The sequence below is a fragment of the Cydia strobilella genome, chromosome 13 (assembly GCF_947568885.1).
Source record: "Cydia strobilella chromosome 13, ilCydStro3.1, whole genome shotgun sequence".
NCBI classification, from domain to species: domain Eukaryota; kingdom Metazoa; phylum Arthropoda; class Insecta; order Lepidoptera; family Tortricidae; genus Cydia; species Cydia strobilella.
This window is the reverse complement of record NC_086053.1, coordinates 4,445,706-4,589,884: the sequence shown is the minus strand read 5'-3', so window position 1 is coordinate 4,589,884 and position 144,179 is coordinate 4,445,706.

The window sequence follows — 144,179 nt, the reverse complement described above, 5'->3', positions numbered from 1 at the left end:
AAAGTTTTGCGGAATGGAAATAAATAATATTACACACTTTATTTATCCTATTAGGATCGAAAGATCTCGTGATCCTGCATAGAAAAACCAAAAAAATCCCAATAAAAAAAGTGATGTAAATCTTTAAATAAAATGGCCAGAATGCTAACATGTGATACATTTGTATTTAGTAAGTAGTAGTAAGTCCAAACGATTGCTCAAATTGAGAACAGAGAGTAATTTGATAGTAAATTTACTTATCTCCACATGACAATACAATCACACGTCCTTCAACAAAATGTGACCAAAACAAAAAGCACCTGCACTTTCCATAATCACGACATCACTACATTTATATCAAAAACGTCTTAATGTCATAGTAATTCCAAATGTTTTAAGACGTTATTCCCCTGTATTGAATTTGAGTTGCTCAATCTATAAAAGTAGTAACTGTATTTAAATAGATGCAGTGAAACCTCGACTACACGTTTTTGAAGGGAAGTGCAGAAAACTTTGTGTTAAAAAGGCATTTTCCCCTCACTAGCTAGGAAAGCCGTCTTTTATCCTTTAAAACAAGCGGGGAAAAACGCATTTTATCCACTAGTGGGGAAAATAATTTGACCTTGGATGGAGCGTGTTTAAGTAGCTTGACAGATAACAAAACGTAAAACGCTCATAATAATGGTTCGTTCGATATTAATTATCATTAAATAAATGGTTTGAGAATTTAATAAAAAATACCAGATTTAGTTTTATTTATTGATTTTGAGTCTTAAACCTTAAAATTCCATAATAAACGTTTGTTTTTTAATAATTATGTTAAATATAATTCGGAACGCACAAGTTAAGTCGATGCAATTTCAAAACGCATCATTGACATTTCATACGTCAGAAATGTCAACATTGTCAACAAAAATTTCACTTAAAAACTTCTCACGTAAAAGTACAGAATTTCCAGAGTTTTTTGTTATAATATCGTAAAAAAATGAGTGATTCCAGTTGATGAAGATGATCTAACGCCTGTGGATGTTGCACTTTCCTCGCTATAGTGAGGGGAAAAGTTTTGTGTTACACACGGGTGCAAATGTATTTTACTTCTCGTGTGTTGAAACACGAGCAAGCGAAAGGATTCTATAGTTGAACCACGAGCGAAGCGAGTGGTTCTAAAATAGAATCCTGAGCGTAGCGAGTCCTGCTCCTGAGCTCCTGAATCCTGAGCGATTCCACACTCGCGGGTAAAATACAACTGGTCATATTTGGCTGAAAGAAGGTTCGATTTTTACTAAAGAATGTTTAGTGTCGTAGTAAAATCGAGTTAAAATTAATATTAAACAGGCAACCCACACATAAGAAGGTACATAAACTTTGTGTTGTAATGCTTTTACATGGTCATATTGAGGGTTAAATTTTTACTAAATATTTTTTTGTATCTTAGCAAAATCAGTTAATATTACATTAAACAGGTAACCCACACATAATTAGGTACATATGAGTAACCATAGCTGCTCTATTCTATTGCTTTCATTAAGTCTAAATCATTACTTGAAAAAATTGAAATAAAAGTAAGAAAGTATATAAATCAAATATAGAAATTTTTAAAAATGCGAGATACATGCACTGTAATGACCCTCAATTTTATTTTCAGTTAACTTCATCATAACTCCGATTTTTATCTAGGTTTCACTTACCGAGGTTCCACTGTAGACACTTACGCCATCTTGTGTCTGACCAGCACCGGCGCCGGCGCACAGTCGTAAACGTTAATAGGATAAAAGTGCAAACAATCGGGCAAACGTGACCGATTCAGATAAGTGGACGTGTGGGCTTGAGTAACACGGGGACTGTAGAGTTAGGAATGACCCAGACTTGATTCCACAATATTTAACTATTCTGTAGAGTTAGGAACGACCCAGACTTGATACAACCGTATTGAAAAGATATTATGTAGTTAGGAACATCCCAGTCTTGCTTTAATACTGTTAAGAAGGTATCTAAGTATTTTGCCAGGAGATACAGACCCAGGAATCGTTTACAAAAATTTAAAGTGAAATAGTGAAATTGTGGGCTTGTGTAACAAGAAAATTGTGTAGAATCAATTTTTTAACATGCAGATACGTCTGCGAGCGATACTCCAAATTTTTATATTAAAGGAAAAAATGGAAAAAGCAAGTGGATAAGGGAAGGAATGGAAAGATTTGCAAGGTTCTGGTAGGCTTCATTGGTTAAGAGCAACGCACGGATTGCGGAGGTTGCGGGTTCAAATCCTGCCGGAAGTGTAACTTTTTCCATTTTTTCCTTTAATATAAAAATTGTGTAGAGTTAAGAAGGACCCAGACTTGATAACCAATTTAGGGTGGCGTAAAAAAATATTGTTTAATTCAGATTTCAAAATCCATAATACGTAGACATTGTGTAAAAATACGTACAATTTTTTTATGCTGCATGCTGTTGATAATCTTAACAAACTTTTGCGTTAGTGTATCAATGCTGATGACTGAAAATATTTTGAAGACAATATGTTTTGCTTAAACTAAATGATCGTATTTTTAATTTTAATTATGTTTTGTAACAGATAATATTCCTTAAAAGTCTTTATCACATATTTTTTGGACCCCACCCCTGTAAGTGAGTATATATAGAAAATCTCTCTTGGTGACAACAAATAATTCGCCTACGATATTTTATCAAGCTCTGTAAAAGAAGTGGACCGTGAGTTTTCTGAGTAAAGGATGACTCACGCTAAACCGGACCGGGCCCGGGCCGAGGTGTCCGACATGTCTTTTTCTATGAGGGCTGATCGGTGATCACGTGGTGCCTTCTAAAGGAAACGAAGCGCCGGAAGCTCCGGCCCGGCCCCGGCCCGGTATAGCGTGAGTCATCCTCATCACGGGAATTGGGTAGCTAGGAAAGGCCCAGATTATTTCAAACCAGGCAAATCCAGTCAGTATCTAAAATAAATAAATTGTCTAGATTCCGTAATTCACAAACACTATAGCTTTTGGTAAGGTAAAAGAAAAACAACAATTTGAGCTATTTATGTTATGAAGTAAGTAATTTACTATCACTGACGTAACTTCAATCATGCCAGTACCTACTCCCAAAACCTTAGCATGAAACATAAATATCTTTAACGTCTTTAACACACGAAGGTTAGGAATTCTAATTTTCTGGCCATTTATTAATGCAATCATATCTATCGTTATTATAATTAGCCACGCATTACAGACAAAAGCTAAAACAATCGAAGTAAAATAGCATACAAAGCCCCGATGCAAATCACACTATAATAGTATTCCAATAGAACGGTCGCCGTCATTTTGCGGCTCGCCTCATGTCATTACTGCATGCACATTACGCCTTTATGGCCCATTCCTGACTGCAATCCTAGCTAAAGTTAGCTAAGAAAGTACACTTCGTAGAAGTGTTCTACCAGAAGTCGATCATCATCATTCATTAATCATCATCTTTATCATAATCATAATAATCATAATCTTTATTGTCTGTGAGAAATGGGTACATTGCACAGTAATTACTAATGTAACAATTTTATGTGGACTCACCAAGGTGTACAGGTGTACAAACAAACATTTCCTATGTACTATGTATGTGTTGCATATCAGCCTTTTATCGCCCACTGCCGATAGGCATCCCTTCGAGTTCGCTACATGTTCCAGTCCTGGGTGCGTCGACAAGATGCCAATCGTTCACGCTCCTTAGCGTAGCGTAGTTATCTCTCTCTATCACTCTTTCATATTAGTGTGACAGAGATAGTTGCGTTTCGTTCGCTACCGAGCGTTAACGATTGGCATCTTGTCTACGCACCCTGAGCTAATCTCATTCAGAAACTAGCTAACGTTCCGTTAGAAGTCAATACTATTTAAACGAATTATTGATCCGTTTTCTAGAATTTTTTGCAAGATCAAAAGAATAGCGTTCGTACGAGTTACTAGTGAAATACGCCAAAACTCAGTAAAGGTCTCTAGGAGACGAGAGGTGAGCCTATAAGCCTGATGTTTAAGAGGTTGTCTCTTAAACCACAACAAATACTTAACCGTTTTCGACAAAGTGGTCTCTCTGCGCTCATTTTATAAACTAGCTGCGGCCTAAAACGGTTGGTCTTTAGACAAGCAACAAAACGCCCTAATAATAAAGGTTAAAGTAATTGTTTTGGTTATTTGAGTAGACTAAACTTGCTATCTTTATGCATATATGCCAAGTAGTTATAGTAGCTTGGCGGAACAGGCTTTAGGTTACTTTTCGCTCATGTCGTCGCAGACATGGATATATTTGGTATCAGTACATTCAGTATGATATCCTGAACACAAATATATGAGATAACAAGCGCGAAAGTGGTGGGGGTAGTTGCTGTGACGTAATAAAGTCGGCAGTACAAAGTTTTTTTACTTTTTTTTTAACATACCATGTGGGGTACCAAATGATAGCGCTTTGAGAGTAGATCACAAATACGATTAGAGTAGGAAGTTGAAGTTTTCTTCTAATATTCGATAACAAACACCTGTCAAAACACAATTTACAAGATTTCAATATTTTGTTTACTTACGATAAAGACATGTCAAACTATAACAGAAATCCAAAGCACATTGATTTGTTGATTTTATGTACTTTACCTCAGATTTATTAGCTTATTATTATACAAATATTATGTTGATAAATGCAGAACAGCGATGTTGTATTTTGTAAAGACATGTTTGTTTTTAGCCTGCCTGTTTGCGTAACATCCATAGTTATGTTACGAGACGCTGTTATTGGCTTTGCAATAAAGTATGTATCAAGTCAAGACAGCAGCTTATAAGGTATTGCGATGTAAGAAGAGGGCTGCCCAGGTGCATACCAGGGAGTGCAAACCGGTTTTTAATCGTATAAAAACCGGTTAATAACCGGTTATTCACCGAAATTTCATACAAATAAAAACCGGTTTGCATTCCTAAGTGCATACCAACACAAAAAGTTGTGTCGAATCTATGCTAAAAAAACGAGGTATAAAACTTCATTAAGAGGCGGGGTACTCTGTAACTTTAAATATTATAAATCCACCAAACTATAATCCAAAAGCTTCTATGTTTTAGGTGTGACTATAAAAACGGCAAAAAAAAAACACGATTGTTGTATGGGAGCCCCACTTAAATATTTATTATATTCTGTATGTATTTTAGTATTTGTTGCGATAGCGGCAACAAAAATACATCATCTGTGAAAATTTCAACTGCCTAGCTATCACGGTTCATGAGATACAGCCTGGTGACAGACATACGGACAGACAGACGGACGGACAGACAGACAGACGGACAGAGGAGTCTTAGGTAATAGGATCCCGTTTTTACCCTTTGGGTACGAAACCCTAAAAACCACCGCGAAACTTCATTACCAACCAACCGTCTGAGATAAGTGGTACCTACTCGTAAACCTATACACGAACACATTTTATAATTTCTCGCAGTGCATATCATATATGTGTGTGTACCGTATACTTACCTAAACTAATTCATAAGCTTGTAATAGGCCGAGTGTGTAGGCACCGGAAGGTCGCGCTTCGAAAAACGGTCCATTCGGTTCGGTCGGTGTAAATCTGAAATGCTATGTCGAGCGTCTGACAGTTTGGTCTGACAAGTCGGGCTGACCATGTAGCACGCCCACCTGTTCAGTAGCGGTGGATATCGTATGCGGCTCATTCGCGGAGTGTTGTGTGGTAACCATCCATTTGGCCGTGGATTTTATTTGTGTTCACCAGACCAGAGACAGCAGAGAAAAAAAATGCATCATTTTCAAGACAAATTTAAAGAGCCAAGTTAAATTAGCTTGTGTTATTAAATCAGAGTTCCTGCGGCCACTTCCGGTGTTCGTCATTACATGAACTTGATATTATAATGCAAGTTGTTGTATTGTCAACGGGTCTTTTGTAAATTTGCGAAATTTCAGCTTGATTGGATACCAAAATGTGGTCGAACAATTGTTTGCAAATATTTTCGAATACACGTTAGACCACGATACACCAATGGAACACTAAGTTTCTTGCTGTCCCAACTACGCCCTGAAGTGTGGTGGCAATATAATGCTCGCGCGCCGCGGGACCGGTAGCGCCCACGGCCGCAGGACAATGTACCGTAACACAGCACAGTGTGATCGCGCGCTACTATTTAATAACTCCAATTATTATACGGAAGACAAAGAAATAGTACATTACGATACAAGTGCGAAAAGTAGGAAATTCGCATCAAGTGGCAATAAATTAAAACACGAGACACGATCGAAGGAAGTGTTTTAAATCGACATGAGTTGCAAATTACCTTTTTGCACGTGTATTGTACAACTTTTTACAGTACATATGGCCCTTAAAAAATTCTACATACGCACGTCGCATTTCTACATGGCGGTAAATTAGCACCATATGTACTGTAAATTCAATTTTATTATTTAGTATTCCCGTTACGAGTAAATGGTTTCAGCCACTGTTCCCTCCTTGACCCTACATAATAACTTAAACTTAGGATGATGAAGATACTCCACCGTATCAGTTTATTTTTATTCAGGTCCAAAAATGGAAAGTTCATAATTATTCAAAATTAAAACCATATTGAAACACGCACAATGGAGGGTTCCGTAACTAAAAAAAACATCCTTTCGTATGTGGCTAGACCCAAATCGTACAACTTACATTTGTTATACTTTGAGTCACTATATAAACAGCATATTTTTGACAATACCTACATAAAGGAATGGGAGCATTTCTCCACTGTAGGTACTCACGACCATTGACCGATCTTATTGAGGGCAGTTTTTCCGCGATGGTTCTAAGATTTTTTTTTGGCGACAAACCAGTTGATTCAATATAATACAGTTAAGGAACTTTCAAAGATCATCCTCTCTTTGCTTGTAAATTTTTGCTAGGGCAGAATATATACGTTATGATTTGTAGCTAGTTTCCAAATCAATATAAAATATTACACAACACTCTCTCGTGAAAATACTAAAAAAGCAATTAAAATCGTCCTGTATGTCGGCCGTTTATAGGGTACCGGGTAACACCTGATTATCGGCGCGTGCGCGGCCTTAGCAGCCTGCGCCGGCGCAAACGATCCAGACACTCGCTGCTGCACGCAGAGGGAAATTAATAGTTATGCTCTTTGTTAGAAAGCTTAAAATGCATCTGAAAAGTTTAATCGGTGCAAATTAGGGATATTAATACTTACTCGCTTAACTATGGAGCTTAAAATGGAGGTGACAGTTAAAAAAGATACAAGTATCTTGAGTTTTTAATATACATAGAGATACACTCTCTCAGCACTTGTAAGTGCTGATACACTCTTAGGGATATTAATACTTACCCCCTTGTTCATAGAACTTAAAATGAGTTTGACAGTTCAAATATATTTTTTACTATTTTCTTATGCTCATGTTTATGTCAAACATTTTTTTTACATAAATTAGTGCCAAACGCGGAAAAACAATAAAAAGGGCCATATAAGAACTATGTTACTTAAATGAGTAGATTCCTTGAGGGTTGCATTTTGGTTCTATTGCACAAATAAGTAACGCCAAACTTTCAAATAATGCCTTAACACTTCTAGTTTACTTACAACCTATCTATACGATACACAATTTATAAATAACATTCCAGCCACTAGCATAAATGCTATAAATACTACTTACTGTCAGTCTGAGACCACGAATGCAAAACCACATGTGAGCGTTTTGTGAACGAAATCATTTATTTATGAGGATCAAAGTCAACGATGTAAGACGCACTGGCATGCGAGAAGCGACGCAGCATACATTTTTGCACACAAATCTATGCCACAACACAGGCCAAGGTGACAGTGACAGATATCCTTAACTTAGAACGCCAAGAATCCTTTAACTATTGGCGTCGTGAGTTTACCTTCCATGACCAAAAAGCGTACTTAAGTGGTATAAAGTATGCTTACTGACGTGCCGTCGCAAAGTTTCCAAAATTGCGAAATTTCACATTGAACCTCTTCAGAAATTTATCATGTTTTTGTATATGCATTTCCAATGTAAACTTTCTTCATTTCTTATGAAAGTTTTCCGAACTTTCCGAGAACATTTCCAACTTTGTGGAACTTTTCACAACTTTCCCATCTGTACGTATGCTATCAAGGTACCTATTCATTTTTCTATGGCGGTCAAAGCGGTATTTTTCTATGGCGGTTATATTGTATTGCTGCTTTTGCACCGCTTCTCAGACTGTTGTATTCCATTGCATTGAACATGCCAAAAAAGGGGAAAGGCCGATAATTAACACAACATGAAACTTAGATTAAGATTTAGATTTAGATTTATTTATTTCAGGATAAAAAATATACTATAAATTTGCATCAATGTCAAAATTATGCTTATCTTCTTATCATGATCGTCAAACTTTACATACTAAAAAATACAAAATAAATTAAAATAATTTTCTCTCCCAATAAGGATCGTCATATAAGTATGCATAAACAAAAACATCAATCTCAGCAATCAATCTTAGCAATTTACAATCATCATTAAATGTCAAACAAAATAAAATATCACAAAAGAAGTAAATGTCATTTTTAAAATACAATAAATCATTTGAATCATAAATAAAATTACATATATCATTACAAATTCAATTCCATGAAGTCACTTATAATGTTCCATGAAATATTTTAACAATCATAACGACAGTTTTTTTATTTAAATTGGCATACTTATCTAATTTTTTTGGCAAAGGTTAGTTTTTTTTTAAACAGCCATTGAGATTAGTGGGATAAAATATGTACACATCAACAAACATTAGAAATAAATTAATATTTGGGGACAATCTTACACAGATCGACAGCCCCAAACTAAGCAAAGCTTGTACTATGGGTACTAGGCGACGATATACATAGAAAACACCTATTACTCAGGAACAAATATCCGTGCTCATCGCACAAATAAATGCCCTTACCGGGATTTGAACCTGGGACCATCGGCTTCGCAAGCAGGGTACCCACTAGGCCCGACAGGTCGTCCTTGTTGTCCACTTCTATTATATGTAGTTTAGTGTTTTGTGGTTCCCCACTAAGTTATATCAGAGCCAACTTTCTTAAAGTCCTGCTTATCCAACCATCTTACCATATTTGTATTTCAAATTAATTATGTATGTCTAATTAATAATGTACTTTTCGTACGCTTCAACAAGCAAAGGAGCTTAGTGCAAATATGTTCTCAGAGTATTTAGGCCACGATTATAATGAAGGAGTGTGTAATTTGAATAGCTATGTCGTACCCGCATAATCGAGCACTATAGTTACAGATTAAGAACTACAGTAGATACGCCACTCGAAAAATACACTATTTACGAGCGACTATATATATCTACGAGCGAGATACTAAACCGCGATATGACTGAAAGTGAAATGAATTAAACTAGAAATGAACTCAATTTGCTTGGCTCATTTAAAACTCAATTTACCTATAATAATAGCACAAAATTCAACAACACCCTTAGCCAGGATTCCAAGAAGAAGGTACATACGAGTCGGCAGAATTAGACTTCTAAAATTGGAAAAGTTCAAATATACCTTCTATATGGCTGCTGACCCGAAGCAATTGTTGACCAATTGATTCATCTCTTTTAAAGAACCACTATGAGACTGCTGCATTTTAGCAAACGAATCTTCACCGCTACCTAGGTCGTGATGCGTCGTCGCCTTGTCGCATGTGTCACTTCAGTAGGAACAACAAACGGAATTTCGCGAAATCGCAGTTGAACCTCCTTTATAAATAGCCGTAATGAATCAATCAGATATATCAATGGAATAGCTACTATTATGAGAGTGGAGTATCTGTTTTGGCATTATGTAATCCGTGGCTACACTATGGTAACTAATTACATTACGGTTACCAAAACAGACAAGACTAAGATCAGAGATGGTATCGCTTAAGCCTGAACAGGATACTGTCGAAGTTGTATGAATATTGAACCGAAGTGTTTGCAGAAATATTGTTTAAAAATACTTGTAACTTTTGTAAGTACCTGTTTATCAAAAACGCATAACGCCTCGGCCACGGAACGCACACTCCCATCGTACACCGTACGCGTAGGTAGCGTACGCCGACCGCCATACATTTGCTTTCAGATAATACATTAGTGGTAATTTTTCGTAACGATTGGTTAAGTGTTGGAGGAGGAAAATGTCCAGAACGAAACCTCAATTTCCGAGATATTTGTTGTTGTCGAGAGTTGCAGTGTCCTTACAGTTTAGGAGCCGTCCCCGTCAGTGCGACAGATATTTACCTAAAATTCTCACCAACCTTAACCAACATCACAGAATACATAATAGAATTAGGAACAGAAGGTTCACTCTCTAATAAAACGCGTCCAGATATGGCCGCAAGGTGGCGCAAGCGCGAGCAGTCGTCCGTTTCTACTGCTACATACCAAAATTGGTGTAGGCCGCATGTACTTGTAGCGACGCGACGAAATCGCGGAGTGAGCCACGCCTGCTAATACTTACATATTATGTGTATGTCGGTCAGCGTCAGCGTCGAGCGAGCTCGCTTTGTGCATTGAACAGCTGTACCGGCAGCACGGTCGCATTTTTATCGCCTGTTACCATGCCTGTCACGTTCTAACAAGTATGTAAGTGCGTAAGTAACAGGCATAGTGACAGGCGATAAAAATGGTACCTTGCTGCTACCGCTGGAAACTTAAACGAGTCATTACGAAAGTTCGTAGAAGGAGAGAAACAAGTAGCCATGTGCAAGTTGGAGAACACTCTCAAAATTTCAGACTTAATTTGAAATTGAGAAACTAATTGTAATAAAGTTTGGCAATAAACGTGCAGAAAAAATACCCATTTCATGAGAACTGCAATTTTTGAAAATTTTCTTTGGCACATTGCTAGGAACAAGTAGATATTTCCGTGAAGATCTGACGAAGGAGAGAAAAGTAAAACACTCTTTAATACCTATATATGCAGGAATGGCCCAAAGGATTTAAAGAAAGCCGACAAATATGGTGTGCGTTGAACCGTCTAAGGACTGATATCGGCAACTGTGCGTACCTCTGGCACAAGTGGGGGTGGACCGAGTCGGCGGCGTGCGAGTGTGGAGATCCGGAACAGACCATACATCATATGGTATTTCAGTGCACTGATACCAGATATAATGGCCCAGTTGAGGATTTTAAAAATCTGACAAAAAACGCGAGTTTGTATCTGCGGAATTGTAAGTTTTGATGTAGTTTAATTTAAGAAGTGTGTGTATTGCCATACGATAAATAAATAGATATGCAGAAGTTGAGTTGACAGGTTGAAAAGATCCGAATCATGGAGACTGTATAAAGGAGCCAAATCTCTATGTATGAAAAGTGTCCATCAAAAAACAGTAATTAGGCGGCGCCACCATACACCGAAATACTACCAAAAACAACCTACGTAATTTGGTCGGGTTATTTGTTGCCTTATATGGTTCATGTTATACTCATGTCCCAGAGCCTAACTAGCGCCACCGGAGAGATTAGGAACTATTATTTAAAGCTTAACGCGGTCACTTTTACTACAATTCTGCCATAAGAGATTGCGATCCTTTCTATACCATCCATAATCCGAATGCTATAGAGAAGTGCAAGAATATGAGAATTATGACCTTGCTTTTACCTTTTAGTAAAAAAATAAGCTTAAGTATCTTAATATTGTCTTCGGTTACCGCGATAGTTACTCATGAAATAAAACTATGAAAACGGATTATATCGTATATAGTATCGTATCGTGTATAGTGTTGGATGATGCTGGACATTCTGATGTTTTGAAAAGATGTGTCCCGCCGAGTTTGTTGCCGGTCCCATATTGGGATACCCTCCTACAATTTAGGAGGGAATTAAATCTTCTCGGGTCCGTGGTGTAGGGTTGGAGCCGGCATAGTTTTTATCGCGTATATATATATATATCTTTACTTGAAAAATAATTATAGTGTATAACTAGCCTTATGAACCGATTTTGCATGTACAACCAGCCTTAAAGTTTGTAGTCTATGATTGTTCATTATTTTAGTATGTGGGTATTTTTGCACTTTGTAATTTTTCCTCAGTCACCCGTTGACCACGAACGCTGTAAAGAGTTCGAAACGTCGGGATGTATTATAAATTCAATATACGCGATATAATCCGTTTTCATAGTTTTATTTCTTAAGTATCTTGTTATTTAGTTCAATGCAATTTGAATGTTTAGATTAGAAATCAAATTATAATCAACTATAAACACATGTATAAACCTACCTGAACTCTGCCATTAAATAGTTATTAACACAGATCGCAATTCTCGTAAATCATTTTACGTATATCAAATCCATTCTAATAAGAGGCTGTTAATGTTAACCCTTAAAACGCTATGCCTCATAGTAAACCTTATTCGAATGAATGAAGGTCTTCTATAGGTATATTACACTGTAGCCGAGCGTAGTTGGCGTCTTTGGCGGTAAAAGGATTAAGGTTTGCTTCTTGCTGTATTACTAGTTTAACTATTAACCACGAGTTAACCGTCAATCGATCAGCGTGCGTATTATGGTTGCGCTTTATTGATGATTCGCCATCATAATTACGATAAAGCATAAGGCATGAGTTACCTTTTGACACCGCGCGTAAAGCTCTGTTTTATACCCAGTTAGAAAAATGGCAGAATATTTAGTTAAATGTACCCACTATTTAACTAAAAATAATACCCAATCCTACTTTTGCATCAGTTTTGTACTTGAATGTCAGATGGACAAATGGGAGCAATCGAACTGTCATTTTAGTACAGTAGGCATCTGTCAGTAGCCATTTTTATTAGATATGTCGGAGCGGCCAAAGTGTTTACAAATATTTGAACAAAGCCTCTATGTTGCAAAATAAATGCGGCGGACGTAGCATGATCGCATTTTTATCGTCTGTCACCATGCCTGTCACGTTCTAACAAGTATGTAAGTAATGTAAGTGCGAAAGTGACAGGCATAGTGACAGGCGATAATAATCCTTCCATGCTATAGTCCGACAAGAAATTGTAGACAATTATTGAAGGCGCCACTTCCTACGTAACTGTCACATTTATGACGTAAAATGCTAAAACATGGCAACATATTTAGTATGGTACTTTTTAGGTCTATTTTATTTATAATCTACTATTTTGTAGTAGACTGAAAAACATTGAAACTTAGAAACTAAAAGAATTAACGACAGATTTGAGGGGTTTAATTCGTTTTTGCAATTTTAAATGTATGGTTATTTTATTATAATTTGTAAAAATAACTTTGGCGCTTAATTCTTTTTACGTAACGAGTTAGTGCATAGGCCCTAACATATTTTGAAGTGTCGCTTGCCCCTTATAGTAGATTGTGTCACAATACTCACAAGGGAGCAAAATGACATATTTACGGCGCGGGGCGTACATTGAATCCTAAACCGAGTACCGAGGGATTCTAAAATATAATCCTGAGCATAGTGAGGGATTCAAGTGTGTTACGCCCGAGATGGAAATAATTTTGCTACCATGTGACACATAATGCTTTTCACATCAAATATTTTTAAGCTAAAAAAATATTGTAAAAAAAAATTAAAAAAATGTGTCCTAGAACAGAAAAGAGCTACATTGATACCTCCTAGCGGGGAAGAAAGTGCCACTTTGATCCCTCCTAGCAGGGAATAAAAAGCCCGTTTTCGAATTGGTGATGTAAAAACATGATTTTTGATCACAGAAATAGTCGAGCGCATAGATTTGCATACCCAGATTCGGCCTGCATTAATAACTTTTTTTTTCGATTTTGTAGCTTAGCTAGGTCCCCAGATCTCACACGATAGCTGCGTCGGTAAGGTGCATCAAAATTTAATCCTGTCGTTATTATGATCGAGTCATATAACGGTTAAATAAATATCGCTCGTTTATGACAGTCCTTGGACAGTCCCTTCACCACCTGCGGGCCTACCACAAAAAACTAAAACTGAAGTTTCGTTATCTGCGTCTCTGTCTCACGAATATGGACGAGCGATAGAGAGGGATATAACAAAATTTCGATTTAACATTTTCGCGGTAGGCCCCTTGCATCCAGTTCGCATGAGTAGTTACATAGGTAATTAAATGGTTTAATGCCACTAAATAAATCCATAAGAAAACAATAAATGTGTTTTAATTAAGGAAACATGTTAGTTCGTTACACAGACGAGTAAATAATGAGATTGCAAATGTTCATTCAAAATGGTTTCCTTTTGAAAATTTCGAGCGTATGTATGCATATCTCTTTGGGCATGGTCTACAGCCTACACCGTTCGACGGATTACGTAACTAAATTGTAAGTATTAGGTTTCATTAGATTCTTCTTAGTTGTAGGTGTGATATTATAAGTTAAGATGTTGAAATTGCTCTCTAAGCCTAGCCGCAATCGGGTTATTACCCGACTGCCAAAGGAGTATGGAGGAGTATGGAGTAGGAGTGATGGTAAGTATGTTAAGACGGGGACCAACTTGACCGCCACCAACGAAAATACCTACCTAAGTAACATTCTGCTAAATAGTGAACTTAACAACCAACAACCAAAATGCCCGCCTGCGATACTTACCATCAACATTTATAAATTATATTTAATTAGTATTTAGAATAAGTTTGTATTTGTTTAACTATCGATTACGAACACATTTCATAGTGCATTTTATATTGTTTAAACGGTATTCCATAGCTTGGTAATGGTTTTAGCATTTGATTAAACAACATTCTTGTGGGGCTTGTTTTCCTCTTTTTAGTGTGCAGTCGGGTTTTTTGTTTTTTTTTTAATAATATTTTATTTTATTTAATTTCTTCAATTCAACTTGTATAGTAGGGTAACCTGTAATTAAACTTCCTTAAGTTAAGGCGGTTCCCTGAGCCAGAAGGCGAAAAATCTCCTTATATGATCCTGTTTTTCTAAGAGGCGTTGATATTCGTAGACTTGGAAAAAGTATATGTAGTTCTTGACTATATTATCTTTAATATCATAGCTTCCGATACACGAATTATGACACTTCACTCGATACAATTAATTCCCAAAGTAACCTCTAACTCGGACTTTTAATCCAACTTTACTCGGTTATTTATTATGTGATACTATAAACAAAAAAAGAAGAAAAAACAATCTTAACTTAAATAATAATTTCATAGCTATCAAATTTCGATATTCTAGGGTAGCGTTTATAAAATAAATAAAAATCGACAAAATTCGATCAAAATTGACACTTGGCGCGCATGATCTTTCCCGTTCTTTCTTGCGAAATGTGACAGAGACAGCGGCAAACCGATGGAACGGCCTTAATCAATTTACTTAAATTGGTTCCGTTTTGTTATGAGTATTATGACATTTAAGCATGCAGTTTCTGTTTAAGTTACTTGCATGAAAGTGTGTTAGCGTAAGCTATAAACTAATCCTCCTACTCATATATAACTACGTGATTTTTTCGCAATTCTCCCAGATACAGGCCCGATATCACCAAATATACAAAACTAAATGAAACAAAAAATGTAATATCGAAAGCGAACTATAAATAACTCACATTTCACTCGTATAATGCCGACAATAGCTATGATTTCGTTTGCAACTGGTTTTCGAACACATGTGGAATCGTGCCATTTATAAGCAGGACAGGGGGAATTATCATAGCATTATGATAGGAGATCCTGTGGCACAGATGTGCCACGAGTCTGCAGAAATGTTCACGTTTGTTCTATTGTATCTGTTGAATGTTTCTGAAGTAATATAAACGAAAATAACCATTTAAACGCAAATTGAGAAACCTTTTGTTGGATAACCCTCTGTACTCTATAAATGAGTTCATGGAATGTGTAAAAAATTTGTAATGATATATGTAATTTTACTTAAATAATTCAAAATAAGTGAGGGCAAATCGCCTAGCATGGTACGGGCATGTGATGCGGAGGGATGAAAGTCATGTGACGAGAAAGGTATTAAGAATGAATGTGGAGGGAAGTACGAGGAGAGGAAAACCGAGGAAAAGGTGGATGGACTGTGTGAAAGATGATATGAAACTAACGCAAGTGAATAATGAGATGACGGGTGACAGAGAGGTATGGAAGAAAAAGACATGCTGCGCCGACCCCAAGTGAATGGGACAAGGGCAAGCGAATGATGAATTCAAAATAAGTGATTTATTGTATTTTAAAAATGACAGTAATTTACTTCTTTTGCGATATTTCATTTTTGTTTGACATTTCAATGATGATTCTAAATTGCTTATACTGACATAAATTTTTGACACGTTTATGTTTATACATACATACATACTTATATGACGATCCTTATTGGGAGAGAATATTATTTTAATTTATGTTATATTTTTTAGTATGTAATGTTTGATGATCATGATAAGAAGATAAGGATAATTTTGACATTGATGCAAATTTATAGTGTAATTTATATCCTGAAATAAATAAATCTAAATCTAAAACATGTGCTAAGACTTGTAAAATAGTTTGCTATATGTAAAGATGCTAAATGTTAAATCATATTGTAAGAAAAAAAAGACGAAAGTTTAGATTAATTTTAACATTACACAGATAGACATGTTGGAAACTGGCGAACTGTTGGTAGATTTAAACATATACCTGTCGCAGCCACAAAAATACAGCGATTTTTGATAGAAGATGTTTGGATAATGGACACCTACTATTTACTGACATAACCTCCTCGGCACGTTTGCTAACAACATTTTTCCATGTTCGGAAAATTTCATCTAAACACTGACTGTCAGTAATTCGTCTGTGGGACGTTTGTTTTTATCTTCATTGTTTCTTATTTCGACTTTATAAATCAGAACAGACCTATCTGATCCATTATTTGCTCCCGATTATGAGTAACGCTCGGCGTGCAGTTTATGTAGTAACGTGTCGACGGGCACTTGCGGGCAGATCAGCGGCGCGCAGATAAAGAACGGGTTGCAGAGAAAGTGCAACACGGGAGCTATTCTTTGTAAGTAACCTGTAATCTATAATACAATACAAAGTTAATACAAATAGCCAACTGACAGAAAACAAATTTATTATTTCCTCACTTACTTCGGTCCCTGTTCTATAGGTACGCGTCAAACTCAATGTAGTAGGTAGGCTTCACACGGCATACTTAACTGCTGGTCAAAACATCGCTACTTGAAATCTCATTTCTTCGAGTCTCGGCCAAACCCAAATAATGATTTGCGAGGAAAGTCCAGAGGATCTACCGCGAAATTCGATAGTCAAAATTTGTATGCATAAGTACCTACCTAAGCAGGTAATATAATATGGCCAAATCAGCAATAAGCATTGCTCTAATTTTAGACCTGTAATAACTCCAAATCCTCATAAATTTGAACTCTACAAAATATAAGAAGGATTGGAACTCAAAACCGCAATACAGACGAGTAGTTTTGTCAACATCAAGGGCTCTATATGAACAACTAATAGAACGGTTGTTTCGGTACCCACTGCTGCAAATAACACACAATTGCGACGACACGTCGTGTGTGGGAGTGCGTCTGCGTTGATTTGTGCGCGGATCTAGCTGCTCGTTTGCGCAGATTGTTATTTACCGCGCATGCGCTAACGACTAGTTCACACCGAGATGTTTGAATTAGGAACACGACATAAAAAAAGCGCTAAAGGCTGAATTAAACAGATTGTGCATTTCTTTGTTATTATGTAAGGACAGAGATCGTGGTAAATAAAAATGTTTGATCTCTCACTTACCTAAGTCAGTTCACGCCGAGATGTTTGAATTAGGACCGCGATTTTATCTGAACAAAAATTAGGCTAAAGGCTAGGTCCAACTGTTATGGTGTCTACTAGGCTCTTTACACGGAAATCAAATTTGTGGTTATTCGGGAAATTTAAGATGAGCTTCTAAAGTGGGATTAGACATGTTAGTCATGACAATTAGGCATTACAGTGATTGTTTCAAAATCATCACCAGAGCAAAAGAAGACCGAAAAAGGTGATGACGGATGGCGAGACGATATACAAGAACAACGTAAGCTAGGTAAGGAAAGTGCAACCAAAATAGTGAAGTGGAAAAAGACAGAAGAGGATTTTGGCCCCTGACGTGACTTTTGTTGTCTGTACGTTGACGGGTGGTGTAAAAATCTCTCATAAGTACATGTACTCGACGGTAGTGTTTTTTAAACAATACATTTTGATATCTAAATACCATTGCATAAACAGCTTTAGTCGCTCTACTGTGGGATAGCATTATTTGTATACACGTCAAAAGACACACATATTTCAGTTACACTTACACCCTTGTTGTTTAACAACGTAGAGATTTAGTGTGAGACGCTATGGCCAATTTCGGCACCAGTTTCTTATTTTATTTCGTTGAGTTCACACTTCACAGTGTCTCAAGAAAAATCTGGTTGTAAGTTATTTAATATCTTTGTAGCGCCAATAAATGGTGTGGAGATACGCTGTTTAGTTATTCTGTTATCGTAAACCTACAAGTATGTTAACATCTTCGTTTTACTAGTTAAATATCCAGAAAAGAAGTGCGTGTTTAACGACGCAATATTATTCAGGTAATTACTATAGAACTACCGTAAACTTTGTTTGTTTGCAGTCCCAGTGCTATGGTTGATTCCTGCAGCACGTCTCTTCTGAGTCAAGGGCCAATCGTATTTTTTTAGTGGTAATCTCTATCTGATGGCACTTAAAACGAAGTAAGAGATAACTGCAAGAATTCGCAGTTGTAACCCAGACTACTAGCTATGAGTTGCACGCGGCGATGTCTGAATTATGGCTCTCATGCATATGTGTTGCATTCGTTAGCGCTGATTGATGTATGTCTGTTTTATGTATTCTGCTTTGTTAGTGATGGACGCTCCAGGCTACCTGGTTAGATCTAGGGCTTATGAAAATAGTGTTAGTTTTTGTTTTAAATGTAAATATAACATCTACATATGATTTTGCATGTCTGAGAAATGTTTTCGTTTGTGACCAGTGTATAAAGGATTTCAATGGGATATGGACTTTATATGATGGCCAAATCTATGAATTATTATTATGTCTGTCATTTACATAATCTCCGGACCATGGGGTTCCGGACATTTGGTAGGCGTGCGTGGGCCGAAACCAACACGTAGAGGCCCCCTTAGGGTAAATAGACATTTTACTCTGTTCGGGACTAGGTTCGATATTTGAATGAAATAATATTATCGAAATCGATGTAATTATTTAGCAATAATAACATTTTCACAGATAAAAAAAAATTGCTGTAACAAAACAGTTTATCTTAATGTTGGCCTTTATTACGGATTTTGAAGGCATCATAGAAGGTTTATGATATGTGTGTAAATAAAAGATTAAAAATAAGAAAAGGCCGGTAAAAAAGGGATTAAAATATACGACACAGGCTAGACTACGGTAAAAGCATAGTATCGCAGCAAACCGACCCCATTCGTTATCAGGCGTGTTGTCTATGCTAATCTGCCGGACGGGTTCCAGACCATAAATAATAAAGTTTTGATTAAAGAAACCTTTAATAACTGCATGTTTATTCATACGCCATTTAATTAGGGCGCTGAGATGCGGAGAAATGGCTAGGTTAGATAGATGGCCATCTATACTATCAATATTATCAAGTGGTATTCACATATTATATTTGATATTATTGAAACAGTATCACATGCATTAACAATTGGTGTAAATTGTGCATTTTATCATGACTACCAACGTCCTACACATAGTACATGTTAAGTTTTGATTCTTTGTAAATCTGATAGCGTTGAATTGAACTGGCAAATTTTGGTACCCGGTCATCGGGAGGCTAAAACTCAGGTTTTTTTAGTCTAAAATTTCTGGATGTGTTTCGCTCCGTAGCGAAGCATTAAATTACCGATTTTTGATAAAAAAAATGTTATTAATACCTATGCTTGAGTCTCACGGGAGTTTTATAATTAAAAAAGTTTTTTCAAAATCACTACTTTTATAAAACATATAAAATCAGTCAGAAGGGTAAAACTGTGGGAAAATCTAGTATTATCCTAATGTAATCAGTTTTCAATATACTCTATTAAAGCTAACTTTTGTTTACACTGGAGTTCTTTGCAAAGTTAACGGAAGCCAATGAGACTTGCCTAGTTAATTAAATTCCAAGAAACGTATCTTTTCTTAGCAAAATACTCAGCTAAATGGTAATGTTTCTGTTAAGTTTTCTTAGAAATAACTACATGAGTTCATGTTGCGTTCGCGCACTGAGGGTGTCACACTACTTATTATGTGGCACAGTTTTAATTACTTATTTCAGCACCATCGAAATCAAAATAAGACATAGGTCGAAATCTCTAGAACAATCCTGAAATTTGGTAGGGAGACTGTGGAAACTTGATCCTAGGGGAGACTAGGTGCCCAAATGTCGTTATATTTATTTTAAATAAGATCAAAAATAGCAATTATAACTCTACTTTACCGTAAAAATCAGAACATTATAGCGATCGGTTTCTTTTAGGGCAGTTATTTTTTATTTATTATTAAGTAAATAATTTTACAATTTAGATGACCAAGTCTTCCCAATCTACTTATTAAAACGTCCTGTTTTTATGTCCATACCATCTGACGCTTAAGGACCTCGAGGAACCGCTGCCATCTTAGAAAAAGTGTTTCATCCTATATATATTCGCTTTTTACTCTGATACTACGCACTCTATGAAAATATGGCCTAAAACTTATATTTTTTAGTAGGTAGGTAGATCCTGTAGCAGTACCACGAGAAAGGTGCTAGAGATGAGTGAAGCCTAGGGGTCGCGGGAGGCCCAAGACAACATGGATAGGTCTTGGAAAAAAGAACCTTAAAGAAAAAGGAACACCACCAGAGACGACCCAGGACAGACGCTCCTGGAGAACCCGTATAAGGAGAACCGACCCCAAGTAAATGGGATAAGGTTAGGAGGAAGAAGAAGTGATCCCGTAGCAGTAGTTAGTAAATGCCGTTATAACGTCATTTATTACCTACTGCTAAATGCATACATTTTGCCCTTCGATAGCGACTCTGTATCCCGACTATTCTCAAAGGATGCGCGTACGCAGACTAAAATAAGGACGACATTTCCTATCTCTATCGCACGTGACCATAAAATTCAAGCATCCTACAGAGGCAGATCGGCGATAGTTTCACAGTGATGCTTTCTGGATATGTGAGACAGACCGTGATAGTCTCACAGTGATTTTTTCTGGCAACGTGAACGAAAATTCCAAGGATCCTACTTATATAGGTATATTAGACAGATCGTTGATATTTCTTCACGCAGAATAGACACATTTATGTTTATGGGATTCGTAGCATTCTCTTCAAGTGTCATATTTAATATGTTTAAGTGTCTTATTTTATGTTTTCTTTTATATTATGTAATGTCTTGTTTGTTTGTGCTTACGAATAAAATCTTATTCTATTCTATTCTATTCTATTCTATTCAATTCTATTTTATTCTATTCTATTCTATTCTATATTTCGAATGAATCGATGCGTGGGCCTTTTTGAGCTAGCTCTCGGCTAGCATCTAGAATGATACGCTAGTCACACTCACCTATCTGAGGATGGCAATTAGAGCTTTATTTATACATACGCCAATATATGCAATTAACCGCTTCCCTTATTAATTAACCGTTATACGTAGTTCAATTAATAACGACCTTCTATTTAGCAAAAAGAAACCGGCAAAATGATTTAATTACGATAGATTCTGGAATTTTTTACAGACGTTACGGAGAAAATTGTTGTTTTAGTTATTTTGGACGATCATAACACTGCGTGCACAACACCTTGCATTCTTGACCAGAACATTGTCGGTTTATACCTATTCCTCGTTTCATATCTTGTCTATCATGTGTTTGCTATGTGTATGCTTGCTATGTGTTTTACTAGTCGTTTTCATAGCTCTTACGTGTAATTAAATTAGAGGTTTTCTTTTGATTTTTAAATGTTGAGAACTTAAATAGATTTATTACTTTTGAATGCCATTTTGGCATCTCTTTCAGTTCACATCCTGATGAATCTACTTTGTTATTATCGCAAATTGTCTATGCATAGAAAGCCTACATCAACAGCGTAACTAATGGCACATGTTTTAATCACATAACATAATATCAAAGCGAGACATCGAGCAATTATAAGTAGTGCGTGCGGCAGCCGATGCCGTCAACTATCGACTATCGAACATCGACATATCGACATGCCGACATGTCGACACGGCTGGATTTATAGCGGGTTGGTCGAGTGTTCTTAGAGGGTGCGCGAGCGCAAGTAAGTTATGTTTAGGGGTGAACTAATGTAACGTGATCTACCTTCAAGCCCAAGTATAGAAGAGGTGTAAAAGTGTGTGTGTTCCCTTCCCCACACACAGATCAGAGGCTCCCTATACACACACTGTTCTATAGACACTATCTATACTATATACACTACACTACAGACGGCTTGGGGCCTAGGCCCCCACAGGAATGGAACTTCTGTATCTGGATTCGGTATTGAAGGATGTTCAATATACAATAGAATTTGGATTGAAATTACAATAGGTATTCTGATTTCATCTCGCCTGCGCTCGGCTAGCAATCGCAACGCCATCTCTGGACGCTGCATGTGTTAATTAATATCGACCTATTAAGACTAGGAAGTGTTGTGGTTTCTCTCGGAAAAACGGAGGCGGAATGAAAGTTGTATTTTTGATATGGGCTATTATGCCGTTAGTTAGTAGGCGTGTTATGAGGGCTTATTACATTTTCAGTGCTCCTCTTGATTGGCTTGGCTGGAATATGATGTTCATGGCTTTTTCATAATAAATGATTTATATTAAGGATCGAACTTACGACTACGCAATGTTGAATTTATGCGTTGCGATACAATTTTATGTGTAAATGATATGTCAACATATTTTTCACCTCATTTTGGAGTTTTTCATTGTTTTTAGACCACGGTTGAAGTTATAACCAAACTTGCTAATTGAAGTTATAGACAAATTGGAACATACACTGAGTACGTCAGTAGTTTTTGAGTTAATCACGAACATACAGACATACTAACATGACAGACAAACGCGGCAGGGGACTTTGTTTTATAATATGAATATATATTACATATTTAGATGGTGATGGAATATTACATATACCTATCTACGCACGGGCCGCCGCCGCATATCAAAGAAATAGTTAAATTTATAAATAGAACAACCGCTCAAGAAGATTAAGTTTTGGAATGATAGACGAGGACTACGGATTAACGGGGTAAGTACCTTTTTGTACCTGCGAGTACAAAAGTTCTATAGATTAAACTTGAAACACCGCAGTTTCGGCACCAGTTCCCGTGATTATGCAGTTCGTTTCTCAAAATTCTAAAAGTCTACGACAATCTTCTTAGTTTTGGTAAAGAAAAGTATTATTTGGTTATTTATTATAAAAAATGTACAATTAAAATATACCATACTTATTGAAGCACGCTTCAGAAACACCTTCACACGCAAACAAACATTTAATTTGTCTTAAAAACCATCAATTGCGAGCATTAGTTTATAGCCCTTATAACCGAACCATCTGCTGATCATTTACCGAGATGCCTGATAAGCCTGGATTTACGCGAGTGTCCCTTCGATTCCCCGTTCGACACCGCATTGTGGGCCCAGTATTCATATGCCAACACTCGATTTATGTCTTTACCAACTTATATCTACCAACCATTAACTGAAAAATAAAAATGCAAGACCCTTAATGGGTGACAATACAGTATAGAGTTCGTTGAAAAATGTGGATGGGAAGTGAAAATATTTTGTAAGACAGGCCAATTCGCTTAGCCATAATACGGTAGCTTATTTATTACTGTAGCAATGTTAATTATTTCCCTTTGAGTAATTGCTTATTTGATGGACTTATCTTATATTGCCTGGTAGCCTTAGTAATTTGATATCAAGTGCGCTAGCTCTAGTGTTTACACGTATTAACCGATTAGTAATTGTATACTTTTACCACAATTACTTTAACTAAACAAATATTATTAGATATATATATATATATATATAGATAGATAACGATTTTATATTTTATAATATTTTATTCTAAAAGATTCTAAATGAACTAAATAAAATTTAGACAAACAAAATGTTTTTAACTTAGTGCAATTGCATTGATATTTTAGTTTTACACACAATGTTTAGTTTCACAATGAACGTTTTTATAAATTTTATTATATTTTATTATACTAGTATATATTTATATCACTTTTCTTATTTTTCATCCGTTAATTTGTTAAGAATAAGTCTTCTGGATTGCACTTTTATTGCTAGGTATCGTAAAACGTCAAGCTTTTATATGTAGGTACAAACATCGTAATTACAAACTGCATTATAGGTAGTGCTTTTGTAAGTCGATTTTATTTATTATTATTATTTATTTAATAAAATACAGAGTATTCTTACAATAATCATAGCCCAGCAAAACTCAATAATGAGTTTGACTGTGGGGTCATCAGTCTCTAGTTACATATGTACTTAACTTAATTTTATAGTAGTGCAATTACTACAAAATATTGAGGTAGTGTATTTTTAACAATTATAACTTACTTAACTATCCCTACTTGTAATTCTGACATGTCCGGATATCACTTACAATCATTCCTTTACAAAATAAATCCATTAGATTATCTACAATCGATGTCAACAACCGGAAACTGAATAAAATACTGTAAATATCAAAACAAATTACAAATGGCTCCCCGGCGGTAACTTTAGAATGTAACGCGAGAACCCATTGTCTTGAGTAATTAGCGGGATTCTAATCAACTGACTTTGCGCTTTGTTTATTAATTTTAAGTTTAAACAAAATAAGCAGTTAAATACTTGTCGGGTTGTTATTTATAGAACAAACTTCGAAAATACTGAAACAAACTATAGTACCTACTTACTTTTTTGACATCTACATATCGCTACGACTGTTAATAAATTTTCCGCAGCGGCAATCAAGTGTATCAAATTGCCTACCTGATGATAAGCGGCATAGCCTATAAATATTACTAAGGTGAAATCACATAGCATTTTGCCGATTCTTTATGATATATGGAACACAGAAAAGTTCGCCGGCACGCGGCAGCGGCATGGACTTGTAGATTGGACTATTTTTCTATCGAGGTTAAGGTTAACTTGTTAAGGTTTTGATTGGAGTTTGTTTCATATTAAATGGTGTAAAATTCAATAAAAAAAACCGGCCAAGTGCGAGTCGAACTCGCGCACCGAGGGCGAGGAACTTTTTAGTATTTATAGCGGCAACAGAAACACATCATCTGTGAAAATTTCAACTGTCTAGCTATCACGGTTCATGAGATATAGTCTTAGTAATAGGGTCCTGTTTTTAGCCTTGGGTACGGAACCCTAAAAACTACAATTTTGCGTTAGGCCCCTCTTAATTTTATTACAAATTGCTCTGACCGAGCTAACTGTCGCCGTGCGTCAATTTCTAATTGCATAGAACAATCATGTTAGGTGCTACAATAATATACCTATATTCTGAATTTTGTTGAAATCAACTCTCACCAAAAGCTGTAAATCTAGGAAACCTAGAATTTAATCTGAGTACTAAAAGTAAATCAAAATCGAAGGGGCACGCGAGTACACTTTCACCGCACGCGACGTTCACAGGTTCGATCCCCGATAAGCACTTAATGAGAATGAGTAATTGATTTATCTTAGCTGTGGAAATGTTGTGTAAAGTTATTATGAATGTGGTTGTTTTAATTACGGCCGAATGATTGGTTGGGTTAGGATTGTGACAGATCTATTTAGATTTGTAAATTCCTGTTGCCAATAGAGAGAAGAATTATGAGGTTTAGACAACATTCTGTTGTTGAATAGCTAGTTATAACAAATAATATTTATGCGTTTTAGAATACAATACAAATACTCTTTATTGCACACCGAAAGAAAATAATCCCTGGTGCATTGAGTAATCCACCCAAATCATTATCTTCCTCGCGTTGTCCCGGCATTTTGCCACGGCTCATAGGAGCCTGGGGTCCGCTTGGCAGCTAATCCCAAGAATTGGCGTAGGCACTAGTTTTTACGAAAGCGATTGCCATCTGACCTTCCATCCCAGAGGGAAAACTAGGCCTTGTTGGGATTGACGGTTTCCTCACGATGTTTTCCTTCACCGAAAAGCGACTGGTAAATATCACATGGTATTTTGTACATAAGTTCCGAAAAACTCATTGGTACGAGCCAGGATTTGAACCCGCGACCTCCGGATTGCAAGTCGCACGCTCTTACCGCTAGGCCACTAGCGCTCTACTCGAGTAATCCACCCAAATATAGTACAAAATCCTCGACTATGGTTCAAAACTAACTCGATTTTTTTAAACCATTTGGACGATCAGTTCTATAGCAACCACCCCATATATGTTTTGGTACTTAATTTAGGCACATAATATCGAACTCGTGAACCATAGGTTGTAACATCGATTAGCGTTTAATTAAATAAAATATATTCTACTCTCAAAGAGTGTCCTTAAAGCATACAATGTATATGAATGTATTAAGAAAATGCAGAGCATATGAATTGAGCGGTTTTCCATGCAAAACTGATGAAACAACATGTCCCTGTAATCGGCCCGGTGCAGTATCTCCGATCTAGTACTCATACATTATTATACTCATACATTACTGGCAATAAGCAGTAATTATATGTGCGTCTAATGGCTTATTAGAATAATACGTGTACGAGTTTAATAGAATAAGAGCGTGCTTATTCTGTGGAGATGAAAGTTGCGGTACTAGATAAACAGAAAATGTATGTACAAAATGTAAGTACTAGTAATTTTGTCGGCTATTATATCTGCAGAAATATTGGGGTTAGTAAAACTTTAAATCAGTAGACATAATTTTGAAGAGCACACTTCAAAATCATATTAACGGCAGTTTTAGAGATGTCGAGATGATTCGTAAATTTCGTAATTATGTTCACAGTTTTATTGTCTGTAAAATCTTGGTCTTACGTGTTGTAAAGGTGTGAATTAAGCTGGTTTACTTTCTAATGTACAAGAAATACAAAAAGTGGCAAAGTGAGTAGTCGTTGAGGAAAATTGGGAATCGGATAACAATCGGTAAGTTTTTGAAAGTCCTATGAACTGGCAGAATTTTGAATATAAAATTGCCATAGGTAGGTAAATGAATAACGATTGGATTTATACATTGTATAGAATATTTTAATTAAACAATATGCAATTTGAATGAAATAACTAGAAAATTGTTTTGTTATATAAAATGAAAATTTATGATGTTAGTTTTTATTACAATCATTAAAACTAAAAGAAAAAGGATCAAGAATGAATCCATTTTTGAACGTTTCTTAACATTGTCTTTTACCAAATTGTATTTATTCTCTTTTTTGGTGCAAAATTCTGTAGTCACGTACAAAACAACATAACCCAAACCCATTCACATATCTTTTTCAGTACGTTTTTGCAATTAATGCTTTATGTAGCTCTGTGTGTGTACATTTCTAAAAAACCTGGTTATTGCAGGAGCCCTTTCCACAGGAGGAAAATCTTGTCAACTTATATCTTACTCCATAGACAAAACACGAAAAGCCAGTGTTTTCAGTTAACCTCTGGTCTTTGTATGTAAATTTTTAGTAAACTTTTTGGGTTTTTTATGAAAACTATTTTATTGCTCTACACGGCACTACCAAGGTTTGACCCGACGATTTTTGATACATACGAAACACATACGAAAAGTTAAAGGAAGTAGCTAAAATCCTCAATGATTAAACTAAGTAATCAGAATAGGCACTCAACCTGTGGCTCGGTATCGCAAGTAATGAAAACGCTCCTCGTTTACCCAATGTACTCACTATTTGCATATTGGTCAGATAAAGGCACAAGGGAGCCGTGGAGGCTCTTAGAGCTTCTAATGAAGCTAGGACGTAGTATGTTAAGTGGTTTAACGGCGCAGAGGAAATTAAATGGCATAAACAGATTTAGCGTCAAAAATATTCGTGATAGTGAAGAAAAAGAGGCCTATTTTCTATGCCAGGTAAATATTTATGATAACTGCATTTGTTGACAATATGGCTCTAATATATTATGTCTCAAAATTGACAATCAATTAAAGTAGTTCTTATTCTTATCGCAACGATGTCTACACGATATCAGCTGAGGGTAGTCAGCTGTACGTGTTTTTTCATGTGATTTCGCCATTTTTAATAAAATCGATCAATAGTTTGAAAACGTACACCGCTTTATGTTGCACATATAGGTGCAAATTAGTAGTAATACAATTTTGTAGATTTTTAATTTATTTACATGATTATAGATCCTATACGGATACGGATACTTATGATTATAGATCGTAAACGTGGATGCAATTGAAAGGAAAACGTAATTAGTACGGGAACACTTATACGAATTCATCATATCACCCATAATATGATGAATTCGCCTCCTTAATAACACCCATACCCAAAACAACAGAGGGTAGGGCACATATTGACCAGTATAGACCCATCTCTAAACTGTGCGTACTAGGCAAGGTTTTTGAAAAAATCGTCACTACTGAATTATTTGCAGCATTGAAACACCACATATCTGAACATCAACACGGTTTCTTTAAATGTAGGAGTGTCGAATCCAACATGTTGACTTTTACAGACTTTATACTTCAAGCTATGGACAATAATCAACAAGTGGACGTCGTGTACACCGACTTTTCAAAAGCGTTCGATAAAATTAATCATGATTTGCTCATAAACAAGCTTTTGAACGCCGGTGTGCACGGCAGCCTTCTTAGATGGATCGATTCATATATACGTAACCGTAGTCAAGCTGTATGTGTTAAAGGGTACTGCTCTAATTATCTTAGCGTGCCTTCTGGTATTCCTCAGGGATCCCACTTGGGGCCCCTTTTATTCACAATATATATCAATGATATTGGTACAACACTTAATAACTCCAATCACTTGTTATATGCTGATGACACGAAACTTTTTAAAATAGTTACCTCAATCAAAGATTGTTGTGACTTGCAGGATGATCTTAGAACTTTGTCGTCATACTGTTTACAGAATCAATTATTTTTAAATGCTGATAAGTGCTCTGTCACCAGTTATACCCGTAAAATAAATCCAATAATATTCAACTATAACCTTTGTGATAATACACTTAAACGTGCTACTAATATTAGAGATCTAGGTATTATAATGGATGATAAGGTATCATTTAATGCACATATAGACAAAATAGTTCAAAGAGCATTTAGAAATTTAGGCCTCATCAATAGACTCAGTAAACCCTTTAAAACCAACAAAACAATTAAAATTCTCTACTTCTCGTTTGTAAGATCCATATTAGATTTCGGTAGTGTTGTATGGAGCCCTTACTTCCAGTGCCATAAATCTAGAATAGAGAAAGTCCAAAAAAAATTTATTAAAATACTCAACTATCGCAATTTTCGTATTAACTCAAGTTACCAGGAATCTCTAAAGCACTACCGACTTCTATCTTTAGAGAACAGACGCAAATTGACTGATGCGACAATTTTATTTAAAATTATAAATAATCTCATCGACTCTCCTACTTTGTTATCTAAAATAAGGCTTTCGTGTAGTAATCGTCCAGCTCGCTCCTCACGTAAAAAATATCTATTTTCACCTCCCCACTTTAAGAAAAAATACACAAAAAATTGTTTTCTCTCCCGTGCGCCTGAAATGTATAATAATCAGTTTTTGCATATAAACCCTTTTAATGTATCCATTTTATCTTTTAAAAACGAAATATCTAATTGCTTATTAAAACATCCCCGTCAATAACTCTTAATAATTGGAACTTTGAATAATGTAAAACGTAAATGATATATGTATTATCGATTATAAGGATATAGATTTCAAGAACCTTCAGTTTGCTACTTTCCATTTAATAAGTATTTCCTATAAATTGTCATTTAATTAAACTGTTACTCGGATTCGTCGACAACTTAACTGACAGTGGAAGGTTTTCAAAATTCATTACATATACGTATGTATACAAAGTACTCAGTTATCAGTTTAAATGTTGTAAACCTGTCCGTTGGGTTGCACGATGAATCTCTCTACCACTCAGTATCAACTCTTATAATGTTTCTATAATATCACATGTAAAAAATTTCGGCACTGTTTGTCTTCTCTGTAGTCTATTTATTGTATCTTTCTATGTAATGACTGTTTGTTGCCATAATAATAAAAAAAAAAAAAAAAAAAAAAAAAAAAATCATATTATTCATCTTATAAGTTATAATTGAGGTGATCAGTCAAAAGGCCTACCGCTAACATCGAAAAATCGACGATTTGTCGCTCTGTCGCTGGAATATGCCAGAGCTTATTCTGGAATGTTTAGCGATGGTGGTGAATCCCCAATCATACCTAAGGCCAACCAATTTGACATACCTAAGGCCGGCTACAATACAAAGTGTCAGTATGTCAGTATTAAGTAACATCGACTCCACACATTCAGACACCAGGAACGCATGGCATGGGTGAAGCTATCCCAGTTCAGATAATATTGATTTAATTCGCTTGTCGTGTATTAGTTCGATGGCGCGATAAGCGCCGGCCGATGGAAATTGGATCTTATTAGCATAATTTAATAGTACCATTTACGAGAGATGATCGAGATGAGTTTAAAGCTCAGTTTCGCGTGCGCTCTACTTAGTGGATGAGTTGGTGTTAGTCTTGAGGGCTTACTTGAGTCTGTTGAAATAATATTTGTGGTAATACAGTTACAGGTCAAAGACACGGTAAGATGTTAGATTTTTTGTGCAGTGTTCCTTTGTTTATCAATTGGATACGTTTTTGCTTTGATCCAATTCTGTTAATGCCTATCCTATAGGAAAGCGACCTAGTTTTGAATTGCGTTTTGTTTTGTTTTTAGGGTTCCATACCCAAAGGGTAAAAACGGGACCCTATTACTAAGACTCCGCTGTCCGTCTTGACAGTTGAAATTTTCACACATGATGTATTTCTGTTGCCGCTATAACAACAAATACTAAAAAGTACGGAACCCTCGGTGCGCGAGTCCAACTCGCATTTGGCCGATTTTTTTTGTTTTATTTATGAAACTATTTTGCCTACATAAATATTTTTTTGAAAATTTTACACAGTTAATTCATTTCATAAATCTTGCTTGTTTTTGACGCGACTCGTAACTACTCACACACACACACACACTCACTGGTCACACCAGTAGTCAGTCATACACATTTAAAAACAAAAGTTTTCACTTATGCGGACTATAATTAACAGCTAGTGTGCAATATAACTTATATAAGTAATGGATTTATCACACAATATGTTAATAGAAAAAGAGTCACTTTTCAATCAGAAATTAATTTTGGATATGTCCAAAAAGATACGTGAATCTATTCGCTGTGTACCATCGGCCAGAATTGCGTTTTCTGTGGCTAGAACCTACTGTGACTTAGCTATATCCCAATAAAGTGTTGTTGTCTAGTATAATGCAGGTTCGTAAAGCTCGGCGCACACAGCAGGGCGCCTGTCAGCTCCCGGCTGCCGTCCGTGCTGCGCTCGCGCTGCTTTCCATGTGTACATCCACAGCGACGTCTGCGAACATGGACAAATGTGACAACACAATGAAAAGAAATATAATTTACAAGAAATGTTCTCTCGAACAAATATGTTGCGCAAATAATGTTTTGTCAACTATACAATAAAATGTTGTCCGTAACTTTAGTTACATAAAAAAACTAACTGTCTTTTTCATTACGAAGTTCTGGATGATTTCTGGTTGACTTAATTATTTGTTTGTTTGTTTTCCGAAAGCAAATCCGAACGTAGAGCTTTATCACACTGATAGATGCTCTGTGTAAAGATCGCCGTGAGTCAATAAAACCTTCATATGTGCCATTTTCAACCAAAAAGGTACTTATTGTCGCTTGTCAGTAACGCTATTTCCATATAGCTTCAATTAGAAATCAACATTATCGACAATCGACAATGTGGTACCTTTTGGTTGAAAACGTCATTATTTTCGTAAGGTTTACATATTTGCTAGTGTGGATCAATAATATCGACAAGAGTGGATCATTTTTGGATACCGACAGGAAAAGTGCAAATACATACACATCTAACCACACAAAAAAAAATCCAATAAATTATTTTAAGTTTTTCCTCAGTTTGCTTAAATCCCTCAAGTCCATGGTATCAGTGGTACCACTGCACTTTCTATATGAATTGTAGGTGCATGCATTGTGCAGCGAAAGTACCCGCGAGCATAATGCGCTTGCACACGTCGCGCAGGTGCCAGCTCATTAGGCCCAGCCTTTGTGTCTAGGTCTAATCTAGATTTGTTTCTAGGTGTATTTTACTGGGCTATATTCTGGTGAAGCCATAGGTTATAGGTTTTCGCGGGCTTGGTTTCCGCAACTCGACGTCATATATTGCGCCTATTTTGCGTGATGGGTTGCCGGCACTACTCTTGCCAACCCAACTCTTCCAGGAAACCTAGCAGACCCTTAATGTTGCCGACGACTTCTGGGAGAGACCCCGGCGAACCGAGGTATTGTGCCCGGTATTCTGCCACCCCTAGACATTCGAGGATGACGTGGGCGGCTGTCTCTTCTGCCTCCATGCATGCCCTGCAAAGGGGGCTATCTGTAACGCACATGGTTAGTAAGTGCTTGTTTAGTGGGGCGTGGCCAGTTATGGCTCCAGTTAGTAGCCGGAGCTGTGGCCTCTTCAGCAGTCGCAGTATGGTGAAGTCATAGGGGTCACGGGATTAGTAGAGTGTATCTATACTAATTCTGCACGTCTCATAAAAATGGTAGCGCCATACTTTGTCGTATAAACCCACCACACTCATAAACCTTACACAAACATCACACAAGCAGTATGATGCTATAAAATTTGCAAATACGCAGTTGTATGAAAGAAAGTACTTAATATCCAAAACTAGCGACCCGCCCCGACTTCGCATGGGTTACAAAAACCTTTACAAATCATACACCTTCCTCAAGAATTACTCTATTGATACGTGGAAACCCCATCAAAATTTGTTGCGTATTTTTAAAGATCTAAGAATACATAGGGACAGACAGACAGCGGAAAGCGACTTTGTTTTATACTATATAGTGATACCGCATACCTACACACGAGTAAAAAAAAACACATTTTTTATGAAAATTTCCAATTTTCTGATACGCTTTTCTATTACACGAATGATTAACTGATGAGATAATAACATCTATTGCGGCAATAAAAGTGATAATAGTTTGTGCAATAAATTGCAAAACGGAATTTCATTAATGTATAAAAATGGTCACATGACTTTTCCTGCATATCGTCATCCCGATGTATTTTAACTTTTTGCCACCGCCGGACTGCCAGTGCCAATACGAGTATCGCCACATCCGGTAAAATGCCATCCAATTTGCATATTATATTACAAATGAACCTATGCATAATGATGAAATATTCACATTTCACATACCTACACTCAAAAGGAAATGTTTGCTTTCTTTGCTCTTTTTGAGGTCACTTTAATACCTACCACACATTTTTAGATAGCCACACAGGTGGGTTTAATTGATGACACCTTTTTAGGCATATGTAGTTAACAATAATTGGGTAGGTAGTGCTATTTAACCTCTTGTCTGTGTATGATAAGGATACGATAACTTAACCGAAGTTTTAGGCATTTTTTCGTAAACTTTTTTTTTGCTCTTTAGCACAACCGAGGTTTGAACACACGATTTTTGACCACCACACACATATAAAGGTAACACCTATGAACTTTCTCAGATTACTCATAGTTTTCATAAACTTATCACAGAAATATCTGCGTATGCACTGCCAACATCTCGGTCGCATTAAAATGCCATCCAATTTGCATATTATAAATGCGCGTATGCGGCGGCAGTATCGCGGATCGCTCACTGTCGGGCCCGAGCTGTCGTCTGTAATGGTGGCGCGATCTGCGATACAACGTAATGCTGTCCTAGGTTGCTGGTATCCTATTCTAGTAGACGAGATGGCACTAGACGACAGTTAAAAAAAGACTCGCGCACGAAGGGTTCCGTACCATTACGCAAAAAACGGCAAGAAAATCATGTTTGTTGTATGTGAGGCCCACTTATTTAAATATTTATTTTATTCTATTTTTAGCATTTGTTGTTACAGCGGCAACAGAAATACATCATCTGTGAAAATTTCAACTATCTAGCTATTACGGTTCATGAGATACAGCCTGGTGACAGACGGACAGACAGACAGATAGACAGATAGACAGACAGACAGACAGACAGACAGACAGACAGACACAGACAGACAGACAGACAGACGGACGGACAGCGGAGTCTTAGTAAAAGGGTCCCGTTTTTTACCCTTTGGGTACGGAACCGAAGACAGTTAAGATGGGCGATGGTACTATCGTGTTTCTCAAATGAATTGAAATGTAATTATGAGACTATAGCTTTCATACTTTGTTTTCCTGAGCTTTCACGCGCTTGCGGAAAAAGGCTTTCATTTTGTAGGTCAGCCTGGAATTTCAATCATCGAAAATATTGAAAAAATAATAGATTCAACCAGAACATAAACCTGCAGGCTGTATCAACAGTCCTTACCGGACCTAGATGGCATCATAATAAACACTTAGAAATGCGGCGCACCGTACCACTGTTGTGAATACGCAGAGACGAGTGAACGAGATATCCTACTGTTATTTCTCATTGGAGAATTATTTATCGGACAAATACTTGCTAGGTAGGGCGCTAGAAATCCCAGCAGTGTTGCCATCATATATTATGTCACTAAAATTTTAATAGGAGACACTGTTGATAATAAACTTTTGTAACTTCAATGGGGATAAGTTAAAATTGCTATGGTTATCCTGTGCAAGTCAAAAAGCATTCGTTGTGTCATGTTAAGGAACAAAAGCGACGTCGTCGATAAAACGTCTCATACTCAGGAGAAAACGATTATCCCACCCCACAATTTTGACTTTAGACCCCCGAAATCGCAAAAAAAGTGTCTGTTTCGAACGTCAATGTTCTTTAAGCAATGGCTAAAATGTCCAAAATCTAATGTAATCTATGTCTAATTCGGATTTGGCCCTATAGTTAAGGTTGTCCAGTATGACCTACATGTTCTCCTAGTAAACATGGATAAAGGTTTCAAAAACATTATGCCAATAGTTTTGGGTAAAATGAGTTTATTTAATGGTACCGTTTTAAAAACGCCTTATGTTTTTTTAACTCTTCGTTAAAGAATAAAAAAACATACGCAGTCATTTTATTGTAGAAAACAAGTAATTCAACCTATTGTTACACCTGCGGCACTTGCACTATTTGTCATGGTCGAGATGGACATCGAACTTATGACCCGCCGGTCGCCCGACGGTCATTGTCTTTGCTACAGTGTAGCAAATGGTAGCAAGGTAGGTCTTGTTTGAATCTGCATTGTTTTATCGTGATTCTTGAATCAAATGTAGTTTATTTAATTATTGTGTTTCATCAACATGGTCAACAAGTTACAAGCTTCGTAAAAAATAAAATGATTGTACTTACTTTTATGAATGGAAAATCCATTATTTGCTTTAACTATTTATTAACCTAATTTTACCTAAAATATTAATACTGGTCACGATGAAATCCGGGCTTTCATGATATGGCTTTATTATGTATAATAACTGCTAATTTTGAAGCAAAACATTGTATGTACCTACTATGAAATAAGATACAGTAAATTAAACATCTTAATACAAGCAACGCAAACTACACGTTGGTACATTAAGTAGATATCCATATTCTACATGCATTCGTTATTATTATTATTTATTCATTATTTTCTACATTACAAAGCTTGAAGCCCGATTAAGATTTACAAATTGTTACGGGTTTAAACTGGTTTTGATACGATCTTGGCGATCGTCTTGGACCAAAACTCTTGGTGATAGGCGCTAATCTCACGCACGACTTTTACTTGATTTCACATGTACTAATAGTGATTAATACCTTGATCACACACACACATACACACACACACACACAGTGGTGAGCGATCTTCAAGGTCGCATCAAAATAAGATCAAATGCGTAACAAGTTGTTAAGTAAATCTGAATAGGGCTCCTAGTATCTGCTCCTGCGCAATCAGCAGGCTATTGACAATCTGCGCGGTGATCGCTCAAATCAGCATCGTCACCGCGCAGGCATATCACGATGCAGTGATACCAAGTGCAATTGTGCATGTGCAGTCAAGTGCAGTAGCGGGTTTTACGTAACAGGCAGTTGCATGTTTATCTACAGGACATTTACTTCGTGTATGGTTCCAATAGATAATGAAAAAAGTTTACGTTTAAGTAGATTTGTTAGTGATTTACCTATTTAAAATGTTGGAGAATCCTTGACTTTCTTTGCCCGGTTATTAAGTAAAAAAACCAAAAGAGACGCATTATAGTTAAGAGATACTAAGACATCAAAAATTTCTTTAAATAATAATGTAATTTACAAACAATATCAAACTCATGACATCTGCTATGCAGGTCGTCGCGTCAGTCACAATTGTTACTCAAACGAATAAGATTTTCATAAAAAAATACTTCTTATAATATGTATAACAATGGTATATGTATAAAACTTAAGAATTTGCCTCCCGCGTTGCTTTTTAGAGATAGAGAAAAAAATAACAATTTAACTTCTGTTTCATTTCATTGATAAATTCGCGATAGAACCCGATTGTAAATGTGATTTAACATCATTTCATTCAGTTTTCAACTATTAGGTATCAGAATAATAACCAGCTCAATTTGAAATATCGTTTATAGAAAGTAAATATGTACTTATCATGGTTGTTGAAGGCACTTAGTAGCAAAAGTCAGAGCATCTCCGTATCAGATTATGTGTCTCGAACTTGTATGGCGGCAAACGACGCTGATAGCATTGTTTAGAACAATTAAATAGTTTTCATACTTACCAGACCGGTAAGAACATTTAAAGTTTTTAAGGGCCATTAATAGAAATAGTTCAAGTATAAGACTGATAAGACAATCTAATTATCTTTGATAATGTAAGGTTTTTATAATAATTTCATGTATTGTATAGTTGACGAAATATAATTTGCAACGATTAGACATACACGGATCAAGGATTTTATTTACGGTGACAAAAATATCTTAATCGTACGCATTTTACCTATTCTGCTCAATGTGATTAATTGTTTCTGATAACTACACTCAGAGTGAGTTTTGCAAAATCGTCTGAGTTGAAATATCATTGCGCGAAAAAAGAGTTCAATTGTCACTTACAATTGTTATCATACGAAGTCTGAAATAGATGGCATATTAAAGAAAAACTACCTAAAAACACAAATGAAAATATTTAATAAAATAATTTGATTTGTTCCCAAAGTTGTGTTATTTGGTTGTTAAGTGCTAGATGCTAAAAGTTATTGGCTGCTTAAAGGTAGCAGAATTCCTAATCGTTTCCCAATTAAGTTGAGCACACACAACTTGAAAGCCCAGTTGAGCCAACTTGCTAACTAAGACCAGTCTAGATAATTCAATAAGTCAGTCTCAGTCCTCGTGTGGCACTAACTTGAAGCACTGTAATCCCTCGTCGGAAGTTGCATCGCACTGCTATCTGTGGTGTCATGTCTGGAGATACGAAGTTACGAACAGATGTAGATGTTTGTTACAAGTAAACTTAAAACCTGGGCTATGACCGCGAAAATCGAAGATCGCAAATTGCGGGCATTTTTCTCTGTCACTCTAATTACGCCTTCATTGGAGTAAAAGAGAAAGATCCCCGCAATTTGCGAATTTCGGTTTTCGCGGTAGCCCCTCTGACTGTTACATAGGTCATGTAGACCCGTAATTATGTCGACGCATATCAAGATTATCTGAGACAATATTTAATACCGCGTTTTTAGGGTTCCGTACCCAAATGGTAAAAACGGGATCCTATTACTAAGTGCGCTGTCCGTCTGTCCGTCTGTTTGTCACCAGGCTGTATCTTATGAACCGTGATAGCTAGACAGTTAAAATTTTCACAGATGATGTATAACAACAAATACTAAAAACAGAATAAAATAAATATTCAAATTGAAACTGTTGTGAGACATACTAAAATTAAATAATTTTAAAGGATTTAATAATTTGAAAGCAGACCTTAGGCTCTCCGAAACATGTCGCGCGAGTGACTAAAATAAGTGAGTCTAAACCGTAAAATTAAATAAATATTTAAATAAGTGGGTCTCCCATACAAGTCGAAAATAGTAATTTCACTAGCATCAGCCTGTGATTTACTCACAGTAAAAAGTCCTGTGGCGTAATTAATAAACGTCTGTTAAGTCTATTAAGAAGCCGTTGATTATCGTTTGTCCCTATCTGTCATTTTGATATTTGTATTTCTTGTATACGAAATTTAACAGAGGTTTGCTAAGTTTTATGAATAAGGGGGCTGGTATATAAAATGCGGGTTTGAACTTACTGAACTAGGAAACATATTACTAGACTTATATTGACCGGGATATAGACCGTGATTACCTTTTGTATTATTTGTGAGCTCCCGATATTTCGACGCAGTTACATGCATCATGTTCACGGGTGACCCGTGACAAAAGGTAATCACGGTCTATATCCCGGTCAATATAAGTCTAGTGAAACTAACCGTGAATCATTCAAAACTCTAATTAGGAAACATATTCTTAGCTTAGTATGCAATTCGAAAATCTAAGCTACTAGTAGCCCAAAGGAAATTGCTTACCCACTCATCCAAATAAATATTTACCTTCATCACCTTACATCACTTGTAATGCGTGCCAATGAATATACAAATAGTTTCATAAATAAGTGAGCACGATAATGCTGGAGGAATCCAGTGGAATGCGCCATGATTGTGAGGTGTAGATGCGATAGTAGAAGATAGGTGACATGAGTGTGAGGTATAGTCGTTCGTTTTGTAGCTGGCCCCGAATGGCTAATCCTTTGTCTATTGTTTAGTAAAACCGCACGTGCAATAAAAGGGTCGGTCATTGGCGTATAATTCTAATTGGCACCTGAGTGCGGTTTTTGAATCTTGTTGCAATTTCCATAGTTGTAATTCAATAACCGGTTAAAGTGACCGAACCTTTTTTATGAAGGTAAGTAAGTAGTACGTGCGGTGTTACTTATAATAGACAATGAGTTAGCCGTAAGGGCCAGCTTGAAAACTAAAGACTACTTATAGTCAGTGGCAAAACTTCTTGCAACCTTTAAACAATTCCAACTAGGTCTGAACCATTTCAACCAGGTATAATTATTATGAACGTGACATTTTTCATTAACCACCTGATAGTATACAATTATCTACCGTCGGATGTCAAGCGCGTTGTCGGCCTTTAAGATGTGAGAACGCTTTTTCTTGAAGGTTTTAACGTCATATCAGTCCGGAAATACCGAATTGGCACTGAATTTCACTGGTAAATTTAGTTCCTTCTTTCTTTTTGTTTACGTATGTCTGGAAGGATGAGCCATATTAATAAAATTACAGGTGTTAAAAACAAAGAAGCAAACTGTCGCCTCTGTACTTCAAGATAGATAGTCTATCCACGATATATGCTTGCTCCGGCGCATGACTAATGCTTCAGAGCCCGGTTTTATTTACAACTATAACTGTAACACACGCAGATAAATGCCTACACTGACAGCTACATTAAAGTATACACGTTAATGGATAAGCATGCCCATTTACATAGGTATTATGTTTTGTGAGTTGTATTAGTTTAGTGATATTGCTGCGATACAGGATTAAGCATTGTACCAATACGAATAGGTATAATTAAACATTAATAAGTATTGCAATGACTTTAATGGTTTGAATATAAATAGGACATATTATACAGAAATTTGGTTGACATGTCTCCTGTTGGCGCCTAATTTTCGGATTGAATATATCCTATATATCCACAAAAAGGGGCATATTACTTCGAATAACCTGTTTGATGATGATGACATCATTACTCGTATTTATATGCAAGTTTTCAACTATAGTCTACAGGAATATCAACTCTTGTTTAAAATCTGTATATAACCAAAATACCAGAAGATAGGTACAGGAGCGTTATACTAATTGCAAATTTATAAATGGGCCTTAATATCGTCATTAATCGCTTGCCATATTCCCATCACTTGGGGTCGACGCAGCATGTTTTTTTCCTCCATACCTCACATGTCGGCAGACCTGTCGCCATCTCATTCATGTGCTAATCCGAAGCAATGGGCCTTAATAATGGGAAGAAGATGTCGTATATGTTAAATTCGATATTATCCTTTTTAATGCACGGAAGTGTAGCGTATAATGTACTAGGGCTCCTACCGCGAGTGATCAGCGCGCACGCGCCGCAATCACAGGAAAGCCCATAAACAACTGATTAGGAGCGCTCATGTGTGGATTATTTTATCGTTTCTATGAGACAGCATAGGCGATGGGCATGTAAGAATTTATAGTATATTAGCTAATGCCAGCGAATTCGTCTACATGAAAGGATGATGATGATTAATATAAGCTATCTTCTGTTATTGCCTGGTCCTCAAACTAATCTCCATGCCAAGTTTTATCTAACTCGTGTCAGCGGTTTAAGCATGAAGAGATACTTACTTCCGCATTAATAATATTGGTAGGCATTAGATATAATATATCCTTCTTAATGCACGGCAATGTACTGGGGCTGGTACCGCGAGTGATCAGCGCGCACGCGCCGCAATACCATAAACAACTGATTAGGAGCGCTCATGTGTGGATTATTTTATCGTTCCTATATAATTTGTGCACATTTTAGAACAACATTTTAATTACAAAGTAACTGAAATAACAATTAATTAGAACCCACTAGGGTCACTCCAGTATAAAATCACGAATGTAATCTAAATTAACATAGCTACATAAATATATTTCATAACTGAATCTCTCCACTACGCTCTAATGCTACATTATGCGATATCCCGCTAATCTACCTACGAACTAGATATAGTGGCCAATTCTGATTAACAATTTGTTTAGGTTGTGATCCTGTTATGACGATCGCTCACGCTGATTGGGGTGCACGAATGCACTGGGAGTCGTGACATTAGAAACTTGCACGCAGCAGCTCGCTTGCTTACAGGTGCGTGTGAGTCGAACTGATAGTCGTGTTGTAGTCGTATCGTAACAAGATCTAATCTTTAACAAATTGTTGAATCAGAATCGGGTTCGGCTATATGTGGCCCACGCCGTATTTCACTATGACAAAGACAGCAAAGGTAGCATGAGTTTTATGAGACTTAATTGCATGCCACCGTTCGTATACCTACTGTGGCGTTCGGAAAGGAATGGAATAGAGTTACCACTGAGATTATGTTACTAATATTGTAACTGTGTGGCAAAATATTGTAACTTGCCGTAAATTTCACAACTAACGTAGTGTTTCTTATGTTAGAAGTGCTTAATAACCGACTGTTGTATGATTTTTTAGGGAAGATAAATACGAAAAACCATTATTAAAAAAAGTACACTACCCATTACGACATGCAAGAGTTTATAATATCTTAAGCAAAATAAGCTGTCAGAATTTTATTCTCATTTTTGGAAATGCTCTCCTTTGGTTTCAAAATTAGTTCCAGCAGAAACACACATCTCTCTTCAATATTTCTTTTGACGATAGATTTTGGACCCAGGCTAGCCTACCCATTAGGTTCGGCGGCACGCCTGCCAATTCCTGCTCGCAGAGGCAATGGGACGAGCCACTCTGTCAACTAGTACGGAAAAACCTGTTAGATACTTCAACTAGTTCGGCAGACCGTGCTGGTCTCCTTGCGACTGCGGAGTGGGAGTCGGGTCTATGGCTGCAGGCGCAACCCTCTCCAAATATAGGTACTTTTCTAGATAACACCACCTCGCCTTGCTGCTAGCTTACGTTTGGGTGCATCAATAAATCAGCCACATCGCTGTCAATGGTCTCTTATGTATCCGGAGCGCTGGTAGGATCTTCCGCCACGCTAGTATTAACGATGTTATCCGTCGGGCCCTTGTCAGTGCGAGAGTGCCGACAGTCCTCGAGCCCACCGGGCTGGCCAGGGACGACGGCAAGAGGCCTGACGGAATGACGCTGGTGCCTTGGAGCATGGGTCGGCCGCTAGTTTGGGATGCTACTTGCGTTGATACCCTGGCACCGTCCCATGTTCCAAGCACCAACGTTGCCACTGGCGCTGCGGCATTCTCTGCCGAAAGCCTCAAACTCCATAAATAAATGAAAAAAATAGGTAATTCTAAAACATAATTGCTTACACTTCCTCATCATTATAATAATGGTATATTGTGATTATTACTCCTATTCACGATCATAAAATATACAAAAGCAAATCAAAAACATCATTAAATAAAACAACAAAGATGGTTCTACGCACGACAGCCCCCATAACACCGTATAGTATAATCGTCGCCACGGGATCCTGCACGCGAATGGCACACGTCGGGCTATCTAGCTAGCAAGGTGCTTGTAAGGTGTAGAATTGTAAAGGATCTAACCAGGGATAAATGGAAAAATTTACCCATTACAGCAGATTTATTCTTTAGCTGTTCAGAACCCTATAAAAAGGCCTTCTGTTCTATCGTATTTTGAAACTTTATTTTAACAGATGAATTCCAAAATTGCATTTGCCTTGGTGAGTTTTTATTTGTAGGCGGCTAGATGTTGAAGATGTACGTATGAAATAAGCGAAATATGCATATATTTTATTCTGATGTGACAATTATGACATAAGTGTCATGCGTCTTTTTTTGCCAATGTTGCATATTTTATTGTTTAACTTCAGTGGCCCATACAATAATTATAAGAAATACTTACCCCAAAAGCAAACAATTACAGGTTATAATACCCATTTAGACGTTTTTAAGTTGAAACTCTAGGACCCCACATTAAAACGCTATATCACAGTTAGATTTGAGCATATGCAAAGTACTGACGCACAAAATTTGTAGAAAAATCCTTTTTCCTTTTACAATAATTTAGCCCGCTTCTCGATATGCCTAGGTTTGTAACATAGGCCGGAGAATGCGGCAGGCTACACCCAATCAGACAATGCTTGATTTAGCGGCTACTGGGGCCGTTACGCCGCCCACGCACTGAGATACGGCCCTACACGATACGTGCGACATACGCCGGTACTGTTAGTGTTACTGTTAGAATTGGCTTTGCAAAGGGTGCTGAATGTTTTACTGTATAATAATTATAGACAGAATTTTGCGACAGATAAATATTAGCTAGATTAAATAAAATAAAAAATACTAAAATAGGTACTACTTCTTCAGTTTATGTTAAAACTTCTATAGTTTTGAGTTTCGCTATATTTGTACGAGTATGTATTTGTTGTTTTCATTTTGATTCCGCAAATCAAGTTCATTTTCTTAACTACGATTTATATGACTTGGGATCTCTTCCTAAATCGGAAAGCTCTAAGAAAAATTATAATGAATATGTAATAAATTCAAGTATGATTTTTTTATTTAAATTGAAGAAAATTTATTTGGTTTACAAATAATGTACATTTCAATAGCAATAGGGTTGGATGGAACCTTCTTTTAAGTATAAAATATACTTGTGGCAGAAGGCCCCGCTCTTCCATAATTTGAAGGGGTACAACCAAAATATATTTTATATGTTACAGTATGTACAATATTTAGAACCTTGACATTACCAATTTAAGGTTCGAAACTAAATCGGCCTTATGACTTGTGCCGTTCTTGCACCAAAGCATGCTTAATAGAACTACAAGATTTACAAATGGTTTAATAAATCTATTGACTAAATTTCCAGCCCCGCCCATATCATTGCGGTTAATTAAAAAGACATAGGCGGGCCGGTTGTCACTGCGCAATCGGCGTGCGCGCACGAAAATATTATCATAACTGTAATTGGAACGATTACCTACACACATAGACAAGGGTGATCGGAGTAGGGTAAACTCGCATTATTTGGTGACACGCCAAATTCGGTGATACAAGTTTTGAAGCATGACACCCAGGAAAGCTAGTGAATTTGGGCCTTTTAAATGGGCCTCACGGCAAAGCCGCCGGAGCCGTGAAGCCGTGAGGTCCCATGAGGTTCAAAACTTGTATCACCGAATTAGGCGTGTCACCAAATAATGCGAGTTTACCCTAGTAATTCTATTGGTCATTGTTAGGTTTGATTGTTGGCTTGAAAATCGGCGGTGCAATTGCGTCATCATAATAAAAACCGGACTAGTGCGAGTCCGACTCGCCCACCGAGGGTTCCTTACTTTTTAGTATTTGTTGTTATAGCGGCAAGAAATACATCAACTGTAAAAATGAACAGACAGACGGACAGTGGAGTCTTAGTAATAGGGTCCCGTTTTTACCCTTTGGGTACGGACCCTAAAAATGACACGCGCTGTTCAGTCGAAAGCATTCTTATTCATATTACAAACATTGAGTAATTAATATAGATATAATTAATAAGTAGTATTGATGTAGCATGCGTGTGCATGTGTAGTATTTTAGTATAATTTAACGGGTGCATTGGGTTAAATTAAAAATCGGGACCACTTTGGAAATTACTTTTGATCTAATAACATCTAATTCTGATAACATCTAATTTAACCTTTGCAATATCAACCAAGGCGTAGGTACCTAAGTACCTATTATTGGGCTTCTTGTTACGGTCGCTAGTTCGGTGCATAGTTTTCATTTCCAAAATAACCGCTTATTCTGATGTTACCCTAATGCAACTACCTTGTATATTTATGATTCGAATTTCGAATCAAATAATACATTCAGCTGGTCCAAATCGCAGGTTTATTAGTGACTGACTAACAGCACAGTGTCAAATAGTTCGACAGGTGCCTAGAATAGAACGCAAGGTAAACTCTAAAGGCCAAAGCACACCGGCTGTATGTGCGTAGACGTGCACGTGCGCATGCACTAAAATGTTGGAGCCGTACACGCATACGTCACGCAAGCGGTGTGCTGTCTCTCATAAGGATATGTATATTACAACTCGCAATAGCACGTGCACATCTCCGCACACGCATGCGGTGTGCACAGGCCTTAAAATACGAGTTAATGCTAGCTTCGGGCCTCATTTCAGTACAATTTACAGTCACAAGCACCAAGCCACAATATAAATTATTTTATAGATGTAAAGACATTTATAGTATGTATGTATCTAAGATTTGTAATATTTTATTTCCTGAAGTTCGTTTATTTAAACCAATTAAATTAGTATTATGAGGATAAGTGTTTTCAAAGGAAGTCCTTTCTGTAGGTATATGACCAATATAAGTGGAAGCAACACGTACTGTGTATTTAAGGTTTATCTGTAAAAAATGTACTACGCTATCTGTTAACAGTGCCATTTCATGTGATGTTGAATAAAAATGTTCTACGTCTAATAGTCGGCATCAATAGTAGCAGATTTTTTATTTTTATTTTATATTTATTGGTTCACCAACAATTGTTTACACTTTGTTAAGTATAACTACAAACGTTTAAACTATTATCGCTTAGCGTAACAATTATTTAAAGGTAAACACCACATGCATTGAATGAAGTAAGAAGACTGCATCTACGTGACATACTTTACAATAATAATAATAATGCATTAATTATAACAGGGACTAATACTGTTTACAATCGAAATTAACTATCCTATCGTGAGACATATTTCAAGATGTTTAGATCAGTACGGCTTCACTCACTATTATTTTTAGTTGTTTTACAATAACAATGCAGAGATTACTAATAACTACCTTAAGTGGATATCATTAACAGATGAAACAAATCACCAAAAGTATCAGTCACAGAATAATTGTTCTACATACATATAAATACATAAATCTCTTTTTTTAAGCTGTTAGAGAATGACGATACTTAATATAATAGTACTAGGTACAGAAGATTCACTCTCTAACATAACGCGTCTACTACGCGCAAGGCGGCGCAAGCGCGTGCAGGCGTCCGTTCCGTAGCGGTGCGCGGCAATGAGGGCTATCGTTTTTTTGCTCACCAGTTGGCGCCTCTGTTGATGCTGGTCCAAAAGACTAAAGAACAGCTGTCAGTCATTGAAGTGACAAGTGACATTTGACATTTCGAACTATGGAAAAGACCACCATCTACACTAGCGCCCCTAGCGGCGAATTCATACGCGTTAGCCCTCATTACTATGGCCATAGAATAACTTATACTAGAGCGGTACTGTCATAGGGCATAGTCTGATCCGCTTCTTTTGATGCTGACTTTACTAAGAAACGCGTTTATCACATGTTTATTGCCAATCGTAGGCGAAGGGACAGCTAAGTTAGTAAGACGTTCATGGAAGTGCAAGGTTATAAGTGTTAGCACACCATATAAACGTCAGTCATTCCAACGCCTTTTAAGTCCTCAACTGACGGTGGCCGCTACTAAATACTTTAAGCACGGTTTACACGACAGACCATAATTCCTTCTAATGGAGTCCGCGCCATGCGAGACACACATCAACTGTGGGAGACAGGAGGACTACTTTTGGAGGTAAAGAGATTTGGACTTTGATGATGGGGAGGATGGTTCAATTTGTAGTGAACGCTTGAGTTTCACGTTGTTAAGAGTGGTGTTGACTAGAGGAATTTCTAAGGATTTGAGAAGTAGGTATACAATGTATTTATTGGACAGATTTTAAGTCGGTTGTACCCGAGTGAACGGTGTCGGGTGTGACATAACTTAACATGACTTTTTGACTGCATTATTTATTGAGATGAAACTTTGCAACTCGTTTTCAATTCACTAACACTTAAGTATGTTTTTACACGTTTCTCACTTCTTAAACCTTGTACGTAATATTAATATCCTTGATTATCACCGTAATTCGTTAATGGAATGTTAAGACGCTGCCCGTAAAAACAGATAACCCGCCATGGCTTGACCCGGGTTACACAAAACCTTAACAAATTATACACCTAAACCTTCCTCAAGAATCACTCTATTGATAGGTGGAAACTGTAAGAAAATCCGTTCAGTAGTTTTTGAGTTAAACGCGAACATACAGACGGACAGACGCGGCGGCGTAGTGATTTTTCGTATAGCCAGGCGTGTCTCACTCCGCGATTTCGTAGCGTCGCTACAAGTACCTGCGGCCGCCCCAATTTTGAGGTTTTGCCATAGTAATTGCCGCACACCGCTATAGAACGGACGCCTGCACGCGCTTGCGCCGCCTTGCGTAGGTCTGTCCTTTCCCTGACTTCAGCTCACCTACTAAAACCTACACCCCGGCGCCCCATACATAATAAACCTATGTTGGATAAATGTTACTTATTGCCAAATGTAACCTACGTTGGCAACATATTTGCTGACATACAATCATTTTCGTTATACTTTTTAGGGTTCCGTACCCAAAGGGTAAAAACGGGACCCTATTACTAAGACTCCACTGTCCGTCTGTCAGTCTGTTACCAGGCCTAGTATCTCATAAACCGGACAGTTGAAATTTTCACAGATGATTTATTTCTGTTGCCGCTATAACAACAAATACAAAAAAAAAAATGTACGGAACCCTAGGTGGGCGAGTCCGACTTGTACTTGTGGTTTATTTTTTAAACGGGGGAAATTCTGCGGAACTACGCGAATTGTATTGTATTGTAATTAATAATAAGCAAAGTATAAACTATAAACCTGTGTTTGTAGGTAGCTGTAACTACTTGCGTATTAAGGATGATTCACGCTAGACCGGGCCGGGGACGGGCCGGAACTTCCGGAGCTTCGTTTTCCACGGAAAGCACCATGTGATCACAGATCAGCCGTTATAGAAAATGACGTTGGACGCCTCGGCCCGGGCTCGGCCCGGTTTAGCCTAGCGTGAGTCATCCTTTACACTCTATAATAACAAATACCTACTTATGTCATTTGCACCTGCGATTAGGTATAATATCAAATCTCCATTCTAAAGTAACGTAAACCAATTATAAATAGACAATTCTAACAACTTCGTAAATTACTATGATAAAGAACAAACATTTCGCACAACAATTCTAACCACGTCGTATCACTCACAACACTCCACTAAGAATAAACTTTAAGTTAATGGGGATAAGACTGTAATTCCAACAAAGATTCGACTCATTTAAGAGTTTTGATAAGTAAACTTGTCAATTACTACACTAGTTTGGCACGCCTCATGCGGGAGGTTTGTTAATTACGTTAAAATGCCCAGAAACTAAGTATGTTTTGGTTATGGCTCTTTTTGGAGTCAGCGGCTTGTAAGGGAGGTGTGGTGTTGATTCGATTGTAGGTAAACAGCCCTTTATTGTGGTACTAACTGATTAGAGGTGTTAATTTTTCTCAAACGAGCGTTGGAATACAGCGGTTACTTGCTCATGATAAATACAGGTACCGTAAAACTTTGCTTTAGCCACAAAATAAGTAAGAGTATTATCAATATTATCATACAGAACGGTCACGCCCCGCCCCGCCCCGACTCGAATTACCTCGCCCCGCGACAGCAGATTGACGGCCGTTTGCCGTCTACACTATGACGCATGCCGCGTGTACAGACGTGCCGTTCACACATAGAAACGTGATTTTAGATGTATGGCGTGTCCGACTGTCCGCCCTGTGCTTTAGCAACAAATTCACGTGTCAGAATAGTACATTACGATACAAGTGCGAATTACCAATCCGCACATGTATCGTACAACGTTTTACAGTACATATGACCCTTTAAATTTTCGACATAGTCACGTAACGTGCTAATTATCGCACTAGTGCGCCATATGTACTGTAATACATTTTATATAATATTAGAGGCCTCGCTAAATGCAAGTAGCAAATTTATACACATACATACATACATACATATAATCACGCTTATTTCCCGGAGGGGTAGGCAGATACCACGGATTTCCACTTGCTACGATCCTGACATACCTCTTTCGCTTCCTTCACTTTCATAACATTCCTCATACACGCTCGCCGGTTTAAGGTGCTCTTGACCTGGCCTTTCTTCAGGATTTCCCCGATCTGATCAGAGAAAGTCCGCCGAGGTCTGTCCCTTCCAACCCCCGTTTCTACCTCTCCCTTATACACTCTCTTTGTTAGCCTCCTTTCACTCATTCTTTCCACGTGTCCAAACCATCTCAACATACCTTTCTCAATTTTTGTCACTACATCTTCGCTCAGTCCACACTTTTCCCTTATCACACTGTTCCTAATTCTATCTTGTAATCTCACCCCACATACACTTCTCAACGCTCTCATTTCCACTGCATTCACTTGGCTTTGATGCCTCAAATTGATGCAAATTTATAAACTCGCAATAAACACATCAATGTGTAAACAGGCCCCAATGTAAAGGCCAGCCACACTTAGGTACTCGTAATGACCTTACCTATATCAAAATATTTGTGCCTAAGCAATATAGGCAGTCCTTCCACTCATCTAATCCTCGATGTACTACTACCGAATATAATATAGTATTACTAAAATCACCAATTTACCCTACCAATTTTTAATGTCGTTTAAAATACATAATTATATATCCATTTGAACCATCGTATGAAAAACACTCTTTAAGAGTCCCCGGCAAGCTCGGTTCTCCATACAAACGTAGTTACGCTCTCATTTTACAATGACTAGCTAGATTGCTCTGAAACTTTGTACTTACAATAGGATAAGGTATATCTAGGTCTGTAATTGGGTTATGTATTAGCTTCAGATACCATTGTAAAAAAAAATAGCGAATTTAAGTTTTTCACAGAAAACTTGTTTTTGCTCTATTTCGTTTGTTTTATATACTAGAGCTATATAAACTAATCACAGACCTAAATATACTTCATGTCATTGTATGTGCAAAGTTTCATTTCAATCCAACACGTAGTTTTAAAATGAGAACAAAACTCCGTATGGGAAGGTGAAATTCGGCCGAGCTTGTCGGGTACTCTTAAACCCCAACTACCAGTTACACCATAAATTGCAGTACCTACGTTTTCATATCGGTGCAGATCTGCATTCCCTGATAAGTGACATCCTTACCTCGGCCGTTAATAACCTAATTAAAATTGAATCCCAATATCCGCTTCCCCGCGCTAGCGTCCTGTAGAGTTACCACGCTGCACGATGCATACGAGTATCTCTAGATAACTGGAGCTAGGAAATTATGGGCTATGGAAATCTTTGTTATATTTACCATGTCGGTGGCATTCGTTATTGATGTGTCATCGGGCAGTTTCAAAAATTGTGAATTGGTTGTTTGAGAAAAATGCTGAAATTATCGAGAAATTTGAAATGTTTCCGCAACTTTCACATAATGTATTACATAATGTACTTAGTTATCATCAGTATAATAATATGCGAGCGGGGCAATTAAAATTACATATGTACTATCCTTATTCTACAAGTTTTATGGTCATCCTGTTCCTACGCGGGTTTACACTTAATTAAGGAATTAGTTTGTGCACACGCCGAGGTGCGAGCGAGATACTAGATATCGACTTGTCTTGACCCACGCAAGAAACCGACTTTCGATTTCTATAATAGTTTCAAGTGAAATAAATTATACTGGGTATATATCAATTACCCCAGTGTCTAAAGTCTTAATTAATTTCCATTGTATATATTTATCAGACATCGAATTTTTGAGGGAGGGAGTTCCTGTAATACCGATATACTTAATTATCGATGCTTTTCCCACGTACTCACAAGCATAAATTTTAGGTCTGTGCACGTACTAGTGATGGCTCCCTCTGTTAAATTTTGTCTCTTTCTAACACACACATGTCAAAATGACAGGGACAAACGATTCATCTATATCCACTGAGGCGCAGTTTATCTTAACAAAGTTGCGAGACGATATAATCGCTCCTTCATTTTCTTTGATGTTCAAACTGTCTCTGTTACGCAAATAGTACCTACGGTTTTAACTTGTATATACTTTGTCTATGGTATGGATGGTATAGAAAGGATGCCAATCTCTTATGGCAGAATTGTTGCAAAAGTGACCGCTTTCAGCTTTAAATAATAGTTCCTAATCTTTCCGGTGGCCCTAGTTAGGCTCTGGGACATGAGTATAACATGAACCATATAAGGCAACAAATAACCCGACCAAATTACGTAGGTTGTTTTTGGTAGTATTTCGGTGTATGGTGGCGCCGCCTAATTACTGTTTTTTGATGGACACTTTTCACACATAGAGATTTGGCTCCTTTATATAGTCTCCATGGATTCATCAACAGCTTCTAAAGGGGTCCACTGACTATCAGTCCTCCGGACGATACCGGCCTGTCAGTTGTTCGGAACTGTCAAATTTTTGTTCTAACACTTCTAACTGACAGGCCGATATCAGGCGAACTGATAGTCCATCAGTGGGCCCCTTAAGACTTGAAAAACGTTTATGAATAACGCCATTTATGTTTTAGCGTCTGTATCGAAAACCACAACCTAGTTGTTATTTAGTCTATAACTTTTAATTGGTAATCATTAAACCATTCCCGACTATATGGTCGTATATTATTTGCGCGGAAACGACTAGGTTATTGTGTAACGCGAATGTAGCCCAAGGCCCGATAGTGCGTCGCCCACGACCATTTCTCCACACCAATCACGATCATGTGCTATTGGTATTGTGTGCTAATATTTCTATTTATTTTATTTGTGGATTTTTTGGTATCGGGTAAGCTGCAATCATTTCAAGATTCTCTGTGGCCCTTTGTACGTCGTCGTTCGTCGTACAGTTACGTAAGTCAGTTAATGCATTTTATTGACAAAAAAAAAATAACAAAATAAATCTAAAAAATTAGACTATAATACTTATGTGAAAGAAATGGACAGTTTTTTGTTTTCTTGTAAAATCTTGGATAGGTGCGAGTAAATATTATTAAACATTATTACACAAGTTTGGGAACAAATCAAATTATTTTATTAAATACCTATTTTGATTTGTGTTTTTTTTAAGTAGTCACACTACTATATATAAATTAAAAACTGTAATAGATGTCATATATTAAAGGAAAAAGTGACCCGGCCTTCACCACTGGAGGGCTTCGTCACTTTTTCTTTAATATATGACATCTATTACAGTTTTTAATTATTACACAAATTGACTACATAAGTCTCACAATAAGCTCAATAAGGCTTGTGTTGTGGGTACTAGATAACGATAGGTACATATGTATATAAAATACTTAAATAAATAGAAAACACCCCTGACTCAGGAACACAATCCGTGCTCTTCACACAAATAAATGCCCATACCAGTTTTTGAACCCGGGACCATCGGTTTCATATGCAGGGTCACTGCCTACTAGGTCATACAGGTCGTGTATATGGTCATATGCATTAAATAATGATTATTATGATTGGGTATGGTTAATTGGTACTATATATTTTTTTCAGTTTTCCATTTAGGCACTATAATAATGTTTTAAATTAAGTACGTAAAAGAGTTGTACTTCAATTATTGTGTAACGTTTAATCAAATGTAATCACATGACCTCGCGTCTGCCGCAATTCATGACGAACGAACACTCGTGATGTTGAAAACTTGCCAAATTACAGGGGACTGAAATGTGCCTAATTCGTAGGAACGCCGCAGGAGTTTTCTATTAACAAATGCGGTTTAAGGATGAGGTTATAGTACACTGATTAAGATTTAGGTAAGAGGGAGATGACACGATCATGTCACACGTCATTACTATTAAGGTAAAATTCTAAAATGTTAATATACAAATATTGAAATAATAATAATATTAGGTAAGTTATTATTTTGTTAAAATAATAGCAGTTTCCATAATGTTACATTTTATGGTTAACTTTGTACAAATGTACTAGATAAATGTGGAAGAGCGGGGCTTCATGTCATAGGTATTATACATACTTACTAGGAAGTCCCAACCATGAGTGTTATGATGTACCATTTAACGAAATAAATGCTTTTATTTTTATTTTTGATTACTCAAGTCAAATCAAAATCAAAATATTTTTATTCGGTAGCTTAAAAAAACACAAATACAATATCTGCGCTGGTGCCTCTTTTTAAGTGAGAAAACACTTGTGCTAAGAGAGCACCGCTCTTCCACGCGGTTAGTTAACAGTTATCTTAGAAGTATATAAAGTATATTTAACTACATTTTTTTTTAACATTAACAAAACAACTAAACATGATTTGAATGTAATTATACTACTATAGGGTACTTAATATAGAAAAGATGTGTGTGTGTGTGTGTGTGTGTGTGTGTGTGTGTGTGTGTGTGTGTGTGTGTGTGTGTGTGTGTGTGTGTTTGTGTGTTTGTTTGTTTGGGTCTGTACTAATGTTCGCTATACTTATTTTGAATTAAGTTTTCTATGTCGTTGTAGCTTTTAGTTTGTAACCATTTAGTTAACCTACTTTTACACTCGTATGTAGCGCAAGTATTTGGTAAAAATGTCGAAATGGATGGAATAGCGCGGAATTTTTTATCAAGCACTGAGATACAACATGAAAATTATGCTATCATGCCTTGATGGGGAGAATGACAGCGGATATATTTTATTTAGCTAATTATCAAATCAAATCAAATTAGGCTTGTGTCGGTCATGAACTAAGAACTGTTAAGAATGAAATACCATAAAGGACCGAAAGGAACTAAATCTTTTTGCACGCTTTTAATCGGTCCGGTGTAGTGACCGAGAAGGCACAAGCCTAAATCAAATCAATCAATTTAGCAAATCGCGTCTCCTGTCAACCAACATCTCGCAGCTACATTACTCGCTTATCGCAGCTACGCGCGAATTAATCACAATCATGCAACAGATGCAGGTGACAGCTACAGTTGACAATCGACAAGTCACCCGCGACTCACGTCTCCTGTGACCAAGCGCCTCTTCCTCAGTACTATTACAAACATTCCTGACTACAGCCACGCGCGAATCACAATTAAGAAACAGCGATAGGTGACATTCGACAAGTCACTCGCGACTCGCGTCTCCTGTCACCCAGCACCTCGTCCTCGGAGCTACATTCCGCGTTGACCGCAGCCACGCGCGAATTAATCACAATTATGCGACAGCGACAGAATGGGAGACATTCGCACAAGTGTCACCTCGCTTACGTAATACGAACTCAATGCGGGCTTCCTTGTATTTAAGGTTTACATGATGTACTCACCCCTCACTATTACTGTCTATATAATACAAATATTACACCTTCATTTAGTTACATTCAGTTTGGACCTCATGTCCTAGGGGGCAATTGAATAATAAAAAACCGGCCAAGTGCGAGTCGGACTCGCGCACGAAGGGTTCCGTACCATTACGGAAAAAAACAGCAAAAAAATCACGTTTGTTGTATGGGAGCCCCATTTAAATATTTATATTATTCTGTTTTTAGTGTTTTTATTAGTGAAACAAGTGACTGCCAATTTGCCATATTGTCCTAGTACAAATTCATAATAGAGTATTTGATTGTATTTAAAACAAATTCTTCTACACCATGCATAAAATAAAGCACCAGAAGAGAAACGTAGAGAACAGTTATTTTTAGTCACAATTTCTATGAAACCCGTATAAAACTATAAAGAGTAAGTTATTTGATTGTGACGTCACATGCTAGTATTTCATATAAATTCCATAGTAGCAAAATAGTTATGACAGTTCAAAAAAAAAAACTGATTTGACTAGTAGTCAAATACCCTATACAAAAGAACAACTAAAATATGAGTTAATACAAAATTAAAATCCTACAGATTAAATGTAAATATATTTTTCCTTAATGCAGATGTCGCTAGTGACGTTGTTCACAGTTGCAATGACTAAATTCGCGTTGATTGGCAGATGGTCAGTTGGCGGAATTGGTAACGCATTGGACCGGCAATCCAAAGATGTGGGTTCGAGTTCCACGTTGGCCAGAGTTTGATCATCGTTGATTTTTTCAGTCATTGATAGCTGTATTTACAATTTATAGATGTGTAGTGTAACTTTGGTAGGAAGAGCGGGATCTCCGACCACAAGTATAATTTTACTTACTTGGAGATTCCAACCATAATTTGCTGTACACAATATTGTAACCAATAAACGCTTTTTCATTTTTCATTTTCATAGATCCTACTGATTCTTTCCAGGACCCTGTATGCAGACTTTTCCCACAAATGTTAGACCAAAATACCTGGTAAAACAAAGTAAATAACTAAATACCCAACAATGTGTTAGAGTTCAAGACACCATTATCGCACATCCAAAAAACTGCCGTCAACTAAAAGCCAGGACGTGGCAGTAAATAAAGGGAGTTTGAAGGGCAGGCATTGTTCCCGGCGAGAGATGGTATCACCCGTGATATATGTGGAGGCTAAGATGGACTGCCCAGGTGGTCTAGGTTAGGTAACGATAGGGCATGATATAGGAAGCTGTTGGAAGGTGCAAAATGTATCTCTGTATCATTGACCGAAGGCAGATGTGAGGAAAAAAATTGTAATTGACTTGGGTACGGTGACAGCAAAATAGCATAAATTGTATTCAGTGACAGCTGTTACCGTAACCAAGCTATGTGAAAAATAAGTCAATAGTATTTAACATCTTAAGACTCAGTGATGAAGTATATTTTAGGTAGGTACACAAGTACACATTTGCTTCACTGGGAATTTTCTTAGAGGTAACGAGAAGGTATTTTTGTGTCATATATGTGGTTAGCCTCCACATATATGATACAAAAATAGACTGGCTGCGTCTCCGTAACGACAATGCAGTTAAATCAGGCCCCGCGTAGACAACATGCCAATCGCTAATGCTACGTAGCGAAAGAAACGCAACTGTCACCAATATGTAAGAGTGATAGAGGGACACAAAGCGATTCGATAGCGAGCATATTATCGATATCGATAGCAAGCAATTCCTTAACTCATCCTTGCAAACCTTATTGATTTACTTTTATTGCAACTAACTATTATAATATTACTTACATAACGGAGTACCGTTACGTAAGACAGTAGCTTTAAATCATAATTTTTATCGACATCGACTTATAGTCTCACTATCCTCGCACTTTTTTAACGTCAAACCAAATTGCACCTGTCAAACTGCCTGCCTATAGAATGGCAGCTTAAAAATCCTATTGTAAATTGATTCAACTTAATTTAATTATTCCCTCTTAAGCTCGTAATACAATCGCCCGTACCGATTCTATTATCCCAACAATAACTGTTCCCTAAAGCACCACGCACTGACCCACTAAAGCTGAATCATACATGGCCGTGTTCCCATATCTAATGAAACCACTTTCCAGCCGATCTCTCTGCCCAGAAGGTGTGCATTGTTATCTGCGTATTGCTATTATATTATACGTAGCTTACTTTTAGTCTGGGGCACACTGGGCACTGGTAAGAAAAACTATGACGACGAGAAATTAATGAAACCTACAGATCTATGGTCTTATCACAGAAACAAATATACCATAGAAGACGCAAATGCATCTACTTCGCGTGTCCGAACCCCGACCAAGCGTCGAGGTTGACCGTCGCTCTTTACAGTCCACGCGCGTCAGTTGTTGCAGCCGGACGTCCGTGAAAACTTAAAAAATGCTTCGTTGCATGATAATTAACTGCAACAGCCCAAAAATTGCGAGCACCCAAAGGCAAGAACATATTTCCTATCACAGATAAGTAATTTTAAAATTATATTATGCGTAAATTTGGTATGAAAAAGTCGGCACGCTTGGTTTCAATATAAATCGTGGTATTTGCGTCATCTAGCGTATACATATATTAAATCTGTGGGTTTTATTCATAAACGCGCTACAAGCCTCAATTTGCTATGAATTGTTTATCTTTATACCTAGGTTATGTTGACTTATGCATTAATAAGAAAGGGATAAAACATAAATTAACTAATTGAGGTTGTAAAGTTTTATGAATAAGGGGGCTCCAATGTAGATTGCCTGTGAAATAAATATATCAAAAGTGCGACCAAAATCGGAATGAGGTAAAGTGTCATGGGAAGTATTGAATTCAGAAATAATATGTGATGTTAGCGCTTATGGCGCTTTTTAAATGAAACAAAAGATTAAATAATATAACATTCTTTTAATGGAGAATTAAGTACAATGTATCTATAGGTACTTATAATGTCTAGGACACGTGCGATCAGTGTAGGTTAGACAGCAAGAGGCGGATGAGCACGCAGCAGCGCTGCCTGATGACGATGTGTCGTATATGTAAAACTCTGGCGCTGGCATCGCGCTTTCTGGTTGGACGCCGATCCCGCCGTCTATGTTGGCATCTTGAAGCTGCATTTCCACACATCTTTCTTTTCTTGATGGACTTGAGGGCGGTGTTGCCCGTAGCCAATGTCACGTAAAAGGGTAGGATCAAAATAAATGCTCTTAGAGCACGACGCTGTTCGGTGGTTGTTGTAGTTGTCTCGTAAAACCGATAGCTGGATTTTACGAGAAGCACGTGGACTACCGGCCGTTGACTCCAAAATGGTGGTTAAACACGCTTTGAGATTAATTCTCCATTCACTGCACACTACCACATTAGATTATTGTATAATAAAGCTATCGATATTACACTTTAAACAATATTAATGAGCAAAAAACAAAGGAATTAATCACGAGGCTACTATCAAGATGGCGTTCGAACCGGAATTCCCTTTCCACACATCATTGGTTCTGAAGAAGATAGCGGTGTTGCCACAGCGCTAACAGTGATTGCGTAAATTATTTGCTTTTGTACAATATATTCCAATATGAAAAAGAGCTCTATCTATCCGACCAACTTTATCGAAATCTGTATAAAAAAATTTGGCTACAAAATAAAAATCGAGCCATTTGGTTTAAAATTAATGCTAAACGAAGATAAGATTTATACGTAAATTAACTCCTAGTATATGCCTAACTTAAAATCAGGTTGCACCTCCATTGGTCTATTGGATGATATAATATTGCTCTAACGCGGATATTGGTAGATAATGCCATGTTCCACTTCTTTAGGGCTGCCTGCTTGGGTGCATAACAATATGTGGTTGAGGCAAGGGCCTGACACTCTTTGATATAGAAAGATAGTCTTATTGCGATTCCTATAAGAGGAAAGAGGAAATAGTGCCATGCTTTCCTTATCGCCGACCGGGTGGCATCATAAGTAGAAGGCGATGGCGAAATACCGAAATTTATAAGAGAAAAAATCCTATGCTGCCCAAATTTTATATGAATATTCCTTCCTTTACCCCCGGTCGCTCGGTGGCGCGTCTATAACTACTTGTATATACTATGTCTATGTATGCTGCCCAAATTTTATATGAAATTATTAAAGAAACAAAAACTCGACAGCTTTAAAAAATGAACAGAAAAGCGAAAAACAAACTTTTGAGTGTCAGTTACATATATTTTTAAAATGGTCTTTTCAGTAGCTTATGTTATTGCTATATGGGTATCAAATGAAAGCTGCGCCATTTTCATAATGTATACAGCCTATGTCACTATTACAATTCTGACGAATTCAACGACACCGACACCATAATTATGTCAAAAACCATCCAGCCGTTTGGGCTGTAGGGCGTGCCAAAGAAATGGACATACATACCATACATATATACGCTCGAAAAACATTATAATTAGAAATCATTTTTGATTTCTTCTATACTCTCGGCATCCCTAACCTTTTTCTCAAATGTTCGCTCCGTTTTCCCATAAACGCCTTATGTTACTTTAATTTTCCTGTTCCTTACGACTCTTTAAACTAGGATAAAACCGTTAATGATAAAGAAGCCAATTCGACATTATATTCCGAATCTGATGTCAAAATGATATAATTTTGTTATCATTCACACGTGCTCACTTGCACCAATACATGTACAAGTAAAATAATTTGCGTTTCTATGTGTGTCTGTACACGCGTCATGCGTCATTGTGTAAGTTGCTTAAAAACAGTACTGAGTGTTCGGCAAAAGCTCGTCAATCTGCTGTCGCGGGGCGAGGTAATAAGAATCGGGTCGGGGCGGTGCGTGGCCGTTCTGTATGATAATACTATTACTTATTCTTAAGTAGTACCTAGTGTTAAAAGTATCTACGATTCTCTGATAGCTCAACAAAAAGGGACATGTCTCTATGTGTAGAACAATTACACTATATATCACATAATTTTGCACGGGAACTGTAGAGATTTATCTCTGTTTGGAAAAGTAGTGGCAAATACTTTCGACGCGTTGTTTCATCCGCTTTTATTGATGCTGACTATACGAACAAGTACGAGCAAAATGCACGCGCGAATGATAGCAAAATGACATCATATTGATAGTGAAATCTAAGTTTGAATTGGCCTGAAAGCTCTGCTAGCGTAGGCGGAATTGTTTTATGAATTTCACTTGCTTTCCAGTTATTCTGTAGCGTGGAAACTGTATTAGTTCGTGGTATTGATAGTTTCATTTTGTTCGATTTATTGGTTAGGGCCGTTGATAAGATAATTTGTAAAACAAGGGCGTTTAGTCGGGCTTGTTTCGTTATAATTTAACGATTTGCTGGAGTAACCCGCCGCTTTGCTGGAATGCTAACGCAGCGTACTACGTAGGCGAACAACACGCGAACGCGATGCGGCGCGGGGTGAATCAATCCTTTGATACCTATAGAAGTGTCCTACGTGGGCGATCTCGTTGCGAACGCAAACGCCGTGGGCCCGCCGCGCCGCGCCGCTTCGCTTCGCGTTCGCGAGTTGTTCGCTTACGTAAGACGCAGCGTAAGTAACTGAAACACACGCACACAAAATATATCGATAACAGAGGGAATACCGACAACATAGATAAATCAAAAAACGTTATCTACTTCTCTGTCGCTCTAATATGCAAGAGCGATAGAGAGGCAGATAACGATTTTTGATTTTCCGATATTAATATCGGAGCCTATTGTTAACAATAGGCTCTGATCTTCGTAAGAAAAAAGTCAATGTAATGGCGACAGCCTTCATTGATAGTCTGACTGTTTTTATGGTTCCGTACCCAAAGGGTAAAAACGGGACCCTATTACTAAGACTCCTCTGTCCGTCTGTCTGTCTGTCACCAGGCTGTATCTCATGAACCGTGATGGCTAGACAATTGAAATTTTCACAGATGATGTATTACTTACAGAATAAAAAATATTTAAGTGGGGCTCCTATACAACAAACGTGATTTTTTTGCCGTTTTCACGTAATGGTACGGAAACCTTCGTGCGCGAGTCCGACTCGCAATTGACTGGTTTTTGTTATCTTCATAAGTTAAAGACAGAAGACTTAATTTTATTTCAAGAGGTCCTTTAGGTAACAGACAGAGAGACAGGCAGACAAAGTTACCACGTACTTAGGGATATCATCTCAAACATAATTAAATGAGCAGTTAACTGCCCTGTTTTACATGGCATAACAAAATATAATGTGTAGTCTATATTTTACAAAGTATTGATCAGTTTATAAACTTACATCGTTGCGCGCAGCGCGTACGCACGTCTTTTAGATAAATACACGCCATTAAGTGCATACGCGAAACAACTCCCGTGGCTAAATTGTGGTGCTCAATAAGGTACAAATTCCTGGGCTTGTAGAATGCAACTAACAACTTCCTAACCTCAAATCTTTAAAACCCTGCTATAGGAGTTTGATCTCTATGACTACTTGGGAAGATTGTGTTTTGATAGTGCTATTGTTTATTATAAGAGAATGTTTAAGGTATTGGTTGGTATTTAATATTAATAGTAACCGATGGTGGACGATGTCGGGGAGTATTTCGCATAGATGTGAACATGGTTTGTTACTATAGTTTGCAAAGGAAAGTAATCTCACTGTTCAAGAGAGTATACTTAGTGCCAGTTGCACCATCTGCACTTGACAGACTGATCAACGTCACCGGGCGCGCCGCGGCCGTTTACTGTGAAACTTTCCATACAATAAAATTTAGCGAACTCTTTAACGATGACAAACAGTTTGGTGCAACCGACCTTTAATGTGGTTTATGTCATATAATTATCGAAAACATAAAAGTGAAGTTGTGGGGTGAATGTTGTTCTGTATTCAGTATCAGTCGCATACTGAACACGCATATTTGTACAGTCTAATAATATTTTCAGTACCATTTCGTATCTTAGGTAATCAGCCGGCGTATTATGGATGGTTTTATCCACGCGATAAAATAACTGTCGCTTTTTAACACCGCGGGATAGAAATTGAAGGACACTGTTTTATCACGCTGTGACGTAGACAAGAACGACCATCATATCCGTACTGAACAACATTCGATTGTGTCATGAAAATAAAAAGTTGGTTAAAATATTGAAACCAAATAGTGTAACCGCTTAATCGTGCCAAGTCAAAGCAAACGGAGTCGTTCAAATACTTCAATAATCACCTCTAAATCGACCCGGACAGGTACAAATAACAGGGCAGTCTCGTTAAAAGTGCTCTAAGTGCCTGTAGATCATCGGGTGACCACACAATCTGCGCGGGCAGCGCGCGCGCACGATCTCTGATATATCGCGCGAGGGGGGAATTAATCACTTCCTGGAGATGTTGGGGGATTTTCAGAGATGAAAATTTTTTATTAATGGTATCAATCTATCAGGTTTGTTTTTGGGATCAAATGTCTATATGGGACCCATTGTATTAAAGCAATAGGACAAGCAATTTTAAACGATCTATAATACTATGACGCAGACAGACAATTTGGTGCTACCAGCCTGTCGTAGCGCGCAAGAATCGACTGCCTAGATTTATACACTCGGATAAAAAAAAACCATTTAACCACCGACGTACCAACTATTTTCCGAGACAACACTCCTTTAAGCATACATAGTTTTCTAGCAGTATCCAGAGCAAATCTCACTTCCTGCTCATTGTCCACCACGCACTTACTTCACAAAGGTTCTAACCCCGTACAAGCTCCATACGGACTTGCGACCTTGTCGGCAGGGAGACCAGTACATTACAAAGGTTCTAACCGAGTACAAGCTCCATACGGACTTGCTACCTTGTCGGCGGGGTGATCGCTGTAAGCGACGCCGTATGAGCGTGATATATCGCCCCTGTAGCGTTAATAAGCGGACACGAGGCTCGTGATCGCCAACAGCTACGCTGCGGTGTGTTAGAGCCGAATGTTCCCTAGGTTTGGAGGTACAGGGGTACCTATAGAGGCCAGAGCACGTGCGCGTGCGATTAAATGTTGGAGCCGTCCGTGCACACGTCACGCAAGCGATGTGCTGTCTCTCATAAGGATCTGTATATTACAACGCGCAGGTACCTAACACGTGCATTGTCTACGCACACGCATCCGGTATGCACAGGCCTTAAGCTTTCCTTACAATACATTTTGCCACTCATTGTTAGGTCTATTTGCATCAGGATTAATCAGGAACAAAGCAATGAATAGAGAGAGTGTTTGATTTGGAAATAAAGGATCAAGGAACTCCAGGAAAAAATATGTAGGTACATATAGCAAATATAGATATAAATAAATAAAGGAAAATACCTTTTTGTGTATTTATAGAGCAGAAACCACACCATTTCATTAAAAAAACACATTTACACTAATTTCGTGGCTTACTACTATACATTATTAAAATTTAAGTTTCTGTTGGAATTTGCTATAACCGATTGATAAGTAATTGATTAGGGCCCCTGGATTCGTCTCTGGCAGGCCGCAAGCTCTACATCTAGGTCATATTCGCGCGAAGTGGCCGTGTTCGGACGCGCTGCGCCGGCGCCGATAAATATATACGTCACAGGAACGTGTACCTCACCACCACACTCCCTTTACTGTCACATAAACCAAAAACATGCGATAATCACCCTTGACACCTTTAGATTACGGTCATCCAAATAGTTTTTGCCAGCGCGAATTAAGTTTGCAAAAATAATTCATCTGAATAATTGCACGCTGATCTAATTACACCCTTATTACAAGTTGTTAAGGATGTTCTATCAGTTTTGTGATTGCTTTTTAAGGTTGTAAGGCTATTAATAGTGATACCCGCACGTTGTCGCGTGATCCTTGCTTTCGATTCGCTTCCACGTTCGATGGAGAAATGTAACAAGTGCCTATAGGCTTCATAGACCGTTATGTTCTTTCTGTTTTGTATGGTTACCGCTGTCAGATTGGATCGCGAGTCTAATGATGTTAGTATGTAATGTGCTGGATGCTGGATTCTGTTTAACACGGGGCACGAACGTTTAAAAATACTTAAAAGGCATTACACTATAGTAGCAAAGAGGATATAATAGGATAGAGCGGTACTATCATAGTAAATTTTGTAACCACAGTAAATTCACTGCCATCTATCGACACACTTTTAAACTAAACATGAAGATTTTAAAAATACGATAAAACGTATTTATTAAACATATTAATAACGGGTCACTCACTTATTTTAAGTCTCTGTCTCTCACGCGTGTCTGTGTCTCACGGAAGTTTTGTTATTAAAATGTTTTTAAATATGGATAAATGTTTTTTTTTATTTGCATTAATTATTTTTATATGAGTTTGACCCATGTTCTTTCACTCATATGCGTTAAAATTGTTAAATAACAAATGAAATCGTCAACGCCCTCTATACGAGAGTAGGCCAAAGGTAGCGGCGCCATCTGATTGAGAATCAAATTTTGGTGATTTTGCTCCAACCAGAGTCTACCTCTATTTATTTCCTTTAAGTACAATTTTAATTTACATCATGTTGTTTATAAGAGCAGGAAACGATTCCTCCGTACTAGTAAAAACTGTATGACGGATCTATATACTTAATATTGAATCTGCTCCAAATCTGCTCACAATATTCCTCGAGAATCGATTGAGAAATGCGAAAGCATTTTTGCCCAAGCTGAAACGAAGAGCTTCGCTTCTCTCGGCCCATGAATAAAATGCTGTCACATGAAATGTATAATAAAACAGATAAGAGCACAAATAAAACGTATCTACGTGGCAGTAAAGCAGGAACTAGTCGCCATCTTTGTTTCAGAAATTACCGACTTTAACGACTGTTACATTGTCAACTTTATTGTCTTAGCATGGTATTCCATCTAATATCTTGGTCCAATGTGTATTTGCGTCTCACATTTTGCTTAATGAGAGAGTGAGACGCAATGCGCATTGGATAAAAAAAATTGGAAGGTGGAATACCTCCCTTAGCAGCGTGTGGAATTATATACTTGCATTAAGTACTGGTATTATTTTAAGTGTTCTGTATTTAATCTGATATTGCTGAGTTAAAAAAACCGGACAAGTGCGAGTCGGACTTTATAAAACAAACGAAATAGCGCAAAAACAAGTTTTGTATGAAAAACTTAAATTCGCTGTATTTTTTTAACTATGGTATCTGAAGCTACATAAATGAATTACAGACATAGATATGATAGATATACCTTATCCTATTGTAAGTACAAAGTTTCAGAGCAATCTAGCTAGTCGTTTTAAAATGAGAGCGGAACTACGTTTCTATGGAGAACCGAGCTTGCCGGAGACCCTTAACAAAAGTTATAAAAACTAAACACACACTCTCCTAGCAAAATCCTAATGCACATTCCACAACACTTTGCATATAGCAGTGTTATCCTTTAAGATAAATATTTATACAGTATGGTTTGATTGAGAGCAGTCCTGACTCGGAGGAGGCAGGTATTTTAATAGAAACTGTGGCCAGTCACGTTGTGCCGGCCATATTGCGCTCCCGAACTGTGGGACACGACACAGATTTACAACAGTAGACCGGTATTGTCATATTGTTTAGTATTCCACCTAAATGCTATATTAACTCATTAGAATTAGCGCGGCTACTGGGCGGTGACACAAAAGAGGTCTAGAAAAACAAATAACTGACAACTTCAGTGTCATTAAAAACGTGAATAAACCAGAACGAATAAAAAGAATCAGTGGAAAAAATCCTATTTAAAGTGCTCCAAATAAAGAATACCAGAAAGCAGCCACCCAGCATCCACCAGCAGAGGCCTCTGCCGTCCTCAGATCCGAAACGATACCGGTAAGCCAACCTAGATTCTTCTGAATTAGTATAGCAAACCAACAATTACAGTCCACTTTACGCCACACATATAACACCGCGTTACTCTTCTCGTTCAGATGAATTACGTCACGAGTGTCGCGACGCTAGGAGCACTGCTAGAGTGCTAGACCGCTCATATTATATGTTGAGGGGACTGATACCGTATTTTACCTCTGTTTACAGTATTTTAATTCAAACTACTCGTAAAAGTGAACCTTTTACGAGTAGTTTACATAATTAGAGTTTTGAATGATTCACGGTTAGTTTCACTAGACTTATATTGACCGGGATATAGACCGTGATTACCTTTTGTATTATTGAAAGAACGCAGCGTTGAAAGTGAACGCAGCCGACGCGCAAGAATGAGGGTAGACAGAGCGCTGTCTACACAACTTTGACACCCACCCGCTATCTTCAGTCACCCGTGAACATGATGCATGTAACTGCGTCGAAATATCGGGAGCTCACAAATAATACAAAAGGTAATCACGGTCTATATCCCGGTCAATATAAGTCTAGTTTACATAATGCCCACTGTGGTACAGAATAGTGTAAATAAAAATCTCAGTATATAATCTCCATCCTTGAAGTATGTCAACTAAATTGAAAATATTCCAGACCATTCATTGATTTTACAAGTATCTCAACTCAGTAATAAGGACCTGTCCTTCAGAAATCAATAAATGTTACCTTGGAAATTATCATAGGGCATAGGGTACGTAATGTACGTATCTATACGCAGTACGTGTCTTATGCATTGGGGTTTTGTCATAAATGATACATGACAAAACCCCAAATCGTATCGTTTTGTATCGTTTAGGCGATACCCTGAAATGCACCACAACTAGACAATTCACGAATTTTCCTTTAAAACAAGCGGAAGCCCCTTTATAATAAAATGGAATTTATAAGAAGTAAGAGACACCGATAGTGATTCAAGTTGCAAGCTTTTGTGATGACCCAGAGCCCTTCATGTGAAATGGAAATTACTTACTGTTTTTAAACTGTCTTCTAAAACTATACCGGACTGGTTATTGAACCTACCATACGTTCCCCGCAGGTTATTAAATTAATTGTAGACGGTAGAAGCTAGGACGGAGGCGGTTGCCGTGCCTCAAGGCTCCGATGATGAATACCAACCATCAATGGACAAAAAGACGCTTTTTATTAGCAAAAACACGTCGCTTAAGACCGTTTGGGTGGCTATGACAGTGTTTAAGAACCGTGTGTGAAAGATTAGGCGTAAATCAGTATTGTGCAGAAATAGCCTCGATAATTGATGACCTTGCCTTAGGTGTCTTACCGTTTTACTCTTCGCCGAGGTCAAAATAAAAGTTTATTTGAATCATTTGGGCCAGGTAACTTTGCGTAGGTACTTACTGGAAGGCATAATATGGATATTACAAGGAAATGAGGAAATTGTGCAAAAGGTCGATGTGAAGATCTTTGTCAAACCCTTATGCACAATTGTAGACATGTTCTAACCTAGCTTTTACTTCTTTAAAGCTGTTGATTAAAGCAGTAAAATGTACCCAAATCATTAACTTTCGCGTTATTCACAGCAACGCCAGTTTTCCAGAAGGTTTATCACCCATTTTACTGACCTTTTAAGAAACAGTACACTAGGTACCTACTTATGAAAATCCATGTACATACGTAGGTACGTCTTTGGGCGTTTTCTAAAATAAATATTGAAAACCTGATTCTTTCAAATCTGGACATTTTACTCAGAATCGACAGCATTCTCCATCCTGCCATTGAAAAAAGATGTCCCAAAATGTCCATTCCATTATTTCCATTACGTCACGTTTTAGTGTGAATTTTTTTCACTTGTATGTGCGTGACGTAGTGGAATGTACAATTATCATACAAATTATTCGGACATTATTTTATCATCAAGATTGAATATGCTTGTGATTCTAAGAATCCAAAAACACCAGAATCTGTGAGAATCAGGTTTTCAATATTTATTTTAGAAAACGCCCCTTTAGAGACCCCGTTTCTCAAAAGCTTGTAACTTGTAATACAAGCGAATGTCACTTTTTGACAGCTTTTGTTAGAAAGGGACTTCCACTTGTATTACAAGCTACATGCTTTTGAGAAACGGGCCCCAGCTCTCACTTACAATAATAACATGTTAGCCGGCAACATATCTATCGCATCGCGTGGCAAGTTAATTGCTTATTAATTCTAGATCGGCCTGTTTAACGGTAATTATAGCTAGCCTGGATGTAGCCTGACCACATTAACTTTGCACAAACTTGCCAGTAAGAAATGTAAGAATGCATACATCGTATATGGTGCCTGCAAAACGGCCACATAGCCACAAAAGGTATCATTCTATGCTTTTATTACTATCTAAACTTATTACACTTACGACACGGTTATTTAAAAAAGAACTAGTTAGAAATAAAATACAACCACCAAAATAAAAAATTGTACGTAAATTTTTGCATTATTTATCAGCATTTTTCCTCTCCAGATTCATAACGAAATTATAAATGGAATCTCCTTAATTTCGAATTTAGAACGTTCAAATCACGTGAAACCTCGGCGTGACACTTCTGTCATGCGTGAGACAGACAATCCATCACTGCGTGTTAACAGATCTACCAACCATTCTTTGCACACACTGTCATCTTTATTTTTATTTAAATAAAGTTATAAATTGCATACTTCGTGGTGGAGTTAAAATTGTCGCTTAATATGTAGCCATGTTATTTTTGCATTTAAATGAGCTTTAAAACGTTACAAATAAGGTTGACATTTGTATGGATAAGGGCCTGTTTAAGTAGGTTCTGTGTATGCGGATTTTTCTCGTCACACGCCTAGGGTTGCCGAAACGGAAAATTGAGATATAACTTTATTTTTAAGCATGCGATTGACGATTTAAGTGGGTGTATCAGGGTGTAGGCAAATATTCGACGCTTATCTCGTTAGGTTATTTATGAGTTATAAAATAAGTGTTGAAGTAGTCATTTGAATTCACAGTATCTGTGTACGTTTTACATTATAAAAAAAGTTATGTATCTACGTAATCAATAATTTCGTAGAGGAATTGCTTATTTAAATTAAATGCTATTTAGCACTAACCTTTTGCCGTTTCTTTGAGTAAGTTGAAGTCAACGATCTTATACACATTTACAACACATCCTCTTACAAAGGGATTTTCCGGATAAAAAATATTGGACATCTTAATTTAAGTAATAAACATTTTAACATTAACGTATTGTACAAATATTTAAACATAATTTTTAATTAGTAAATATTAGTGGAATATCATGTAGACATACTTATTTCAGTCAAACAATATTTCAGGGCAAACTTTATTTATTCATATATTTTATATTTCATTTATTTAAACATTTATGCTCATTTATTTTTCGTAAATTGATTCCAAATTCCAAGTCAATTATTTAAAACATCCATTTTCAATTTTTTTTATATTAATTTCGTGATGATAATACTCTAAAAGTGTATAGATATTTATGCTGTCGATTCTACAGTTACATAGTTACATATTAACAGACAATAGAAGTACTAAACGACCTTAAGCGCTCAATATATTATAATTAGATAGTGAAGCTTTGTGTACGATATCAGTAAATTACCTATATAATAATATCTTCTCCATTGTTCTGTTTTGATCTAGCTAGTATAACATAATCATTTTTTTATACTACGTCGGTCGTAAACAAGCATACGGCCCGCCGGTCTGCTCTAGATCTGGAATGACATCCGCTGTGCTGTGTCCTACCACACAAAGCGAGATGGCATACACAGTGGCCATACCTCTCTCTTATTTTCATCTTCATCCTCATAAAAATCGAAATTTAATTTTTAATACATAAAACTTGATTCTCTCCAGTTTCAGGCAAGCACTTTTCCTACAGATTATAATGAAAATGAAAGCCATACATATTTTCTTCGGATTTCCTACGAATCTTTTTGCCGTACCGCCACTGGTAGGTATACCAGTACTGATATGGAAGTAGCGTAAAGTTTCCAAAAGGTTGGAAAAGTTCTCGTAAATTTCAGAAAAATTTTCACAGTAAACAAAGGAAACTTTCATTTTGGAAATTGAAAATTCGATTCCCATACGATGAGAAGTTACCGAAATTTTCTGAATTTTGAAAAGTTACCGACGACGGCGCATCCGTAGGTTGTATACCTACATTATTTTTTAACAATCAGTAACGTCTGTGAACGATGCTATTAGGCTTAGAATAAATTTAAAAGTCGAAAATTTTTTACTGCCTTGGGTGAGACTTGAACTCACGGCCTCTGGATCGATACTCCAGCGCTCTGCCAACTTCATGAGCCACCAAGACCTCATCCATAGTCAGCAGATCTTCCCACTATATGGGTCTAGGGGACCCTAGCGACATCTACCGTGAGCGTTACACTTCTTAAACGCACCCAAGGCAGTAATTTTTCCACTTTTAAATTTATTCTAAGCTTAGTAGGTTGTATGTTAGTAAACGATATCGAAACAATTTATCCGCATATACAATATACAGGATGGCCGGCTGGATTGTGGCTACTCTTACTTTCCTATCTCAATCCCACTACCGTTACTACCACACCCATAACCTTATATTATAACACAGGGTGCTGTTGCTCCACGATTAACTATTGTGGTTTAGGTCTAGCATAAGCTGCGTTCTCGCGCGGGAGTCCATACTGTTGTGATGTATGGAGTCGCGCGAGTACGCAACTAATGCTAGCAGCTCTCTAAAAATGTCTTCTTTAATTAATTAACCGTATTTTTAATACAAATCACAAGTTAGTTTTGTTTATGTCAATAATGACCTAAAGTCATTTTTTTAATGCATAAGTAATAGGTAATAATCGTGTATTCTTTTATGGACTAAGTGCTACTTTTTGTGTACTTACGAGAGAAAATTGCGGATTCTTGGCACGCAGTCATTAAGCGGAATCAACTCATACTATTTTAGGATGCTATTGTCAATAAATACTATTAGAAACGGGGTATTTATAGTATTTACCAGTGTTGGCCGAACTTTAATTGCAATTAACAATTAACCAGTACAAATTGAACCGTAAACCGTACCGGACGGTTACAGTTTACGGTTCAATTTGTACTGGTTAATGGTTAATTGCATTAACGTTTCGGCCAACACGTTTCAGTTTCTGATATTTTGTTACACATGCCATCTTCACAGATTAATGTAAATGACTATGTTAGCTTGAGATCGTCTAAAGTTTTCACACTTGTGAACGACAGTTAAGGTTCCTACTTTTAGTATTTCGTAAACAACTCTTAAACGGTGGCCCATAGCAAAAAAAAAATCATAATACGTAAATAATGTACATAAAAATTTCTACAAAGATCTGTACGCTTTTTGGCTTGGTTTTTTTTTTAATCTATTTAATAAAGGGGTTTTATCATATTTGTGATTATATAAATTAGTCAATTTAGGAATTAAGCGAAGGTAAATTTGTGATTTTGATTTGTAACAATGGGGGTTTGGTTTTCATTTGGTGAGTTCAGTTCAGTTCAGTTCAGTTCTTTATTTGCTAAGAATACAGACAAAAGCCATGCAAATACAATTAAAACAGTAACAAAAAAACAAACAATAAGAAATCTAGAAATAATACATTAACAATAATTAACAAATAAATATGAACGTTAAATGTGAGTTAATGTGAGAGTATTTGTTTTCAGCATTATGTATAAAATGTTTTACTGGCTTAAACAATTAAAGGTACTTAGATAAAATATGTGCATATAAATATATTATTATAAATAAATATTATAGGGAACATTCTTCCACAAATTGACTAAGTCCCACGGTAAGCTCAAGAAGGCTTGTGTTGCGGGTACTCAGACAACGATATATATAATACTTATACATATACTTAAATATACAAAGAAAACATCCATGACTCAGGAACAAATATCTGTGCTCATCACACAAATAAATGCCCTTATACCGGGATTCGAACCCAGGACCATCGGCTTCACAGGCAGGGTCACTATCCACTAGGCCAGACCGGTCGTCTTATTGCTTGGTCTTCTTTAATAAATAATTAGCTAAAACAACACGCTGTATTCGGTACCTGCTCTCATTAAGCATAGAGCACAGCAGTGTGAATCAGGCACTAACTCAATGGGCGCCCGCGGCGGCCGGCATCTGCGCCGGCGCAACTCACTAAACGTAAACGTATTCGGGAACCAGTAGTGTTGGTTAAACAGAGTTCTTTGAGTCCTCTGCATTAATTGAGTTTTTCAGACTCGAATAATTAAGTCGAAACTTGAGTTCTTTTCAAGTTAGAGATCCGAGTATTTTGTAAAGACGTAAGTCCTTTTCAAAGAACTCTCAATTTTTCTACAAAAAAAATCCAAGCCTTCACATAAAATTCGTGAGTTAGGTACACAAATCATACAAGACTGTATTTTTTTTACTGTTAATTAATTTAAAACCGAATTGTTGATTAAGTTTTTAGTCGGAGGCTCGAGGCCTTTTTAGTTGCGCTCAACTAACGAACGTAAACAACGTAAAACCGAGTCAAGTTCTTCAAAATTTAACTCAAAAGATTTTTTTATGATATAGGAGGCAAACGACCAGACGAATCACCTGATGGTAAGCGATTACCGTCGCCCATGGACATCCGCAACACCAGAGGGGATGTAAGTGCGTTGCCGGCCCTTGACAAGGGAGTACGTACTCAAAAGATTTGAGTTCCAGGGACCAGATCATACACTGGTCCGCAGGTATCGAACTAATAGCTAAACTTTGTAAACAACCGCTCAGGTAGCCAGCAGATCTATGGCGGTTGTAATAGATTAGTAATTTCAGTTAAATTGTATTTAATAATAGACGAGCGGATCAGTGATCGAGCGTCTTGGCCTAACGTTTTATATATTGGACATAATAGATTATACAACATACCATGGGCAAAAAAATAGGTTTTTGTTCACTAAATAGCCAGGTTTCGATCAATTGTGCGCAACTGCTTACGTAATAGTAAAAATCTTTATCAATGAGATGTATTCGTATTCGTTTATTACTATGGTAAGGTACTTGAACCCGGATAGGGTGAAGAAATTTACTACTTTTTTTTTTTTTTTTTTTTTTTTTTTATACCACGTCGGTGGCAATCAAGCATACGGCCCGCCTGATGGTAAGCAGTTACCGTAGCCTATGAACGCCTGCAACACCAGAGATATTACACGCACGTTGCCGACCCTTTAAAAACCTGTACACTCCTTTTTTGAAGAACCCCATACTGTAGCCCCTCGGGAAAACCTCGGCAGGGAGCGGCGGATATCTAACACATAATTTACAGTAAGAATAATCAATAATATTCATAATACGTCAAAAATTTTACTTACATGCTTAACATAAATTTTATCTTAATGATTTAATGTCAATAGTTTTGCTAAATAAATAAATTCTAATCCGTCAATATTTGTGTCAAAGTTAGGTAATAGCATAACAAATTACTTTAAATAAATCATACATTGGCGTCGTTTACGAATTCGTTAACAGTATAATAGCATTTTTCAATTAGCAGTATTTTATTTAAGGTTATTTTTAAAGGCGGTGGGATTTATTTCGGTTGTCTTTCCGGAATTTTGTTGAAAATATCTATAAATCAGGAATGTGGACTATTTCTATGCATTTGTAAGTGTGATTTTGGCAGTGCTAGTTTGTTCTCCCTTTAGTTGTCTGAAAAAGTGTGTATGGCCTCTCACGAATATTGCTACCTCCAAGATATACGAGTATATGGACGATAATGTAAGTATCTCGCTCGTTTTTGCCCAGGACGTGCAAGTTGTGAAATGAGCTACCTTCTGAGGTGTTTCTCTTGCGCTATGACATGGGGTTCTTCAAAAAGCAGGTATTTAGGGTACTCAAAGGTGGGCAACGCATAAGTGGCTCCTCTGGTGTTGCTTATGTCCATGGGCGGCGATGACTGCTTCCCATCAGGCGGCTCGTCTGCTCGTTTGCTTCCTATTACATAAAAAAAAAATGTTTTTAAGGTAAGGTAAGGTTGGTAAGGTTTTTTTCAATGCGGCTAAATCTGTCTGCGGGAAATTCCGTATACGAGCGCTTTTTGAAACAATAGTACCTACACGGTTGTTAACTTCATTGACATAACAGCGACTGATTTTAATTTTAATAGTCAAAAGTAGATAGGCTTTAATTTCTACGGTCGAAAAAAATACGCTCGTTGTACGGAATTTCCCACATACTTGATTGATATAAATACTACATATAGACAATCTTTGCCAAATATCAATTGCAATCTATGGACTAATTACTAACTAATTACATTTTTAACAAGCAGAAACTTTTGCGTGTGTCTGAGTGTGTGATATGGTGGAAAGATTCGCTGGCTATGAATGAGGTCTTGGTGGCTCAGTTGGCAGAGCGCTGGAGTATCGATCCAGATCGTCTAACGCGACAGTATTTTTTTCCACTTTTAAAATTTATTCTAAGATTAATTACTAAGTACTTTAACTGCTCTGCTCAATGCTCAATCGAACTATTAAAATGAAATTCTCAGACTATTCCTAACGTCCTCTAAAACTTTCCACTGACTTTGAGAACACGCAAGGTGCAATCTTTGAGAACACGCAATGTGCAATCTTTGAGAACACGCAAGGTGCAATCTTTGAGAACACACAAGGTGCAATCTTTGCAAATAGGCAGAGAGCTAGGGTCGGACCAAGCTAACTTGGCATGGCATTTGCAATGACAGTGCGGCAGTGACATCAAGAATTCATGAATGTAATTATTTTTAAGTCCGCTAATTTTAATACTTTAATTAACAAGTCATTTTGAAATTACTGCAGTTTACCAAAATACTTGTGTTGTGTGTATAAATGTTTTTTTTTTGCTCTGGATTATTATGATCAGACATGCAAAGTCTCCAAATGAACGTAAGTTCTATAGAAAAAATGATGGTCTATTACTTTAATTAAGTATGTAGGTAATGATACTGCAAATTTGCCTTGTGTTTTTGGTTTCCCCGTATTCGATATGAAAAGTAGATTGTTTAGCTCGGGCGAAAGGCACCAATAGTAGATTGTGTCACAAGGGAGCAAAATGACATATTTACGGCGAGGGCGTACATTGAATCCTGAGCGTAGTGAGGGATTCAAGTGTTAACGCCCAAGGTGGAAATAATTTTGCTACCACGTGACACATACTGTTTTTCACATCACCTATGAGGAAATTGTTACGTTCCAAAATATTATTTAACCTAAAAATATTGTATACAAAAAAGAAAAAAAATCATGTCCTAGAACAGAAAAGTGCAACTTTGATCCCCCCTAGCAGGGAAGAAAAGTGCCACTTTGATCCCTCCTAGCGGGGAAGAAAAAGCCCCTTTTCGAATAGGTGATGTGAAAACATCATTTCATCCCTGTTAACAATCTTGTATACTAACTCCAGTTTAGCCTATCGTGACGGAAGGGTACTTAACTATGGAACCCTACACTGAGCATGGCCCGACATGCTCTTGGCCGGTTTTTAGGGTTCCGTACCCAAAGGGTAAAAACAGGACCCTATTACTAAGACTCCGCTGTCCGTCTGTCCGTCTGTCTGTCACCAGGCTGTATCTCATGAACCGTCATAGCTAGACAGTTGAAATTTTCGCAGATGATGTATTTCTGTTGCTGCTATAACAACAAATACTAAAAAGTACGGAACCCTCGGTGCGCGAGTCCGACTCGCACTTGGCCGGTTTTTTTTATTTATTATATTTTATTTTATTAGCATCCATTTTCCGGGGCCAGCTCTTAGTCCGAAATAAACAAAGACAAGTAAAGACAAACGTACTTGAACAAAGGGGAAAGTTCTCGATATGCCACAAACACGATACCGTAAAGTGAGCAATATTGTTTATTGGTTCGTTTTTCTTACGCTACCACTTGTCGTAGAGTTGGTTTAGTTTTTTATGACTTACCTAGCAAAGTTTTTGAGTAAACAAATTGATAATTTATTATAGTAATACCAAAAGTTTAGACTATTTGTCTTTTCTAATAGCAGTTATTATGACTGCTACATTATGCCTAATTATATAGGTACATAAACTGCGCTATCTACACATATAAAGTCTCTATGATTTGTAATCTCTTTAATATGAGGGTATGCCGTTTCGAAGCAAATTCGGAGGTAGATTCAACATCTCTGACTGTCAATCACTTCGGCTCGAGCGCGGCCTGCAAACGCATATTCCTCTGTTCGTTAATATTTCCAAAATTCGGTATTTCGGTGGTGTTTGCGAACAATCAGTTGACAAGGCGTGCGTGACGACCTCTCAAGGCCCTGGAAGTGCTAGCTAGCTGAAGAAGTACCAGGATCCCCGATAATCATCGGCGTGTGCGGCGTGTTAGTGGCTATCCCATGCCTGTCCGAAGTTTTTAATATGCTAGGGAACCTAGGACCAGCTGAGTTATCTAAGGGTTCATAAACACGTGAACAGTAGCATAAAACGTCAGTTTTTCAGAGATGTTCGAAATTTGATTATTAAATCGACATCGACATTATTTTAACGCAATATTCATGGATAGGAATTTTGGTGTATAATATAAATGCAATTAACAAAAACAAACATAATAAAACTTAACCTATAGGGTGCTATAGGTAAAAAAAGTGTGTGCGTGTAATCTTTACGCGCGATTAAAGTAAAACTTCTTTGACAATGACGTTTATCGCTATGTTGGCACTTTGGCGTGTCCTATTGTGCGTGTGTCACTACTGAGCGTTACCTCCGTCCATTTCCGTCAGAAAAATCTGAGTTACCCTCTAGTAGCGCCTAAAGAAGTTTTACTTCAAAAAAAATTAGCCTAATTCGCCGTCAAAGGGAAAGGTTAAGGCTGTGCCGTTTTGTAGTAACAATAAAACAGTTTATTTTATGCTGACCGTCATTTGCAGTTTTGGAACGCATCATAGAGGGTTTGTGTAGATAAAGTAAAATAATCATTACATTTATTAAACTTGATTAAATATACTTCCTTAATTAAAATTAAGAAAATAATAATTTAACCATAATCATAACATTACCGTAAATTGCTATAGACCACTAGTCGTATAAGGCAGGTTTTTAAGTGAAACTATATTGAACCTATAATTAGCCTTATAATGGTCATTTAAGCTCATTCATTATTATTCATTATTCATATATTTATTGATAAAGTAAATTACACATCCAGAGTACATAAAATAAAATTACAAAAGTAAACATCGTTTAAACTTAAAAACAAATCATAGCACACACACACCACACATAACATAGCATTCTCACACGTTAAGGGGCGGTTTTCATCGATTTGAGTCAAAAATTTTGACAAGTTTTGAATCACGTCTCCTACATTTGCACTACAGATAGAATTATAAGACAAACGGCTATTGATTCTTTTATATTTTATCTCCATTCTTGTCTACCGGATTTTTAAAGAAATGAATACTTATTTTTTATGATTATTTTAAACATTGTCAAAAAAAAAAAAACATTTTTTCGTAACTAGATTGCTGTGAAGGATCTTACATATGCGAAATCTAAATTTGGGTACGTGTCAGAGGTTTTAGTTTTAAACTGATTAACACAACAGTTATGGCCAGAAAACCAGTTTTTTCGCCAAAAATTGTTCAACTTTGGTGCCAAATATCTGGAAGAATGAACTTTTAAAATAAATATAGGATACTATATTGCTTAATACCATTATTATTCACAAGGGCGGGACTTAATCGCGTGAAATAAGTTTTAAATTTACCTCCGACGTTTCGAGGACGGCGCTGTCCCCGTGGTCTCGGAGGAGACTGGCTAGAGTTGACATCAGCATGTAGGCGCGCGAGTTTTTCGAACTACCCGCACTTGGTCTGTTTTATTGACATAAACGTTTTGCGCACAAGGGATGTTACCGGATCGACACACAACACTCACGATATTCGATTTTTAAACTTGCGATATCTTTGTTTTCGCTTGCATTTACTAATGACTGGGTTCCACGTGGATGTGGAGGTAAATAAAACTTATTTTTTCTACTCGTCGAGTATAATCTGTGTATTACGACTTCATATGCAACACTACAACCTTACTCTTTTCAACGTTGGATAGTCTATGGCACTTCCGACTTAAGCATAAGAATGTTATCGATACGGTTTAGTCAAGTATAAAATTTTTGAAAATAGAACTTCATACATTTCAGTAAAATATTTATTGTTTAAGGAGACTCGATTCAATGCAAATTAGCCTACACGCTGCTGCGTCGCATCTGCTTTGTGATTGGTTGGCCAACAATTGCTTCATAAGTCATAAACGCGCATGTGACACCCTTCGTATAGCAACATCCATATCCTACGAAAACCGCTTAGCGTTGCTTGTTAGTCTCCATAGGCTACGGTGGCCAAAATCGAGAAAAAAACTGTCTTAAAATTGAATTTAGCGCGGAGCAGGTACCAGTAGGGCCTCATGATTTACGAGGAGGTGTCGTTGACCAACCCGCCGGGGGCGCCGGGCCCGGAGGCCGGGGCGCGTACGAGTATGAAGGTATCGCGGCCCGCGGCAGCTCGCGTATCTTAGCTGTATACTTTTGGTTTGTTTACCTAAGTATATGATTCTACTAGTTGAAAGTATTATTTTTTTGTCTCGTAGAAAAAGTATTGTATACAATAGTGATATAATCAAGTTTTTCAATCTCGTACCTTAACCTAAGCAACTCAGCAAGCATCGTTGCTTAAACACGGTACTCGACTGAAAAGCTCTCTATTATATCACGATTGTATAAAATACTATTACGCGATTAAGTCCCGGCGTTGTGAATAATAATGAATAAAAATTGTTAAAGATTAAATCAGTGTTTTGCTTAAAGCCGTTGCTGTTAATATAATAAGCTATAAAAAAATATTAGAAAACTAAGGGATTCAGATCGAAGGTCTCTGGTGTTAGGGAGCCGCCCCTGAAGGCGTAAAGTGTGTGCTTTAGTATACAATATTATAGTAGTATACAATATTATAGTTAAGTAGTATTCAACTAAAAAGTGCATATTAATCTGCAATAGGCTATAGTTCCCACGCTGGTCTAAAGCGGGCTGGGGACTTCTTATACACTTTTGAATTCCATCGCGGACGTATGCAGGTTTTCTTGCTATGTTTTCCTTCACCGAAAATCTAGTGGAAAATATCAATTGATATTCCGTAGGTACATTCGTTCCGAAATTTTAGACTCATTAGTACAGGCCTGGATTTGCACCCGCGCCCTCCGGATAGAAAGTCGGACGTCATATTCACTCGGCCACCTCCGCTCCGTCCGCCATACACGCAGTTAATAAAGACATCGGTGAAGAAGAGATGCCTTCAATTTGCATACAACTCAAAACTACATCGGGGGCAGATTTTAGCGGTCTTACAGGATTCGCTGTCAGTGTCAAAAGTGACATTTCTTCAACCGATCGAAAACAGATCGAATAACTAAAACTCGAATTGGCCTGTGTTTCCCTAAATATATCGAAACCCATCTTAGGCCCAGTGGGTGTCAATGTTAACTAATTAAACTTTATATTTCTACAAGGTTCAATGCATAAAGGGGCCCACAGATTATCAGTCCGCCAGACGATATCAGCCTGTCAGTTGTTCGGAACTGTCAACTTTTTGTTCTAACTGATAGGCTGATATCGTCCGGCGGACTGATAATCAGTGGGCCCCTTAACTCCAACTATTTAATCCCTTGTACTTAATTCAAACAACAAACAAAAGCCAAACGCTTAAAAACAGAACTTTAAAATAAAAATCGAAGTGACTCGATAGGCTGTCCTCACCACTCTTATCAACCGCTTTTCAATTACCGAGTAAATAAAGCTATGTACTATTAACTCTTCACATAATGAGTTAATAACACAACACCTATACATACGCGTTACAAACGGAAAATCGCGCACACATACACGCGCGCACACTAACACGAAATTCGTACATAAAACGCTTTCTTCTTGTATTCTTAATTAGCGTGTCGATTGTTTCTGTCCCGTTCGCGCCCGCCGGCCTAATTAGAAGGCGGTCTCGCTCGCGCTTTCTTAATACATTCTTCCTCTCCGCAGTGTTTCTTTACGTTTTTATTTGTGTGGGTGTCTGTGTGCGGTGGTGTTTAATTTACATGTACTTGTATGTCAGTGTACGGGCGCTGGGGGATAGGGTGTTTTGTGTAGGGAAATGTTAGTTTTAATACGTTATGTGGTGGATATTTATGTTATAATGAGACAATATGTAAAAAGATGCATTTGTTATTGTTACTAATTCATTTGACTTATGTTTGAAAAATACTAGTGCCTACGCCATTTTAAGCTTTAGTTTTCACGCCTCTTATAAAAAAAGTAACTATATCGGCAATCATGTTTGAAATTAAACTTTCCTTTTAAAAGGTGCGTTGGGGTACATTCAATTAAAGCCACTTAATGTGATTTATTATGGAATGTAATAAAATAAACTCTAGTTGACATCCAAATATAGATAAAATTACCGGTATAATTAAGAATAAATGTTATAGAGCACGAGCTTAATTTTAAGTTAAAATTAAGCTTGTGCTGTGTAATTAGATTGTTCATATCAAAAATATACATAAACAATAAACTATTAATAATTATTACATGAATAGATAATTTACTCAAGTAAACCAATACCGTATTATTTCAATGTCACCAAAAGGTTTTTATTTTACTTTTATGTTATTAATTTACATTTATTGTAATTTAAATATTTAATACCAACATGAATTTTAAATTTAAACTAAAATATTTTTTTTTACTTAAGCTGTTTATTTCTTATAAAGAATTATACAATACATATTTTTTGTACTTAGCTTAATCTATATTTATTTTAGATTCTTAGCCAAGACGAGTAGGTTTATTTATTTATTTTGCAATATTTTTATATATTGCTATAACTGATTTATTGCTTTATTTTTTATTATCCATGGGCATTTTAGTCTGTATTAAAATTACAACAATAAACAATAAGTTTTTAAATTGAATTGATAACAAATTCCTCACCTTTTTCCACCCCCACCTCCTAGTGTACCCGTGTTTTATACGAATGTGGGTATACGCGAAAGGGTGTCAGCGGGGGGCACGTACACATAAACACTTATAAAAGTTTTTGACAACATCGCTCCCCCCCCCTCCCCCTCCGCTAATTTATGTTGCTTTTTTAATCAATACGGAGTGTGGAGGTTCTATCGGTTTTGAGTTGTCACTTGTGCTTTTAGGGATCCTTAATTAGGGTTATTCCCAGCTATTATAGTATTTTTCAAACACGATGGGTACGCTGACAGGTGTCATCTTCATACAATTTATACCTTAAATGATTGCATTAATAATTTTTATATGATTTTGACCCATGTTCTTTCACTGATATGCGTTAAAATTGTTAAATAACAAACAAAACCGTCAAAGCCATCTAGTCCAGAATAGGCCAAAGGTGGTAAAACGTGGTGGCGCCATCTGTTCGAGGATCAAATTTTCTTGATTTCCGAGCACGTTTTTTCCTTAGACTATAAATAAAAAAATAATAAAAATAAAATAAAAATAGTTTATTTACCAAAAAATTTTACATTGATTTATTAACCTATGATCTCCACACTAGGCTAGGCCTGTCTTGTGGAGTCAGTTGAGACAATTCCAATTTTTAATTAACATTTTCCTACGCTGAAGTTTTGACATTGTGCTAATACTAGGTGATACATATAGCTTAAAGTATTATATAAAAATAAAAACTTAATCTATACAAGATAAATCACAATTTAGGTTTAGTAAAGAAATTACATCAAGGCACATTATTACTATTTAATTGTAAACAGCAGGTGTGTGTGCGTGTGTGTGTGTGTGTTGTGTCTATGTTGTTTGTGTGTGTTGAATTGAGCGAAATAGAAGGAAAAGTTTTCTTGTAGGTACTAGGAAGAGAAACTCCGGACTCCAACTTATAAGGAGTTATTTGGTGGTAACTAATGAATAGGTAATCAAATTCTGGGTAAAATAACCCTTTAATTAGTATCGTTATTATTTTTAAACACTGATATTGTAGTAACATTATTTAAAATTAAAGTCCGTGTTACTATTTATAAATACGGTTTGAGACTAATTACTTTAATAATTGTTCCGTACAAACAAATGATTGAACTTAAAAAATCAAAAACATAAAGGTCCTGCGGAAAATCTTCGGCTATTAAAAAGATTTTATAAAGTGCTGACGCTGACCTGGCATTATTTTAGGGTTCCGTATTTTTGTTCTTCAGTTAGCGATCCCTTTTCGCGTTTTTTCTAGGAATTACTTATATACTGCGTACATATGCATATCGTGATTTAACCTTTCACGATTTTTACACATTATTAATTACGTAAACGGGACTTAATCGCGTATAATTAAGTTTTAAAATTACCACCGACGTTTCAACGACGGCGTTGTCTCTGTGGTCTCGGAGAAGACTCATCGAAACTCGTGGGTTTCTCCGGGACCACGGGGACAACGCCGTCCTGTTTGCGCCAATTCGTGTAATTAAAAAAAATATAATATACAAAAATTAAAAGGAAAGGGGACGGCCGCTTCTCCATACAACGTAGTCCCCATTTTCCTGTCTGGATATTGACATTATGGAAATTATGCCTCTACGTTTGACTTTTCTCGATATTTTGAATAATGTAAAAATTAGGAGCGAAAAACAGATTTCATACAAATTTTGAAATGCTTTTGAATTTTTTTTAAACTCTTGTAATAATTAAAAATTCGAAAAAAAATCAGACGTAGGGGCATACTATGATTGATATGAAACAAATTGTGTATTAATATTTTCAATAATGTTAATATCCAGAGAGGAAAATGAGGACTACGTTTGTATGAAAGGGCGATTTCGCGCGGGTAAACCACTTACGTCTGTATAGTCTGCATCTTCTGCGCCACGGCGCGTGCGGCGCTCACACACAATGACACACAATGGCCGACCGTTCGCACAAAAGAGACAATGGCTTTTGTTTAACAGATTACCGTATTAAGCGTAAAAATCATTTGAGAAGATGCTGACTATACAAAGATAAAGATAAAAGATATTGATTCGTATACCTGGGCTATTATAGTATAAAATGGTGTAGAATAAATTTCAGTTATGCTGCTCAAATCGTAGCATTTTACAAGTAAAATTGCACCTATGTGTGGTGACCTCGTGATCTTTGTAAACGCTTCATAATGCTGTATAGTCTGTGTACCTAAAACATTCAGAAATAAAAGAAGATCTAAAGAGTCAACGACGTCACTATCTATTGAACCCAGCACATAGACTTAACGATCTCTAAAGACCTACAAAACCTTATCTCAGACTCGCGTATATTTGTTTTAAGCTCTCAATGCGAACGAATGAAACAGCCTGTATACAGCAAATCACTTTCAAACTAAGAAACATTACTTTACAAACAATACTGAGCCTTATCTAGCGGAAGTAAGGTTGAAATTTGTTTGGAGGTTAAGTTAAGTTATAGGGTGTTCAAGAAAAAGCAAAGAAGGCAAAGAAAGAAAGGGGGAAGGGACAACTACAGGGAGATGTGTCTTAGCCGGTGATGAATTAAATTTTTAGGGGGTGTCGGGGGTTGCCCCTTTCGTGTCTTCATCTCGTTCTTTAATTTATATTAATTATTTTAGGCTATCAGTTTAGGGTTGCGTAGATGTGTGAGGTTACTTTTCAGTTTTTTGTACGAGTGAATGGGTAAAAACTTTTTAGTATGAGTTAAGATTATGCGTCTTTCCTATCATAAAATAAATGGACTTTAAGGCTTAATTATTTACTTGCTGCAGCCTTATAGGCATGTGTAATTCAAATTTTCTAACTTCTTAAACGCTGTGTAATAAAAGGCTTAGTTAATTTTACCCAAATCGTTACTTTTATAATGTCCACAGAAAAGACGAACGATTTCCTGAACATTTTCGACTCGAATATTTAGACTGTCAACTTCTAATAAATAATGATGGCTAAAGTGGCCAAATATATATCCTAACACACTTTTGTTACGACCATAGAAGTAAGGATGTGTTCCGATATATTTGGCCACTTTGACCGCCACTATCTAACAACTTTGTAACTACCACTTTTAGCTGAAAATGGGCTGGTGTTTTTCTTTTCTTATTTGGCATTTATTCTTTAGTTATTGCTATAATATTGAGGTATAATACATATTTTCGGGAAAATTGGACGAACGATAGGTACTAATTTAAATTGTCAAAATACTTCATTTATGCTTTTAATCTACTTTTGTGACTATAACTGCCGTTTATCAAGTCCAATTTTCGTCTTCAAATTAAAACAGAAGTAGGGTGACAGTTTTCAAACGTAAATAACAAAAATGTTAAAATAATATTTATTGTTATTTACAACATTGACGATTCTCGTGGTATTGTATTTGTTAAATTCCTAAAGAAATACACGATACGATAATTTCCCTACAACACACAAACTCAAAAATCACCCTATCGCTCACCTTTTGCCTAAAACCAGCCGTTTAAAAAACCGGCCAAGTGCGAGTCGGACTCGCGCACCGAGGGTTCCGTACTTTTTAGTATTTGTTGTTATAGCGGGAACATAAATACATCATCTGTGAAAATTTCAACTGTCTAGCTATCACGGTTCATGAGATACAGCCTGGTGACAGACGGACAGACGGACAGACGGACAGCGGAGTCTTAGTAATAGGGTCCCGTTTTTACCCTTTGGGTACGGAACCCTAAAAACAACACAATCGTCCACACCGGACTCTTTCATAGCTCTTTATAACTTTCACGGTCACGGTCAGCGGAGGGCCAGTGGGCGACAACCCTTATTCTAGGGGTGTGCCAAATTTATGAGTTAACAGCATGGTTCGTGCTGTAAGAAAATAGTGCACCTGGTCTAGTCAGTTTTTAATTTATTTTATAATTGGAGAGTTGGAGAGTTGGAGATTATTTGAAGACAAACACAAGTATTTATAATACTTACAAAGAGGCACCAGATCAGACATTGTAATTTAATTAAGATACTGAATAAATCTTTTTTTTAACTGATATGTTTAGGTAGGTGTGGGAAAGATAGTTGTAGTCATCGAGGTTAATAAGTCTTCTTATAATATCGTTGAAGTTTGCCCCATTGCTCGTTTGCCTCCCCCACATATGTATTAAGTAGTAGTAATATTTTTAATTGAGGCGCTAGAGTAAGTTAAGTTGCTATTTTTAATTAAACAGTTAATGATACCATTAATGAAGTTTTTGTTTTTTGTTTTTCAATGTATACTGTCTTCACTTATTTTGTTACGAAACTAATTTCGTTTTTATTTGTAGATAAATGTTAAACGCTAGTTCCAGCTGCTTAGTATTAGTACAACTGTCTATATTTTTCAAACAGTGTGGTAGCATTTTTTTATTTTTTATTTATTTATTTTATTTATTTAGAAACAAACAGTCTCTTATATTAAAAGTTGTTACAATATAGGGTAATAGACTTATAGACCTACAGTTTCCTAAAAAATAGTATGAAAACCATGTGACTTATATAAATACTAAATTAGACTAGAAATAGAAATTCCAAGTTGTCAAAACAATGTTACAACAATACTCTTTCATTTTAACAAAAATAAAACAAGAATTGAAAATAAAACAAAAATGGATAAAACAAAAATGGATAAATTGTAAACAAAACAAAAGTGCAATTAAAGTAAATTTTCTAATTAAAGCCTGTTAAAGCCTACTAATACACTTCAAGGTCAGGCGTTTGAAGGTACAAAACTTTTTATTGAAAATATCTAAATTTTGAAATTTATTATCACATCCTGCAAGCTCTTCTAATGAAACCGTAATCGTATTTGTAAACCGTAATCGTGTTTCGTATTTGTAATTCATACGAAAAATGTGAACTAAGAATAATAATAAAAATCAGTCACGCACGCCCAAAACAGTTGTAAAAATCTCGCGATCAACCCTCGAATTAAAAAAGTTCATAAGCAAAATCGATGGGGATGCGATTAATTTCCTCCCCCCTCGCTAACTAAGGCACGTATGCATGCTCACTAACCGAGACTTAAAAAAATGGCGGCGGCAGTTGAAAAGGGCGAAAAAGTTTAAATATACCAAAGATAGATATACCTCCGTAATAGATGGATACAGTCTAAGGAAAAAACGTGCCTCGAAAATCAAGAAAATTTGATTCTCGTTCAGAGGGCGCTACTAGTTTTGGCCTACAGTCGTATATATGGCGTTGACGGTTTCGTTTGTTATTTAACAATTTTAACGCATATCAGTGAAAGAACATGGGTCAAAATCATAAAAATAATTAATGCAAATAAAAAAAATCATTTATCTATATTAAAATACATTCTATCGTATTTTTATAAATTTTCATTTTTAGTTTTAAAGTGTGTCGACAGATGGCAGTGAATTTACTGGGGTTACAAAATTTACTATGACAGTACCGCTCTAGTATAAGTTACTCTATGAATATACATAGCATAATAATTCACGACCACTCTGTCAAGAGTGAAACGACAAAGAATATGAATAATTACTTGTTATGTGACAAAGTTTAATAAGTATATGGATTGACAACCCTAAGCTAGTCTTTACAGCGCATAGGCAAAAAGTATTTTTCATTTCTCATGCTCTGAAAGAGGGTCATTGTTGTTCTAAAAAGTGTGCAGAAAGTGATATGTTTCTACACTAGAGTATTTTACTTTTCAAGTACGATTTTTTTTACGATAAGCAACTGAAATTTGGTTGTAAATGGACTCGTTAATACAATATCCATTTTGATATTTAACTCCCCATTCCATACCTAAATGCTTAATTAAAAGTACCCTCAAGAAATGCTATGAAAAATTATACTTAGTCATGTTTAAAAATACATGTACTTTACTTGTACTTTCCTCGTATTCGAAACGAAAAGTAGAGTGTTTAACTCGGGTGAAAGGCATAATTTCAGCCTCAGACTATTGGCGCTCTCATTGCGTTCGAGCACCAAACTACGAAGGCAGAAATGACTGCCTTTCGTCCCTTGGTTAACAATCTACTATTTTTAGTTTAAAAAAATATCTGAAATACATTAACATATACGAGTAGGAATATAATAGGGACATAAGTAGGGAAAATATTACTTTTTTGGAGTTGTTATAGGTCCAATTATGTAACTATATTTTTTACCACAGATTAATACCAGATGTACATACAATCAAATCAATCTTAATAAAGTGACTCCTATAAGTTGTATAAAAATAAGTTTTAAATATTTTCTATCCATGAAATGGTTTTTATACACAAAACAATCTATAGGTAGATTTCATTAAACACCCTCAAATCTACCAACAGCCTAATCGACAACGCAAAACAAAAGAGTAACCCTCTGAAATGCTAAAATCGATGCGAAGAAGTGTCATTAAAGAACCCCCGAAAAATTAAAACCCCCTGTGTGTACACACACACACACACGCACACACGTAAGAGGTTAATGAACTATTCATCGCGGGATTTTTTATCTTGAAAAATTTGGGGATGTTTTTGTTTCATTTAAATTAAAATTTGTAATTTAATATGAGCTTTGTTTTGCTTGGTGAAGTTATGCAGTCGATTGAGTTCAGGATTTTATGGATGTAGATACAAGTGAAGAAAGGGAAAGTAGGTACTTATTAAGAAGTATATGCTACCTATAGATCACTGAGGTAAGTATGGAAACCTTCGATGTGATATAAAAATAATGTTAGTCAATAAAAATATCAAAACAGCGAAAATGAACTGAATAAGACATACTGCTATGATGGAACGACAGGTCCAAAACGATTTAAGAGTAATATATATAAGCTGTACTATTCAACGATCTCACTGTGGTCCGGACAGGGGAGTTCAATCAATGCTTCGGTTAGGGTAATTTTTTTTAAACTACTTACTTACCACTGCAAAAATAAAATACTCAAACGACTTTACGCTGCTTTAAGTAGAGATTTAGTTTAAGTGATTTACTTATGTTATTTTTAGTATTTTCGGGATGATTGGAACTTTCGTTTGGTTCTGGAACTTAATATTATGTTGTGGAAAATAAAGCTGTAGATAAGATAGATAATAGATAAGATAAAACTGAAACATACAGCCATAGTTGGGAGCTTTAGGACTAATTTTTGGGCGGTTTTAAGTTTGAACAATGGAGCAAATATACCACAAATTGTTCACCTCCACTCATAATCATAACTCAACTAACAACTTCACCCGTTAATACGAAAATAACACAAACCATAACCAAACCCTTTACTACAGACCTAATTTATCACTTTACGGTACATAACGACTTTATGAAAAATAAATACCTACATTTCACGCATATTTTACTGTGCAATTAAAGTTAAAGGGAGCTATCGACCTCCTTTATGGGTCGTAAAGGACACGCGATGGTTCGAACCTGTGTAATCTGGTTTGGCAGCCATTTAAAAAATGGGCGGTGGCTTAAAATTGCCTTTTGAGGGTAGTCGGAGCTGTGTAGAAGTTATGAAATTTTTGAAAATAAATTCGTGTTAAAATAAAATTCCATTTATTTACGGAATAAGATATAAATACAATAACAAAACTTATAAACTATTCTTAAAATTAATATAAACTTAATAAATTAAAACTAATGAAAAAACATAACTTACCCACCTATCTTAAGTCCAATTCGTGTTATATTTTACCCAGTTCTAGATATTATTTATAGTAATTTCACGAGTAGTAGTTAAACCTAAATATGTCTTTTTAATACGAGTACAAGGTTTTACCAATTCTATCGAGGACGATATAACAATGAATAAATCAATAATTATTGGACATTCTCTACACATATATACCTACAACTTACACTGTTAATGTAATATAAAAGTATTAACCTTAGTAATATAAGTTAATCATTAAATTTAGATTAAGGTACTAACATTGAAAATGAGTGCACCATTTCGCCGTTAAACGCAAGTTTGGCGAAACTTGTATAAGTTTAAAATGTGTTATACTTTTTTGAAAATAAATTAAAAAAAAAAAAAAAAAAAGACATTGACTAGGCTACATAGACAACATCGGTGATGACATACTCATCACACAAATACCTATATGCTCGGATTCGAACCCAGGACACCAGGACCATCGCCTTCATAGAGTCACTAGTGACTACCGTCTAGACCAGAACTGACGTCTACGTCTTATATTTGTTCATAATTTTAACATTATCGAATACTAAGGAGAATAAGTACCATTAAACAAACAACAGATAGGTAAAACATTAAATTAAAAACACAGTGACATACATAATCCACTGAGATAATTATTTCAACGATATTATCCCATCAAAATTTTAGAGTCACAAAAGGGCTAAGATAACTAGAGTTAGACTAAGAAAAGTTTTCAGCGATTTTGGAGGCACGCGCGGTGCAAGTGTAATTTATACGTCATAATTTCATAGAAGTTTGACGTTCAAAATAACACTTGCACCTTTACACTTACAGCTTTTCTTAGTCTAACCATAGTTACCAATATCTAAAATATACTCTGTATTAACAACATAATTCTTAAAAAGAAAAAATACTTCGCTAATTCAACACGAAAACAATGCAGTTAAGTCTCGCAAAAATTACCCCAATAAACACACACACCCACACACGCACGCACACGCACGTGGCGATGAGTTTTAAAGTTTTTAAGGGTTTGCCGAAGATTGCGCGGCTTGATTACCACCCCGGGGCCGCCGAAAACGCTGCCCTCCCTTTTTTAAGGAGGGAAAATTAAAACTGTTTAGCGCGGTGAGATGGATTTGGTACTTTAAGACGTGTGAGTTTTTCGAAGGTAGAAAGAAACAAGGCTACATTTTGTAAAAGATGATAAAAACCAATATCGCTTTTGCGGATAAGAAACCATGTTATTTCAATACAATTTACTAGGTAAATAAAAAAGTTACTTACGTGACAAACAGATCTTTTTTTATTTATTTATAATTTGACATTTAGATCTTACTGAAACGCGAATACGATATACGTTTCTAGCGAACTTATCGATTCGCTTAGGCGTCATTTAAACATTCAAAACTGATCAAAACTGAAATTTAAGTGCCGCTCCTAATCACGTGGCAAGTACAAGGAAAAAAATTGTTTTATTTTAAGTTGTCACTACTTACTAGGTATATAAATTATACACTGAAATAGTTATCATATACGAAAGAAAAAATGACCAAGGCCTTCAGTGAAAGATTGTCACCTTTGGTCTATTTTGCGAATTGTCCTGGAATGTTACCTGTTAATTGTTAAGCTTTTTTTTTCTCCATAAGGACATTTTTATTTTTGCTTGTACTTTAAAGCGCTCAAGTATGTGTTCAAGTCACGTCTAACTGTCAATTTCCTGACAAAATGTATAGAGTATGGGGTTTGAATAAGACCGTAAGTTTTGTGATGATTGGTAACCGACACTTATACACAGTTAATTGAAAATAACCATAATTATTATTTTTTCTAATGCGGAAGCAAATACCAAGAAGTCCAGAGCACAGTGTAGCCCCCGAACGACATGTGCGCGGGAAGGACACCGCCCGTTCATTTATGAGCGATTGTAATTTACTGCTCCGTTCTATACCATCCTGTATATCTGGGTATGTTTATATGCAAATACATCTGTGTATATTTGTAGATGTATATGTAAAACAATATACATCTACAAATACACACAGATGTATTTGTATATAAAAAGTGCACGTAATAGTACTATTATAATTCTGAATAAATTAAAATGTGTTTTGAGGTATTTGTGTAAGAATATCCCCATATGTAATGTTTTTAACCAAAAGGTAGGTTAGGTTGTAGGTTGTCGATAAGGTTGATTTCAAATTAAAGCCATATGAAAATAGCGCCTTATTGAGAACCTTAATGGTCATTTTTTGCCTATTTTCTTGAATAACTTCTAATCTATTTATCTTAAAATTATAAAAAATATATATTTTACATTATCACAATGAGCTCTTTGATTTGATATGTAACACGACATAGTATGACAAACTTTGTTTTTTAATTTTCTCATTTACCCCCCAAAAGTGGCCCCCGTGTTCAAAAATTAATTTGTTTACGTTACATGTTCATCTTTGGGTCACAAACTTACATATGTGTACCAAATTTCAACTTAATTGGTCCAGTAGTTTCGGAGAAAATAGGCTGTGATAGACGGACAGACAGACAGACAGACGCACGAGTGATCCTATAAGGGTTCCGTTTTTTTCCTTTTGAGGTACGGAACCCTAAAAGTATAGTATGATAATCATACAATTCCAATGCAAGTTTGAAACTTGGAAAATTCAATGGACATTGTGAACTACGGCCATTAAAAACAAATAAAAAACGGGGAAAAATGTAGAAAATTAGATTTGCGAAACTGCCTTACGTATCCTTCGTAATGTCGAGTGGCACACACCGTCACCCTTCGAAATTAAAAACAAAACGTATATACTTATCTATACTTCCTAATTATTGTGGAGGGACTGCATTAGAAAGTATAGGCACTTTTATAAATGGTCAATTTATAAATTTTGTGCCTCCAACTTAATAGACAGTTGACACGTATTACCGTTTATTTTATATGTAGTGACTTCATTTCGAGGAAATTATTAAATGTATCGTAAACTTCAAGATATTCATGGGACGTTAAGGACTCTGCCAATACTCCATGAACGCCGTGTATTACGGCTAGCAAAAACTCAAGAGGCCCGTATATATGAATGTCCAACAGAATGAAATAAAACATGGAAGAACCAAACGAAATTAGAAAATTACATTCGCGAAACTGCTATACGCATTCTACGTAATGGCACACACCGTCACCCTCCGAAATTAAAAACAAAACGTACATCTATCTATAGCTCCTAATTATCGTGGAGGGACTTTGCATAAGAAAGTATTGGCGCGTTACGACGCGTGGCGCCCCCCGGCCGAGATAAAAAATCTTCCATTTCCTTAATTCGTTTATCGGGTAGAGTTGCAGATGCTTGCCTAGTTAAGCGCTGGCGCGAACCAGTACAATCATTCACCGTAAAACAATAGATACATACCTACGTCTTCTCGGCTTCGAATCCCGCTTTGAGAATAGATTTCGTACTTTCTAGAAATGGATTACTACAGGCATAGGTACAGGTATAGGTAATTTCAAACCATAACAAATAGAAACACGCTCAGAAAAAAGTTGCTATAAAAGGAAATCAATAAAAAATGGGTTAGCTCCTCTAATGACGCCCTGTGTGAAAAGTGGTTATAATTTTGAGTAAAAATAATATTAAATGACAACTAGGCAACAAATCACAAATGTGTTTTTTAATATTTTGAATTAGGTAGTCAGACTACAGGAATGGGTGCCTCCGTGACCAGATGGCCTAGAGGTTATGGGGTAAAAGCTGAAGACGCCGCTTCTTCGGTGGTCACTTTTTCTTAGTATTTCACTATTTCAGTTTATCATATAAAATCGTCAAAATAAAGACTCAGTTACACTAGTCCAGTTGACCGTTAGTCTCGGTAGCAATGACAACGTACGGGTAGGCTTTGTCTCCGATCGATGGCAAATGAGCGGTGGACGTGAGCGGCGTGTGCACGGCTTAAGGTGACGACGGATTTTGAATTTGGAATTTTCGAATTCTCTTCATATTTTTCAAATTAACGCCCGTGCGTTTTTACGTCAAGGTATTTTGGGCTTTTTTGTGTCAGTACGAATAGGTAAGTAGATATAAAAATCGTGACTTTTGCGAACTACTTATATATTCTTTTATTGAGAATATAGTCTGTCCAGCGCCAGCCATTTCCGTCAGTAGAAAAAAGCGCCAAATTTTAAAAATGAATCTTTCCATAGAAAACTTCGCGCCTTTTGATATTGACAAAGTTGTTTGACAGACTATACCTGTAATCGTTTCAAATCAGTTCATAATCAGTATTGTGCGCAAACAGTCAACAAACTCAGATAACACTTAAAATATAGGAAGAAACGATATGTTAAAGGGCTCGATATTTTTTACGTACATACACATACCACATACTATAGGTAGGCTAAATTGAAACTTGGTTGATATAACGTGCCTATTGCTTATAATTTTACTGATTAAGTAGCATATTTACAAGATTTGATCTAACCACATTAAAATGAAAAACCTATTGTCGTTTTTATAATTCTGTGAAATTAGTTACGCTAAAACTTATAAACTATTAATTTCTACTTTCACCAAAACTCCTTTGGTTCATAAAGTAAAATGTAGATATTAATTTTACTACCAAAAAAAAGTGTATGCGTGTAATATTTTCGCGCGATTGAAGTAAAACTTCTTTGACGTTTATCGCTATGTTGGCATTTTGACGTGTGTCCTATTGTGCGTGTGTCACTAATGAGCGTTACTTCCGTCAGAAAAAAAATCTGAGTTACCCTCTAGTCACGCCTAAAGAAGTTTTACTTCAAAAAAAGTTTATGCAAAAATAAAGACGAGACGTCGGGAAAGTATATAAATGAATCAGTCAAAACGCAATTAATCGAAAAACGCAAGTGACATTAAAACTGTAACCAACACGTCGTTCCACACCCACATCAAACATCCTAAATTACCAAAAACTTGAGCAATCAAACGCACCCCAAAAACCGAACAAATATCAATAAATTACGTCTTGAACTACTAAAACGACGTATGTGCATATATTACAAGTATTCTTTGACTTATTTTGGCTTTAGATTCTAAAAGATGTAAGTTTAAAAAATATTCTTTACTAGCTTTTGTTTGCGATTTCGTGTAGATTTTGGTTCGTCCTTTCATAATTTCATTCCTTAAATTTCACATTAAAGAGATATTAGTAAGCTATCTAAATAATTTATGTTAAATATATACTATCAATGTATGTAAACATTACAAATTATAATACCCTCCTAGCCTAGTCGGAGTCGGTAGTGACCCTAGCAGGAGGTCCGAATCAAGAAGATTGTCCCTTATGCATAATATGTAAAAAAGATTGTTTATCCGTTTTTGCATAATTGAGCAACAAATATAAGCAGGATTCGCTCGCTGTTTTGGTAGCATATATTTTCAAAGTTATTACAGATACGTCTTTTTGGCTTTGAAAGATCCACACGCACGATAACTTGGTAATTAAGAAAGGCATTAATCACAAATCGGGAACAAGCCTCGGTAACGAATTGGGAATGTGACAAACTGCGAACAGTCATGCGGCGAGTGGGTATAGGACTTTAGATTTATTAAGAAATAGTCGTTAGCGCGAATAAATTTCTAAAGAGTTACGATCTTTTCAAAATATGTTTTAATCCGTATTTGCCTTTTTAGGATAATACACTTTACTGAAATTATGACTAAGAATGAAAAATAACTGTATGACAAGTACTTTTAAGAGTTAAATTGAAGTTCAAAATTGAGCTTTTTATTTTTTGCATGTTGTTGTTTAGGCTAGGTTATCTATCATGTTTTAAGTCATTATTAATTTCCTGAGAACGTTTATTTCACAGTTGTTAGTATTCAGTTTTAGTCGTAGTAAACATGATTTTTATATTAAAAACCTAGAATGTATACCATTTTAATGTCAACGCTGTGTAGTTTCCAATCGCACTGGCTTTCGTTTGATTATTTATAACACAAGAACACACACAAAAGACACAAAACAAAATAAGTAAGAGACAAAATATTAATTGCAATAAGCATTTGAATTTGAGTTGTGCTACTATTCTCAATAAGTAGATGAAGGATGAGGCTAATGCCCAACCCTGGGACGTAAATATGTATTTGCTATGTGCATGCGTGCGCCGCGCACTGAGTTATAATTACTATAGAGACAGAGACGACATCATTACGAGATACCTTTTTTGTTTGACATGTACTCCATTATTTATTTAGTTTTAATTTGACGGTAATTTACCAATACCTTGTATAATTGTTAGTTTTTCATGATTTATATTGTTTTTGATTTATCATTGTTGACATTTTATAATTACATGTTTGCATGCTGAATAATTGACGATCATAATATAAATTCATATAGATTAGTGTAAGAATAATTTATATTGTAATTTATCATCATGAAAGAAATAAACTAAACTAAACATACCAAACAATAAAATTGTCGCAATCACAACCTGTACAACGCGACCAAAACGTCGTAAGAGCCGTAAAATTCATGGCGCTTACGCGTTTAGGTCGCGAGATTCACGCTCCGCTTCTATGATTTGATGCCAAAACGGCAGCAACTCATGGCGCAAAATACTGGTTCTCTGTGCCAGTTCTATACGTACGTACGTTCTGTACGTTTGTGGTTTCAAATTCGCATTGTTTAGTTCTTTAGCACTAGATCTAGAGATAGTTTAATTGAATTGTACAAACAAGTCTTGTCTGAGCAACCATAATTATCTAATTTCAGTAGTGGAAACTGTTTTGGCTCATGTATGTATTTAAGTGTAATTATCTATATGTGTCATCTTTCGCTGTTTGTTTCCCATTATCAATAAATAAATAAATAAAATATACGTTAGTTATAATAGTTCAATGGCGCCGCGCCGTGTCAGCTATTGAACATTTTTTTTGGTATTTGGCAGTAATTCTTAAAAAGTTTTAAATACATAGGTTAGGTCCAACGTAACACACACAGCTTAAACATAACTATGAGGATGAAGTACCGGCCAAAAGAAAGTGTTTCATTGGTTGTTATTTCTCGTGGACCAATGGACACAAACCCTTGGATAATAACGTCCCACGTCTTAATATTTCTATCTCGTTTCAATAGTTATTAATGAACCAAGTCATATATTGCCCTTTCATTCGCTACGTTTGCAAATAGTTAAGTAAGTTTATTACCAACTAACATGAAAATGAAAGTGGTTTAGTATCTGTATGTTAAAGAAAATGTTTCAATGTATAAATTATACATGTTGCTACATTATGAACCATTTATGTGTCTAATTTAATAATTGACATTATAATTGTACCTGTAATAATGCAGTGATTTGTAGGAACTGCATAAAACATTGTAATAGCATATATTTATATGGGACTACAAACTTACTTATGCAGTTTTGAAATCTTTAAAACGTGACTGATATTGCAATATTTTTAGGTTTTTTTGGCTTGATAAGCTAAAAACTACTTGTAAAATTTGAAGCTTGTGGGTCTGCTAGAAGTACCTTAGAATTATGATGATCGGTCAGTGAGTGAATGTGTCAGTGACAAAACTAATGTGTCAGTGACAAAACTAAGGAACTTTGAAGTGCAATAATTCTTAAACTACAAGTTCAAATTGAATGTTCTTGGGAATATATCTAAGCCATATTATCGGTATCGGCCCTATACCTATGTCACTGAAAATTCAGGCTTTTAGATTTAGCCAGAACAAAATTACAGGTCGTCGAAAATGGTCGAAAATATAGTACGGCCGTGCCTCTTTTTTTTTGCTCGACTTGGCGGGGGCACTCCCGTGCCCCCAGATTCTTCTTCTTCTTCGACCCAGATTAACATGAAAAATATTAAAAATTAAATTTCACCCCATGCAAAAAGTTCCACTCCGTCACATTTTTTGGAGACAAAAAACAAGACCAAGAATAGAATTTTGACCCTTGCTATGTAGCTGATAGACACAAATTGATGATTTTTCCAGTTAAGTGTTACGTCGATAACGCGTCCTAATGCATCACCTCAACGCACCAACTGAGCTACCGAAGCTTACGCGGTCTGGCGAATATTTTCACCTGCAGTATCTATCGGGATCTACCACAATAATACTACACTATCGTATATACTTACGCTGAACTAGCATATATTGTATTAGAAATAATTAAAATAAATTTCATACTGTCTTTCTCGATAAGTAAATGAGCCAAATCACGTCCAAGACGGTGAACTTTCCCATTTATTCTATATTTCCTTTGAAATTGTATTTTTATTTTATTTGATGAGAAACAGATAATCATAAATCTTACAATTATTTATTACATGGACTCACGTGCGCTTGTTAAAAACAGGAATACACAACGGGAAGACATTTAAAATTTCACCAAGAAAGACCCATTTCGCACCTCAAAGCTTACTTCACCAACATATCCATGCAGTTATCAAGGACTTTAACACCTTGCAATAAGCTTGGTTTTTATTTGTGGACACTGGTTCATATCAGCACATTAGCATAGGGAGTGGACCTGGCATTTATTGTTTGACAAACATCGATCTGCCCTTTGCGAGGCGTGAAGGAGCCAAAGTTCACGCTTTTTTTTAATAACGGGGCCAAGGCATTGTGTGTACGGTTTTTATCGTGATAAAGTGGCAGAGAGACAGGTTATTTTGAGTAACATTATGTAATATATAGGGTATTCCCTATATAATATATGTATATGTAGGTAAGTATGAGCAGTTTGGGGGTTTGATCGTTTTCGTAGTATTGTAGACTTTCACGTATTTTTATTTTAATACTAGATCCGTTTTTATCACGGCTTATTACTAATGGTATTAATGGTTTACAAAAGCCTAAGGCTGCCTTTTCACTGAGGCGGACATGAATGGAGATGAGAAACGGCGGGAATCAATAAATGGCATTGCTCGTTTCTCTTCTAGGTTGGAAGGATAGATGGCATTCGCTTTCATAAAAACGAGTGCCTACGCCAATTCTTGGGATTAGTTGTCACGCCAAGCTCCCATGAGCCGTGGCAATAAGCCGGGACAAACGTAGTCAATAAATAAAAATCAGTCTCCAAAATACAATAACTTACTTACAAAATAAGTCTCAAAACACAATAACTTATGAAGTGCTTACAAAATAAGTCTCCAAACGCAATAAGTTACGCGGTGCTTATGCTTATAAAGCGCGGCATGTATTATCCAATTTGTGTCGAACGTCGATACTCGCGGCGGTAAATATTCCTCCCCTACGGTTTCAGCAAATAGGTTAGGTTTGTGTCATAGTCCCAGATATTTTTGAAAGAAAAAGAAAAAAAACCGTGAATTTCGTGGAACACTAGGATGGAACGAAGTTAAGAAAGGGTCGTGACGGAAGTTCGTTACTACACTTTTATTCGCCTATCCGCCAAGTTCGTGCGATGAGGAACTTTGTTCCAATATATTTATTTAACGCCACAAAATAGTACAAAAAGAAAGAAATAATACATGCAGACATAAAAAAAAACATTGGACTAAAATAGGATCCTCACTCAGCATAATGCCGCGGCAATCCGTGGCGCTGGTTTTCAGACTGGCGAGTTACCCCATAGGGTTTCAGGTGATACACAGGCCTATTCGTAATTTAATCTTTATCATGTATAAGTAAGAATAAGAATAAGAAATATTTATTAGCACAAAAATAACATACAACATAAATTCATTTAGATGAACAGAATTGTGCTAAAAGGTCTTCACTCAGCTTGATGTCCCAAAGTGAATCCTAGGATACAATACGTGACGCTGATTTTCAGTGAAGCCTGGTAAAACTAAAATTTGAACTAGAACTAACTAGGTGGCACAAATAACCAAGAAAACATAGCAACAAAATAAATAATCAGGCATAATCACAGCATTAAGTAGTCCAAAATTAAGTAACAAAGTAAGTAGTATAAGTAATATCTGTTTCCAATCACCACAGTAACTATTTTAAGATAAAGGTTTTAACCAGTTTATGTTACCAGTGATGGTATACGGCGCATAGTAGTTGTCACAGTGGGTTTCATAAGATGGCTCAAGGTTAGTTAAAAGGTGAGGGAATGAGCTATGCTCCCATTTGAAATGCAAGATGGAATCAGAAGAGAAATCTGCAAGAAAATCAAGGTGATTGAGATAGCACAGACTGCTGATAGACTTAAGTGGCTGTGTATGTGCGGGGGTGCTCGTAGAACCGCTGTGGTAGAACAATGAGTGGTAACCGTGAGCCCAAAGAAAACCTAAAACAACTGGTTTGACCTTAAACAAAATGACAGGAAACTTTTAAATGAAGACAACATATTGTTGGTTATCCTGGTGGGAGTGGTGGGTCGTCGGGTAATGTATACGTTTTTTGGCCTATAGGAATTTTTTTACGCATTCCTACTGGCTATGTCTGTAATAGAATTGAGTTCTGTAATCGAAAAACAAAAATGATTGACTACAGTTCACTATCTACACATATCTCAGCTTCAAATACTCCACAAGGCTACCGCTGCGTCGAAAAGTGCCAAATCATCCCAATGAATGTCGAATGTGTGAAAACATGCCCGAGGGTCGATTCTCTCGATATCGTATCGATGGGCCTTTGTCACGGCGGCGTTTAGCGATTATTGGATTTTTATTTTTCAATGTGTCATCAGAGACACGGAAAGGTGAAGAGAATCTGTTTGTTACGTGTATTTTATATTTTCATCAAATTCAAATTCAAAGATTCATCAAAGATTGCTCGCGCTGTCGTACTTTTTATTTATACCTACATGTTTTTATTTTGGCGCCGTGGTCTTGCTCTAATATTAAAGGTGAGAAGAACCTGTGTTTTATTTATTACCGTGGTACCTCATAAATGTCGAATGTATGGAAACAAATTCAGGGATAGATAATCGAGCCTTTGTGAGCGTTTAGTGATTACTAGATTTTAATTACTTATTCAATGTGTCATCAGTACAACGCGAGTTACTCGCGTTTTCGTCATTCTTTACGAAAAGATAGAAAGAATCTGTTTATTATAGTGTGGTTTATTTTTTCTTAAGTAGCGTGGTCAAAGTTGAATGTGTGGAAACACAGTAGGTTCTTGGCTTTTGTCACATATAATCATTACTCGATGTTTAGTTTTTATCCGGAGAGTTCAACTGAAAAAAAAATTTTTTATTGCCTAGTTAAATTCTTCTCGACTGGAAGTAACATAAGAATTTACGTAATCAGTATTTTAAACCGCTCCTGCATTCTGTGTCGATAACCCGCGATTTCAGCCCTAGGCGACTAATATTTAAACAGGAAATACTTGTCAGAAACATCTTTCTACACAATGCCCTATAATAGCAATCATCGGTAGCTTGAAGTTGAGCAATTTGAAGTAGCTACCAGCTACTTGTGGTGTTATTTCCACCACTATATAGTTTCAAACCAGTTTAAGGTTGAGCTTCACTTACACTAAAGCTGTTACTAAACTAGGACTCAAATTAGGATAGTTTTAAGGTAGTTTTGCGAATATGCTGCTACTTGTAAGTAATGATACGTTGCTGCTTCCAGACTAGACCATAACATTATTGATTCTAAGAAATTGGCTATGTGGTTGATCACATTGTTAAAGTTAATAATTTAAAAAGGCCCTTTAGACATAATGCAGAAGGGCCCAGAAGGGTTGGAGGAGGCAAAGGACTAGGTGGTTGTAGTTTTAAAACTTAAAATTGTGATTAAACATTAAATTTAATAAAACGGGTCACACGTATTTTAAGTCCCCAGCAAGCTCGGCCGAATTTCACCTTCCCATACAAATGGGGTTTCGTTCTCATTTTAAAACTACGTGTTGGATTGTAATGAAACTTTGCACATACAATGACAAGAAGTATATCTAGTCCTGTAATTAGTTTATATAGGTCCAGTTTATAAAACAAACGAAATAGAGCAAAAACAAGTTTTGTATAAAAAGCTTAAATTCGCTGTATTTTTTTAACGATGGTATCTGATTCTGAAGCTACATAAAGTAATTACAGGACTAGATATACCTATTCCTATCATAAGTATGTATACAGTTTTAGAGCAATCTAGCTAGTTGTTTTAAAATAAGAGCGTAACTACGTTTGTATGGAGAATCGAGCTTGCTGGGGACTCTTAAATTGAAGATGCTCGACATGTTTCGCTCCATAACGAGCAGCTTCAACGTATCAACATTTTCAGCAATTTTCGACTTAAACTACGTGAGTGACCCGTCCCCTTTTAATATTAATACGTGTCACGGAAGTTTTTTTATTGAACGGGGCATTTCAAAAGTGTCAGGTATGTGACCCTATTTTTTAACACTTTTGATAAAGCTAAAAAGTTTTATAACTTAAGCTTTAAATGTAACAGATTTAGCAATTTTCGACTTAATAACTATGTGAGTGACCTACTGACCCCTTTTAATATATTTAATATGTTTCACGGATTTTTTTTTATTAAACGGGACATTTAAAAAGTGTCAGGTACGCGACGCTATTTTTTAACATTTCTGATAAAGCTAAAAAGTTTGATAACTTACGCTTTAAATTTAACGGAATCTGACAAAGTATACCTTTTTGAGGAATAACCCAAGTATAAAATGTTATTAATTTTACTAATCTAGAACTGCTTTGAAGGGAGCCGGTTTTCTGATTCTTCTTTTAATGATAGCCTACGCACTAAATGAAATAAACCTCTTCGGAATCGTTGGAAATTTGTTTTGCTTCCACCTAATAACACCATTTTAAATTTTTTATATAGATAAAAGTACTTATATACAGCTAGTATTTAAGGTACCTACTTCCAAACAAAAAACTCATTAAAATGACTTTTCATTTCTTTTTTCATTTATTTACGACTCAATTACTCCTCATATAAAAAATCAGAATACACCTGAACGCCTACCTCATAATACACATAATTTAATGAAAGAAAATCCAAGAGCGCCCTCACGCACATACCTACCCCAAATTAATAGCATCCTAACAAAAAATGCCCCCCTGTCTTATGAGGGGGGATCATTTGCATATATGTCTCCCCGGCACCCTAAGGAGCGGGCGAGGATGTATTTTTAATTTCATTCTTATCCCGGGCTTAAATCATGAGAGCGGCCATGCGTGCCCTGCCCCTGCCTCCCCCGTCATACGTCGGTAACCGCGGGGAAAGAAAAGAAATCTTAATAAGTTTGTTACGGAGAGTGGGGTAATGTGTGGATATGATCTGGAATTTTAAATTTTTAATATACTTAGTCAATATTTATATTAAATTATTTTAAAACAGGTCACTCACGTATTATTAAGTCGAATAGCTCGACAAGTTTCGATCCAATTCACTAACAATAAATAATTATATATATTATTATTATTTGTTTAATATTTGAGTCTCACGGGAGTTTGATAGTCAATATTTATGTATATAGGTAGAATGGGATGGCCCAATATATTGGCTGGACGTGGCCCTAGCCAAAAGAAACGCATAATGAAAAGAAAAAATGCATCGGAGTGATGGATGCTACAAAAAGCCACGTGACTATTTCCATACATTATTTAAGTTTCGATTGCTTAAGGTATGGTAATGGTATATGTGGCAATAGTCTTATAAAAGAGGAAAACCGTGCAAAGTGCAAAAGAATGAGTCGAAAAATGAACCCTGAGCTTGGAAGCAATAGTGGAGGATGCATTAAGAATAAAAGATAAGATGAGAGATGATAGCTAGAGATGCTTCGATAATAGGGAGTATTACTGTGATGTGTGCAGCACTCGTGCACATGCTAAACCATAGAGTAACATATACATACTATGACAAACAGTTTTTTGACAAGTTTTCATTATGACATTGATGCATCAAGGCGGGTTGTTTACAGGTGGCATACCGCGAAACGCGAAAATCGAAATTTCGTTAACTGCCTCTCTATCAATCGAACATGCAAGAGTAATAGGGAGGCAGAAACCGAACTTTAGATTGGTGTTGAAGAACGTTAGATTGGAACTTGGGATGTGGTTGTGCTAAAAGTGCCGGCCTCTACGCAGTTTTGCGTAATATTACCTATTATGGGCGTTAGAAAAGGAAAAAAAAAATGAAATTTAAATTTACACCTTAAAGGTTCTTCCAGTTCTTTGATTACGGTATTGTGTAAGTTACACGGAAATTTTTTATAAAACATAACTTTGTATATGTACATTTTTCTTGCTTACTTAAAATTTTTTCCTAAAAGTTCAATCATCATATCTATTCGGACTCATTTCTACTTAACTGCCTGTCACTTGCAACATCGAAACGTCATATTTTCATCTTTATCTAAAAAGAAACAAAAAAAAAAAAAACGTTAATTAACAAACATCTTATCCACATTATCCCAACGCCAAATTTTAAGCACCCACCTACAAAAAACAAGCGTAGTCATTTGGGTGCGCAAATTTCGTGGAAGTTTCCCGTTCTTCCTTACTTTACATCAAACCACAACATCGCAAGTGTATGGTTTTCATTCTTCCACATACCTACCATTTACACACTTTGCTAGCTTACGATTTGAAGCTGTATGTTTTAGCGTTAAAGTTCTAATTCGCATGGGTTGTTCTAATGAGATACGAGGTTTTTGAACATCGCCGTCGTACAGGACTTGTGTCTCTTTAGATGTGAGATAAACTATAACTTGGTTATGTTTGGACATTTCGTAAGGGTACGTAAGTGTGTGTGACATTTTTTAAATGTCGCAGTGTTTTTGTTTTAATAAGGTGGAAACTAATGTTCAAGAATATTTAGTACTTTATGAGTGTGTATCCTAGCTAGGCATATAACTGATATAACAGTTAGAAAAATATTTCTTACAACAATTTTTTTTTCATATGATTAGTGGTGATTTGTGATATCTTGGTGATAAATTGGTATACCAACTACCTACTGATCACGGATGCAGATATGAGTTAGATAATTATATATCTACAAATACATACAATATAATATACAATGGAATACAAATACATACACTAATAGTACCTGCTACATAATGACTACGAATCTTAGTTTTAGTTATGAGATTTCACTGCAAGAGTTTTGTCTAAGCTTGGCAAATGTCTATGTAATGGGAGATCATTTCAATTATATAAGTATTCTGTTCTTTTGCCAAATTACTTACTTCATTATTGCCTTGTTTATGTAGTGTTTTATGTGCTTACAAACGTTTTTTTTTCATTGGGTATTTTTAATGGTTAATTTTACAATAGGCTTAACTACATAATTTTAAAACTTATGAGTGAAAATCGTGTTAGTTTAAATCAGTATATAGGCTTAACCACGTTTGAGTACAGTCAGCAAAACTATTAGCTTAGCTAGCACACCTGCATATAAAAGTGTAACGAGGATTAATAGTTTTGCTGACGATACGTAGATAGGCTGGAGTGGCTAGACTTATGCAGCGTACTAAGTAGGCGAACAACACGCGAACGCAAGGCGAAACTATGCGGCGATTGATACCAATAGAAGTGTCCAGCGATTTCTACTCAAACCTTTGCCCTGTAAACACTGAAGGTGGCTGAAAATTTGTTTAATTTGCGTTTTTAACTACAATTAATCCTGTAAATTGGTTTGGCCCTAATTTAATTTAGCCACCCAGTTACAACACAATGCAGCCACAAATAAGAAACACGTGAAGAAAAATTAAACATAAAAAATAACAGGCGCTGCTAAATAAAACTCTAAAAAAAACACACCCGAAAAAACCCTACAGCCGCGAAATCAGCAAAAGTAATCACAACCCAGAAAAAAGAGTTAGAAACTCAAACAATGAGAGATGGGCGAAACCGCGGCGTAATCGCATCAGCGGAACGGTTCGCCTTAATTATTGATAGAATGAAACTTTTATCAAAACTTCAAGAGCAGAAGCCAAAAATTATTTGAAAGCAAGGAAACCCTTCATAATGACGCGAAAATATTAAAACAAAGCCAAGGTGCCACCCCGCCGGCCTTCGCGACAGGGTAACTTCGGGATTTGTGAGGAGGGGGTAGATACCCCTGTAGGAAACAATTAAATGAAGGTTGTATTTGTTATAAACTGAAATAGATATCATACACCAAAGAAAAAGTGACCAAGTCCACCGGTGGCCGAGGCAAGAATCGAACGCGTCTTCAGCTTACTCGCCTAAAAATAAGAAAAAAAGTGTGTGCGTGTAATCTTTACGGTACTTTAAAGTAAAACTTCTTTGACGTTTATCGCTATGTTGGCACTTTGACGTGTGTCCTATTGTGCGTGTGTCACTACTGAGCGTTACTTCCGTCAGAAAAAAAACTGAGTTACCCTCTAGTCGCGCCTAAAGAAGTTCTATTTCAAAAACTATCTGTCACATGATGCTAGAATGCCCCAACTCCAAATTCGGTGCCAACTTTGAAGAGCTCAAGACCTTGACTGGGAAAGCCGTGGATTATTTTAAGGATTCTAGTTTTAAATTTAAATTTTATAATGCAGTGACATGTAAAGATATGCCATACGATAAATAAATAAATTTCAAGATATTTTTAAACGAAAAGTATTTTTAGGGGTGTAACCAACTCTATATCCTTGCACCAAAATCCTCGAAGACGACTCGAGGCGGGTGGTGATTAATACAACGCATCTCCCCCGCTTTAATCGCTGGTTGGCAACATTTTTACCCAATTTTTGGACACCCCACCCCAAACCCACCCCTTTCTTTCGTAAAGATAAATTATCCCGCGATCGGGATAGGAGTGTAGGTTCAAATAGCCTTTAAAATTCAACGCTCGCCCTAAATATTTATGCTGGAATTAAGGGTTTTTAGGCGTATTAGGAATTATTTATGGTATGAGGTAAGATTTATGTAATAATTATTATTACGGTTAATATGATGTGGGCTATGATTGTGCATTAAAAAAATAGATATTAAACTATGTATTAGACTAATCTAAATGACGGACGAAAATAGCTTGCATGTATGCTGGGTAATCAAAACCAACTAAAAGAGAAAATTTTACGTAGCAAAAATAGCATATAACTAGGTATGCAATTATTTGAAGAATAATCTATACGGTAAACGTTCCAGTACTCGACATGGTTCACTAATTTATCGCCGAAAATTGTATTGCCGATTATCAGTTCCCATCCAACTTATTTTTTTTGTGTTTGTAAAAAAATATCTTTTTATTTTTTATTCGTCACTCAGACATAGTCAGAAAGGAAAAGCTCTTTCTGCTCTATCGACGTTTTGTAAGTGGAGTATATGATGTACAAATACAAGAGTTAGAAGCGACGAAAATACTTGGAGACGGTCTTACCTGATATAGTATACGCTCTTCTCCACAATAACATTATAGATAAAAAAACATAATATATTTCTAATTAGAAAGTTTGTCAAAAAATTAATAATATGATACTTAGTCATGCCTTTGACGGAAGCTCAGAAGTCAAAACTCGGGGTTTGCCAGAAAGCCATCTGGTGCCATCGTCTCGTTTCTATCACCGCACCTCCCGCCAAAGGAGCAAAGCTCATCCTCACTTCTTAGACACATGGCACACCATGAATAAGCGGGCATCCCGCTCGTTTCTTCCCAGAACGTGCAGAATGTGGAATGAGTTGCCTCCTGAGGTATTTCCTTTGTGCTACGACATGGGATTCTTCAAGAAGCGGGTATTTAGGGCTCTCAAGGGTCGGCAATGCTTAAGTGGCTCCTGTGATGTTGCTTACGTCCATGGGCGACGATGACTGCTTCCCATCAGGCGGCTCGTCTGCTCGTTTGCTGAATATCACATAAAAAAAAAAAAAGCTATGAAGTGCAGCACAGGTACACTTAGGTACACACCAGGTAAGGGATCGAGTCCGAAACACCACGTTGCGCTCTAAGAGTCAAATAATAGACGTAGCTCGGAAAGCGGCTAAGTTGAAATGGGACTAGGCTTTTCATGCCGCATGCCGAATGACTTGTGGGTCAAGATAACCACGGAGTGGGTGCCCCAAAAGTCAAACCGGGGATCCGGCAGACCTCGTCTCGGCGATGGCGGGATAACTTGGACTCCTTTTTGAGAGACTGGCCAGACGTAGCTCAAAACCGGGACGAATGGAGGAAGAGGGGCCTTTGCCCAGCAGTGGGACACAAATAAATAATATGATACTTAGTCAAGCCACAAATTAATTTAATTCGCCAACTAGGTTGTTTGAAACCCGTTTGTTGATTCGTCAAAGTTCCCCTTTTGAGACTGATTGCTTTGATATCCAACTGAATCCTTTATTTTGCAAATGATTAATAATATCCTACAGAAATCCCAGATAAAACTGTGGTGTCCGGGGGGACCCGGACTCAAAGTATCTCCATACTAGATTTCTTCTAAATTAGTTAAAGAATATATGAATTAGGAATTAGTGGGGATTCTTTTGGTGCTAAAGACATATATAGGTAAACTATCCAACAATTGGCACTAGCATGTTCCAGTCGATTGATGCTTTAAAATATGGGTGCAGACACTGCAGACATTGCCGAACATAAGATGTATTACCCCGATATAATGTTTGTACCTAGGTACCTACTTATCGAAAACTACAGAATGTTCTACTACTACAGAAACTACAGAAAAGACAGCAAGCAGTTGGTACCGAAACCAGGCGTGGCTCACTCCGCGATTTCGTCTCATCGCTACAAGTACATGCGGCGCACACCAATTTTGGTGTCTAGCAGTACTAGCAGTAGTAGTTACCGCGCACCGCTACGGAACGGCCGCCTGCTCGCGCTTGCGCTTATATCTCACGTAATAGACGCGTTTTATTAGAGAGTGAACCTTCTGTACCTAGGACTATTATTTATTCTGTGCCGAAACCCCAATATCTTCCCCTTTTCCCTAAAAAACCTCGTCTTTTCACTGAAAATTCCAAGTCATTTATAACCTCTAACTTAGAACCTCGGTCACGTGAGGAACTCGGAAAGCTAACATTCATTACGGTGACGTGTAGAGAACGAGCCAAGTCCGCACATGTTACCCCTTGTTTGCTCGCGCGCACCTGAATACTAAATGGAGTTTTTTTACTTTTAAAATTAACTTGGCGGTTGCGAATATCTTGTTGGTTTTAATTTAGTGACTGCTTGACTGCCCCTAAAATAAAACTAGGGTATTCGGGCCCGGTTACTGGAGGGCTTGGTCGCTTTTTCTTTAGTTATACGACATTTATAAAAATATATTCCTTATCCACAATACCACAAAAAATCTTCTAAAACTGCACTCATCCAATTTAAAATCCGCAAAAGCTGCATTTACGACGTAAACAGCACTCGAGAGCGCCCCAGTTCCGATCTGCCGTACAATGGACGTTCACGTACCAGCGTACCACTAATTGGCGACCGATCCAACTTGTTGTTTGACTGTACCTACTGTACCTAGTTGTTTTGATTAATAGATGACGTCATGTTCGACTTGGTGAACAAATCTAATAATTTTATTAGAAGCCGAGTTTTTAATCCCCAAGTTAAACAGACGGATATGATTTATTCCATTGATAACCTGATTCTCATGTGTCATTCTCATAACGTTGGAATAGTTATCGGACGAGTCAAATGGTGACTGAAAAATCGGCCTTAAATATTTTGATTTGTGTTTTTTTAAAGTAGTCACTAGTGTAGGTATATAAATTATAATCGCGTAAGCTGAAGAAGCTCGAATCCGGCCTGCGCCAATGGAGGTCTTGGGCTTTTTTTTTAATATATGACACATATTTCAGTTTATATAAGATGACGTATTGTTAAACCCTATTATGTATTTATGTATGTTTATTTGCTGGAAAAGATAAATGCGGTTTATGAACTACACTCTGGAAAACCCACTTTCAGTAGGAAAAGGCGCGAAGCGTCTAATTTTCTATGGGAGGACAACCCTATGCGGCTACATTTTTAAATTTGACGCTTTTTTAGTGACGGAAATGGCTTGCCGAACTATATGTTGAAATGAACATTGATTGCAATGCTATACTCAAAGCGCATTGTTGGGGGCTTGTCAAGTAAAGCATGCTCCCGTTACAGATTTTGTTTTGCCGGACCGGGAAATTCCCGGTTCTTTCATATATAATGAATACCGGCAGTATACCCTAGTATCAACTCTTAGATAGTTTTATGTGGGGAACTCGCCCATTTTGTACGAGTAGACAATCGAATTGCAGTTTTTCCCTCTTAGGTTTGGATTCTCAGTTTACGAACAAAAATGCGAGGGTTTTTGTAACTTAAGATGCGCCTCTTGATCTCCCGGGTGTAATCACTATGATAATGAGTTTGTTTATTTACGTTACGTTAATTCAAGTTGAGCCCTTTTGAGGAAAATGCGATCTTACTTAAAGTTCATACAAAAAAAAATTGTAAACCTTTCCACTTTTGGAATTATCTAATCCCACCAAAGATATTTCATGTAAAATTGGAATCCCACCAAAAACATTTGGTGTAAATTTGGCGGCAAGCTCTTACTGTACAAAAGTTATCAGATCTCAGCAACAGCCAAGCCCCTAAGCTAAGTCCTGGGTTTACTAACCCTACACCTTGGTTTAAAAACTATGGCTTGGCCGTTTCATATATATATATCTTCTATTGCAATGCAATGTCATGAATAAAAAATAAAATTGCATCTTACAATATGCGCTAGACCGTCCGATAGACTTACTAACGGTAGTAAATTACATCACAGGACTTCAATGTGGATCCGACTTTAGTGAGTTCTTAATAAGTTACTCAGAGAATCATCAAAGCTAAAAATAAACTTTAAACAAACACTTAACCCACCTATATCGCATCCGAATATCGAACCAAAACAGAACAATACTCGCCAGTAGGCTGTATAACAGCGTTTGCGCGAAACACCCTTCAGGGGGACAGGGGGTGCCCCCATTTAAGTCCTACCCTTTAAAGATTCCATCGTCCTCTCATTTTTAAGACTTTACAATACTAACACATACGTATCGGGGGTGGTTAATTTGTATTAGGCACACGCCTTAGTGTGTGTTCTTAAATTTCTTTCGTTAAGACGAGGGAGATGGGATTTTTCCGTGTTGGCGGTAATTAAAGGACATTAGGGATGCAGAAGGTAATGAGTGAGTGCACATTAGAATATGGAGGGCTGATGGAGTGTAATTGCGAAGTCGTCTTGATATCAGTCTTTTAGTCAAATAGGCTAGGCGTTTCCGAACTTAATTATTATCAAGCAGAAACGTCTGCGAACGGTACTATATTTTTTTAAGAAAGAAAAAAAAAAAATTTAATATAAAAATTTGTTTCAAACTTTTTTGTCCTGGGTTATAGCCAGGCATTATTAAGCTTTTAAAAGAGCTTGAAATCATTACACATAAATGCAATTTTGTAAAATGCTATATACGATTCGAGCAGCACAACTGAATTGTATTCTACACCATTTTTAGAATAGCAGCCTAGGTACAACCCTGAAGCATATTTTTTTATTACTTTATATTATTTTTAACCCATATTTAGAATTAAATTCACAATAAAAAAAGCTGCGTAAAAATAGTTTAAAAGTATAAACCTATCTTCGCCACCCGTCCCTAACCTCGCCTTATCCTATTTTTGTAAAAAAAAAGTACTAAAATTTATTCCAAAACTTAAATGTTGAATAATTTATAGTGAAATTATAATTGAATGCTACTTAAGGCGAAGTTATGTAGGTACTAAAGGTGACTATAGGGTACGTACTTTTGCCAACTCAGATTTTCTATGAATTGCAACATCGATAACGGGATTTGGCCATAATATATTTTAAATTAAGTATATGTATACATAATAACTGTCATTCACAACATACAATAAAGTTGTTCATTCCATTCCCATTCTTCAAGCAAAATAATGCACTATAAATGCCATATATAGTAAACCTAAGCGATCAAATCGCCCAACAATGCCTTGAAAGTTGAAACCGAATATATCTTACATACATACATATAAATAAGATGTTTATATTTATGTACCATCATTGTCACGCACGCTTTGCGGTTCCATTAAAGAACCATATCCACGCCAAAATAAATTTACACTTACAAATTTAGAAAACAAAGAATTTTCGCGCTTATTCCTAGGTAGTTAAAGTTGGTTAGGTATTTGCCGAAGGGTAGAAGTTTTCCTGGTAAAAGTACACGTTCATAATGACATTTATTAGAACCGTATTCGGTACATGACAATAATTAAAATCCATGCACGAACCGCTGTACCACAGCGTACCACGTACGTGATGCTTTTTGCATAATATTAGTTCACAAAATATTGGGTTGAATTGGAAATTAGAAAAATATTTCAGATTCTTGCGCTTGCCTTGGTAATGCAGCTTTAATTTTAGAATGGAGAACGGTATTCAATTTGTGAAAGAATAAAGCGAATACGGTAACAAGGTAAAGTAAGTAGAACAAAAATGTAAAAATGTGATTACAAAATGACGGCAGACAAAACTATTTAACCCGGGAAGTTGACGAAACAATAACATATATCCGGCCTTCACCACTGGAGGGCTTCGTCACTTTTTCTTTAATATATGACATATATTACAGTTTTTAATTTATATATAGTAGTGTGACTACTTAAAAAAACACAAAATCAAAATATTTAATAAAATAATTTGATTTGTTCCCAAACTTGAAACAATAACACTTGAAAACTTTTGGGTTCCAAGTTTCAACCTATATTGTAGTAAAATTTATTCTGAAATAAGTGTATATAATATAACATATTTCAATCATAATATTCTTTCACCTATCTGAGAAAAATACAATACTATAGTATGATTGTTGTATTAATTATAAATAATACTAGCATTTTGATGAACGTGCGCAAGGTATGTAGGTACCTCAAGGTAAGTTAGCTATAAATATAGAAAGACTAAATTACATATTTAATTAAACACAACTCACTATTTGACTAGTCGACTTTATTGTCAGTGGTTTCAGACAGTTTGTGTAGACTGGTATTGTAATAAAATATATCTGGACCTAATCTAATCACGTATCAATTAAATCAACTTTATAATTACTTCCCTTTCTCGTTTCATAATATATTCCTTCTCGTAACCTTTGTTTCAACTAGAACCCTGTGTAAATGTACCCCAACTGAATGAATGACTCACCAAAATATATCATTCTCATTTGATTAACAAAGAATGAATGAATAAGGGCTGCACACACGCGGCACACAACGTGCGTCGCATGTAGGTACTAGGTGTAGGTGCCGTTGACAGCCCTGAGGAAGACAGATCGTCGACGAATCTTTGAGGTGATTATACGGAGTGAGCATCCGATTATTACGAAAATTTCGAATTAAAAAAACATAAACAGGATTGTTTTAAAATATATAACTGGGTAAAAAGGAATGTACCTACTCACATTTTTTTATTATAATAATTATATTAAGAAATTAGTACTACAATGGATATAATTAATGTATGTATGTATGTATGTATGTAAACACTTTATTATACATAAGACAGATTACAAACACAATATAAAAACAAAAATATATACAATGTACAAAGGCGGACTTATCCCTATAAGGGATCTCTTCCAGTCAACCTTTGAGCAATTGAGAATGAAACAATAAACAAATGGTTTAATGTAAATTCTTAATTAAAGTGTAGGTTTAAAATAATGTCAATTTTAGTTTGACATACTGGAGTAATAGTGGTAAAGCATTCGTGTAACTAACATATTAATACTTATGTTATATTATTATCTCGAGCTTGTTGTGTCCATATTACCTTATCATTTTTTACCTTACTAGTTATTACTGTAAGCTTTTTTTGGTGTAACATTCAGTAAAATAAATAAATAAGGAAGTGGGCAAAGCTACGGTGGCCGCATTCCGTCAGGTGTTCCGTTTGTTTGTTTGGCATAGTCGTAGAATTAAAACATCAACAATATTAGTAACAGTACAACACTTTTTTTAAACAAAAAGTAAATTTTTAGTCTGATATATATTTTCATGTATTTTTTTAATTCAACATTGTCAGTTCAAGTATTTATTAATTCTGCTTAATAATTATGAAAACTTTCAATCCACTCGCCATTTTGAAAACCCACACAATGCACCTCTATTCTTCAACAATTTAAATTTTTGTTACACACAACATACACTCACAAGGTTGATTACTTATTAATCAGGGAAAGCATTTTGTCTTTCCAGACGAGTATTAATGATATCTGCTAACTCATAACTATCCAAACGTTATCACATCAGCATCACCATCTTAGACATACACAATCCGCCTCTGTACCGCGCGACATCCGCGCTGAAAGGACACACGTGGCCTATCGCACATCTGGGCCCGCTACCACGGAACGCTGCGTCGACTGATCATCTGAAACACCTTTACACTTGAATTTAGAGAACAACCTACATTCAATAGAAGGTTTTGGAACGTTTTATTTAATGTAGCATTTTCTATAGTTAAAAATAATGTCCATGATGTCATTACTCGCTATGTAACTTGTAATATTATTAGTGTAATGGTGCTTTAGAGTACCTACTAACATTGCAGCGACTTGAATAGAAGTAATAGAACAAAGTGAGTGAGAAAATTGACATTAATGATGATATTCCCACACCTTGTCAATTTATATAATCCTATGGATAGATTCGAGTCGCTTAAAAAAAATATATTAAAGAGCAATGCAAATGCCATACAGAGTTAGCTTGTTCCGACTATATTATTATATTTTACGAATCATGCCATTTTCAAAATTACCCCGCTTTTGAAGTTATCGCAATGCACCTTATCTTGTAGTATATGTCATTATCCGGATCTTACCTAACCTATTTACCAAATATATGTATGTAATTTTTAATCAGTACGAAGAGCATTTCCATAGTGTCTCTTGGTACCGGAAGTGATGGATTGGGTTCCGGTTCTCGACTCGAGAGTCCGGGACTTAATTGCCCGCACGGGACTCCTCTTAAACTAACACACGTCGGTCCATTTATTACCAATTAAGGCTAGTGCTGAATACTACGGTAGAAGCTGGCAGCAGTTACAATTTTTTGACGCAGTTAAATAATTTGATTTCGCTAATATATAGGTACTTATTTCCCGTAAAATTCAGATGCTATTTTATTACTTATTCGGCGTCTAACCGATCAATTCGAACAACGTGATAATTACTAGATACGAGAACAATACGAGATCTAATAGATACGTTATAGTTTAGTTCTTAACTAGTTATCTTTTGCAGTTGGATTCGAGAAACCAATTGTCATTTCACGCTACAATTATTGTGACGTTTTGGCATATCCATTGGCTGTCTAAGTAATAAAATAATATCTTAAGCAGATCTTAAAAATATCGTTCAAGAGGACATTCGGAATCGCGGAAATATCAAATTTGACATGACTTTCTTAAATATCTCGTTATCGTTTCTGTTTAATATCTAGTGGATACCTAGTTAATATCTAGATCATTGTTCGAATTGGCCCGTTAATTATTTCTGGATCTGTCAGTACATACCTACATCTGTACTCGTGGAGACAACGCAACGCAACGCAATATACCCGCAAACTGCCAACGACTAGCATCCTAGGTGGTGATCATTTGACCGAGCGTTAGCGAAGGTCTCCATTTCAGCTTGGGCAAAAATGCTTTCGTATGTCCGGATGTTCTCCTCTTTTCGTGAATTTTTGTGAGCAGGTTCAATAATCAAATATATATTTTTTTGACGATTTGGTTTTAAGAAATTTAAAAAAATGGCGGAGTCATACATTTGTTCAGTTTTAAGCTATGCTCGCGATGATTAGTAATTAGGGTTCCGTACCCAAAGGGTAAAAAAGGGACCCTATTACTAAGACTCCGCTGTCCGTCTGTCCGTCTGTCTGTCACCAGGCTGTATCTCACGAAACGTGATAGCTAGACAGTCGAAATTTTCACAGATGATGTATTTTGTTGCTGCTATAACAACAAATACTAAAAAGTACGGAACCCTTGGTGCGCGAGTCCGACTCGCACTTGGCCGTTTTTTTTCTCAGTATGTTATTAAACTTTCATTTCCCCCGAAGTATTCCTTAATATGAGATCCTCAGTTATCTTTCCAAGATTACCGTAATCCCCAAACATTCCCAAATCGTCAGTCACCCCGTATCTGCATGTACAGATTATGCAAAGAGCCCGAATTCATCAGTCACCCGTGGAATTGCCTAATTCCCTTATCAGTATACAGGGTGACATGAGTCCTTGTTGTAAGGTAATAGCAACGATTTTTGATTGACTTGTTCAGGGGTGAAATATTATCGTGTGGTTTGTTTAAGTGCTTGAACATTAGGTTGCACAAAAACACATTTGAGCTACAAATAGGTGCACTAAGATTTGTAAATAATATCAGATTTACATAGGAAATGTCTGTATAATATGACAGTAAGTATATAATAAAATAATATTTATATGGATTTTTAAACATCAAATTAACTGTTTCAATACTATTTAATAGTTTCTTAAAGAAAACAACATCAATATTAAATGATAAATGGGGAATATTCACAAATAATTTTCTGGCTGAAAGTTAAAAGTCCAAATTTCTCTAATAAGAGCTGTCTCCATAAGAGTCAGAGGCACGAGACGACATATCAAAGCGTTTAATTGCGAAGACGGAGCAGGAATCCTGTACTGAAAACTATACTGAAAATCCCTTAAGATATATATATATAAATTATTGTTTATAACTTTTACTGCCTCATCCATAAATTACTTGATAACTTGTTGTTGTCATATATTCAGCGACTAAAACCAGTGTCCTAAATAATATAAATGGAATTGTCAAATTAACTGAATATACCTGTAGAACAAGGAAATTGACCTGTAGAATAATGTTCTGCCAGTCTGCCACCAGAGTGCAGGTTTTTGACAAGTTTTAAGTGATAATAAAATATGACATTGATGCATCAAGGCGGTTTGCTTACAGAGGATCTACCGGGAAACGCGAATCCGAAAATTCGCTATCTGCCTCTTTATCGCTCGAATATGCAAGAGTGACAGACGTGTTAGATAAATAAATTTTCTTGTTTCACGATAGACCTTCAGATTGTGGTAGTGGCGCCCTGGCGCCCCCTACGCAGAGTTTCGCGTAATATTTCCTATTGTTTAACTTGATATCTAAGCCATATGGTTTTTCCATACAATTTTATGGAATGATACAAGAGAAAATGTCTAAAATATGTGTTTTTCTTTAAAAGAAGTAAAATATTTTAAACTTTAAATACTGAAATTAATGTTGTTGTGTTTTTATAAATATAAGAAACATATATGCGAAGTGTAAAGTTGTCAACAAAAGTTTCGTAATAGAATCTCTCGCGCATACTACATAGGCAAAGAAAGGCAAAGAATATTAATAAATTTCGCGACAAAGAAAATAATAATATGAAAGTAGTAGACTTGATCTCTATCACAATTTATTTTTTAATAGCATGTGACACCCCAAAAGTTAACCCCCTTTATCCCACTTTTTAATCCGCGACCGCTTCGAAAAGTGCGTTCAAGAACCACTAATGGGTTAAGAAGAGGGAAGGGAATTTTTGGAAGTTTCGCGAATAATTAGAGGCGATCGCATTAGGGACGTCACTTTTGCTTTATGACAGTCCGCGGGGACAACCGACGGTCTTTCGTGGAATTTATTCGACATTTTACGTAACCGCGACTTTTGGAGTTTGGAGTTCACGTGTTGGAGTCGGGGGAATAAAGGAATTAAGTAATGTAGTTTTGTGAAGCTTTGATGTTGGAAAATCTGTTTCTTTTACACATAAAATATCGCTTGCGTCGTTCAAGGAGAGGTTAAAGAAGCTATAGTTATCTGATTGATTAATGTGCCTATATTTGTATTGTATGTTGCTTTATATTTTTCTACTTCTTTCCAATTTTTTGTGTATTTTCCCCATTCCTTTTTGTGTAATATATTATATGTTTATCCTGTTCATTTTGTATGTATTTATATCCTTCATCTTTCTGGTACCTTGTTGTACATTTTGCTACATTTGTCACCCTCTTTTTGACTTTCTCCTCTCATCTACTCAAAGGTTAACTGGAAGAGATCCCTCAAAGGGATAAGTTCGCCTTTGTACATCTTATTATTTGTACCATGTAATTTTTAATATGTATATTTGTACAATAAAGAGTTTACTGCTACTACTAAAATACTCAAATATTTAATTTCACAAAACAACATTGTAAATTCTTAGGAATAAGTTACCTATTCTGCTGTTAGTCAATGGCTGGTGGTCAACAAAATAATTTTATTGTAAAAATACATTTTTATACAAATGCCCAAGATGTGTCAGTATGGACGAGTTCCGAAATGTCTTTTGTTGTACGATTACCACCGAACGGGCGAAGTCGGGCCAAGCTGGAGCGCATTTTCAATGTATGTGCAATGTGTGTGCATATATTATGTATGACTGAAGGGATGGAATCCGACCGGAGCCGTCCGCGTCCGCGAGCAGCCGACCGGCTTGCGGGCACAAATGTGAAATGCGTTGAAATTCGGTGGGAATCGTTCATTTATGAGCTCTTAGTTATTGGAAGTTATACTACTCGCTACTAGAAGTTATACTACTTCGAATGATGGTCCTAATGACATTTCCTTCAAGTCTTGCTGGTTGGGCTAAATTGAATAAAATAATTTAAGAAATATATTTTTAACGTAGTTTTATTACTTAAATATTACATTTCTAGATCCATACTAATATTATAAATGCGAAAGTCTGTCTGTGATTTGTTACCTCTTCACGCTTAAACCGCTGAACCGATTTAGTTGAAATTTGGCATAGAGATTTTGAGTCCCGGAGAAGGACATAGGAATCATCAAAAGCAGGGTGGAATTGAGATAATTAATGAATTGCCTGATAATTTGTGTAAGCAATTCAGCATATGCTCAAATTAAATGATTGCTATTAGACTTTATCCAGGCGCTATTCTTACTTTAGCTGCGGTTACTAAGTCCATGAAGACGAAGTCGCGGGCAAAAGCTAGTAAGTTCATAATATGCTAAAGTTCCAAAAAAAAGTGTACAAACTTTTTACGTGACAGCTACTCAATATAACAAATAACACTGAACTGTCATAGGGACCATCAGCTGACGCTAGAAGTACACACATTTGTAGTTTCTCCTTAACAAAAAAATAACAAAATGGCGTACCATAGGTATTTTTATTTAATATAGTTGGTCAAACCAATTTGTCAGTCAGTAACAACCAGGAAAATTATACTTATCCCTTTCTTTTGGGTGCTAGTACTAATGTAAGACAAAGATAGTATGATTCTCTCTGTCTATGTTTGAAATGAGACAGTCCTTTGACAAACTATATATGTACATAATTTATATAATTTTGACTGAACACTGCTCGAAAGTATTCGATAAGTCGAATTGATCAATTAATTAAATTTAAAATTGTGTACCAGACCGTTATGTACACAAATTAATTTGGGACTGAATCAGTCTAAGACTATTCAGCAGTGAATAAGTGCTCCAAAGAAATACCAATTAGCAGAAATAATTACCGTAAAACGGGGTAGCTTTCAAATTGCGAGGATACTTTGACGATTACTTTACTTTTTAAATTTTTGTCACTTATTCGTAAATTACTGAACGCATCCGATGCATATTTTTGTGTTAGCAACACTAATAGGTCGGTAATTTTCCTCGCGACTTACGGGCAAGAAACGCTGCCGTTCTTGTGAAAAAGAAAAGTTGTGACTGGAGAATAGCTCGATTTTGTGTCATGATAAACTTCTGCCCTGCCAGAGTGTTTTAATTAGAGTATTCCGTTGTTATTCATGTTATTACATGTTTCTTTAGGAACACAAACATGATTCTGTTTTTGGTCGGCGACGGCCATTTTGTTCCCTATTAGCAAGTTAACGAAAAGGGGCTATATTGATAGACAAAGTGAGGCGATATTGATAGTTATCATGTTCACCCCAAAGGTTCATCTGACTCCAGTGACTTATAAAATGTGTTGATTATCAAAGTGACCCCCCCACTTATCCTTTTCCTATTTTATAATTGTGATAAATTCATAATAAATACTATCAGATACATTATTGTTTTATTGGTATTTGTAATTATAAAACAATTAATATTACACAATAATTTAATATAAGAGTGTATAAGGGAGAGGTAAAAACGGGAGTTGGAAAGGGCAGACCTCGGCGGACTTTCTCTGATCAGATCGGGGAAATCCTGAAGAAAGGCCAGGTCAAGAGCACCTTACACCGGCGAGCGTGTATGAGGAATGTTATGAAAGTGAAGGAAGCGAAAGAGGTATGTCAGGATCGTAGCAAGTGGAAATCCGTGGGCTCTGCCTACCCCTCCTGTATATGTAATTTAATATATTAAGGTACATGCGATACAATGTCAAATAATTATCAAACCGACCCCAGCTATCAATCTTACCCCAGAATCTTTGAAATCCCCCATCTTCTAAAATAATAAGTGAAGTAATAGTTATTTTCGCGTTTTCTACTGCTATAAGGGGATAGTTTAGGATAGAGTTTAAAAAAACGGTTGCTATGAAAGTGACCCCTTTTTAATTATAATAAGCCACTTTTAATATTTTTTTTCCGAAAGTACGGATTATTTATTTACGACACACGCAGATGCGTGTACAGTAGAATCCGCTTATAATGACATCGAAAGGAAGTGGCAAATACGTCATACTAAGCGGATGTCATATAAACAAGGGCCTGATACTCTTTGATAGAGAAAGATAGTCTTATAGCGATTCCTATAAGAGGAAAAAGAAAATAGTGCCATGCTTTGTCCTTATCACCGACCGGGTTTTTTTTCATGGTCGGGTTATGGCAGCATAGGTAGGAGGCGATGGCGAAATACCGAAATTTATAAGAGTGAAAGAGAAAAAGGATTATGCTGCCATACATTAACCTGTCAATACATGAATATGTCTTTCTCTTACCCCTGGTCTCTCGGTTTCATGTCTATAACTACTATACTATATCTATGCATATAAAGCATAGTTAATAACTTCTTCTAAGACACTGACAATAATTTAATAAGGTCGTGTTTCTGAACTTGACTGTACCTACATTACACTCAGTAGCAGAGCACTCACCTCAAAAACGCTACCTATGTTAAGTCCTAAGATTATTAAGTAAATAAGTAGGTACCTAAGTAAATATTCTTTATTGTGCACCATAAAGTTAAAACAAACACACAGAAAGCGAAATAAAAGCGTAAGATTAGATAACAGCAGGCGGTCTTATCGCTAAAAAGCGACCTAGACAACCTAAAACAACAAGCTAAAACAACAACAACAACAGCAACAGCAAGTTACAAGCTTTGTACCCATAGAAATGTATAAAAAAAACAATTTGCCCAGGCAAAGCCGCGAGCAGCACCTAGCAATAAAACAAATCAAACATTTAAATCAACCCAAGTAATCAGACCCTTAAAAAGGATTCGCAAAAAACCGTCCAAGTCACTTTGAAAACTTTCGAAAAATAACGAAACGAAATACGGCAAATAAACGGCGAAATCGGCGGTACCAATTATTTTTGCCTCTGAAATTCGATACTTAACGAAATTCGAATCGCTTAGCGGCAAAAGGAATTATATATAAAAAGCTGCGCATCTTCAAAGGTGGGCCTCAACCCTTTGGGGGGAGGGGGGTGCGTAGCAATATAGAAAACTTGTGTTAGCCCAGTTCCGCGCCTTTGTAACATCATTTCGGCTCCCGATCTACGTTGCTGGATAACACTTGATACTTGGTTTTAATTACAAATACAATAACATTTATTGCAGGACTATAAAAAAGGGAACTCAAAAAGGAACTTAAAAAGGAATTCATAAATTATAAAATTATAATTAAATAAGTTCCTTGTTATTTAAATGTTTTTTTTTTTTTTATACCACGTCGGTGGCAATCAAGCATACGGCCCGCCTGATGGTAAGCAGTTACCGTAGCCTATGAACGCCTGCAACACCAGAGATATTACACGCGCGTTGCCGACCCTTTAAAAACCTGTACACGTCTTTTTTGAAGAACCCCATACTGTAGCCCCTCGGGAAAACCTCGGCAGGGAGCTCATTCCACAGCCGAAGCGTACGCGGGAGGAAATTCCTCTTAAACCGCACAGTACGCGACCATTTAGGTGCTAGGGTGTGAGGATGAACACCCTGCCGATGGCAAGCGGTGCGGTGATAGAAAGCGGCCGTTGGCATCATGTCAAACAATTCTTCAGAGCACAGCCCATTGTACAAGCGGTAGAACACACACAAGGAGGCGAAGTCTCTCCTTAGACTTAAAGGTTCGATACCGCTTGTGAGTTTGGGATCGTCGACGATTCGTACAGCGCGCCTTTGGACTGAGTCGAAGGGTCCAAGCTGGCATCCAGGTGCTCCTGCCCAAAGGTGACAGCAGTACTCCATATGGGGTCTGACTTGCGATTTATATAGCAGCAGTCTTTGCCCCGGAGTAAAGTATCGCCGTGCTTTATTGAGCACACCGAGTTTTTTGGATGCCAGATCAGCCTTCCCTTCCAGGTGGCTACGGAATTGGACGTCACTGGAGATGTCGACACCGAGGATCCCAATACTCCCTGACATGGTAAGGGCTGTGCCTTCGAACTGTGGGACCACAGTAAATGGGGTTTTCTTAGCGGTAAACGCGCAAACTTGTGTCTTGGTGGGGTTGAATCGCACTAAATTGTCCCGGCCCCACACCGAAACTCTGGATAGAGTGCCCTCAATATCCGACACAAGCTTTTCACGACTCTCTAGCACCACGGAACGAGGGATGTTGGCACGGCCTGCGTAATAGGCATCCCCAGTACTGTCGTCTGCATAGCAATGAATGTCGTCGATAGACAACATGTCATTGATGTGCAGCAAAAACAGCGTTGGGGATAGCACAGAGCCTTGCGGAACGCCAGCGTTAATGTCCATGCTATTGGAGCAGCTTCCGTCTACTACGGCTCGTATGCGTCTGCCAGACAAAAAGCTAGCGATCCATTTGCATAGTCCCTCCGGCAATCCATAAGATGGTAACTTCGACAGGAGACCCCGATGCCAGACCCGATCGAACGCCTTCGCTATATCTAGGCTAACTGCCAATGCTCACCTTGACTCTCAATGGCCGAAGCCCAGCGGTGAGTGAGATACACTAGAAGATCACCAGTCGAGCGACCGTGGCGAAAACCATACTGACGGTCGCTGATCAGGTCGTGTTCTTCTAGGTATCTCAGGAGCTTTGCGTTGATTATACGCTCCATGACCTTAGAGAGAAGGGAGGTAATAGCGATAGGCCTGTAATTCGATGGGTCCGATCTGTCGCCCTTTTTAGGCACAGGGTGCACAAGGGCCGTCTTCCACGAAGATGGAACATGCCGTTTGTTGCTAGAGAGTGTGAAGAGACGCGCCAACACGGAACATAACTCAGGAGCACACTGCTTAAGCACAAGTGCTGGAATGCCGTCTGGCTCGCTCGACTTATGAACGTTTAGGGATAGCAACTCCCGCCGAATATCCCTCTGCGTGAATGAGATTTCGGGCATGGAGTATGCACACCGCGGGATGGTGGGCGGCACGGCGCTACCGTCGTCGTTCAAGGTCGAGTTCGAGGCAAAAAGAGTACCAAGAAGATCGGCTTTCTCTTTTGCACTGTGGGCCAGATCACCATCAGCTTTTCGCAGAGGTGGTAAAGACGACTGACAAAAATTTCCCTCGGCAGCTTTGGCGAGCGACCAGAACGCGCGACTCCCAGAGGGATAACCCGCTAGCTTGTCGCCAATTCTGCCGACGAAATCGTATTTAGCCCTGGCAATGGCTTTTTTACTGGACCCCGAGGCAGCGTTTAAGTCGCGTTTCACATCAGAAACGTTCGGATCCTTATTAGCTACGCGATATGTGATACGCGACATAATAAAAAAAAAACTAAAATTATTTATTCGGTTAACATGCACTGGGTACATTCAGGTGTGTCGAAATGTGACGAGTAGGACAAAGTAGCGATTCCTTTTCCTTTTTTTGTTTTAATTATGTATTTAGATATGTACTAACATCTAGTTTTTAAAGGTTCTAATGATAAAACGGTTTTTTGTTTATTTATTTGAAATAAACATGTTTTATTGTATTTATTTATTGATGAAGGAAACCGTAAGGTCGTAACTAACTAAACTATTGTAGATACATACTACCTAGTTGATTGTCTTGTTATTTATTTAATTGCCTTAAAAACGATGGTTTATTCTAATTCGTTCTAATATTACCTATAGTGAAATCTGAAGTGCTTATTATTTTACAATTTAGTTATTAGGTACCTAATATATATATATTTACCTTATAGTGTGCGATACTTATCTAACTTTTAACTCTAAACAATACCTAGGCTGCTGCTGTCAATGCATATGTAAAACAATATCTACACTTTTTAAATTTATGATAATTTCATATATTCATTCCTGGAACAAATTATATTATGTTATAAATAAGGTTACTCAATTTTTTTTCTACTAAAAGTATTCTAAAAAGACATTACCATCAAAAACTGCCGAATAAAATCATCTCCCAAACCGAAACAACGTAAAATAATCAAACAACAACAGCAAGTATCAAAACCGTTCCCGTGACACCCAGCTTTATAATTTAAGAAGAAGAAACAGGCCATAAGAAATAAATGTAAAGAAGGAGAAGAAACGAGCGAAAGGGTTGTAGGGAGACACCCTTAGGGGTGCCACGCTCGCGGGCTCGTACGCTGCTTTATATTTATTGTGATAAGGATTTGGTGGTATTATAATGAATTGATTATTTTTGAAAATGATAAAAGATGTTCTGCACTGAATGTTTGCATACTAATAAAACATTTTGTTACTACTTACACAAAAATTGGGACTTGCGAACGCCAACAGATCGGTTTATTGCAACAAATGCAACAATATTTGGTTTAGGTTCAAAATTTATGTATATATTACTTTAGTTCAGTTATTTTTTCAATTTCTCAATGAGTTCGCTAATTTTTTTTTTTGCTGTGGTTATTACACAAATTCATAAGTGTTTTATGAATTTTAGATAAAAAAGTATGTATGTCGGTTATTAACATATATACTTACCTACATGAGTAACATGAGTATTACCTACGATTTTTTTTGTATCCTTTTAACTCGGGTCAACGATCTATTTTTACATTTGACATTTAAAACTTTCGCGTTTTGAACACCTACAAATAATTAATAAACTTAAAGAAAAAATCGCGATAAACCCGTTACAAATTATGATTTATTTACTTACCTGTAACTATATAAATATTCGTGAGATTAATTTAATGGTGTACATCTAAAGAACTAAATAATGTACATTTTTTGAAGATAATATGTCTTTAAAATAATGGGTATTTTCCATTGAAGAAAAATTTTAAGCCCCTTTCTCATATGAGATTTATATAAAACATACACGTAGCACGTAGCATCCACTTGTATGTAAAAATCAAACAAGGCACAACCCTAGCCTGCAACAGTGTTAGTGATTTTTATGTGTGCGTAAGAATTTTTGCTTACGCGTTACCATCCACATAATTAACAGTCAATTTTTGAATCTTATTCCACAGACTTACGGTCTATTAATGGTCAATTCTGTTGTTAGTACATCGTCCACCCAATCGACTGATTAATCGTGAGCCTTATCCCTACTGACTTAAGGTGTATAATAGGAAAATTTGTTATAAATACATCTTTGTTTCATTACGTGCAGGGCCGTTAAGGCCCTTCGCACAGAATTGTTTTTGGACGTGTATTGATTGCGTTGCATTAAAACGAAGGGGTTTTTGGGTCCTCAGGGTAGGTTTAAGGAGTTCGGTAATTTTTAATTTTGGGGTTGGGAGTTGCGAGGTTTTAAAATGGAAAGTTTTAATCGGGTATTAAGTAAAGTGCGGGTACTTCGAAACATTTTCTTTAATCCGACGTAAAAACACCCGCAATCTGAAATGATTACCTAAGTAAGTTATTCATTCGAATTTCTTTTGTGAAATTTCTTGCATTTACAAAATCATGTTTTTCATTAAGTTTCGTAAAATTCTAAAAAATAACAATTACTTCTCGTTTCTGGGCAGGACTGATCTAAAAAAAAAATACAATTGCAAAATCATTTAAAATTAAAGGAACAATGGAAAAATTTACACCTCCGGCAGGACTCGAAACTGCGACCTCGCGCTCGCTGACGCTCGCAAACGTTTCTGCTTCATAAAAAAAAATATTGTAAAATCAAACCCAAGTAATGATTTCAATACTAAAAAATATTTTTTCTACAAACGTAATCGAAATTAAACTATCGTGAGACATATTTCAAAATATTTAGATCACTACGGTTTCACTCACTATTATTCCGCGCGGACACTCGTGCCTGAGGAAGGACTCCCGAAGAGTCCGACACATGTCGCCAAAAGCGACTAAAAATAATAGTGAATGAAACCATAGTCATCTAAATATTTTCTACAACGTATTTTTATTTGTATACAAAAATATATTTCAGTCATTGCCATAGAGCATAAATAACTTTAACCGTTTCTGTAACATGGTAGCGAACAATGCAAATTTTCTTCAGCCGAAATAAAACAAAAATTACGTACAGTCAGCAAAAATAGTAGCCAACGATACTAAGAGTCAAACTATTATACTATGACTTTAATTTGTGTTCAACAATTAGGGGAGACCGAGGGGAGTTGTGACAGAGGAGAGTTGTGACCGTCGATATTTAGGAATCTATTAACTAATAACGAGCTCGCAATGGCACGCGTTGGCTTCTGTAATTCGTCAGCAGTTTATTTTGCCCATCTGGATTAGAGAGGTTCTACTGTAGGTAGTTTCATTAGGGTTCCGTACCCAAAGGGTAAAAACGGGACCCTATTACTAAGACCTAGCCGCTGTCCGTCTGTCCATCTGTCTGTCCGTCTGTCACCAGGCTGTATCTCATGAACCGTGATAGCTAGACAGTTGAAATTTTCACAGATGGTGTATTTCTGTTGCCGCTATAACAACAAACACTAAAAACAGAATAAAATAAATATTTAAGGGGGTGCTCCCATACAACAAACGTGATTTTTTTGCCGTTTTTTGCGTAATGGTACGGAACCTTTCGTGCGCGAGTCCGACTCGCACTTGGCCGGTTTTAGTATTTGTTCCATTAGTAACTATCTCGGTTTAGTTCTATTGATGCAGACTGTACGCAACCGAGTACAATGGCTGACATTGGGTCGACTTCCAATTGATTATGGCTCAGACGCGATTGTGTTGTCGATAATAGATTGTGCCTATACACTTAATAATAGGTTTTATATTGAGTGCCAATTTGATATAGCAGGGCAACCAAAAAATAATAATTTAAATACATTTTGTATCAGAGAGAAACGTGTTTGATAGATTTTAAAAATTGGTTCCTCCGAAAGAGACAAGCTTTAATCATATATGTCAAAATGTAAGTTTGATTTGGCCTCCTGGATTCGAACCCGCGGCCTCCTGCATCTTCCTTGAAGAAACAATATTTTAACGTTATGTAACATTTAACAAACCTACTAAAAAGTGAGAATTCGTCTATACCTGCACTTTTTAGAAGCGTCAATGAAATAAAGCATGTGTTCCTTGTTTCGAAATGTTCCAATAAATCCTCAGCCATTATTAAATTATCCAGAAATACATGAAAAATGTGTCTCGAAAGTTTCAACTTCCACCGGAGCGCGACAACCAAAAGGTCTGACACGAAATTAAAATACTTACAAAATAATAAACGAAACTTAAGACCTCTTAAATTGTCATAAAAATGCCCCCTTAAATATCTGGGCCGTCCGTCAACGCTCTCTCGAATTAGAACCCTTTATCTTTGAAAATTACATTTTCCCTGAAAATTCTCAAATGACAAAGACATTACGAAAAAAAGTCACCGTCGCAATCGAAATTCAATACCAATTAAAATATCTCCCCGCCTTGTCAGTATAAATTAAAGAATTTTTGGTCTCATTCATTCCCAAATGTCTCATTTGAATTAAGAAAAAGTCTCATATCTCCCGCGCCGGTGCGAAGGGGGTGGTCTGGTAAAGGGTAAGGTATTTTTCTTGGAGGGGAGGAGGGGGAAAAATGCGTAGCAACTCACACATTTGTGCGTGAGTAAATACCGCCGCACACAGACGCGCTGTATGTAAAACACTTTAAGAAGCGGAGAAGAAATGCGAGAAGCTTAGGCGGTACAGGGTGTTTAGAAACTGGGTGATGCCCATCGCGCCTTATTTATTTATGTTAGGTACGTTTGACACGCCAAACATTGCCCATCGGGCAAGGCGGAGATTTGATCAGATTTTTGATTCTGGCCGAGATCAAGCGCTCGAAATTCAATAATCGGCCCCATGGTGTTAAGTTATCTCAAATTAGAAATCGAGATATATGGACTCCCCGCCAATGTTAAATCATCATCATCATATCAGCCCTTTATCGCCCACTGCTGAGCATCATAGGCCTCTCTTCCAGTACGCCACATGTCCCGGTCCTGAGCTAATCTCATCTAAAAGTGACCCGCATTCTTCTGGATGTCGTCCACCCAACGAGCCATCGTCAGGGGCTTCTTTCATCCGAAAGCTGCCACCATTCCGTTAACATTTTGGCCCACCTGCCATCACTCTGCCTAGCAACATGTCCCGCCCAACTCTATTTTAGTTTGGTAATGACGCAACCCACGTCTTGCACCTTGGTGCGGCGACGGACCTCGACATTCCTTACTCGATCTTGAAGCTTTATACCGATCATAGCGCGCTCCATGGCTCTCTGTGCTACGCGGATTTTATGCACATCCTCCTTAGTGAGCGTCCATGTGTCAGCACCGTAAGTCATGGTAAGCAGGACACATTGGTTGAAGAGGCGAGTTTTCAGGCATTTTGGAATGTTAGAAGGTATCTGGATGTACGCTAATTTATTAAATGCCGCCCAACACAGCTGGATTCTCCTGGAGTTCTTCTGCTTGTGTGTTTTATCAAATGATAGAATATGTCCAAGATACAAGACCTATTGCTCGACCACCTCTAGTATTTCGTTCTCAACCTTGATGATTGGAATCGATTTACAATGTTAAATACTGTCCTTTATATGACTGACAATGTGTTTACTGCTTGTCCTACATAATATCTTAAATGGTGAATAACAACACTATGTTTTACGTATGTATATATGTAACGACTACTTAAACAATAGAAGCAGGCTTTTTCTTACTATTGTAAATTGAGCTATACTATACTACGACTAGCGACCCGCCCCGGCTTCGCACTAGTTACACCAAACCTTAACAAATTATACACCTAAACCTTCCTCTAGAATCACTCTATTGATAGGTGAAAATCGAATGAAAATCCGTTTATTAGTTTTTGAGTTTATCGCGAATGTACAGAAAGACGCGGCATGGGACTTTGTTTTATAAGGTTTGATTTCAGTAAAATCAATATTAGAGCTTAACAAACGAGAAAGCTAGGTTGCATTTATAGATAGTCTGAGGTATTATGCCCGATTTAGCTTAGTTGGTTGAGCTTAGTTGTACTAGCGATGGTCTTGTCTTGGGTTCAAATGTAGAGATAAATGCTCTTTGTGCCACAACGGTATTTTTTTAGTTGTATTTTATCTATTTATTATGTATACATCTCTAGAATTCTGTTACATTACTGATACATACACACCTATTTTAGCTACACACTTTCAACAGATACGTAACCTTTACTGCGCATGTGTAAACTTACGTAACACACGTTGACCTACATGGAAACTCCCATTTCCCAAGCCATATTTTTATTTATTTACAATAAAAATATTAAGAATCAGCATCACCCTGGCCAGTGGGGAAAGCGAAAGGGTTGGAGCCACCCGGGGGGTGTCCACCGTCTTCTTACAACCTTTTTACAGAGGGGGGCACAGAGTAGCCTAGCCTACATACCACCTCTCTCTGTTGAGGTACTCTGTGTTTCGGTTTTGAGTTGGGAATAATTAACAATTTGTTATGGTTGTCTGATTAAAATGTGGAGGATTTTACTTTTTTTGTAATTAATGTTTGAAACTAGACTAAGCAGAGTAAACCTTTTCTTGGTCGCTCGATTAGCTAAATATGTTTCGAACCTTAATCTATTGTTTGTCGGGCCGCACTCACAAGTACTAACAGCAACCCTCATAACTGACCATTGGTGGATCTTGGGGCTTAGCCAAGATGACATTAGTACATTAAAAATGTATCGGGACTTCAGATAGTCACGTGACTATTTCCAAGCATTATTTAAGTTTCGATCAATCAAAAAAAGATGACATTCGTGTCATCTTGGCTAGACTCCCTTAACCTTTGCAATAATTTACGAATTTTCAGTAAACAGCGAAAAACATGGTACCTACTTCTATCTAATAAAACTGTAAGTCAACATATGCATCTAATACTAATAAAACATATTTATTGTTGTTAACGCATCCAAAAACCAGTTCCTAGAAAGCTTGTCACCAAGAATGTTGTATTAGCGGCAGGGAGACCACCCTACGGGGGTGTAATTGCAAAATAAAATTAGCCGGAACGGGTACGTGCTCAATTTGCGCCTCCCAGCACTGATTTGTTTTCGTTTCTTGCCTTTCTTGCCTCGCTGTCCACGTCTTGCCTCTTGTCTCGATCCCTCGGTGTCTTTGCGTACTCTGTGCGTCTTAGCCTATATAGGTACTATCGATCAGAGCTCTGCCATATTGTTTCAGAGGTCGCGCTAGCTTTGCTTATTTTTACCCGATAATGGGGTAACGGGGGGATTTTATTGCTGTTATATACATACACATGACACAGATGAAGCTTAAGATATGTTTTTAAAAGTTAGTTGTATAAAATAAAGACTTTCAAGATAACTATGGTTCAAGTCACCTCGCATCAAATATCCGCATGTATCATTTTAACGCTAAGTTCATTGGTACATTTTATTTAGGCTAACTTCACAATTCAATTACTATAATATTTTGCACAACAAAGTGCGCAAAACTATCAGACCCAATCCTTCTTGTAGAGTCATAAAATGTTGTCAAAATTATATTTTTGCGCACTTCAATGTTGAAGATATTACTGCAGGTATATTTACACCTGTATACTTAGGCACAACGTATATAACGATCTCATCTCATTGCTTCTGAAATAGAAAAGTTTCTTTCGAAATTAAACAGACGCTGAAAAAAAGGAAATATTCCCACCTGTGCCCGCAATTATCGAGGAAAACCGCGGAAAATTGCGAGACGAACGCCAAACTGACACTCCGGAACTTCCTCCAAATAAAACTTTCCAAAGTTCAACCGGAAAAAAAAGAAAGCGCGAAAATAAAACAGCCATTGACTTCGGAGTCCGGCCGAAAGTTCTCGCTGTCCATTCCCATCTGTTTCAGTCTCGCTTCAGTCAAACTAACTTAAGCTAACCTAAAATCCTTAACAGTTACCAGCAACTGCCGTTCATATTTATACCGGATGCAAGGAAGCGAGTGTTAGGAGCAATGTTAACGCAAGGCCGTGCCTTTTTAAACGCGGGCGGATTTTTTTCTGCGATTCCAGTGCTTGGTAAACTAGCGAAGTTTTCAGTAATACGTATTTAAATGGGATTTTTCAACGCTCATAATTATAAGCCATGAATGACGTTATGACATGATTACTGTTACATATAAGTAAATACTTCATGTTATGTTTATTTGTTTAATATTATAGAATATATATTACTATGTTTGCCATTCGTTTGCTACTGGGTTGGTGTTACAAAACCTTTACAATACAGTCTGTTAGTATCAAATCAAGCACGAACACCTAATATTGGATACCAGTTACTTTCTTTGTAAGTCTTTTCTGAATCTCCGAATGTCGGTATGCACTTGCTTTGTATTTATATTTGCCTCTAAAACGCTGTATTAATATGTAATATAGAGTGATGTACGTCTTTTGGCTGCTCATATATTCGTTACTTATTTCCGTAGATGTCCAGTTATCCATGTTTACATAAACATCATGTTCTTTTACCAATGAACACATGTCGTCAGTACATACAAAGTTTCCTTTATATGACGGCGACGAATAACATACCCCACCCAATCCTATATCCGTAAACCCTTTACATAACACATGAGCCAATACGTAACGTACACGCCCCCACACACCACACGCCTACACACTACGGAGACACGCCCACATGGCATATATGCAGGATACGTGACACACATGGGCGTCACCCACTGCGCATGCCTCGTGACCGTAACACAAACGTACGTTTACGTTAGTGTGCGTTCACGTGACAGCTATTTATACGACCTCCTCCAAGAATAAATGAGTTATAATTTATTTTTACCCGAAAGGGTACCGTAATTAATGGGGAAATTGGCTTTCCCTGAGTTTCGGGGTAATGAGGTGGGATTGAGATTAAAACTCGAAAATGTAAAGGAAAAATGTGAAGTTTAGTAGTTGGTAGTTAATTATTAATAAGCCTTTTAAAGCGCTTTAAAATTCATTTGAACGCGAGATTGACATCGAGTTGTTTTAAACTGACAATTAATGTAATGGATTTTCCCTCTGATTGTATGATCTTTGCGTAATTTGTTTCAACTTCCCGAACAGCTTTAAACTTTCTGTATTTGTACAAAATGGCTTTTATACTAATATTCTTCTACGACTTTGTCTGACAACGTAAATGAATAAGCCTTTTTTGCTTTACCAAATGCAGGTTTAAGAGTATATTTAATGGCCCTCGGGTTAGTTTTTTATGTCAGGTAACTTAACCAGTACCCAAACGGAAGTATGTATTTCGTTAAACGTGATGCGATAAATATGTGTCACTCCTTCTTCATAACACGTCATTATTCAACACATAAGAAAAATTTAATCGATTTATGAATGGGTATCTAACGAGTAGATTAAATATATGACGAAATAACATAACCTTCCGAAACAGTAGAATGATTTTTTTTAATTCCCGACTAATATGAGATATACATAGCAAACATAGGATATCATATAAAACGTGTCTGTTTTTTACGGACAAAACGTACATATTATGTAGCGATATATTTAGTGCTTTCATAGTATATAGTGCGTCTTGTTGTAAATGTAGGTACTATCTAAATTTCTGGAATACACATTACCTACTACATATTTGTGTCTTTTTATTTTCACATACAGTGATATATAAACAAAGTAAAATATTATTGATGTGTGCTATTTAAGAAATCCCTGGGTACGGCATGTATTAATACCTAATACTAGATAAAAAAAAAGGTTAAAGATACATTTTATATAACAAAACAAAACATTCTTATTAGCTTATAGGGATAAGCTCGCCTTTGTACCTAAATTTATATGAATTTCATGTTAACAATATTTGTTTCGTACAATAAAGTGATTTACTACTACTACTACTATTTTATTTGGAAAAGCTGTCACAAGTTGGCTTTACCTAGCGTACCTACATAACAAAAAAGAAATAAAGTTTAGTGTCATTTTTCAATAAAATACTAAGTATTACGTTAGTAAACAAAATTTGGTTCAGTGTTTTACTTATACAAGTCAATAGGTACGAATCGTGAAAAGCTGCCTTGCACATACTCTTATCTCAAATCTGACATAAATTTCAAATTAAAACTGTATTTCAGACGCAACAAGATCGCATTTCCAACGATACAATACGCAAGAAAAGAGTAACAGGCATATTAGCCGTTTGACGTAAATCGAAACCTACGCATTCTGTATGAAATATGTTAATTATATCAACACAACTCTTGAACACACGCCAAGCTAAACGACAAAGTTATGATTACATGTTCGCCAATTAATTTTCAACCTTATCATAATTACACTAAGGTTGTGACGATAGTTCTACGAAGTTTGTAAACTTTTAAGTTATTAAATGGACTCCGTATTTGCGATTATGATGAGATAAGCTCAGGACAGATATCACTAACTAGATGAAGCATATGAGATGAATAACGGTCAGTTTATTTTTTTATTATCCATCTTCTTCCCTCCATATCTCATTTAATATTGACCCCAGCGAAAAAGTATATAAAATCTTTTTTATGTAGATAACTTATGTATACGACCATTTTTATACTTTGTAAAATATTTTTTCTTGGTAAATTTTTCAATTTTTTATTGGAAATATATGGAAAAATTAAAAAAATTAAAATTAAAAATTATGTGGCTGAGAAATTTGAATACTAATGTTTTTCTAAAATATGAAATCGTGTGGTATGACGATGGGTAAATGATTTGTAGGAATTTGTTTGTGCAGACTTTGGTGGCAGAGATATGTAGGCCTAAGGTTAAATCGGTGCACACTAAACATGATTTATTATCGGGATGGAACGGATGTGATTTTTAATATATTTAGTCACTTTCCATTCCCCGGAGTACCTAGAGCAGCAATAATATTTTAATATCTATTACAGTTTTTAATTTAATAATCTAATTTGTAATTGATCTACCATATCAATATCAAATCATGTTTTGATTTCAAAAGATTAAATGAGCCAGTAGGTACCCGATTTGAAACTATGGCAACTTTTTAGTTATACTGTTGATAAAATCTTAGTCTTATACGGCCAAAAACAAATAACTTAGTTACTGATGCCGACATAATATTACCCTAACGCAGCGTACTACGTAGATGAACAACACGCGAACGCGAAGCGGCGCGGCGCGGCGCGGCGCGGGGTGAATCAATCCTTCGATATCTATAGAAGTGTCCTACGTGGGCGATCTCGTTGCGAACGCGAACGCCGTGGGCCCGCCGCGCCGCGCCGCGCCGCTTCGCGTTCGTTAGTTGTTCGCTTATGTTTTGCTGCGTAAGCATGATTATGACAAAATGAAAGTAGGTGTTTGTTATATTAATATATATTTTTTATTCATATATTTCACACGTAACAAACCCCAGCAAAATAAATCCATACTTAATAGAATTACTAAATCCACAAGGAATCCGCTATCTGTAAATGAAAATACATTCAATTTTCTACTTTAACAGATGCCAATAAGACTTTTTATTTTTACCCCAGTAAAAGATAGTCCACGTATGTTGACAAATGGGGACGCAGCGGGCAGTAGGGTGACCATTAAGCACCGTCAGACTGTCCCAGGAATTCAGGTAGTGTGGCTGACTGATGGACTGTCCGCGGGCGGCCGCTATCTGTTGTGTGGTCACCGTAATAGAATGTTTTGTTTTATTGAGGGTGATGTTTTTTTGGTAGGTATATTTTTGTTAAGTTTTTAGCTTTTCTATTTGATTACAGATGGTTTTATAATAATTTGACCGTGTCAAAAGGTTAAGTTTTTGCAATTTTGGACTTTGACTTCTTAAAATGTATCGTAGTTATTTGGCCACAATCTAGGTAATAATAATTACTAAGCTAACTTAAAACATCATAAGGCACATTAAAAATAAATATGTAGACGATAGTTTTGGCTGATATACTTCAAGTACTTCAACTAATAATTTCATTCCTGTATCCTCAACCTTTGGGAACAGAAAATACTACTTGTGTTGTATGTGTGAATAATCAATGAATAAATTGCAAGCTAATGTGAAGTTCTCGAGTCGCGTAGTCAACAGTTCATTCATTTTCTACGATAAGGTAGTATGGGATACGAATATAACAATTTTGTATAAGTTGGGTGACAATGCAATATTATGGTACCATCGAAATGGACACTGGCGATAGGAACTCTGTGACGCAATCGAATTGTGTTTGAGTTTATTAGAAATGTCTCTATGAGTTTTAGTTTCTTGTTGAAAGATAAGTACAGTCAGCGATAAAAGCTTGTATCAAAAACCGGCCAAGTGCGAGTCGGACTCGCGCACGAAGGGTTCCTACTACTACGCAACACACTATTACGCAAAAAAACGGGAAAAAATCACGTTTGTTGTATGGGAGCCCCACTTAAATATTTATTTTATTCTGTTTTTAGTATTTGTTGTTATAGCGGCAACAGAAATACATCATCTGTAAAAAAAACAACTGTCTAGCTATCACGGTTCATGAGATACAGCCTGGTGACAGACATACAGACAGACAGACGGACAGAGGAGTCTTAGTAATAGGGTCCCATTTTGCCCTTTGGGTACGGAACCCTAAACATGAAATTTTTGACAAAAATCTTACTTTACAACGAGCTTTTGTAGAGCACCCTGTTCATAAGAAATGGATGGCACTGGTAGTATAAGAGTGATTAGTATTAAACACACAGAGGCAATGCATGTAACAGTAGCGTAGTGCTTTCGTTTCGTTCCGTTGCTCGTTTGGTCACTTGAAACAATAAAAAAAAATAAGTATTCGATTTCTTACCAAAAACATCATGATTATCGCCATGTTACTCGTACTTATCAATATGATTTTAAATAGGTATGTCTGACCGGTCTGGCCTAGTGGGTAGTGACTCTGCCCCCCCGATGGTCCTGGGTTCTAATCCCGGTAAGGGCATTTATTTGTGTGATGAGCACAGATATTTGTGCCTGAGTCATGGATGTTTTCTATGTATTTAAGTATTTGTATATTATATATATCGTTGTCTAAGTACCCACATTACAAGCCTTATTGAGCTTACCGTGAGACTTATTTAATTTGTGTAAGAATGTCCCTATAATAATTATATTTATATTTTTTTTAATGTTATTTTTATATGTTTTTCGCGTACATGGAGCCACTTTGACCCGGCGGGGCTAATATTTAGCGCTAGGTATTGACAATTTAATTAAATGTACGTGGTACACTAAGCAAATTCCATTTATATTCAGCGTCGTGTTTCGGCTGGTATGATGACGATCGTTGTATAATTACCGCTCTCGCCTATTGATTGTATGTCAATATAAATAGTAGGAGATATGAAGAGAGGTATCTTCCATCCTCTAATAATTTTACAAATATAGATATCTCCTTAGAATTACAGGATTTCGACAGTTTTTTGTTCAAAAGTATTTAAAATTTCACGATTTTTACTCATTATTATTCACAATGACGGGACTTAATTAAGTTAAATAAGTTTTAAATTTACCTCCGATGTTTCGAGGACGGCGTTGTCCCCGTGGTCTCGAAGAAGACTGGCTAAAGTTGACATCAACATTTTCTAGGCGCGCGAGTACCTATCTCTAATAATTATGTTCTAATGGTTTTACATATACCATGAGAGATACTTTTGACACGTATTCTCATCTATTTACACTGATGCAGTCTGTACACCTAATCACGTAACTTACAGCGAGTGAATGAATAAATTATATTCATACAGTGGATATGCACTTTTGCAGCTCGCTGTACATGCGAATCAAAATATTTAACTATTATAAATAAAATAAATAAATAAAAATTCATTTATTGTCGCAGTAAAAAAACAGTAATAGGTACAATAGGCTTAACTTACAGCAGTATTATACAAGTACATATACAAGTAGGAACTAACTATATATATATATATATGACATTTAGAATTATAGTTAACTTATATTAGATTTAAATTTATTCTAAATAATGCTTATCTTCTTATCAGAAATGCTATTTGCGACAATAGGCTCGGGACTCAGCTTGTGCCGCGAGTCTGACGACTGCAAAGCGCTGTTCCATACTCATACTCATACCCATACTCATTTATTAATAATATTATTACATATTACACGTCAAAAATTTAATTACATATATGTGTGTGTTAATTATATATATATATATATATGTGTGTGTGTGTGTTTTATGGTATATTTAACTATAATGGTATAACGAAACCTGCACAAACGGGAATCGAACCCAACTAACCATATTAGTCAAAGCTTCACGGCGCGTTACTGTCCAAACAGATCACGTGTAGCGATACCGCCCGATCTGATCTAAGTAGATAATATATGATACCGTATCTATTATCATTAGGCTTGGAAAATAACATTAAATATTGAGACAAAAACGTTGGTCATTTTGCGACAGGTATGGGTGAATCAACTTACGAGTATTTACAAACACTTCAAACAAGCTCGGTTCTCCATACAAACGTAGTTCCGCTCTCATTTTAAAACGACTACCTAGATTGCTCTGAAACTTTGTACTTACAATAGGATAAGGTATATCTATGTCTGCCGTCATAGAAAATGACATATCGGACTCCTCGGCCCGGGCACGTTCCGAGAGTACCCGGCAAGCTCGGCCGAATTGCACCTTCCCATACAAACGTAGTTCCGTTCTCATTTTAACTGAAACTTTGCACATACAATATCTAGGTCTGTATTTAGTTTAGGTATATAGTTCCAGTTTATAAAACAAACGAAATGAAGCTAAAAGAAGTTTTGTATGAAAAATTTAAATTCGGTGTGTTTTTTTAACTATGGGGTCTGAAGCTACATAAACTAATTACAGACATATATATACCTTATCCTATTGTAAGTACAAAGGTTCAGAGCAAACTAGCCACTCGTTTTAAAATGAGCGAGTAACTACGTTTGTATGGAGAACCGTGCTTGCCGGGGACCCTTAAATATTTCAATCTTACCCAACATAACCGCATTTTAACAAACTAGTTAATAACATACAATCACACCAACCAAGCTACCGAGGTCCCTCTCTCGCACGCGGCAACTATAATCTACAGTTCAACTTATATTGGTTTAGGTAAGCTATTATAATCATGCTCACAATATAGTAATCATAGATCTTGGATAGTGGAGATAGGATCGCTTGTGATGAATGGCCTGGCTTTTAGCTAGGTCTAGGTATTGTATACATACTTATATAACATAAAGTAGTCCATCTTCAAACAAAAGTATGTGTAAAATAGTTTCGGCCCGCAACTTCGTCTGCGTGGAACGATAACGATGATTGATAAAAAAAACTTTCCTATTTATATTCATCCCTGGGCCTAATTTATCTCCATTTTTGTACCAAATTTCATCTAAATCGGTTTAGCGGTTGAGGCGTGAAGAGGTAACAGAGAGATAGTTAAGTATGTACTTTTGCAAGGGATTACATGCGAGAGCCGCGCGCCGCGCATAATCACTATATTAAATTAAAATTCATTTATTTCGAGTAACAAGGACTCATAATCACAATAATATTTATATTACCAATGATCGGAAAAATCATCGCAAAACCATCAAAAATCATTTATATCTTAAAATAGGACAATATTTATTAAACTCGTATTATGTACAGTATTTTTGAATAAAATTTCCAGATTATACTCAAAAGTGCTGTTCAAAATTGTTTAAAAAAAATTATCCTGTTCCATACCATATTTACTTTTGCGATAATTTGTCTGAACTCTGTATATTACCTACAATTATAAATTACATTAAACAAAATAAATAATTTTAACATACGCTATTCTGAATACTATTTTATCAAAGTAATTGTCAGATACAGCGGCATCAAAAATGACGCTGCAACAGTAATGCAGTGGTTAGTTGACATCCGCCTAAGAATTTTGAGTGATAGATGACTTACTGTCATTGATCTTATGCTATGGCCTAGGTTTATTTAATTGTGTAGTTTGAGTCACTTTTTGTCAAAGTAATAAGGTAGTAACATTTGAAGATTTACAACGTTACTACTTTATGTTTAAAGGGAGCTTTTGTAACACGAAAACCTGGTTTATGAGGAATTTGATAGTTAATTTAGTTGAAGTGGTTGTGCATATTTCTGTATTTGTTATAAGGAGCGGTACCAAAGCAATGTACTGTATACAGGGTGGCCAAAAAATATGTGCATTCCCGTTGCCAGGGAGATTTTGGGATTATACTGAGCAACTTTTACTATGGGACCCCGAAATCGCGAAAAAAAGTTGGCTGTTTCACACATTTTGGCTGGTCCATTTTCTATGGGAGGGTAAATTTTTTTTTGGCGCTTTCGTGATTGGTCCCATAGTAAAAGTTGCTCAGTATAATCCCAAAACCTCCCTGGCAACGGGAATGCACATATTTTTTGGCCATTCTGTATATCTGGAACCCGAAACAGACTTAAAAATGTGTTATGGTTTCGATTTGAACTAATAACGCTATTTTTCAGTAGGTATGTTAAGTCATGCGCAAGAAATCTGGAAGAAAAGCGAAACCTTTATACCTAGAAACGTACTAAGTGTTTGCAAAATAATATCTAGAATCAGTTTTTATTTTGCAACCTCCTAGGCTAGTGACCCTGCTTACGAAGTAGGAGGTCCTGGGTTGAAATAGTAAGGGCATTTAGGCATTAAGGGCGAACCCATCATACCCCAGTATCCTACATATAAAACCAGGTAGACAAACATCACAAACAGCTGCACAATAAGTACTGGGATGGAATGAACACATGTAGGCATTCAAGAATAAAATCATCATTCATAAGAATTCGTAGGAATAAAATCGAGTTGATTTTATTCTCGTCAAAATTATTCAAATAATTTTGGCCGGGACTAATTCTTAAGTGACAAAATTGAATGGGAATAACTTATTCTTATTCAAATAAATGTAATCATGATTTTTTATTCCAAATAATATTCCTGGAATAAAAATGTAGTTTGGGTCTACTAGTCAGACTAAAGAAATTCTATCAGAACAAAACTACAAGCTCACCAAAATAATACTACACCTAAACACCAACAACGCAAAATAGTAGGATGAATCAGGTCATAACACACTAAACAAACACCAGCATAATATGGGTTAAACCGACAGCCCCATATGCAGAGCGTGCATGGAAGAAGAGGAAACAGCAAAACATATCTCCTAGACTGTAAACAGGTGATGTAGACAGGTGAAACACTGGAAGGAGGCAGTTAGCAACCTGAAGACACTGCTAGGTTACGTGGAGCTAGGGTGGCTAAAGTAGTGCTACCTCGTTTTTTCACGCAAAATGGTTGAAGATTTGCGGAAACTGAAATACGTCATCATCATCAATATTAAATCGCCAATCTTCTCCTTTTGACTCCATCGTACTCGTACTCCACGACATAAACTTTATCTTTTATTTGGCTGAGATATGTGAGCCTGGGCCTGGGGCTTTGTATAACTGGCCATTTATTTATTTGTTTATCAAAAATATATCTTTCTGAGTTAAAGATGTTTACTATGTAGATAAGTTACTTACTTATGATTTTTACAAACATTATGTACACAGGTAAATTTTGTCAAAAAAACAGCTTTTTTATAACTTCCCAAGTTAGTTTCTAAACTATGATAACCCGACGCTTACTTGTATGAAATGTCGTAACAACTTATCCACTTACTGTAAGTATAATGGGCCAATGGAGCATTATTATATAATTACAAAAAGGTCGTAAGTGGCATTAGAATATGAGAGAGATACGACGTTTTGATGTTAAACGGTAGTTGGATATTATACATGCTTACATAAGCTCTTATAGGATATTGTTCGCCATAGTGTAATCATTTCATGTAGGCTGGGCCGGTGTAAATTTGCTATCAGCTTTGTATGTGTGATGTATGTTCTTATGTAGGTAGGTATAAAAATGAGTATATGTACCCACCGTCAGTATCTACAATAAAACAGTCTTGCATGAACGCCATTGTGTTTCATTGAATACATCCTAACTGGCGACGAATTGGTGAATATCAGTCGAAATTAGTGATCATGCCTTTCGGAAAGGTACACGAATTCGATCTACATGGTCGAGGGAATTGGGACGCGTACGTACGGCTCGTGGAACAGTATATTTTACTGAATGAGATTAAAGAAAAGTTCCGCGTGGCCACGTTAGTAACGCACGTCGGCTCAGCGACCTACGAATTGATGTGTGATCTGTGTGCACCTGATCATCCAGAAACGAAGGACTACAAAACCCTAGTGGAACTTGTAAAAAACCATTTGGACCCAAAAAGATCAGAAATAGCCGAGAGGCATATTTTTCGACAGCGGCGGCAAGCGGAAGGCGAATCGGTCGGAGTTTTCCTTCAAAATTTGAAACATCTCGCAACATATTGCAACTTTGATTCAAAGCTGGAGGAAAATATACGCGACCAATTCGTGTCCGGCCTCAGAAGTGAAGATATGAGGTCGCGCTTGTTCGCGGAACCCACATTGGACTACAAAAAGGCGGTGGAGTTGGCGCTCGCATTGGAAGCGGCCGAGCGGCACGCTGAGACAGCGGCTCGCGGCGGCGGCGACGGCGGGGCGCCGGCGGCAGGACTCGGGCAGGGCGCGGCCGGCCTGCACCGCGTGGGCCAGGCGCCCGCGGCGGCCAAGCGGCGGCCCGCTTGCTGGCGCTGTGGCCGGGACGGACACGCGCCTAACAAGTGTCGCTACAAGACGTATACTTGCAATCTGTGCAAGGACAAAGGACACTTGTCTACAGTGTGTAAGAAAAGTGATAGTGCCGGCAGGTCAAAGTATCAGAACTACATTGATGGTGATAGTTCGGACGACGATATGAGTGATGGTATGTACAAGATTCTATCAGTAAAAAGTAAGATAAAAGATGGACCTTATCATTGCGAACTTAAGGTTGACAATTGTAATATTTTATTTGAAATTGATACGGGCAGTAGAATATCGGCGATATCAAAACAATTCTACGATAAACATTTTTCATATTTAAATTTACAAATAAATGACGATAGATTCCATTCATATACGAAAGTACCAATAATTCCACTGGGGTATATCAGAGTGCGTGTCACGAGCGGGAGCGAGTCAGCTTATTTACCGTTGTTTGTTATTGATAACGGCGGCCCGCCCTTGTTAGGCCGATCTTGGTTGCGTAAATTAAATCTCGCTTCGATTAAAATAAACAATATTTCTGACAACAACGATCCACTGGTGCTTCAATTAAAAAATGAGTTCCCAGAGGTCTTTGATGACAGATTAGGCACTTTTAAAACAAAAATACGCTTGCATTTGAAAGATAGTTCTCCGATATTCTGCAAGGCCCGACCGTTGCCATTAGCGCTGCGTATGCCAGTCGAGCGTGAGCTGGAAAGGTTGCAATCAGAAAATGTGATTTATAAAGTCGACACCTCAGAATACGGGACGCCCATAGTTCCCGTAATAAAGCGCGACGGTTCGATTCGCATATGTGGTGACTACAAGGTCTCTGTAAATAAGTGTTTAAAAGAGTTTCACTATCCCTTGCCCCGCATTGAACAATTGTTTGCTGCTTTAAGCGGAGGGGAAAAGTTCACTAAATTAGATTTAAAGAACGCATATTTACAACTGGTTCTCGATGATGACTCACAACCTCTAACCGCTATAACAACACACGTAGGTACTTTTGTGTACCGACGGGCTCCATTCGGAATAAAGTGTTTGCCTGAAATATTTCAAAAACTAATTGAAGAGACGCTTAGCGGGTTGGAGGGCGTAGTGGCATTTATCGATGACATTTGTGTTACTGGTAGAAATAAAGACCATCATATGAAAAATTTGAAAGCGGTTTTAACTCGATTGAGGGAGGCAGGGTTGCGTATTAAATTCGAAAAATGTGAATTCTTTAAAGACGAGGTTTGTTACCTTGGTTATAGGATAAATAAAAATGGCCTTCATACGGACAGAGATAAAATAGCCGCAATTGAAAATTTACCTGTGCCACAAAATGTGTCACAGCTTAGAGCCGCATTGGGTCTTGTCAACTACTATGCACGATTTATACCCAATATCAGTTCTATTTTACACCCACTGTATGCCCTACTGGCCAAGGGAAACCGGTGGCAGTGGACACATTTGTGTGACCAGGCTTTCAAACAAGTCAAAGGTGAGTTGTTGAACAGTCCAGCGCTGGCACATTACGAGCCATCGCTGCCGCTGGTTCTCTGCGTGGACAGCAGTGCCTATGGACTTGGCGCTGTGCTGGCTCAGCGGTACCCCGACGGAACCGAGCGCCTCGTGTGCTGCGCGTCGCGTACGCTTAGCGAGACCGAGCGGCGCTACAGCCAGATAGACAAGGAGGCGCTAGCCATCGTGTACGGAGTGAACAAGCACCACCAATACCTATTTGGCCGTAAGTTTACCCTTCGAAGCGATCACAAAGCGCTCACATACATTTTTGGTCCGAAGCATGGCATACCTCAGACGGCCGCGAGCCGCTTACAGAGGTACGCAGTGCGACTGGCAGCATACGACTTCACTATAGAATTCGTATCGACGGACAAAAACGGTAATGCGGACGGTCTTTCCCGTCTACCGCTCCCTGCAGGGTCGAGGAACAATAATGAAGACGACGCGGCATATCTACACTTTGTGGAAGAAACTTTCCCCCTTAGCCATAGGGACGTGGCGAGGGAAACAAAAAAAGACATTACACTATGCAAAGTGTACGGGTACATCATGAGCGGGTGGCCTTCAGATACGGAAATCGAGAATGAAAAGCCTTATTTCCACCGCAAGGACACGCTGCACATCGATCATGATTGCATAGTATGGGGGTATCGTGTAGTAATCCCCCGTAGTCTGCGGGCACAGGTGGTGGAGGAGGTGCACGCCGGTCATGTAGGTATGGTGCGCATGAAGCAGATTGCACGAAGTTACGTGTGGTGGCCGGGACTGGACGCCGACCTGGAGCGGCGCGCGCGCTCCTGCGACGCCTGCCGCGCTGAGTTGGACGCGCCGCCGCGCGCCGCCCCGGCGACATATGCCTGGCCCGCCGAACCCTGGGTAAGACTTCATGCCGACTTCTTACATCATAATGGCCGAACTTATTTCCTCCTTATTGATGCTCATTCAAAGTGGATCGAAGTATTCTCAATGACGAGCGGCACGACAGCCGCGCACGTGACTATCAAGTTGCGGGAGGTCTTCGCGAGGTACGGCTTACCCATTCAACTAGTCACTGACGGCGGCCCACCGTTTACGTCCCACGACTTCGAGTTGTTCTTACAAAAAAATGGCGTCTTCCACGTTGTTACAGCTCCATACCATCCGTCAAGTAATGGAGCCGCAGAAAACGCAGTCAAAACTGTTAAAAAGGTACTCAAAAAGGCCACCACCGAAGGTGAGAACGTGGAGACCGCCCTTTTAAAATTTTTACTGCAGTATCGCAACAGCCAGCACAGCAGCACGGCGCGCGAGCCCGCCGTGGCGATGCTGGGGCGGCGGCTACGCACGCGTCTGGACTTGCTACGCGCCGGCAGCGCCGCGCCCGCCGCCCGCGTGCAGGCGGCGCAGAGTGCACAGCTGCGCCACGCCGGCGGGACCACGCGCGAGCTACGCCAAGGGGACCAGGTACTGGTTAGAAATTATTCTAAAAATGGCCCAAAGTGGAGAGAAGGCTTAGTAACAGAGCGTACTGGCGCTGTCACATACAATGTGAAGGTTGGGGAACAAGACGGGAGCAAACACATAGACCAACTTATCAAAAGAAAAGTAGTACGTTACTCATTATCCAGTGACAACTTATCTTCTGAACCCGATATTCCCCTGCCTTCACCGAGCCAGCAAGATGAAATTCTCTCCAGACCAGAACCCCCAGAATTTCAAGATGCAGAAGCATCATTGGAAGAGGACGAGTCGAACAGGGCCCTACTGCCCCCGCCGGGCACGCCGGCCCGCGAGCCGGTCGCGAGCACGGAGCAGGCGAGGACGCGGCGCCCGCGCGCTAAAATCAATTATAAAATTTAGGTAGGCTCGCATGAGTACGGTAGGAAAGGTAAACGCACGATAACACTAGGTATTCATAAAAAAAAAAAAAATTAAAATAAACGCCTTTTTTTCTCTGTCCGTATGTAAGCCCGATATGAATGATGAAGCAAAATAAACTAACGTGAATATGTAAAAATACATCAAATTAGTCATACTCTTAAGATACATAGTACATGTACCCACCTATTATCAGTAGGTAAATACCTACTTTGCATAAAACCCATTTTTCATAAGCCTGTAAATGTACCTACTTAATTAATTAAGGCTACAAATATCTAGTAGAAATTTACCACAATGTCCTACCCAAATGTTATTCGTTATAAAGTTGTGTTTATTTTAGTTGTAAGATGTATGTACCTAGCTTTTAACGTTGTAAGTATCAGTTTATTCTACCTCACACCTGTCTGGAAGAACAGATAGGTATATCGTCATGTAGATTAAGAGTTTTGTACTTAATCATAGTTTGGTAAATTATATATAGTTTAGCACATAAGGAGCCGACTGATGTATGTACTTATGTTATTATGTTAGTATGTAACTGGATAGCAACAAGCACTTGTCGTTGTCATAAATCAATTATTTAAAAATGCACCTTACGGCGCATATCCATAAGCCTCTATTTCGTTTGTTGAATTGTTACCTTTTTTTTTTCCATATATTTTTCCGAGAGGAGGAATGTGATGTATGTTCTTATGTAGGTAGGTATAAAAATGAGTATATGTACCCACCGTCAGTATCTACAATAAAACAGTCTTGCATGAACGCCATTGTGTTTCATTGAATACATCCTAGTATGGAGGTATGAATGTTGGATGAGCTACCACCCTGTTGTTATTACTGTAAGCAAATTGTATTAAATTGAAATCATTCATGAGACCATCTAAGTTATCAAATCAGACGCTATTTCTATCGCGATACTATATAAAGTCACACCATGTTATGATGACTACTTACCCTCCAAAAACTCGAATAACTGACGTAATTGTTGTATTCCTCCTAACTCGTTCAAAAAGGGCGCTTTACTAATGAAGGATTGACAATGTAAATAAACAACCAGTCACAAATAAAGTC